Source organism: Tauraco erythrolophus, chromosome 11, assembly GCF_009769465.1.
Source record: "Tauraco erythrolophus isolate bTauEry1 chromosome 11, bTauEry1.pri, whole genome shotgun sequence".
Lineage (NCBI taxonomy): Eukaryota > Metazoa > Chordata > Aves > Musophagiformes > Musophagidae > Tauraco > Tauraco erythrolophus.
Window position 1 is genome coordinate 10,222,145 of NC_141475.1, and position 121,896 is coordinate 10,344,040.

General features: G+C 43.1%; 2 protein-coding genes across 3 annotated transcripts; both read right to left on the reverse strand.

Moving 5' to 3' along the window:
* Positions 1–38,805: 38,805 nt before the first annotated feature.
* On the reverse strand, positions 38,806–42,023 carry FAM124B (family with sequence similarity 124 member B). Its single transcript, XM_009979252.2, has 2 exons — positions 41,295–42,023; positions 38,806–39,438 (listed from the first exon to the last, which is right to left on the reverse strand). Exons 1-2 carry the CDS (start codon positions 42,021–42,023, stop codon positions 38,806–38,808), a joined length of 1,362 nt encoding a protein of 453 aa, XP_009977554.2.
* A 15,063-nt stretch (positions 42,024–57,086) lies between these two features.
* On the reverse strand, positions 57,087–119,430 carry CUL3 (cullin 3). 2 transcript variants are annotated; one of them, XM_086618365.1, is made up of 16 exons: positions 119,338–119,430; positions 98,846–99,043; positions 90,474–90,587; positions 83,298–83,458; positions 81,913–82,027; positions 80,341–80,569; positions 78,592–78,737; positions 75,484–75,660; positions 74,447–74,617; positions 72,902–73,009; positions 68,399–68,523; positions 65,315–65,411; positions 64,139–64,273; positions 60,082–60,268; positions 58,242–58,387; positions 57,087–57,549 (listed from the first exon to the last, which is right to left on the reverse strand). In XM_086618365.1, exons 1-16 carry the CDS (start codon positions 119,401–119,403, stop codon positions 57,418–57,420), a joined length of 2,307 nt encoding a protein of 768 aa, XP_086474491.1. In that variant the 5' UTR covers positions 119,404–119,430; the 3' UTR covers positions 57,087–57,417. The 2 variants fall into 2 exon arrangements, with proteins under 2 accessions (XP_086474491.1, XP_086474492.1); XM_086618366.1 differs by lacking the exon at positions 98,846–99,043.
* Between the last annotated feature and the right edge of the window lie 2,466 nt (positions 119,431–121,896).

A 121,896-nucleotide genomic window follows, 5' to 3' on the forward strand; every position in this document is an offset into this window, starting at 1 on the left:
TCTGTAAGTAGCACATATGAACTGTACTTAAATGCATGTAACACCTGTGTGCATTGCTTCAAAGCAATAATAAAAGCTAGCAGCCTTATTGCCAGGATAAACCGGGAGCATCCTAAATATGGACAGTGCAGAAGATAAAAACCTCCTCACATACAAAAGTGCCTCCCAGGAGCGCTGACGGTCGTGGTAGCCCAGAGGCGGGAGTGCCGAAAGATGCACCTTCACCTTCCTATGGTGCCTGCAATGGGAAGCTGGAACCGCCACTCTCCCACTCGCTGCCAGAGAGGGTCCAACTCAGCCCTTGCAGCGCTCAGCTTGGTCCTATTTATGGGCCCAAGCCCCTCTCAATGTGCTGCGCTGTTTTCCACGCACAGCAACAGAAAATTTTCACCCCAAGTTATTATCATGTATATCCTTCCCTTTCAAAAGCGTAGGCAAGGGAGGAAGAGGGGAAGAAATCACCAGGTTTATAGGTGTTATAAAGGCAGCTTACTTTAGAGCTAAAAAATCCTGGCAGATGGTACCCTACATCTGGGAGAATGCTAATGCCCAGATATAAAATTCGTTTTCTTTATTTCTCTTTATTGTGACCCTATTTGGGTACAGTATGTTATAATAAGATCTATTTCCTAGGCTTGTCTCTTGAATTTAAATCTCAAAGCAGCATTTATAAACATTACAACCTATCAGTTATTACTGTTGTGTGGGGCTGAATTCAGATCAGTGACAGCATGCATAAATATGTCACGTAGAAGTATATCTGCAAGACTTTGCTGAACAAACTTCCAAGAATTTTTTTGTAAAAGACATGGCTGAGAAGGAATAAAAAATAGATTATATTAGCATAACCCATGAAAACAAATGGTTTGACCTTGTAGCAATAGACACAGGAACAGCTCCATTAATCATGTAGAAACCTCCAAAATTATAAAGGTTCACCGTTTGGGAGAACAAGCCATGGCAAGGACTCCTGAGCCCCACGATAACTGCGTTACAGCCGTTCCTGTGACGCAGGCCCTGCCCATGGTCCCATGCACAGGAAGGCGGCTGGAGCGGTGTTCCCTGAGCCTCTCCCAGCTGGTCACCAGGAGCTGGCAGTGCTTCGTTAGGAGCAGTCCTGGGGGCGATGCTGGGCTTCTGCCTGGGCAGCCTGGCCCACCTGTGCCTCGCCCTTTCCTGGAATTACCTCCGTTTTTGAAGTAGGTGGGGAAATCTGGGTTTCCCTCTCTGACTGCCACCGTGGCTTCCCCCCACACCCCCCCAGGGATGCCATGCAGATTTTGCTTGTCGTCAACCACACAGGAAAACCACAGGTCCTCTCAGTTTAGGATAGCAGGTCAAGTCTGTTTCCAGCTGAAATACTGCAGGAGAAAATGACAATGAAAAGGAGAGCTTCATCCCAGCCCCAGCGCTGCACTGAGCCCTCCATGCCAGCTTGCCAGGGCTGAGGGAAGGGAGCAGCTCTATTCAGCTCGCTACACGAACAGCGAGGGTAGCAGGGGCTACCTACAACAGCTGTACACCTGAAAAGCCTGGAAAATATTCCCACTGGAGGCATTGCAGTAAGAGACCTGGAGACACATGTCTTTTTAAGCCTGGATCTCTCCTTGATATCTCTGTTTTCTTCTGCCATAAAGACAGGTGAGAGCAGGCAGGCAAGGGGAGGACGCTGGTAAACACAACCTGCTGCAGAGCCTGCAGACAGCCCAGCTGTTACCAGAAACGTAGATAGAATCGTAATATTTTCTTCAAAACAAGTAAAATCTAATCACAGCAACTTGTTTCCGCAGCCCAAGCCCCTTCACGGTGCACCAGCAGTTCTTGCTCCAGCCCCTCACCTCCCTTACCACTCCATCCAGTTCCCAAGGTCACTATGGAGGGATGGCATCGCCCCCACGCACAGGCTGCCCGAGATGGTGCTCGTTGTGGAGAGGCTTCAAGTTTCTTCCCTTCCAGCATGCACCACAGTGTGCCCTGCTGGCTCTTCCTACCCTTCCCCAGCCTGGCTGCTGGGGTGGCTCAGCCTCCTCCTCCTCCCTCATTCCACTTCTCCAGGTAGTCTCCAGCTACAGCTTCCAGGTTTGGATGGCAAGGGGTAGTCGCACACAGAAACGCTGCCGAATAACGAGGCTGGCATTCCTTCCAACACATTTGCAAATGAAGTTGCTGCTATGTGTGTCTGATTTTGGACACCTCAGTTTGAAAGGTATAATTTAGCAAGTTATTTTCTTATTTTACTGCTAATTTACCAATATTAAATAGAATATGAATGCTTAAACTAAAAAAATGGCCAAAATCCCCAAAAGCAAAGATAGTGATTCACCTGGTGTAAAATGCTAGCAGGTCAGCTGAGGTATGGACCCTACCAGTAGAGCCCTGGTCCTGTTATCAGCATCTTGGTGAAGGACAGGTACAGAACTACTCAAAGGTGGGCACTGACAGCAGTACAGCATTCAACAGTCTTCACCCACCTGTAAGACACCTTCTTGGTGTCTTACAAGAGCAGGTTTACAGAGACAACAACCTTCAATTAACCAGTGGCACCTTGGATCAGGGGCATCTTTTCATGAGCCCTTGTAAAAGAAGTTACAAATTCCTCAAGTTAAGGAAAAACAAACTCTGCAAAAGGGCATATCTTTTACAAGTGCTCTATGAAGTAATACTGGAAAAAAAAAGGATGGACTCATTCTCGGCCCCACCCTTACGTCAGTTTGTCACAAAAAAGCACGTTTCTGCCCTTGTATTACTGGCAGTGCTTGAGATTTCCTTCTTGTCACCTCACAACAGAGCGGTTCTCTCCCCACTGTGGCATCTGTCTTGCTTACCGTCAGCGCAGAAATTTTGCTGAGGATTCCCAGCCCCAGGTCCTGATGACCCCACCAGACAGGGCTGGTGGAGGAACCTGCAGCCACCAGCATGATACGTTGGTGCTCTGTCCGGGCTGTTGCTGTTCCAGAGGGTGACACAAGCTGCAATAAGCTAAACGAGATTTTTTTACGTTCCATCCCCAGCACGGGACAATTCTCTCCAGCGAGGTCAGGTGTTCTCCAGAAACCACCTGTAACCTTTGGCCAACTAAATAGTTGCATGTGAGAAGAGAGAAAAAAGCCCAAATTCACTTTTGCAAACATTAGCATGGTCTGCAAGAAACACGTAGGCTAACGAGCTAAAATGAGAGTGCTTTTAATAGCAAAAACATGTTTTCTTTGGCCTACATGCAACCTGAGCTTGCCAGGTGCTCAAGCTTAAAGTAGTCATATAGATCTAGAAAGGCATGTAATTATTTATCAGGCACAAAAAGAGGCCTGAGGAAATGATTCCCCCTTCCTCCTATTCAGTGCGCAGGTACTACTGACCCTGGCTCTTGGATCACAGTGGGATTTTTCATCTGCTCTGAAAGCCTGAGTTTTATTTTTCCCTTCATTTCCTTCCTGCCAAAGACCTCCGTGGTGCACAAAGCCTAGAAGTTGATCCGTGCTCTCTTAGCAGGAGCACAGCTTTGGGTGAGCCCGGTTTGAACTCAGCTGCTCGGGCCCCAGGGACGAACACTCACCCTCAGAGGTGCAGCTGGAGCCGACCAAAAACCAGTGCTGGCATCTTTGTGTTTCAGTTCTTCAGCTGGTTGTCAGAGGGGTGTGGGGTAGAAACCCTCATTTCACAACACCAGGTAAGGGCAGCCTAGGTGGCAGCAGGGCAGATGTAACGGGGACTGATGTACCCATGGCCTTGCCAAGCTGCAGCATCTGTCCCCAGATGGGGACACGATGTCCTTCCCTGCTATGCTGCCCATGCACCCACACCCTGGGGGCCACGGGCTGGTCATCCAGGTCACCCGTCTGCTGATTAGAAATACGAGCAATTTTTCTCCTGCTGAAATTCACAGGGAATGCTTCCTGTTGGAGTGAAAAAACTGCTTTGAGGGATTGTCCTGGGAAATTAGCAGCTATAACGACTTCCAGAAGTGGATGACAGCGCATGCTGTTCCCAGGGCAGATGACTCAGTGGAGTCATCTTGTCATGCTGGTTTGTTCTCAGCCTTGGGCACCAGAGCAGTAAGAAGTACCTTTAGCCACACAGCACCCTGCCTTCACCGGTAGTGCGGGGCGGGCGGATGCCGCCGGGAAGGGTGGGGAGCTAATTCTTCCTGCCTGGCAGAGCCAGAAGCCAAGAAGCAACTGCTGTCTCACCATGAGGAAACGTGATCGGCGGTTTTACCTGCCAGGTGATGGATTGAGTTAGTGACCCCCACCCCTCCAGCCTGGCACTTCTGCTTTCCCATGCCACGTATTTCGCTTTACTGTGTACGGCCCTTCCCCTGTTCCCATCTCCCTGCTGGGACCGCGAGCTCTCTGGAGCAAGAAGCTGCCCCGTATTCATGCAATACCTCCCATCACAGACCCTGTCCCAGCTGAGCTATAAATAGAAACAGTTAAGTTGGTGTTGGCGTCTGCCAGGCTTTTACCGTCACCACGATCAGCCTTGCAGTGGATGTTTCCCAGCTATCTCGTTGGATGCTGGTCACAATTTTTTCACAACAGTTTGTACAAGTTGGGACTACTTCAACTCACTTAACGTAAAAAAAATTCAAATGAAAAGTGATCCAGATGAGTCTTTTCTTATGCTCATTTTTTTAGGCTGTATTGAGCAATATTTTCTCTCCATGCTTAACTAGGGTGGAAACAATGTAGATTTGAGAAGAAGCCCTTACATTGAGCTAAGACATACTGCAAAATACAGGCTTTGAGAAAGAAAGGAGCTAAAGTAGGACAAAATAAAACCGGCAAAAGGGACACATGTTCCTCATCTATCGCATAATTTGATAAGATGCTCTCAGTGAAGTTAGTTTTAAGAGCTGGCTGCATCTGGTCTTCTTAAGGAATTCTCAGGAGAAATCAGCAGGCCTTCAGCTTTATGTTAATCCTCCACACAGAAACTTAGTTTATTTGCTGTACAGAAGGGTATTTCAACTCAGCACTTCATTTCTATTCAAACCTCCAAGTGGGGTGTGAGTGAGGTGATGCTCGGAGCCCTGTTTGCCCACAGGATCAAGTCTGGTTTATCTGTTATGACCCAGGTGTATGGTTCCTACTAAGGTAAAATAATCCAACTTTATGCTGTTGCACAGCTCCTCTGAGTCATAGGGAACATCTTCTAAAGTCATTTTAGAATACCTCAGGGCTACGAAGCCCCCAGTGAATCCTTGCAACGCCCACAGCCAACAGAAAAACAGCCAAGAAGAACTACAGGCAAACAATGAAGAGTCATTTCATACTTCTTGCATTGGGCAGGAAAGCTCAGTCTTTACCTACCGCCCAGCAGCAGCCTTGTGACACAGAGAACAAGGTGGGATGCTGGTACTAGATCCCACACCTTTCCAAGCAAGCCTGTGATGTTCTGGTTCCTACACTCTTCCAACCCAAAGTTTACCACCCATTTCTCACTTCCACCATGCTCCTTTTCCCTGACCACGCAGCACCACGATGCAGGGGAGATGCCTTCAGCCTCAACTGGAGGCTGCAGCCAGCTGGGAGTCCTGGGCAAGACTGTTTCCGCAGGGCATGCACACAGATGCTGATTCCATACAGCTTATTGTTGTTACGCTCTGCAAGGTGGAAACATGCTGCACAAGGTGAAGTCAGAGCTATTGCTGTTGTCCTTAGCCAATATATCAAACTTCTCTATCTTTCAAAGGCATTTACTCACTCTTCCTTGAAAATAACAGTGCTTTCTTTAAGGCATATCTGGTGACTGAACAATCTTCTCTGGCCGTTTCCATTGCAGTCCTTCCAAAACATTTTGTCTCAGCCTTCGTCTGTCTCTAGGGCCACCCTCTATCTGTATCATCAAGCCTGACTTACCAGACCTTAAGGTGGGCCATGGGTGACAGTTCAAGAGTCACTGTTTTCTCCTGTTCGAAACTCTGTTTGGCTTTGTCCTAAACTGGAACACAAAAGGTCACATTTTTGCAACCTCCCGTGAAGCGTGGGAGCTTGGAGCGTTCTTGGCTCAAATACTTCTTGTGGGGAATCAACCACAGGGACTTGCTCAGATGAGCAGCCACGAAACTGGGTTCAGAGGCCCCATGCCCCTTACTTACTTACTTATGTTGTGACAGACTCCTGGCAGAGCAGCAACCCCACAGGGAGATACGGTCACAGGACAGCACTAGGCTACCATGGTGTAGCCAGAAGGCTGGCACAGAGCCACGGTTGTAAAAGCAGGCAAATATCAACATTTTATCAATGTTTACCAGAGGAAACGTCTCCTCCCAATTTCCTTATTGGAGAATTGAATTCCCTTGCTCTCAAATCAAGTGTTGGATTTTTCTTTTTTGAAAAAAAGAAACACTACTGTTTACTGAAACCACATATTCCTTTCAGGAAATAGTGAGGGTAACCTCCCAACTGGCTCAACTTAAGCAATCTTCTGTACAGCATCTGCCACCCAGAGACACAGGCTTTCCATTCCAGAGGTGTCTTCCCAGCCTGGTACACTCCACCATGTTACCTTATTGTCAGTATAGTGTCAACTGAGAAAAAGCACGGGAAACTTGTTGTACAAGCACACAGATATTTTGCTATTGCCAAGGAAAGTTTGTGACCACGTTCAGAACATGGAAGGTACAGACATTTCTCAGAATGTGTGCTAAAACTTCTTACCAAAACAAAATACTGAGTTTTGCTGCTTATTCAGTTCAGTCACAAGAGAGCAGATGTTTTCAAGCAGCTAGATAGAGAGTTCAACAGCAAGTTCAGTTTAGTGTCAGCTATTAGTCTGAAATACAGCTGTAAGGACAGAAGTGCTATGTACAAGATCTCATTTTTCTAGATTAGTTGATGACTTGAACACAAACCCCTGCCACAGTTATAAGAATATCTTTTGGAAGGATGGAAGGCAAAGGGAAGGAGATGTGGTGTTTATTCAGGTAGTACAGATGGCCCTTTTAATAAATGAACAGACTTGTAAGAAAGTTCTAATAAAAGGCTGTTTATACAACATTAGTTTAGGAAACTTACAAGCTAGAAAAAACTTGAACATTTGACAGATACGATGTTGACTTCCAGAGATCAGTGATGGATGCTGAGTCATGGACATTCTGGCCAAAAAAGGGTTCTTACCAATAACACCTCTGTGAAGCCAGGGGCTATATACATCTATAAATCTATTTTGTTCTGCTACAGATCTTGTCCTGCCAAGTGCATGGACAGGTAATCTGGCATAATTACCCAGAACACAGCATGTATTTTCAAAGAAAGGTGATTTTATAAGAAGTAAAAATGGAGAACATAGTAATTATCTCCTCTGGAGCAGGCTGCAGCAATGCCATAAAGCCAGGAAGCTGAGCTTTGCACTAAGAGTGAGATCTTTGATACATAAAAGCATAACACAGCAGAAAGCAAAACTCTCCCAGATATGTACTCTTAGTAGTTATGTGTGGTGAAATCTGTGCTAGCTCAAGTGTGGCACCCGGAGCCAGCTCAGCCCAACTCTCTACGACATTCCCTCGACCTACCCCTGAAAACTGAATGTGCAGAACATTGGTTTTGCAATATATTAGTTGTACTTATTAAAAAACTTTCCATAACACATACCAATACCATCTTCTGTCATGGCCTAAAAACCACTTTCAATGCCAGTTTCCTCAAAAATCAAACAGAAATTTATTTCAAGTTGAAAGATGATGACGGACTTCAGTGGGATTAAGCAATTTCTCTCAGCATTTTTGTGGGTTTAACTAAACCCAGAGATTACAAGCAGAAAGGAAAGAACCACCTCCAGATTTTCCTTTAAAAAATAAGTGAAGAAATATTCTGAAAGAACTACAGAAGGTAAACAGGCTAGTTAGACATGACGTACCACAGCCTTGACCTCCCCATCAACAACTCTGTTACTCCCATTTGAAGCAATCACTGAGATGATTTTCTTCTCACCCAGCAGCTCCAGCTGTTTCTGAATGTTTCTACTTTCCAAGCTTGGAAAAGGAGAGCACGCACAGGGCGGAAAGTAAAGTGCAGTAAAAAACCTCGGCAAAACCTTTAGCTCCATGAGCACCAAGAGACTGCGCAGAACTGCAGCACCTCTTTGACAAGTTGCTTCCAACAGATCTCCAGCGCCAAGGCTGGCACGAGGCAATCCCGTGGGGATAGTGCAGCAGCCCACGCCTCCGCCTGCCCTTGGAGCTGGGCTTAGGTGAAGTTGGGCAGGTACTGGCCCATTGGTCACCCTGTGAGAGCATCACAGACAAGCAGGCTGCTTCTCCAGAGCAATTTGGGGAAGTTACAGTCAATGAGTCAACCCCAGTCAGAGAAGGAAAAAACTAACCCAACCACATATAGGTCTTAAGAAGTTAGATGGACTGATTGCACCAGCTTCATCATGGGAATCTCACCTGCTGCTTCAGGAGCACCATATGTCCCTTCCAACAACAGAGTTGGTTATTTTGAATGTACAACCCGTACAACTGCTTAGAGAATAAACCTGAATCATGCTGGATGCTTTTGTTAAAACGGTTAGGAAGAAAACATAGTCATCTGACACAGAAAACCACACTGTAAAATTAGAGATGAAGCCTGCCAGAATGGATTTAGCTATATTTATGAAGTGCCTGTCAGTGATGTGGGTATTGTCCAAAAAAACAAACAATGCACTTGATTACTTCAGGAAGGACCAAAGATAAGCTGAGGTTCACAGAGGAGCTGGTGCATTTTCATACAGAATACTAGGGTGAAGGCGTTAATGGTATATACGCCCTGTATGTATGTTGGAATTTATAACATATTTTTATAATAGACATTATTATACTTGCATTTGTGCATTAAAAATATGTATTAAAATTCATATTGCTATTTGGACCTTGAAATTCTCACAAGTGTTTTAGTTCTGACATAACCTCCATGCTCCAGGTCCCCCTACTACCATCACCCAGTGATGCATGTGGTGGGAACACTGCCCCAGGGCCAGGCAGCCCACTTCCCCCAGCTGCACCACAAACGTCCCAGCCATCTCCTAGCCTGTTCTCAGACGTTAGCAGTAGATACATTGGGGCCACTTTTCAGATTTTCTGTCACTCTTCCTTGGTGATACAAGTCTGTGGACCACTTCCATATTGCAAACAGGAGATGCTGCCACCTGAGGTAACTCTCACCACAGATGATGCTCGTATACAACAAGCGATTCAGCAAGTTAATGCAGCAAGTCTCACTGGTATGTCTGTGAAACAAAGTCTTGATAGATTAGCCCTTGCTAAGACCTGAAAATCAGTAGCTTTCTAATGACTCAGAGTAAATCAATAAACTGTACGATACTAAATCTGAAATAGAGTAAAAAGAGTGAAGCAAATAGCAATATCTCTTACGCAGATGAGAAGTCTACAGAGATTTTCTAAACAAGGCTTGGAAGTCAGATTTAACTTCTCTTTTAAGTAAAGCAATAAAAGGGAAAACAAATGTACTTTTAACCAAGTTATTGTAGTTATTAGTTGCTTGTTAGATGATCACCAAAGAGTTAAGTACCGATGGCGGGCAGTTTTTCCAGTGTTTTGCATTTTTCAACACTTAGACTGAGCGCCATTGAGCACATTACCGCATGCAAACATCTCCCACAAGCACCCGTTCCTCCTTGCTGTAAATGGCTGGCTTCTGCTCCAGCTGAAAGCACACCAGATGCCAGAGCTTGGGAGGCCTGGGGACTGCTGAGCACTGCTCCAGCTAGCTGGGTCCGCAGCCAAGCCACGCAGAAAAGGACAAGTCAGGTAACTCATTGCAGCAGTTATTTTTCCAGTTACACTTTTTCTGACTCCGAATTGAGTGTATAAACCAAAACGCAATGGTGAAGCGCATCCGAGCACACGCAAGGTCAGGCACAGAGATTAAGGTCAGTGGCGACGTGGGGTGGGATGGGGCAGGGAAAGGTTTGTAGCACTGTGGGCTGAGGACAACATGCAGGGAGGGGAGGGAGACCCCGAGCAGCTCCAGGGGAGGGGAGGGCCCCGAGCAACACGTGGTCCCACTCCATCAGTCACAAGTCTGGCCCCACAGCAGCAGGGACGCGTTTTGAGTTTCCCAGTATGTGCTGAACATCTGGTTTGTTATTTTCAATTAAAAATAAGCAAGGGGTACTAGCTCCCTCAAGGATGCTGCCGATCAGACTGCTTTTCTGCACGGCATACTGAACTGATTTAGGGGGCCAGAGAAACTGGCTTTGGCAACTCAAATGTTTTGGGGTTTTGGCAACATGACAGAGCTTCCTGATGAGATGGACGCATGTGATGGCCTTTCTCCTTTCCCTTGCTGTTCTCCTCAACTCAGGCATCTGCAAGCACTTCTCTTCGCATCATCTGGAAGTGACATTTGGAACAAGTTAGATTTTAAGTAGAGCACAACCTCTGCTGGTAACAGACACAAGTTGGTTGGTTACCTGGATCTGAAGGGCCAGTTCTCTCTTAGTCCCCTGTGGAGGAATAGTCAACAGATACATTTTATTAGGTAACAAAAACATGTGGGATTCACCAGCTTGGACAGTAATTTAACCATCATTAAGAATCATTACTTCATGCTCTGCTAAGACAGTTATAACAAGTAACTGAAGAGGATAAATTGCTCTGTTGAAATACCTTGTGCAAAAAAAAAGGGCTAAGAGAACACAAAGACAAATATTCCATATATTTTGCTTGTGGTAATGTATTTATCATCCTGATTTTTCTTGGCTCTCATTTCTGGTATGTACAATCTGAGTGACAAAATAGATAATAATAATAACAAGCAGCTTGCACACAGAGAAAAAGAAAGGGGCTCTCATGGGTTTCATGCCTGTCTCTGCTCTTTTGAAACAGCAAATGAGCTCTGAGTCGTGATTGTAAGAAAAATCAGACAAATGGGGACTGATCCTCATCCAAACAGGGATCAGCACTGCACCACCATGCCTTGATCCTTGTTTAGAGGGAAGCTAATAAATCTTTCTGAGGAAGCTATTCAGGCCAGCCTGTGCAGAGCGGAGCAGAGCCCGGCAGCGACGCAAAGGATAGGTCTGCCTGCCAGGGCTGCCGTCCTCGCTGGGCATCACCACGCTCCTGGTGCCCCCATGGCACTCTCTCTTACCTTCCTCAGCAAAACGACGAACAAACACATCAAATCAACAGAGGCTTGCGGCGGTCAGCTACTCTGCAGCTGCTGAGGCGATGGGGAGTCACAGTTTTAAAAGCTTAAAACAGAATTACAACAGAAAACCATTGTCCCACACTTGGCACAGTACTGGTACAGTAGAGTAGACCTAACACTACTGATTGCAACAGAATCTCTTACCTTTCCAGATAGCTATTCTGTTGTATTCAAGCAAAACTGCCTTTTCATTCACCGTTACCTTACCCTTGCACAGGACAATCCAATATGCAGGCAGGACCCACCACTCCAGGACAGGAGGGTATGGAAAGCATCAGTTCAGAGTCAATCATAGCAGTGATTTTGAAAGATGCATTGTGTGCAGAGGCACAGCCATCCGTCATATGTATATGGATCGAAGACTCTGTACGCTGCCAAAGAGCTCCAGACTCAAGAAGGATTCCCGTGGCAAAGCCTTTGCAATGTGAAGAACATTCCCATTCATTTACCTCTCTCTGTAAATTGGCAAAAGCCACCTCCTGCAGCTCAGGCCTCAGCAAAGCTCCTGGGCAGAAGTTTTATTTCTTCCTAGGAGCCTACACACTCGCAAAGCTCAGTGCTCTTTCCTTTAACAGGATTCAGAAACCCAATGCCAGCAAGTGGCTGCATACCAAGCCACTAGTGGCACACGTGTGATTTGGTATGCAGCCCTAGCCTTGTCCCCATCACTGTGTGCCTCTGTTCCAGTCCCAGGAGAAATTTGCTGACTTTGCTCAGAAACGGAGCCTCTGTCAGGCCTTGGCTTCTACTTGCTTTGTTGAGGATGCAGAAGGACTTCTGCATCATGACACAGTCTTACCTTTTCTTTCTTTGTGCAATAATGCAATAATACAATTGCAGTAAACTAGTGCTCCAAAATATGTGTTTTGGCACAAAACCAAGAACAAATATAGAAATATCTGCATACAATATCTGCATATGCAAATAAAAGATTTACAAATGAGAGAAAATGTACTTGAAATACAATGAAAATGCTAGGTATCTACAACTGTAATTCCTTCCTTGCATTTAAGACAGCATTTAACCTGGCGTAAAATTACTACAGCTTTCTTTTTAATGGTTTTGTGGAGAATTAAAGATATAGACTTGACACTCAATGCAACACAACTGTGCAGAATACCCCCTTTCCCTCACAAACACAGAGTGTTTTCCCTAAAAGCTGTGAAATAAACAAACACAAACCCAAAGTTCAAGCACAAGAAGGTATTTTGGAAGTTCAGACAGGGAAAATAGAAGCCACTGCCGAAAAACGCAGCTGGCATAGGAACACAGGTGACACATCAGGGTGTTGGTAAGCAGCTGAACTTTATTATGAGGCCTCGATGCCTCATGTGGGTCACAGTTAAAGTCTGAAAATAATTTGAATAACAGATTTCAGGAGCTCTACACAGACAGACTTACCCCAAGCACAGCCTGCTGCCTCCCTGTGAAAGCAGCTCTGTGCACACGACTTAATTCTGGGGATACCCTAGGGTAAATCTGGAAATCATTGGCCCTGGAGCATCAGGACGAGGAGGTTCAGGTTAGCATTACATCCCTGCTGGAAGCTGCTTTCCAGCCCTTCGCTGTTCACTGCTGCACAGCACTCGTGAAGACCAGAGGTCTCTCATGCACCTGAACCCCAGCAGCCGGCAACTTGTTCCTTGTGAGCATCGACGTTGCAGGATCAGCCCTGGGAGCCAGTGGAGCTGCTGCCGTGCTCATGGCTGGAAGGGACTGCAGTGCTGGACTGGGTGGCACAGGATGGAGTGAGGGGACAGTGTGGCACAGCAAGGCCACCTGAGCAACCCCTGCAGCAAGGAGAGGAACGCAGCTCTTGCTGGCTAACTCCAGGGACCCCAAGATGCGCTGATGACCTGTACTGTAATGCAGCAAAGGGCTGGCGCAGAGACGTCCCCTCCCTGCGGAGCTCTCACTGGTCCCCAGATGAAGCCACCAGCTGCAATTTTGACATAGGAAATGCTGCACTCACTGGTCATTTCCACTGCATGCCATCAACTGCCACGATGTGCAGGAGCACCTTTGCCGAGACCTGCTCCTCTCTCACAGGCCACAGCTCCTGACACCTACTCAGAGCGGTGACCGCCAGCAGAGCCAGAACAGCCTTCCCCGGCCGCCACGGCCACCCCTGCTGCCCTCCCAGCCCCGCTGCAGCCACCCGGCTTGCCACCTCCTGGAGGGCTCTTTGCTGCTCAGACCCACCTCCTGGCTGCTCCTGTTGCAGCCATGGCAAGTCAAAAATCATAGAGAATAGAGCTCATCTGCAGTAAGCAAGGATATCGTGCAACAGTCTGAGTATGGGTCTGAACAAAGAATATGTTGTCGTTTTTTTGTTTGTGGGCTATTAACATGGGAAAGCAGCTTAACGCCAACATAACTATCCCAAAAACATTTTGTTCAGTTCTACCATCAAACAATAAAATAACATTTGTATCAAAGTTAATTTATTACAAAGCCCATGGCACGACCATAAATCTCAAAGAACATAACCTGCCAAACTCTTTCCAGAGAAGTTTCTCTGTTTGCCTCAAGCTATGTCCTGAGCACAAGCCAGCAAGCAGCAAACAACAAGCTGCAAGGGTACGACGGCTGCCTGTGAACACCAACTGGTGCTGTGGTCGATCAACAGCATGTGGGACAGAGAGAACCCACGGAGTTTCAGGCACAGCTTGCACAATGGCAGAGGGTCCTATAATTCCCCAGCACAAAGTAGTGAAGTTCTGCTCCGGTAACTGGGGGCACGCAAGGCGTCCCTATAGTGCTGAGAGCATGGAAATGCCAGGGGTGTTTATCTCCAGGGTCTTCTCAGGCAGGGAGGAAGCTCTGAAGATGTCCTCAAACAGAGCTGGGACAAAACCAACTGATCTCTAAAGCCAGAGCGGCTGAAGAAGGCAAAGCAGTTGCTTCTTGTTGAAGTGGCTTGACAGGCTCCGCAGCATCGTGTCCCGGGCTGAGTACAGCATCTGTAAACCGCATGCCCAAAGGGGCAGAAGCTGCGCATGGTTCCTACAATGGCACAGAGAAAGCTGCAGAGTGGTTGGACTTTGCTGAGCAGAGAAACTCACCTCTCCCTGCCCAGCTGAGCACTGGCAGAGGGGTTTAAAAAAAAATCTTTAAAACCCTATTAAAAGTCTTTAAAAATTACAATATTCAGACTTACCTTTACCAAAAAGAGGTCTAAAGGGATTTTTGCAGCCCAGCACAAGGAAGGGCAGTGGATGCACTGTAATTTTATATGCCTGTATCAGCACTGTATTTCAACAAATGTTGTCCCAAGCTCTTCTCGAAACGATGGCAGGTTAACAATAACACTGCGACGCTGCTTATTGCAGGAGGGTTCCTCCCAGCTTATCCTCAGAGAGATGAGAGAGAAGTTGTCCTCATTGGAGGATCATTACTGTGAGTTCACTTAATCCCACTTTTAATCAAATTATCATTGAAGTGTAAACTCCACTTCATGCTTTTAGGAAGACATTGGTACAACGTACGCTGCTGTTAAAACCTAATGCTCAGAAAAGATTGTTACCACAGTTGCCATTTAACAAAGCAGAAAAAAGCAGTACAATTGAGAATTTAGGCAGACATTTCATCTAGATATTTTTCTTTAAAAAGATGAATTTGATATAATATTAAAATCTCACATAGTAGCTACAGAGTCCCAAAAGGGAAAGCACAGCAGAAAAAGCACAGAGATATTTAAGCCTGAATTTTTTCCTTCTGGAAGATAAACCTATATCCTGAATATTCTGCTAATAGCATTCCTTGAGTAATGTGTTTACAAGCAATCGCTTTGAAATCATCACTCCTGTGAAGTTTTTGGAACCTAATTGATTTGCTCGTCACTGGCAAAGATGTGAAAGCTGGAATATTGACGGGAACATCAAGAGAGTTGAAATGCATTAGCATAAAGTTCACATCAAATGCTAGGAGAAAAGAGAAATAAATCCACTCAGAAGTTTCAGTGCTCTCAGTAAAAGCCAAGACGTTCAAGCTGCCACTCACACCAGGATGCGCTATTAGCTGCAGAGATGATAGGCCACTTCATCAGCTAGTGTATCACAGCAGACGTGATGATCTGGCTCATTATTCTTGCTAAATTACGCATGCATGATGAGGGGGGTCAGAAGTCATTCCAGTTCACCATGTGCCAGATCACTGGAAAACCTTCAATAGATGCCACCGGCAGAGCATGGGCTGAACGGTCAGGCATTAGATCTACGGGGATATTTCCATTTCACTTGCAGCTGCCCTGCTGCTCAAGAGTAGGAAAGGATCAGAGCAATGCACCAGTGTCTCCTCTAGTGAGCTGGAGAACTACAAAGACCTCTGTACTTATTCCACATTATTGCAATGATCCAGAATTACCTGTTGAGACTAATCAGAAACGAGCAAACGCTTTGGGGCCTAGCAAAGCGCTATTCCTCCCCCGAGCAGCAGGGCTGCCGCCTGCACCCGCTCGGGCGCAAGTGAGGATTCTCCTGTCATTTGGCATCTTCCCGTCAATGTGTGGGAAATGGAGGCACAGGATCACGCTGGGCTGGGTGCTTCTCTGCATGGCCTCAGTGCAGTGCAGGGAGAGCTTCAAAGATGAGTGCTGGAGGGAAAAAACCCAACAACCAATCCATATATATGTAATATATATAATATATATATAAATAATATATGTATGGCTTTGGTCTGCCATATAGAAATGCACAAGCATCCAAATCCTTGAAATAGCCTGACAGCCAGACTGTCCCTTCCCAATCATCCCTCGCTTCGTGTTCTGAGGGACACAGGGATTTTCGTACTGAACTCGATATGCCAGTTCCTCTGAAGATAAGCCCAAAATAGATTTCAGGACATTTGCTTATTTTAATTCATACGCATGCCCATCCCACAATGGGATTTCCTCCTTTTGGAGATGGCTTATCTGGCAGCTGGCTGTTTAGTGTTACAAAGACAAAGCTGTGGACGAGCTGTTCCCGAAGGTCCAGGAGGTGGTGGCTCTCAGCCGAGGCACCCCCTGGGACCTCGGAGTGGGCTGGGTGCCAGGCCAGTGCCCAGCAACCGAGGAGCCATGCTGTCTCCTCCACCCTACCTGCCAAGCAGCTCAGCAGCCGGCGTAGCTTGTGGCTTCCCGGGAGAAGAGCTGTGCCACCACCCAGCCCGGCACTGTGCAGCCCTGGCCACCTGGCAACTGTGCTGAAGAGAACCAAGGCTGGCAGGAAAGGGAGATTATTAGGAATTTTTTTCCTCCACTTTCCAGTGCAGAGAAACAAGACCACGCAGGTAGGCTGTCCTAACACCACCAATGCTCAGACAAAGCACAAAACATGGTTGATAAACCCCAGCGAAGACCGACCGGCAGCTGGTGGAAAGCGCTTTTGTTACTCACCAGCATTTTTCCAGCCCGGCGCGATGGTGGCAGTGTTTGTTTGGAAGGCAGCTTGAGGGCAGGAGCGCCACAACTGAACAAACGTGCTGGCAGAGGTGGAGCTGTCAGTGCCGGTGAACCACCACGGCACACCGGGCTGCTGCTGTGGTGCGGGCTGGCCATAGTCTCGCGGGCAGTGCCGCCAGTCTCCGGCGATTCCGAGGGGAAGAGCACGGCCTTACTCAGCCCCCGGGAAACCCGCCAGCAGCCCCAGGAGCTCTGCTCATCTCTCGGAATCCAGGATAGCAGCTGAGTGCTCCTTATCAGCACTGGGAAGATACAACAGGACAAAAGCAGAATAACAAAAGTCCTGAGACGTGATTTATGGAGGGAAAAAAACCCCAACAACTTAGTATTAGTTTCCAACGGCATTTAAGTTTCAGAGGCCAGCCAAGGCTTCTTGAAAAAAAATCTGCTTCACCGAAATACTCTTTCCTACAGACACATTTCTGCGTTGTGCTTAGATGGTGTTATAACAATAAGCAGGTGTCTTTGCCTTAAGGGACTGCAGATACTGCCAGAGCAGGCAACGTTTTAAACCTACAATAACCTTTAACTAATTGCAGAAGCCAAGCCAGACAGCCCTGAGAGCCACAGGGCTGGACTTCGGGCAGGCTGGGAGCACGCTCCGAGGGAGAGTGACACAGCACGGGCTTTTACCCAGGCAGTGCTGCCAACTGGCTTACGGAGAAACTTGACATCACTGTAAAGCCCAGAAACTGCCTTCAAAAAACTAATGGGCTCCTTCAGCGTCCATACAGTTAACTGTCTGGGAAGTAAAGACAACATGTGATTTCCCAGTCTCACAGCAAGGACCACGAGAAACATGGAGAGCAGCTTCCGACATGGAGACAGGTGCTTCTGCTCTGAGCCATGAAAGATGCTCGGGAGAACCTGCTTGGGATGAGGGGAAGGCTGATGCAGCACTGCACACTTGCTAAAAAGCATTAAAAGCTCTGCCAGAAAGCAAGAAGGCAAACAACTTTTTCTAATCAATTCTCTCCCTCCTCGGCCAACCCAGGCTAGCAGAGAGGTGAAACATGTTTGAGAAGCTGCTGAGCTTTGCTCATTAGTTGATCATTGCTTTTCACTAACGAAGATCAATGATAGCTCATGGAGCATCAGCCCTGCTCTGGGGTTACTGGGCTAACAGCTTCAGTACAGCCACTGGAATATTTTAAGTGGGTCTGAAAGCTCATTCCTACTCCAGGGACCAAACACCCATCAGTGGGGTAATGCAAATAGGGGCCTTAATGCAGATGCCTGTGGCAGAGCTCAGGAGCTGGCAGTGGCCACTGGTCAGGGCCACATGGCTGGGAGGAGACCTGGGCTCCCTTCGGGGACCACAGAGCAGCACTCAGGTGACACCACGGCACCAAGCCCGACCTGCTCCGAGCCTTCCCAAAGGCTTTGGGGGCTGCGAACTGAAGTCCTTTCGCCTGGCCCACATCCTGGAGCAGCTCAGGCAGTTTATTTTAAACCAAGTCAATTTTTAGAGAGGCTGTTTATGAGCCAAGTGGATTTAATTTGGAATCCTACATTGTTTTTTTTTTAAAATAGTTAAATTAAGAGTACCCTCCACCCAGCCTGGTCCATAAAGCTCTCCCTGGTGATGCTCAATTGAAAAGATCTGGAACTCATCACGGTACCATCTGCCTCTCTCCGAGAGGTGATCAATCATCCTGGAAGTTTAAACACCCACAGTGCCTTAATATGTTATAGTGTTCAAATCAACCTATTTTAAACACTGAAAGGCAGGACATGCTGTCCCCTCGCGGTGCAGCGGTCAAGTCCCAGCTCCCATGCCTGCCAAGCTGTAAAACACCAATGTTTCCGAATTTTTAGGAGCAGCACTAAGACCGAGATCCTTCTTGTTAGGGAAGGCACGGACAGACATGGAGAGCTCTGTGTGACACCAGCTCACGCCTTGCCCTCTAACAGGGACAAGGCAGCAGCGTGGCACCCGACACGTGGCTCTGAGGAGGGAGGGTCTCTCCTCGAACTGGCTTCCCTTCTTGCCTGCACACAGAAAATTCGCCTGCAAGTGGAGAGGAGTAGGACTAATGCCTCATCCTACCATGGTTAACGTCAGGGGTGGGCAGAGGGCTCCTCCTCTGTAGGATATGGGTAAATTCACAAGTTGAAGTGCAGCTTCAACTTCATAAAACTTTTTACAAACTTTACAAACATCACAAAAGTAGCAACTTTTGTAAAAAGTCACCGAAACCAAACAAATACTGATGGCTCCATTCTCCTCTGCGAGGAGCTGGTGGGAGGCCAGGCTTACGAGACACCTTTATCCATCCCATGGGAACGCTGGTCAATCATCAGACCAAGCTGATGGAGGTTACCGTTCACTGGTGCTGTCTGCAAGCTTTGGTATCACACAACGCAGGTGTTTTGGTCAATGTCTGTATTGCTGCCTGAGGACACAAGTGGCCCCTGATGCTGCCGAGATTGGCTTTTGCCTGCCCCGTGGTGGCTTGTAGCACAAGTTGGTGCTGCCGAGGCCGGTGGCAGTGGCCACAGCTTGGTCTCCTCGGATCCCTGCTGCCCGCTACAGCCCTGTAAGACCAAGAGGCCTTTTGGGGACAGGGTGGTACAGAGAGACCAAGGGACCCAAAAGAGCTTGCCAGGAAAGCAACAACCCACCTTTTAAATCCTGCTAGTGTCACTGTCCACAACAGCACATCACTTCTACGGCTGGGATTTTGGACGCACTGGTGGAAGCCATCAGTGCTGATATTGTTGTATGAAATACTGGGGGAAAAAATGGTACAAAGCATTTACTATCATTTCTGTTGCTAGCAGATGAGTAGGCAGTCTATGAAGAGAGTTTAATTGAACGTAGGATTTCTCATTAACCTGAGATGAGACATGTTCTCATCATTGGCTTAGAACAAGTCCTGCCCCAAAAAAAGGTAAAAATTCACTGTTTGTACAGATTGGCAACAAATTGTTTGTTTTCTTAGACAAGAACACTGGGTAGTCCACAAGTTCGTGATTCATTCTCCACCCCAAGTTTCTCTAACAGATGGTTATTTATTGACCTGCTAAACATTTTCATAGCTTACCTGGTGACACCAGCCAGCTTCATTGCGCTGATCTTCATCTATAGGGAGAAACACATGGGGCAGCTGAGGGTTCTGCTCATCACTTCACAGTTTGAGCTCCTGGACATGGGTCTCCTGTGTTGGAAACAAGCTGTAGCCATGAAGGTTGCAGTTCTGGAAAACACTTGGTGTTTCAGAAAAGCACATACATCCCACTCCCAAATGGTCTCTATCGGAGCTTAATAGAAAAGGAAGTAATTTAAGGTGCTGGTTGTTGCGCATATGCAATATCTAAGAGTTTAAGGACTCCCTATATGGGGGAAGAGCAATTCAGGTACGCTTACAGACAGACTCAGACCTTGAAGAAGCTACAGACAAGCCTTCCACTGACTCTTCTGGGCATCATTACAATACAGGGCAAAAGACATGAATGTGGTGGGCAGGAGAGGAGGTAGAACAAAGTGGAAATATTTGAGCCTTTTATAGATGAGTGTGTGATTTAGGGGAGTTATAGGAGAAATTTATGCATTGGAGGTTGGCGATGAAATATCCTGGTTCTTCACTGTTCATATCCAGGAGGCACCTGCGCAATGGACAATTGTCAAAGGGACACCAAGCCACTTCAAAGATGCCACAGTAGGCACCACGGGATAAGAGAAAACAGACTAAATCTGACAGATGCCTTACATTTATAGACTAAAAGAGAAACATCCCTGAGAAGCTCTGACCCTGAGCCAATCTTGCTGTACTGCTGTGTGCTGACTAGGAGGCAACTGAGGCATGAAATGCAATGTCTGTCCCAGACCTTTTCGGTTTCAATCCAACTGAGGAGTTCTCAGTCCTGGCCATTAGGCAGATCAGACTGTAACAGGGATGAATCCCAGTCTGGGTACATTTCCTCCTTCAGAGTCACTTCCAACAGCCAGAGCATCGCTGGATGAAAGGGGCTTTTCGGAAACCCTTGCCCGTGTGATAACTCATTGTCACTGGGAGCCAAAGACAGCAATCGTCCCCATCCCCATCCCACCTGCTCCACTCTTCTCCATTAGAAATGAGGAGGAAAGACCATGAGACTTGCTGTCTATCTGAACTTCACCTGCAGGCCCACGGAGCTTGCCTTGGAGACAGCTTCCATGATGAAAAGGGCTTTCTTGAGATAACAAAGTCACAACAGGATCAGTCAAGACTGACAACTAAAAGCCATGGCAAATCAACTCTAAATCAAAAATATAACTACAGTGTGTCCTTTGAGAAAGAGCACAAAGGGCCAAAATTTAATTTTCCTTAAGTCAGCATATAATGTCTTTGGCTAATGTCTGAAATGCAGCTACCCCCATGATGCCCACTGAGATTTCTCTGGACAAAAGAAGGAGAGAAACGTATTCAAGACGTAACTCAAGTAGCATGAGCTAAGCTTTAATTCTCTCTTTCACTATCCCCAGGTTTCACTCCAGGGTCACTTACAACGCCAGGTTTTTACTGATGTCTGCGTCTGATGCATTTGCAAAGCCCAGAAGTGAAAAGTACTCAAAACACAGCGATTGCTGCTCAAGGACTGCTTTCCAATATTTATCCAAACAATCCTGGAGCTTTGAAAGCATCTCAAAGCCCCCGCGTCCCACGGAGGCCCTCCATCGCACCCGTCAGCTTTGGTTTTGGCCCGGAGCTCAGGAAAAGCCTGAACTTGTGAAAGAGAGGTTAGTCAGATTTGACTAAACATCTGGTCATCGTCAGTGTGGAGAGCAGCGCTCCGAGATGGGCCTTTGTAATATTGGCCCCGAGCGACTGCTATTTCTTATGAAACAAAGAGTTTAAAAGTTTGCTGTATACAAGGCTGCTTATTGGCTTTCGTTATCGTTTCCGTCGTTTTCCTTTTCCAACACCCAGCTTGCAGAAGCAGCACGGATCGCATCCGGCAGACACCTCCTTGGACATCATCCGCCACATACTTCACCCCATCAGCAGCAGTTGTGCTGTGGAGACAGCTCCATCACGGGCTGGGAACCATCCTGCCACGCTGCTCCTTGGTCCGATCAGGCTGTGCACAGCACGCTTGGATCAGATCTGTGAGATTAAAAATAAAAAAACGCCCGGTTCCAATCGCAATGGTAACACTAACAGAGTTTGCAATTATAAAGAAAAACGTAGGCCAGCAATTGCGAATTTGACTCTGCTTGGCAGCGGGGACTCCCCAGCACCTCCTGAAACACAGCTGCTCTCATCAGAGGTGCCTTCTTTTAGGCAGCCAAGTTGAAAAAACATTGGCCAGAAATGTGTGAATTAGTCAGCACGGCTGTGAGTAACAGGAAGGGAGGTATAACGACCCAGACACTGCCGCCTCGTCACACGGGCTGCGGAGCTCCACAGAAAATGTTAAGAGCATTATTCATCCTGCCACTCGCTGGGGAAATACACTTTCCCTGCAAGGCTCTGGGGACAGCATCCGTCCATCTGTGCTGCGTCCATACAGCGTTCATGCTGGGGACCCCTCGGATGCTGCCACGGGACCAATGCGGAGTGGAGCTGTACTGATGCTAAGACACCATGCATTCCCAAAGCACGGAGGGAGAGGCGATCTCCAGGTCTTCTCTGGAGAGATAGAGAGGATTATTTAACAACACTGCATGGGGTGAAATCCCCTGGAACCCAGCTGTTCTCAATAAGACAGCAATCCTGCCAGCGGCTAGTGCGCAGGAGCAGCGCAGTGCTCCGTCATGGTCCCCAGGCAAGCTCAGCCCATGCCAACGTTGCTCTAGAGCAGAGAACCCCATGTGACACTGGCCGGGCTGGAGTTCCTCAGCCATGGAGAGGCCTGTTGATACAACCAGAGCCCTCCATCGCACCTCATCTGAGTAACTACATGGTGCAGGTCCCACCACCTCATGCAGACCACAAGAGCCACCTACGCCCAAACCTTGCAGGAGGAGATGCGTACGCTTACCGGTGTCTCTGAAAAGCCTTGCTGTGCATGTCAGGGTCCTTCACACACACTTCGCACGGAGCCTGGAGGGATTTGGAGCAGAAAGTGTTGAGCATGCACTTTCCTGAACCAAGGTCGCAGTTCCAGATTGTTTCTTTGTGTTCAAACAATCAGGTTAATAAATCAAAACAAGCTCTCAGAAGATTCATTTTCAAAAAAGATTAAAAACATCAGGGTTTTTGCCAGAAATAGTAGACCCAGATACAAGGTTTGACCCTTCTTTTGCCAAACACACAAAAAACATCTGCGCAGTCAAGCAAAACTATGTAGCAAATTGGATCAAGATGATCCTGACCATATTTGTGGGTTCCTGAGATCATTTGTTCAGACATAAAATAAGCAAATTAATATTCAAATCTTATAAAGTTGGGATATGCATATGGGGGGCTTTTATGTCTCTGAATAAACACTTCACAGATTGCTTCATTCGAAAGAGCAGAAGACAAAGAACAGGAGCATTTCCTCAGTGCAGTGTGCAGTACACCATTGTCTGTAGGTTAGATTCAATGCACAAATACAATAAAAATGAAGTCATGCTGACAAGTTAGTATTTTATTCAACAACATCCTAAGAATAATTCAGTTGGGATGAAAAAATAGCAAGTTTATGCCTGTTTAGCACTACATAGTAACATTTCAATGTTCAACTGTCACATATCAATATCACCAGCAAGTCGGAGCCCTGTTACATGAAGAACTTTACAGTAAACATCTAGCAGAAGATCCAGCCCTTGACAAGAGAAGTCCCACTGGCAAAAGCATACTGGAGCCTGGCTGATTTAGGCAATAAAGTCATCTATAGCAAACCCCAGTTAAACTGGGCATCTCCACCAAAGGCTCTCTTGCCATTGCCTCTACCCACCTCGATCCCTGTTATTCCAGGTGGATATATCCAGCTCTTGGGTCAAACCAAGAGCTTTGGAGTAAGCTGCTGCACATCCTGTAACTCTGATTTGGAGGTAATGACCATCACACCCTCTGAACGTGGGTAAGAGAAGCGGTATTTGTTTATCTTGTACAAACATTTGACCTTCTACACAGTCCAGACGAGGGTTTAAAAGGCGCAACCGTATCTCATGTAACATTTCCATCACTTGCTCTCATCTGTTTGCCTTCACAGATGGCCCGTCCCAGCTTCACTGCCTGAGCACGGTCCCTGTGGGCAGCTCTCCCAGGGACCAACTCCACCGCCAAGGAGGAACCGCTGGCTGCTGCCGACAGCAGAGGCTTTTGAAAGATGATGGGCTAAACTTCAATTGTTGTTACTGAGGTTGTGCCACTAAGATCTTATCGCCCTGGGAAACACATACGAAAGAGATTTAAACAAACACAGACATGGCAAGTGGAACAGAACATTAGATCTGAAACTACACCCATTAGAAAAAGTCCGTCAGCGCCTTGTGTCTCAATAAATACTGAGCCCGCAGTGATGCCCTTTGCACATAAGTCCTACAGCACAAGGGCAGCCTGTCTGCCAGCTAGACTAGCAAAGAACATAGGCAAGACAGAAGATGCAGTTTTAGGCTATCACTGAAAACTAATTTGAGTGATTATTTATACAACCAAGGACCTCCTGGGAACAGCAGTACTCTGGACCCATCTTTCTTTTGGTACTGTGATGACACAGGCTAAGCCACTTTGAAATTGCATGAGGTACTCCCATGTTTTAACTGGAACATTCTCAGAACTTTTTATTTCTTGGCTTCTCTTACTCAGTCAGGAGCATTTCTTACAGTACTGGGCCACCTTCCAGTCATAATATCTACCCAAGGCACTGGCTATGCCCTAGTTTTTCTCAGAATGCAGCCCAGAGCAAAATGACTACAATACAGCAAGTGCAAAGAGAACCAGCAGTGAGGAGGTCAAATAGTAATTAAAACCAAGCCAAAAGAAGAGCAAACCAAACCACCTGACCTGTGACCCCAGGAGAACATATTGCAGACAACAAAGTCAGCTACAGTAATGGTTTGCAGAACCAGCAGCACAACAGGATGGCAGGGGCAGCCCCAATGTTCCCAACACCCAGTGCTGTTGGATCAGCATCCGTCTCCTGCCAGCAGCAGGCAGGAGCCCGGGAACGGGCACTGCCCGCCTGCGTGCCCAGGAGAGCACCCACGGGTGGGCATGGGGCTTCCTCAGCACCAGAGCGCTTGGAGGAGGCGAGCCTGCTGCGGCTGTGTGTCTGCTGAAAGGCAACACCAACAGTTCATTAGGTGACAGACCTAAACCCATGAGAGACGAGCACAGCAGAGGTACCGTAGGATGCGCTCCGCTAGCACTCGAATTGCTGTACAGCGCGCAACTGCAACTGGCACTTCTCCAGTAGGGGAAGGGCAAAAACTCCAAGCGTTGCTAGAACTTAATTTCCAAGTATAATCAACGCTCCTGCCAAAGTAGGACCATCCGCTCCCCAGGATCTTCCAGCAGCCTATAGTAATAAGCACCTCCAAAGGCAGCAGAAAGACAGAAATAGTTCCACTAACACATGTAAACACATAAGGAACATGGAGATAAAAACGTTCACGAGTTCTCTGATCCCACCATTCACTTCCCTCTGAGATATCCTGTTGTCTGGGAATGCCCAGATTCACCAAGAAGTGCCTTAACTGTAGTCTAGCTGGCCTCTCAACTCCTACTTTAGATGGAAGAAATATGCACTGAATAGCTCATCACTCCTCTAAACAAGGAGAAGGACTTCTTCACTGTCATCCAAAAGCTCCTTCTCCTCCTACAGATGTCAAAACTTCCCTCCCTTCCACCCACCGCTGACCAGCCTTCACAGAGCCATTCTCAGCCCCCAGCATCCCTCGTTAAAGGCGACATCGTTGTCTCACCATCCCTCTGCCAAAGAGGAATTATAAAGACAGGAACAGGGAGTGATGGTACAGCGTAAGAAAACAGAGACCAGCCTGAGTCCCTAACATCACTGCGGTTCGTGTTTTTGCCATACATCTGCATTTGTCTTCTTCCTAATTGTTCTCATCCTCCTTTCCAAACAATAATGGAGATTTTTTTGTTTTTTCAGACATAGGGTTCAGACCTCTGGATGCCTATTCAGGTGTTAAGTCTTGTAGTACTTTTGAATTTATGTTAAGCCAGCTCACTACCACTGAACAATAGCCAGTCAATTGGCTATTGTTCAAAGAAATCACTTATCAAGGCCATGCCCAATAAAAACAAACTGCTAGTGCAAAGTTCTGAAGTGTATGAAAGGAGGATTAAGGAAGAAGGATGTTGTTGCAGTTAACATGTAAGATTAAGAGATGAGAGATCTGCTTTTTATTAAAGGGACTCCCCCTGTGATGTTGGGCAAGCTGTATAAAACGCCTTTATTTTCATTTCCCTCTGAATAAAATAGGAATAATAGTATTTTCCTACCCGGTGGAGAGGTTTAGATCACTTTGGCCCTTCTGCTCACAACGACCACCACCGAAACGTCTATGGAAGACAAACCAACTCAGCCAACCACATCCAATTGACTGAATTTTTAAACTCCAATGACTTTGCTTTCATCCAGCTTCCAAAACCCAAACGGGCTACACACCATTAGGCTAAGAATAAGCATGAGAAATGACACCCTACAGGGTGATTTTCTGGAGAGGCTGGAAAGCCCAGGAGAGGGGCTGGGGACGACAGCACCTCCTCAACCGCAACCGCACGGCTGCACCTATGACAACCTCATCAGTTCTGTGCTGCAGCACAGCGTCCCTGGGGCGCGCTCTGCACCCCGCCAGCCCTCACGCTCCTTCTCTGCGCACCCGAGTGCTGGGCTTCAAGGCATTAAATTACATTTATGCAGCCGAGACATCCGTGGTCTCGCAGAGGTAACCACGCGTTAACCTGCCACCCCTTTGAAACAAGCTGGTGCATCACATCCTTTCCGGTGAGATGAGCGGCTTTTCAGCCTTGGTGCTGGATGAACTGGGGGTTTCTGAGGGAAGGCTGAGTCGAAGCCTGAGCTCTACAAGCTGCAGATGTGCAGGAGGTGGGCACAGCTGGGCTGGGAGGGGACGGGGCCGCTCTGCTGACACCTTGCTGGACCAAAGGGCAATTGCATCCAGGGCTCTGTTTTCCACATTTCTGGGGAAATTACCGTGCTGCCTCCTACACACTTCGCAAAAGGATATAGCACAGAGCTGCACTGCCTGCAGAGCCTGATCCTGTGCTCGGCTGTGACATGTCACAGCTGGAACCGCTACCCACCACTCTGAGAAACCGCTTTCAGTCATGAAAAAAGAAATAAAGAAAAAAAAAAACACAACAAAAAACCACTTCAGGCTTGGCAAAGCCTCATAGGAAATTTTTAAAGAGACCAGTTTCTCCCACGCATCCTCTGCATTAGCAAGATTATTATTATTACAGTTTAAGATTACAGACAAATAGCTTTTAGAACATACAAACGGGTGACTGCTTTGGCTTTTAAAAATTGGCCAAGATGTCGTCGATGTTAAAAGGGGCTGCTGCATGCCTGTAACATCTCCTTTCCCATTACCATAAGCAACGCTGTGCAATCTTCTGTAAAGTAAAAACACATGCTGGAGCATTAATGATAATAGATGGATGCGCTGAGGCTGCCAACGTGCATTTCTGTGTGTACGTCAAGCGAGACGGAACACAAAGGAGCATCACATAGAGCAAATGCCTCTTGGAGGTCAAAGATCTCTGCAGTGGGTGTGGAGGGAGGAGATCTCTACCTAACCTTGGCTTTGCACTGCTTCCTAAGGATTTTCATTGTCAATGTGGTTTCCTTCACAAACAACTCAAAACCAGGTTTTGATGGTGGTCTGAGGCCTGTCATTGCTCCTGCGTAAAAGCACAGCAGAATGTGGAAAACACAGGAGTTCCCCAAATCTCACAGTTACACTGGAATCAAGAAAAGCTCAGATTAAACCTGGAAGAATCCCATCCTGCTCTGTTTTTCTAAGCTGCGCACTATCCCACCACAGCAAACCCCACGGGTGCCTCCCCACCCAGCGCTACGCAGCTCCGGGGTGCAGGCAGCACCCCCGCTCCCAGCACCCCTTTCTCCCCTCCGCTGGGAGCCAGCCTGCGGAAGGGTGACCTGGCTCACCGCGGGTGGCGTGAGTCACCAGAGGGACGGGAAGTAATCCTGCACGCTTCCAAAAGCTCCAAGCCACGCTCTCATGAATCAAACAGCTGAAAATAAAACCCAGGAACCAGATAAGCAGTGCAAGGGCTGTGAATCTGCAGGATGTTGGAGGAAAGTGTTTTATGGGTCCCTCCTTCCTCTCCTCCCCTCTTTTTTTTTTTTTCTTGGCTAAACACACAAGGTTTTCTTTGGGACGTGGCTCTCCACATCACTCATGAGCATATGCGGTCCAGCCTGTGCCAGTGGCCGCGTGCCCTGCGGTGACAGGGCCATCCGGTACTGCGGGGGGCCGCCGGGCTGACGTCAGCCCGTGACTCGACAGCTCCCACCCTGAAACCGAATCCCAAGAGCTCTCTGCTCCCAGCTACCACGCAAGCTGCCCCGTGGGTTGCACCGGCTGGCTGCTGAGTTTGTTTGCACTGCGCTCCCCCAGCCAGATTTGGCAGGGACAGGCTGTGCCAGCAGCACACATGGACAATGAGGAGGAGAAGGAGCCACCCCCGGCACATGCCACGGCCAGGCTGCCCCGCTGCATGGAGAGGAGCCAATTTCAGCCCTGGCGCATCCTCCCACCACCATCTCCGCTCCTGATGACCCCTCCACACAAGCCCGCTGCCAGGGCTGCTGCACCCCAGGCACCCACGCGCCTCCTGCTCCCACCGGCACCCTGGCAGTGCTTCTCTTCTTCCACGCTTAGCCCAGGGACCAAACACAAAGCAGGGCACAGAAGCAGTGTGAAGGCCAGTAAGGACCCTCATGTCAAGTACCCACCTTACTGATACCAGCAAACTACAGACCCACTGTCATCTCTTGGAACGACGGGTGCCTCAAGGCATCAATCGTCTGGGAATATCTAGTAAACATCAGCATGAAGCATTTCTGCAATCAGCTATTCCCTCTACAAAACCCAGTTAAATCAAGATGAAGAACCACAGCGAAATTGTCAGGGAATGTCTGCTTCCATCCCACCCCTTCCCCTGGTCTCCCAGCTCACATGGGTAGCCTGGAAACCCTCCCAGCCCAGCTTAAGTCAGGGTTGTAGGTTTTGGGGGGCCAGGCTGCAGGGCTGGAGCCCAGTGCCCTCATTAGCGTGAAGCTACTGAACCTACAGGAGAAACAGGCTGGTGGCCAAACTGCCCCCCCTGAGGCCAGTGGGAACCCAGCAGGATCCTCAGTGGAGCTCATACATTGGCACCCGATCCACTGAGATACTTCTGGTGGTGCAAGAACCAATTTGGTTAGTCATCTTCCAACAACTCAACTCACTTCTGGAAAGTGCATCTATGTTTTTAAGCACTGGCTGGACTGGAAGAAGGCCACATAGGCCAACAAAATGACCACTGGACCCTACAGGTGAGGAAGCCCGTGGGAAGTGGGATATCAATGCTGTGAAATGCTGCATTTGTTCTACTGCACAAGGTTTCATAACACTCATTTACTTCCTCACAGTGACTTACACGCATCCCAGTGACCATTACTGTTTTCCCCACAGTTGCCACTGAAGGAAGCTCTTAGTGCTGTTCCTAGCACGTGGTCACCCTGCAAGGATGCTTCCATCTGACATGACCAACAAACATGGGAGGGAGAGGAACACAACCGATATCCGCTTGCTTAGATCCACTGCCAGGCTGAAAACAAAACTTCCAGCCCCTGGGATGGCCAAAACACATTCCCTTTGTACTCACGGCACACTCTGAATTACATCTCTCATATTGTCCTGGGAGTTTCCTTGAATATAGTTTCCTTTGTTTTCTTTAATTGAGAATCCCTGGGGTGTTTTAAGCCAATTCTGGTAAAGCAAAAAACACAAACCACGCTTCCACTCCAGCCCCACTCCAGGGAAGCTTCTAATTCAAGAAGCAACATGGCAACACCCCGGCTCGGCTCTCTCCCTCCACCACCAGTGAACGTGAGCTCGGGCGCTGGGCTGGCAGGCAGGCAGGAGCGGGAAGCTGCCCACGCAGGCAGGCAGGGCAGCACGCAGCCATGCTCCCTGGGCTCAGCGCAATCCGGCTCGGAGCGCTGCTGGAGAGAACGGCTTGGCACACGGCAGCCGCTGCCAGCGGCCTTTGCTCAGCCATAGTATCCCACTGAAGGGGGAAGTCCAAGGAGCCAGGCGGGCTTGTTGCCAAAACCTGGGGCAGGCAGTGACCGTCCCTGTGCTCCGGCTGCTTCAACCTCAACACATGCTCTCCCAGCTCCGGTTTTCGGCAACAGCAAGTGCAGAGGAGGAACACCTTACCTCCGTGGCAAGGTGAAAGACCAGTCCACAGGGAACAGGCAGGTGTTTAATGTCAGCAACCACACACCCAGGCCCGACACATGGTGCCAGCGGGGTCGGCGAGCCGGTGGCACAGGTGCTGCGCCCATGGGAGCCAGCGTGCTCGTCCCAGCTCACCGGCAGCCGCATCCCCTAGCTCCAGCAGCCCTACTCAGGGCACCGCGGGGCCGTCCTCTGCAGCCTCCCCGTTCCCAGCCCTCTACACCGTCCCTCTTTTCCCCAAAGCAGCTTTGACTCCCCCCGCAGCAGATGGACCCAGAGAACAGCTGGCACAGGGTGGCTCCAGCTGTGGCAGGGCAGCTCGAGCAGGGGACAGCAGGGTAGCCCTTGGGGAGGCCAGCGGCAGGATGGGGCTCCCAGCCAGCCCAGAGAAAGGATCACAGACGAACATTTATGGCCTCGGCATCCGATTCAGCCACTCCTGTGAAGGCCATGAGCATGGCAGACTCTGGCAGGGGGCTGATGACAGCCTTCCTGTAGCTGCAGCCTCTGACCAGCAGCATGACACCAGCAGATGGGAACAGATAAACCGTGAGATCCAAGGGGAGATTAGGCTGAAGTTTAATATTTTGTTTCATGTAAATATAGTATCACTCTAATCTGCAGCCACCCATCCCACCAGTTGGTAATTCTCAGGCCCTAGAAAAATTGTTCCATATAGATTGAAGGGGGCACTGCAGGGGCTGCTGCTCACCCCAAGGTTTTTCCTTACCAGTGCTTAAACAAACACTGGGATTTAAGGCTGAGATCCTCCTCAAATAGGTCACCTCGTTCCCTCCTCCTGGGAGCATGGCGGCAGCAGCAGCATAGTCGTGGAGCCACCCCCCACGCTCCCATCCCCACACCGCAGCTCCCGGTTGTGGACCCTTCTGCACAGCAGCTGCAAGAGCCGGGGAGCATCATCTGTGGGACAGCAGGGAGGGAACAGGGAGGGAGGAGTGGTGATGCTGGAACACAAAACCAGGGCCAAGGACAGATAATCTGACAGTGCTCGGGTCTTGGGCAGTAGCAAGGGCAGCCCAGCATCACAGGAGAGCCCTCTCCTTGGGCCAGACTGGGTGTTTCCCTGCCCTGCGGGGACCGAGGGTGACTCAGGGCTGCGTGGAGCTCTGCAGAGACCTTTGGTCCCTCCAGCCCAGCAGGAGTGCTCACTGCCACCGTGTGAAGGAAGAGACAAAGGTGGCCAAGGCACAGGGCAAGCCACCGTCAAGGAGTCATGGCTCCAACTACGCCCCTTCCCACCCCGGATGCCGGAGCGCAGCGGGATGATGCAGGACCTGCGCTTGTCCCCATCACCACACCCACCTGAGGCGATCCCAGCCACCAGCACGTCATGGCGAGTGACACGAGGGCACAAGTGACACAGTGGCAAAGGGCTGCGATGCCTCCTTCTCCTGCTGTGGCTCCTTGGGAGTGGCAGTGAGCCAAACCTAGGGCAAGAGGAGGAGGAGGAACTTTCTCCTCTTCCCCCACGCCAAGGTGCTGAATCCCAGCTATGCCAACAGGAGGGGGGTTACTTCAGAGCAGGGGACTTCTTCCACCTCCCATCCTATCTTTCAGTTTTGGAAAGCCATGATCAATCTTTTCCCAGCTGTGACAGCTCGAAGCCCAGCGGCTCCTGCCTCCCCAGGCCTGCGCCCGACAGGGCTCCTGCTGATGCTGAGGTGCAACTTGAGATGATCCCAATTAAGGAAGCGAGGCTGTCACAGTTTCAGCTGCGCAAGTGAGACGAGAAAAATAATGGTGTCACCGAGTGTCTGCGGGAACAAATTTACAAACCTAATCACCTCCCAGCATAGCCAGGCTGCCGGTGCCTGAAGGGTGGTGATAGGGGAGAAGAAAGCTTTTGGGACTCTTAAAGAATATTAATTCACACTAATGGGAATCGGATCAGTCCTTGCCTGTAATCAGCAGCAGAACTGAGATCTTGAACTGGAATATTAATACAAGTGCTCCATGGGAGATGGAAACCTCTCAAAACCTCTCTCAAATTATGAGAATTAAACATTAGAGAAGCAGCAGAGCAAACTGCAATGCTGTTTCGGTGTCGGGAGGAGCCTGCTGAAGAAGGAGGTTGAGAAAGTCAGTGGAAGTATCACTGCCTCCTGGTAGTGCCCAGGACCACAGGGCCCTACTGACCGTCACCCAACACATCCATTTTTCCCTCTACTCTCCCAAACCTAGGTGCAATCCCTGAATAACTGAATTTTTAATCCTGAGTTGATCAGCTGCATCCTCTGAGCTTAATGAAACCAACTACATAGGATTAGGAAAGAAATCTCTTACTGTGACAGTTGTTGTATTTTGTTACTCTATATATCTACTGTTACGTTTTGGGGCAAGGAAGTACCTCGGACACACCTTTTCAATGAGGTATGAAGGATTTGGGGTGTTCGGCTTAAGATATGGTGCTGAAAACAAGCAGCTTTTCCTGGAAATAAAGCTGATGGGGAATGCCTGATGCCAAGACAGGGACAGACCCAGGACACCACTTGCTGCTGAAGCCTTTGGCAGAAGAGGGGCCTGATTAGGAGTTATCACCCTGAGGAATATACTGCAGGTGTCGGGCAGGTCTTTTAAAAGGCGTTTTCATCTCTCTAGTTTCCCCCCCACTGTGTGTTTGGCCACAGGGGTTACAAAGCAGCAGAGCACCTCTGCAGCGCTGAGCCACTGCAGGGATGGACCAGCCTCATGCTGCCAGAGAATCCACAGCCAGATCAGTGCTCTGCTGAATGGAAACACATGATACTCCTTCCAGGTTTCTTACCAAGACCCAGATGGGGCACTCAGGTCATTCTTGTACATCCCACCCCTCTTCAGGAAGCTCCTGCTGCCAGGCCCCTCGTGCCTGCTAGCGAGCAGCACCCCAAGGCAGGGATGCACCTCTTGCACATGCTGTTCCAGGGCTCGCAAGAGTGAAGGAAAAATGAATTTTCACCTCCCTGAGGACAAACACGAGGTCCTGGCGAGCCTTGCACAAAAACGCTTACTGGAGAAGAGGACAAAACTAAAACCTTGTTAGGAACACACACAGGTCGGGCAGCTCTGCACAAGCTGAGCCCCCAGCCCAGACACGTGCACGCTCCTGCCCTGCTTCCACGTGTCCCATGCCACTGGCCTGCCAGCCAGCACTAATATTTTGAGGTTTATTCAGGTTCACTAGCAAAATCCATCAACGAGACCTTCCAACTCCACCACACAGGCCCAAGCAGCTGCTGCAAAGCCAGGGCCTGTCTGCAGAAAGTCCAGAAGAGATGGGCGGGGGGACACTGATGTGCCGGAGGGCAGTAGTCTTCCTTATCCTTCCTCCCTCCCAGCAGTGTCTGCAGCACCTGGGCAAAAGGGCCCGGAGAATCCTCCTGATCCCAAAACACCCTTCCATTGCTGCCTCTTTGCTGAGATGGATGAAGTGCTGATCTGCACAGCATGGCAGGGGGAGAGAAGGATGTGTGCCACATACAGAGGTGACATGGGGACCCTTCTGCCTCCCCCTCACAGCCCAGACCTCTCCTTGGCTTCAGTTTGGTTTCAGCAGAACTTTCCTGTTGCTCATTATTAGTGAAAAGCAAAGCCCAAGGGCCTTTGAGCTTTGTAATTCACTTCGCAGACGAGGCACCGAGCAGCTGCGGTTGCAACCCTGGAGCCCTCCGCATTTCCTCTCACTCTGCCCTGCAGAAGCCAAGATCCCACTTTCCACCCTGCTCCGTCACGCAATGGACCATCAGCCTCTGTAAAGGGGAATGGGATTCACTCATCACGACCCAAGAGCAATTCTTTGGTGCTTGACTATTGATGAAAAAGTCTATTTTTTTTAACCTTTGAAATGAAATTACCCCCAGTTAAAACCAGTGATTTACTCCTGCTATCACAACTGAAAAATTGATCTGTAGTAGTATATTACAGCAAAATGTGTTTGTAACCAGCATGTCAGTTCCGTACCTTAATTCTTCCGTACACTCAGCAGATACACAGTAAGAACTGCAGAGTGTCCATTTCAGAGCGCCACCAAAACAATAAAACACGTTAAGGACGGACTCTATTTTTCCCTGTCCCTTACATGACAGATCTCCTTAATTAGCGAGTTTGCTGGCAGAGAAAACGAACGAGCGAGAAAGAAATCAGCTTGCTTTGCTATTAGTGTCTCTATTGTTCTCTGATATATCTGGTGAACGTAATGCTCATGACAGTGAGGATTAAAAGCCTCAGATACCCAAAGGCAGGGGGGGTCGGGGGGAACTGAAGGGGCTGAGCGCTGGGCATGGACACCTACCCGGTGCCGCAGAAAGGCAGAGCCTGGCGCGGGGAGCCCCGGGCACGGCGGGTCCCGGGCAGGTGCCCCCCTCTCCGCTGACGCAGTGGTGCCCATACGAACGGCGTCGCTCGGTGCGGTCCAGGGAACCGCTCGCCGCAGCGGGGTGACGATCGGGGTGGTTCCTCCGGGCGCCTTCACGAAGGTCTGGGCAACCCGTGCGCACAGCCCCCCGCGCACGGCGGCTGCTGCCCGGGGGACACACTGCGGGGTGGGAATGGGGGGCGGGAAGCCGGGGCGGGCTCCCAAGGGCCCGGGACTCGCCGGAGGAAAGATGCCGTTTGCGGGCACCAGGCGGAGCTGGTGCCTCAGGGACGGGCGGCGCTGGGCATCCCCCACACCCCGGCCCGGCACCGCCACCGGACCCCGCGGCTCAGCCGTGACAGCCAGGCTACAGGAAAACAAAAAGGGAAAGGGGAAAAGGGAGAGGGGAAAAGAGAGAAGGAGAGGGGGAAAAGAGGAAAAAGAAAAAAGGCAATCCGGCAAACTGAAAAGCCCTAGAGGTGGGGAGACAGGGCACCCAGCCGTATTGGAGCGATATGGCAGAGAGGCAATAGAGGAATATTTACATTACCTCTGCAGCCGTGTACAGATTAACGGAGGGACCTACCATCCAGCGACTGCACCCTTCCCAGGCAATTTACGGCAATGGAGACCTGATGCCGGGGCTGTGGGTAGGTGCCAGGAGCACACCATGGCACAGTCCATCAAGGGGCTGTAGCTGCCGCACTCTTCTTTAGCTGGGGGGACCACACCTGTTTTGTGCCCCCAACTTCTGATACACGCAACATTTTCTCCTCTATGATGCTGCTGTGAAGCTTTGTCTCCCTGGGCTTCAGCACAGAGCCCAGCACCAATGCGGATGAAGACTATCCTGCCTGAGCTGAAAGAAGAAAACCTCCCATCCCAGCCCCACCAGCGTAAACCCGGGAAGCTCGGCTGTGCTTGCTGGACTACCTCAGCATTTACCAAGGCATTGACGAAAGCTCAATTTGGCCCAAAACTCGGGCAAAAGGAGGGCATTCAGCATTTGCTTCCACGAAAGAACTGAGCTTGCCAATTTCTCTTTAATGCGGACGCCAAGACCACAGCGTCACTGCTGGCTCCAGAGGCCACGCACCATGGCCGAGGTTGCCTGGGTGCCCGCCTGTGCCTTGGCAGGGTGTCAGGCCTGAGGAGTGGGGGAGCACTCCCAGCCTTCGTGCCCGTATCCAGGTGGCGGGGAGCACTCCCACTCCTCCCCACCAACCCATCCCTCAGAAACACTGCTTCGCTTGCTTCAGAGGAGACACCGTTTCTGTAGCCAGGGGCTAAAACAACGAAAGCAGCAGCAGCCACCTCTGCAGGGCTGGGTTATGGCCACTCCAGGGCGAGCTCTCCTGCTTCACCCGACTCAGGTTGCCAGCAGTTCCCGCTCTCAGCACACACCCTGCTTCTGCTCTGCTTTGTCACCGCAAGAGCGGATCTCCCCCCTCATCACACAAACTGCGACCAGCCCAGGAGAAAACCGTTTCCCTTTGGGCTAGGACTGTTCACCACCACCCCTCCTGTGCGCAGCCATGGCAGCATCTCTGCTCCCTCCTAGCAGCAGGGTCACCCACCGCATGGCTTATGGGAGTCCAGGGCTGTGCTCATGCTCCCGGTGTGACACCAGCTGATAAACACGAGGGTGCCTACCCCCCTCACAAATGCAAACATCTCAGAAAATTAAAATCTTGTTCCTCAGGTGGAGGTCCATCAGAGGACTCAGCAGCTCAGCATCCATCGCTCTGATGCTCACAGACTAGTCAGAACCATTTCCACTGGAATAAACCATGTCTATCAAGCGTGACACAAATAGATGGTAAAAACTCCTTCATTTTCCCTCCATTCACGATTGCAACACCGTCATACCACCGAGTGTAACTTTCCAAAACTCCCTCTTCAGTTTTCTACCGAGACTCTTTCCCCCACGTGCTTTGCTGGGACCTGCGTGCAGGGCAGGAGTTGGGCAAGGGAGAAGCCCCTGGCTCAGCCCACTGCCAGCCCCACATGACTCACACGTCCGCCCATTCCCAAGAGGCTACCAGGTCTAGTGCTTACCTGCGGGCTGCTCATGTGTTGCTTGAGGTACAGAGCTTCAGCAGACCCTGTCAACCCGTGGTCTCTTACTAGTCTGTTGGTTTTTTTTTTCTAAATAATGAAAGAAATGGCACAGTATGCAAGGAAGAAACATAAAATGAAATTTGCAGAGATATGAACAGTCTACAGAAAATGTAAAACTTCACTTGCCACTGCTGAATCCATCCAGAGAGAAACGGCACCCTCTGACCCTACAGCTGCCTGTGTAATACAGCATTTATGCTAGGTGTATCCTGCACTTAAAATATGTGGATTTTATGTACTCACTATTAGAAGTGTATTTTCAGAGCAGTTTTCCTTTTACTTGAATTCCTTCTCTTCTGTGATCTGTTGCAGGCAGGTGAACATCACGTATCATTTTCTTCTCTTTTTTTGTCTTAAATGATGTAGCATTTTCCCCATGCTGGCTACTGACCTACCTTCATTTTGTTAGGTAAAATGGGAGTACGCTGGAGTCACACTAACTTTTGCATGAGTAGAGAAAAGGGGATGAAATCTCTCTTTAAAGCCATTTGTCCCAGGAATTCCACTTCTGTCTCAGTCCTGGGTTCATGACTATTGGGTCCATGCCCACTGCCAGGGCTGTTACCCCACACCTCCTCATCCCTCCCAGCCCACCCTCGCACAGTCCGCAGGGAACCCGGAGAGCCAGCCCACCCGCAGGCTCCGCTCTGCTGCTTTCCTAATTGACCAAACATTTTCTCCAGCTCTGAAAAGCACCGGCTAAGTTTCTATCACGCTAGGTAAGATTAAATAATCACCCTCATGGATGTAAAATTTCACAGTGTGATTTATTAAAAAAGTCCAAAATTTTATGGAGCTTATGAAAACAGGGGGGAAGTTTGTAAGCACGCGGTGCAGTAAGTGTCCTGTTTAGCCTTCTGAGGGTTGGGGTCCCTGAATTGGAGGGTACGTGAGCATCGCTTCCAGGGCAACACCAGCTGCGAGCCAACAGACGGCCCCGTTCCCACCCACACCTCCTTGGACCATCTTGGCTGCATCTTCAAACCTTCCCGAACAGCTGGGTGCTCCTGAAGCCTGAGCTAGCACCCAGCAGCGGTTCCGGTCGCAGCAGCAAAGGGCTGCCCTCGACCCTTCCCATGCAACGCAGCTGCGGAGCGCAGTGCGAGCTGCCTTTGGCTGGCACACATACAAGCACCCAACACCTGTGAAGTTGTGCAGAACCTCCAGCCCCAGCCCCTGGGAGGGCTCTGCTGCTGCCCATCACCCTCTGCCTCTCCTGGGCCATAAGAAGCCATCACCTGTCAAACTTGAGTTACCAACTAAAAGGCAGCAATAAGAAGGCACTGTCCAAACAGTGTAAACAGCTTTTGTGTAAAGTGGAGTTCAGGCGTATTTAAGGAATAAATACCTCTGTTTCTGCTGCTTGGAAGGTAAATATGATCAGATTTGGCTTTTCTTTTCCTAATTTCATTCCTCTGTCATGCCCTTCCCATCTCTTTCCCTTTGAGATTTACTTAATGCTACTTGAGAAAAGAAAGCTGCTGAGCAAGATGAGAGTTATTTCAGCATCTCTTGCTGAAATGTTACTTCATTTCTCCTGCCCTTTTTACTCTTTAGCATTTCCCTCCAAGACTCTTAACTCCTCTTGTCTTCTGCTAATTAAAACCCAATTAGGATTGCCTGCTGATAACTGCACATTGGTCTAACAAATGTTAGACCAAATGTAACCAGCTGGGTTACATTTGCTGGGTTTATTTTGTTCAGTGTCATACAAATAAGCAAAACCAGGTCTTACTGGAGCAGAAACAGTTCAAACTATTCTCTGTAAGCATTTGCTTTTTGCATTTCCCGTGCTAATTTGGGGACAAGATCTCTTCGGATTTTTTTTCTTCAAAAATATTTTAAAAGAACATTTTTATGTTTCACATCTTGCATAAAATTGGCAACATCAATAGCTTTTAAATACCAACAATGGGAGAAGTAAGAAGGAACACACAGGGAAATTGGCATAGTCAACGTGACCATGCCACTACCTAGTGCCGATACATCCCGGTGAGGGACGGGTGAGCCCCCACAGCTGGGGGCATCCTGCTGCTCGGAAGATTAGGCAAGTTGCACTTTGTAACCTGATCTGAACTAGTCACTGACTATTGTTTTTAACATCTTAAAACAGCTCTAAGAGTCATATGGTTTATTGCTATTTATTGCACAATAATCCTCCAATCTACTCTGCATTTGAAAAAAAAAAGAACCTTCTGTAAATAGAGAGTTATTTTTTGTGCTTTGCCCTCAGCCTCCTTAGTATCGCTCCATGGAAAGTAAGCATCGGTGGCTGCAGCACAAGGAGGCACAATACACATGAAAGCGCTCTGCTGTCATTGGAAACGATGAGCCCATCCAACACATTTGTTTTCAGTCATATAAAGAACTCCTCCTCCTCCTCCTCCGCTTGGCTCGCAGGGCTGGCCTGGGGTGTTCGCGAGTGGAAGCCCGGAGCTCCTGGCTTTGCTCCTTTATTCCATTTGGCCGCAGCGAACGACAGCTGAGTCCTGTGGTGGGAGGACACAGTGGTGCCAGCCCCACCCGTGGGCGCTGGTGGCTGGAGGAGGCCGCTCTGCAGGTCCCTGCAGAGGCAGGTCAGCAGGCAGCGGCCACTCGCGGGATTGGCCACGGCGAGCCCAGTGTCGACATTGGTCTCTGCTGTCAGCCGACGGTCACGGCTCTCCTCGAGGGAAGCCTGCAGCTTGGTGGCAGTCTGTCTGCAGAGGGAGGTGGCATCCCACCACGACGGGGCTGCTGGGGCACTGTGAGAAGAGCAGAAGTGTCTGTGGAGGTCACCTCCAGCTTGTTCAGGAGTAAGGGCTTCACTTGGGTAGGGTTTTGTTTTACCCTTTGTGGTTCTGACCTCCTGGGTTCTCCACCCAGCATTACTCCGCTTCACAGGGAGAGAGGCTATGACAGAGTCCTGCAGGATTTGTTCATTGCCTGCATTATTGTGCTGATGGGAAAGTTCAACATTTGTTCCATGGGGCTTAGAGCTGTCTTGAACCTGTTGAAGAAAATTGGAGAGAACTCCATTAACACATCATGCTAGCTTGACCAAGTGATGACACTGTCAACCAGTCTCGCCGTGCTGAGATCACCTGCTGTGGGAATCCGTCTGAGCCTCACTAGAGAACAGCAGAGGAGTCTGATCAGCCTGAGCGATGGCAGATGAAACTTAGTGTAGATAACATGAAGCACAAATCCAGGCTGAGCAGAGAATGAATTGAGAGCAGCCCTGAGGAAAAGGACTTGGGAGTGCTGGTGGATAAGAAGCTCAACATGAGCCGGCAATGTGCGCTGGCAGCCCAGAAAGCCAATCGTGTCCTGGGCTGCATCCAAAGAAGCATGGCCAGCAGGTCGAGGGAGGTGATTCTGCCCCTCTACTCTGGGCATACTGGAATACTGCATTCAGCTCTGGGGTCCCCAACATAAGAACATGAAGCTGCTGGAGCGGATCCAGAGAAGGGCCACAAAGATGATCCAAGGGCTGCAGCACCTCTCCTATGAAGACAGGCTGAGAGAGTTGGGGTTGTTCAGCCTGGAGAAGAGAAGGCTCCAGGGAGACCTTCTAGCAGCTTTCCAGTACTTAAAGGGAGCCTACAAGAAAGAGGGACTTTTTACAAGGACATGTAGTGATAGGACAAGGGGCAATGGCTTTAAACTGAAAGGGGGTAGATTTAGATTAGATACAAGGAAGAAATTCTTCACTCTGAGGGTGGTGAGGCTGTAGAACAGGTTGCCCAGAGAAGCTGTGGATGCCCCATCCCTGAAGGTGTTCAAGGCCAGGTTGGATGGGGCTTTGGGCAACCTGATCTAGCGGAAGGTGTCCCTGCCTGTGGCAGGGGGTTTCGAACTAGATGATATTTAAGGTCCCTTCCAACCCAAACCATTCTATGATTCTATGCCCATGGAGAAAAATCAATCCCAGCCTCTCACACAAAATGCTGAGTTGTGAGTTGACTGTAATCCGGGATCTGATTTCTGTGACGGAGAGCACCATGTTAGCACCAGTTCAGTGCCTGACAGCAGTCTAGGAAGGAAATGAAATCTTAGGAATTGTTCCAAACAAAATGGAGAACATTGTTGTGCACAGTGCAGCTCTGATCCCAAAGCTTAATTAACTTTATTTGTAACGAATGAGCTCTGGAAGGAAAAAGAAAAAACACAGGATGTGCCAATTATTTAAATATCCAAATTACAAGAAAAAATAATAAGAAGTGGAAATGGAAAGAAAACACACGGAGCTCAACTGCCTTCCTGCTCACGCGTGTAACTCCCACTAAGTATCACCTCAGCACAGTCTTTTTTGTTATTTTTTGTGTGTTCATTTACATCCAACCTCTGGACCGCACACTTGAGCAGAAAAGGCAGATTTCCTGTGACACACTGCTTTAGCATTTTTGCCCAACTGCAACTCACTCAAGATCTCACAAAATCTACTGCAGGTGATGTTGTAGAAACCCTATTCTCACAATACATCTGGCTTGGGATGTAAAAATCTGCTTTCTAAAACATTTATAACGCAATGACTTGTCAGAAAAAGAACAGGCTGCTACGATCATTTGATTCAGGCAGGGAAGGGAAGATGTTAAACCAGCCCACTCAAAAAAGCATTAATATGCTCAATTTCAGACAAGCAGCAATGATGCTAATTTAACAATATAAAAACACTCCAAAGATCTGTTCTTATGTTTATCAACAGCATCACAGCACTGGCAGATACTTATTATTGCATCCACTAACGCAAAAGAAAACACAAACAAGTGAAATCTCACTTTCCATTTCGAACCAGTCCTGCTTTCCTTGGAAAAAAATGAATAATAATAAACCTCCTCCTCTCAGAGGACCACAGACACATACCTGAAGCAGAATTGTATTTCCATCGTAGTCGCACGTTTGCCACCTGGTGTTGCTGATAGGAACGCAGGGGTTGGGCAGGAGCGGCACCAGCCGCCCCATTCCTCGCACCTGGAACTGCAGGGCCGACGCCTCCTTCGGCTCAGCCCCCACCCCGACTGGCAGCTGCTTCAAGCAGAGCTGCACGGTCACCTGCTGCGTCTCGTACAGCACAAAGACACTCAAGTTGTTCTTCTGCATCACCGCTTCTTTCTGTAGGATCATCGCGTAGAGTCTCACCGCATCCTCGTAGTTATCGAAGCCGCAGTAGAGGGTGACGCGCAGGATTTCGGGGCCGCAGTGCACTCGTCTGACGCCCCACACAGGCATCTGGTCATCCAGGCTGTAGAAGTCCTGGTGAGCTGGGGCACAGGGGTGGCTGTGCCCATTAGCAATCTGGGCACAGTGGTAGCGCCAGGGCGGACGCTGGAATTGCTCGTAGACCTGGAACATCCGTTCTTCTCCCAAGTCCTCATGTAGAAAAAGGAGCACAGATATTCCAGGAAAGTTGCAGCTTCTCTTACGGTATCTCTCATAGTATTTCAGTGGAGTAACTCGCTCAGACACCAGGAAGAGGTGAATGTCTGGGCAGATCCACTCCAAAAGACGATCCAGAGTTTGCTGCAGAAGCGACGAGTGTCCCGAATTGGAGAGAAGATGCACAGTCATCAGAGGGTCTGCTCCATCACCCATCGCAAAGGCTCCTGACGAGAAACAGAAATAGCCAAATCGGTGCCTTCCCTTCCCTCTCCTTCTCCGGGAGCCTCAGTAACCCCAGGGGTGCACTCTAAGACTTGGACAGAACAAATTCAGTCTTCTACAGGCTGAGCACCGAAACACAAACCAGTGACCCTCTGAGACAAGGTGATACTGTAAGTACACCTGCCCGTCAGCAGCGCAGGTGGACACTCCGGATCTGGCCGAGCCCCAGCCCTGCGCATCCCGGTGCCATCGCTGCCTTTTGCAAAGGCAACACGGCGCTCACATTTGGAAACCTCAGCCTATTTCCTTGCAGTCAGCAGGCTGGCCGTAGTCTGTGGCAAAAAAAACTTGTGCTCTTTGCGAGTCACGCCCTTCTGGGGCAATACAGATAAGCTATTCTTTAAAAACAAGGAAGGAAAACAGACTAACAAAAGAAAAAAACGCCTGTGTGAACATAACAGATAACAATAAGGGCAGATATGAATCAGATACAGGAAAGAGGAGCTTTGGGAAAGAACCTCAATGCCTAGTTACGCATTTCACAACACAGGTAACTCGCTGCCTAGCTGGAAACCAGGCCTGGGTTATTATATATCACCCATAAAAGCTGGACACCAGGCTTCCCCCTTTCAGTGCCCTCTTTGCCTCTTTTTCCACCTCCTCTTTTTTATTTTTTTTTTAATGTTGAGATACCTCTGTAATCAGCACCCTTTAGCAAACTCTAAGTTTTTTCCCTTGCTCCTTGGGCTTACATGTTGGTACTTAATTTAGCTTATTGTGTAGACTACAATAGGAATGCTGAAAATACACCTCTTTCCAGGCCTCTCCTAGTGTCTAGATAATAAATCACACTGTCCCTTCATCTCCTGATTTTGCCAACCCAGGAGCAATTTGTACAAGCTGTGTCAACCCTCATTTTCTCTACAGAGATGCCCCCACCACAGCCAGTATTTAAATCAAAACTGGGGCCTCCAACAATGTATCCAGCTCCATCTAATAAAGAGCGACACATCTCTTTCTGCTGACATACCCATTCCCCTCTCAAACAGCCAGGCACACAAAGCACTGGGTCACTCTGCAGAAACCCCAGTGTTAATAAGAAGCTTTTATTCAAAACTCTGAACTATTTTTTTTCTTTTTTTTAATACAGCCCTAGCTTTATATTCAGCTGAGCAAAACCTCCAAGGTCTAAAGGTACAAGTAGCGGTGCCTTAGTTTCCTTTATGTAGATCACTCTCACTGACAGAAATACACATTCACGCATTGAAACTGCATGGACAAAGGGCAACAAAAAGGCTGGCTAGAAAATGAGGGAAAAAATTAATTTACACTGATAGAGACAAATCCACCCGCAGTACTTCTGAGGAGGTAACAACTGTTGGGAGGGAGTCAAAAAGCCCCAGCCTTCAGACAATAGCAGGAAGAGAGTGAAGAGAAGAGTGCGAGTGCTCAAAACATTACAACGCTCTAGACGAGCTCTGAACAGCACAATTTTACTAAAATATGGAAAAGGAAATGATTCATCAACTCTTTGCTACAGGGCAGGGGCAGTCATCTGTCTTCCTGCATGTGAGGAAAAGGGGAATTTTTGCCTGTATGAGAAAATACTGAATCTAAGAACCGGGGCTCGGTTTGTAGCTGGACACACAAGCTGGATTTCAGGGTCCCTGCTGCAGTAGGAGGCGATGCTGCTGGGCACGGCAGAGATGCCCAGTACGGCCATGGTGGCAGCACGCCAGAGCCAGGCACCAGCCCAACGGTACGGCCCCAGCATCAGCCAAACGAACTGGCATTGGTGATAGTCGAAGCGGGTAAATATGAACGAACACAAACAGGGTGGCAGGGGAAGTAGTTGTCACCCTGTGTGCGCAGTGGTGGAACTGTGGGCTGGTGACAGCCTGGCAATGCTGCCAGGGCTGGGCAGGCAGCTGGATGAAAGCTGCAGCTTTGCAGCCACACGAAGCAGAGGTGGTACTGGGGAAGGAAACAGAAAACATTGTACAACAACCATACACATCCACAGCGCATTGGCATCTTGAGTACAGCGTGCTGATCCAGCTGCCCTTTATTAAAACGAGTGCGGAGAGTTAAGGAAAAAGGAGGAAGACAAGAATAATAAAAGGAAAGAAGCTGCTTCCATGAGAGGAGCGAGGAGACAGGGACCTTCAGCCTGGAGAGGGAACTGTGGCAGGATATGCTATAGTGCTATGGGGTTAGGAATGGCACCAGGGAAGTAAAAGGGCAGTCACAGGGTAAAGTACTCTCCAAAAAAGCAGCAGGGCTATCAACTGCAATAGCAACACCCATTTCCAAACAAGGAAACACTTCTCCACATGCGTGTGTCGAAGTCGGCCACAAGGCAATGTGATACCAGGAGTTTTCTGGGATTCAGAAGGTGACTGAGCACACACACACGCACACAGGATTCACCTGACTGCTGGGGCTGGGTGACGAGCCCAGGGACACGCCACACCACCTCTGAGAACACACAGCAACGTGCGTTTGCTCAATGGCAAGGTGCTGGCTCCACCGTGCCCTCCCCTCCCACGGGTAGGCTCACCCCATTGCACCCCCTCCCCAGCTGATCACCCCTTCTGGTGGCTCCTGCGACCTCGTCCCGGTCCCTGCCCTCTGTTCCCTCTCTCCCGCAGAGCGGATGACCTTGTCGCCCCTCCATCAACACGCTGCCCGTTTTCACAAGCGCTGACTCGGACCCATCGATCGCCACAGGCACACCCAGCTCTCAGCCCCCGACACCACTCCCATCCCATCAGCCCGGCTGTTTCAAATCCCGTGGGAGCAGCAGCATTGTAGTGAAGATGATAAAGTACCGGTAGCGTGAACTCTCCCAAAGCAGCTGCACAGAATAAGGGCTGGTGAGGCAGGGGGAGCAGGGGTTAGGAAACGATGCAGACACCAAACCTCCCTCTAGCTCCCACTGTGGCTAGCGGGAAACAAACTGGTTTCCAGGTGGGCAAGTGACTCCCACAGAGCCTGCCAAAGGGGACCAGCGTCTCTCCTGAGCAGGGACAGCATCTGATGCAGCTGCCATCCATTTCAAGCATCAGCAGGTTTTACAACAGCCAAGAACCTGAGCCTACACATGAGAAGGGCCAAGCCCTGAACCCTGCCACCATGCTGTGTGCCCTCTGAGCAGCGTGCTTGCTGGGCTGGGACGTGGAAGCAGCATCACCCGTGAGCACTATCTGATCAAGCTGCCTGGAGAACAGCTTTTGGCCTGGTTCTCGAACCGTAAGCTCCCCAGCAGCTCCAGGCCTGGGGTACCCACGACTCCTGCCACAAGGAGCATGAGATGAGCTGCACGCCAGCCTTGTCCAACCCCTCCTTTGGAGGGAGCCCCACCGCCCTGGACAAGCACTGCCCAGTGGCAGAACACTCTCCTCCTCTTCTGCTGTGACACCTAGATGTCCACGGGTAAGGACGCTAACTCAGGCTCCCCAATCTCAGACAAGGCTACTCCCAAGCCCTTGCTTTGTCTCCGGTGCATTTCACCCTTAAACCTTGGGGTAGAGCCAGGATGCCGTGATCCTCACTGCTGCAGCCTGGCAAGATTAGACGTCCTCAGCCACTGCTTTCCTCAGAAGCACCGAGAAGGCCTCGGGTGGGAAAGGGATGACTGCTAGCAGAACAAAGCACTGGCTTCTGCTGGGTCTTGTAAGAAAAGGAAAGTGCTGGTTTCACTCCGATCCCCGAATACAAGGAGCCCTTGGCTTCCTCTCAGCCTCTCCTTCCCCCAGCTTTCCGGCTGGCTGCCAAATGGAAAAGCACATTATTCACAGTGACCTATTGAACACGCCAAGAAAGATTTTTTGTAAGAGATTAGAAAACTAGCAGTTCAATCTTATGTGAAAAGCCACTCTGCTGAAAGGAGGGGGAAAAAAATAATTCTGATAAGATACTCAAAAAAATACATTGGAGTCCTATTCCCACATGATAGTGACTGACCCACAGCAGAACATTCAGCAGAGTGCGGTGGTCGGCCAGCGCTGTGCCAGAGCAGGCCCAGTATGAGTATTCGTATCTACCATCAATATGTACACTGGTAAGCCCTGCAGAAAATAAAGTCCAAATGCAAACAACTAAAACCACTGTGTGAAGCCTCAGAGAACACTGTCTGCTCCATGTTCAAAATTTGACGGTGGAAAGGCACAGCAAAATAATTGAAAATTCCTCTTCATAATGAATTCTTAAGACATGCCTAGTCCTCTGCAGTGCTCAGAGCCCTTTGCTCCAGCTGACATCAACAAGACTGATGATGCAGCACGGGATTTAACAAGTTCATAGTAGCATCTGTAACGAAATTACTTTGTAAGGATTTAGGCTTTGTATACTAGCACACAACTAACTTCAGAGAGACTGGGTGTGAATTACCTAAGCATCTCAGGAGCAGGCCTCATTAAATCCATGCAATGTCTCAGGCTTACTAACTTTTAGAAGACTTTTTTTTGTTTGTTTTATGCCTATCTCAAGCTTTTCCTATAACAAGGACAAAAATTACTAAAATAACCTGCTAGATGACAACAATTATCTACAGCATATACAGTACTGAGACAAAGATCAGGATTAAGTTCTCACTTGAATACAATAAACTTTTCAAAGGTTTGTCTCTTGCTCCAAACCTTGTGACTCCAATTCATCATCACTTTGAGGAGAGGAAAACCCCAACAATCAAAAAGAGGAAAAAATCATCTAACTCGTTGCATTTATTTAAGTAGAATTCTCTCCCAAATGGTGGTTGTTTCTCCTTTTTAGCCAGCTAACAAAGACTAGGAATCCAGCAGAGATACAGAAAACAGAGCTCGACACACACAGCAAGTCAGGATCCAAGCACATACACACACTAAAAAAAGAGAAAGGGAGGAAAAAAAAAAATACAGTTAGAAAGAGAAGAGGGATGGGGAAGCTCTCCGCAGGCTGCAGCCCGCCTTACCTCGCAGAGCTGCTGGGAGGGCTGACCCTCAGCTGCCGCAGCTCCGACCTGGCACAGCACTGGCGCAGGGCTGCAACTCCTCCCATGGACTGGACCCAGTGACCTGAGACTCCTGCCGTAAGGAATCCCATGCTAGATGTGCAGACAAGACAGAGTTTCAAGACTCATGGGAGATAAAATGCAAACTTACACGAGAGGTTCCTCTGGACACAGCCACAGCAGCTGGGGGAACGGGCATCCTTGCGGCACCAAGGCACCTTGCGGCACCGTCAGAGGAACAACTAGGATCAGACTGAAAACCACGACCCACGAAACATAATGAGCTAATAGGCTACATCAGAAATTAGTATTAGAGAACTAAGTTGAGTCAACGCTACACAGAGCCAAAACCTAGCACGGACCCCAGATGGTATCTTTGGGAGTCCTCTGCCCACATCCCCGCATCAACCCCGCTCCCACCCAGGTCAGCATAGGACGAGGCAAGAGTCAGCTTGCCTACGTGTGAACTGAAGAGCCCAGCTTCAGGGACTCATTTCCGAAAGATTTAATCTAGCCATTTTTATATAAATTACACTTCAATTAAAAATCTTCCAGAAAAAGTAAACCGGCACATCTAAAACAAAACTTGCAGGGCACAGTGAAGTGTTTATTTAATCAGCTTATGTTTAGCATTGTTGAAGACAACTCAAGGCAAAATTCTTGGAAGGCCAGAGCAGATGCCAAGAGAAACTGCACCCTACCGAGTGCTAATAAGAGCGAGTCACCAGGAGATGGTGAGCTCACCCAGGAGTCCAAGCTCCAGCTTGAGGAGCAACTCAGACCTACACAGTGTGAAGGCTTCTAATCACTGCCTTTCCTGAGGACAACCCTCCTGAGATACAGCATAATACACCCCAAATTCTAATTTAAAAACAGTCTTGGTCTAATTTAAAAACAGTCTTGGTTTGGATCCCACATTACGTTGGAATTGCAGATTTGCATAATTAAGTTGATAACAAGCGCTGTGACAGACAAGCTGCAGGAGATTATTAGCCCCGATTTTAACAGAATTTCAAAAGAAGCAATATCCAAACATTGAACAATGGGTATTAGCAGAAGTGGCTCGCAAGGCGTGAGAAACTCGGGCGTTACTGGGATTTGGCACATGCCCTAGCGAATTTCACAGAGAAGCAGCAGCATATGAACTCAAATGCCACAGTGAGGCACTATCAGGCTCTAACGCAGCTTCACTTTGAGGACTTTAGGACTTCTCTTCCCATGTAAATACAATTACTAGCTCCTTATAACAACAACTAATGCTGTGTCTTTCCACATACAGGATAAATACAACGTGATCACAACTGAAGCTCCAGATACTGACTCAATAAGAATAAAATCAAGAATAAAAAAAAGAGGGCAAAAAGCCTCACCAGACTAAAAATGATCCTAACAGCTCAGCTAGAGAGAAGGCATAATTGTCCCTGGGTAATAAGACCACATCTGCACTGGGGTTTCAGAGCACAATTGTTACTGCAGCTAAAGTGCAGAAGATGCCAAAGAAGCTAAAGATGCTTGAAGTGCAGCAGCACAGTGATTTGAGAAACTGTAGCATATGTCCTACCCTTTGGAATACTACTGTTACTCTCTTCTGTCTATTATCACCAATTCCTAGCTAAAATGTCTTTATTTTTGTTGCTTTTCATTTTCTCATGCCATTGTTACCTAAGCAGACTGAGTGTAAAATATTATTCCATGTTGATACTATTCCATATCACAAGACACAGACCAAACTGCCAGGCAAGTGCAGAGCCGTGCAGTTTCAGACATTACTCCCTCACCTGGGTTCCAGCTCAGAAAAGACTAGCAGTAGGCTTCATTTGAATCAAGGCTTCCTAGAACTAGAGTTTGTACTCGCTTTTGTGAAATCTGCTCCCCTGGAGGAATGTAATTCCCAGCTTTACCCAAGAGCACAACGAGTAGCAATTCCTTCAAGGGAACAAGAATCTCTTCTCTTGGCTGAGCACCCAGCTCTAACTCCTGCAGCCTGGGACTTGGGATGAATTCCTATAGATTTCAAGAGGCATTTTTCTCAGTTAAGGCTGTGAGACACCAATCGAACCACAGCAATAGTGTTGGCCAAAATGCTGTTATTATAGCACTGTTCATATGAAACTTTAGTGTTGTACAATGTCTGCAGGAGAGAAGTGCCCATCATGAACATGCAGATAACAGGGTTCTTACAAAAGAATTGGCTGGATGGTCGCACTCAAAGAGTTGTGGTCAACAGTTCAAGGTCCAAGTGGAGGCCAGTGATGAGTGGTGTTCCTCAGGGGTCAGTACTGGGGCCAGTGCTATTTAACATCTTTGTTGGCAACATGGACAGTGGGATCGAGTGCACCCTCAGCAAGTTTGCAGATGACACCAAGCTGTGTGGTGGTGTGGACACGCTGGAGGGAAGGGATGCCATCTAGAGGGACCTTAACAGGCTGGAGAGGTGGGCCTGTGAGAACCTCATGAAGTTCAACAAGGCCAAGTGCAAGGTCCTGCATGTGGGTTGGGGCAACCCCAAGCACAAATACAGGCTGGGCAGAGAATTGATTGAGAGCAGCCCTGAGGAAAAGGACTTGGGAGTGCTGGTGGATGAGAAGCTCAACATGAGCCGACAATGCGAGCTTGCAGCACAGAAAGCCAACTGTATCCTGGACTGCATCCAAAGAAGTGTGGCCAGCAGGTTGAGGGAGGCGATTCTGCCCCTCTACTCTGCTCTTGTGAGACCCCACCTGGAATACTGCATTCAGTTCTGGAGTCCTCAGCACAAGAGGGACATGAAGCTGCTGGAGCGGGTCCAGAGGAGGGCCATGAAGATGATCCGAGGGCTGGAGCACCTCTCCTATGAAGACAGGCTGAGAGAGTTGGGGCTGTTCAGCCTGGAGAAGAGAAGGCTCCGGGGTGATCTTATAGCAGCCTTACAGTACTTAAAGGGGGCCTACAGGAAAGCTGGAGAGGAACTTTTTACAAGGGCATGTAGTGATAGGACAAGGAGCAATGGCTTTAAACTGAAAGCGGGTAGATTCAGATTAGATGTAAGGAAGAAATTCTTCACAGTGAGGGTGGTGAGGCACTGGAACGGGTTGCCCAGAGAAGCTGTGGATGTCCCTTTCCTGGAAGTGTTCAAGGCCAGGTTGGATGAGGTGTTGAGCAACCTGGTGGAGTGGAGGTGACCCTGCACATGGCAGGGGGTTTGGAACTAGATGATCTTTAAGGTCCCTTCCAACCCAAACCATTCTATGATTCTATTCTATGAAAAGCCCAGTGTTAAAGAAACCAGGACATATCTCTGTTTTCAGCACCTTCATTTAGTGCTTAGTGCTGCCCCTTCCTTTCACACATCACCCAGTGAATAACGCAAAGACAGTTCAAGAAAGCCACACCCTCTGTGTGATTCTTCCCAATGCAGTGCTTGACATTAAGAGCCTCTATAAACTTATAGTTCATTATTAATAAAACATCACTTAAAGAACATAAAACATGCACAAGAGATACTATGCGTTTCCAAGAGCTCGGGAAATATTCCTTTTGGGAGGGCTAAATCTCTCCCTGATTTTCAGAATACACACTTCCTTATGAAGGCTGTTACTAGCAAGCCCCAGTGCTGTCATATCACATAACTGCAGATCAACTGCTGGAACAGCAGAGCTCAAGACACCAGGATTTCCATCTAGACAGTTTGCTAGTGTTTTTCTATTCATTTCCTCAAAACCCACTCCATGATGCACAAGACCCACAGTACATGCTACATCTCCTAGGCCACCCCAGCCCCGTGACACTTATCCAAGGAAGTGGTTACACTAGATGGAAAGGAAAAATAACTAAGTAGATAATAAATAATAAGCATAATAAATATATTTATCACAACAAAATAATCCAAATACTTTCTGTGGCCTTTGAAAGCCTCTTGAAGTTTTTCAGCTTGCAAGAAACACATTCAGGAAATAAAATCTGTCATTGCAACTTAAGAAAACGTTGTCCCATGACCAGACTGAAAACTCACCATTTTCACATTCAATTTCCAGACCCAACGCTATTTTCTTTCATCACCCGACATTACATGTGTAACTCTCAAGTCCTCATTTGCCTCATCCTCAAACACGTCACACGGGCAGCAGGAGGGGTCCCCCCTATAGCCTGAGCAAGGAGGTTGGTCTCCAGCACCCACTTTGCCCCGTGCCGGGCCCAGTTGAGGCGTTTGGGCATTTCCCCTTGGAGTGAGCCCGTTTGTCTGCTTCAGATCGGCCACCCCCCGGGTGTCAGTGTCACGACTTCTGATGTTCAAGGCAGTTTTGTATGGCAGACTCTGCTTTTGGGGTTAAAAGGCATCCCTGGTCATACTTACTACCTGCTGGAAGCCATCCAGGATGCCACACAGCTACCAGCACAGCTTACCATCTTAATAGACAACAAACACAAGTTACTAAAACTCCATTTTGCACAAGGCTTAGCAACCACCTGCCCAAAAATACCCACCACAATCTCAGGACAGGTTTTGCTCCGTGCACCTCTGTTGCTCTCCCCAGAGATGCGCCTTCCTCCCCGTGTGACAGCTGACACACCGTGATGACAGAGGAACAGCCCCTCATTGCACACACACATCACCTCGCTGCCTAAACGTTTCTTTCCTGAGCGTGCACAACACGCTGCACCACCTTTGCTTCAGCTTCTGACAGATCAAACGTCAACACATTGCCAGCATTTGAAGGATAAGGCACTCAAGGTACATTGTTCAAAGAGAAGGAACAGAAGAGCAGTCATTAAGAGTAGAGGGTTCCTCAGTGTGTTACAACTGGAATTAAAGCTAAGTTTTGAACTGCAGGAGAAAATAATTAACAAAACATCACTGCTTTAAGTTCAAATGTTATTTCTTTTCCCACTTAGTGGGTGATGGAAAGGCTGTGGATGTTGTCTACCTAAACTTTAGTAAAGCCTTTGACACTGTTTTCCACAGCATTCTCCTGGAGAAACTGGCTGCTCGTGGCTTGGGTGGGCACTCACTTTGCTGGGTAAAAAAACTGGCTGGATCACAGGGCCCAAAGAGTTGTGGTGAATGGAGTTAAAAATTGAGTCGGCAGCCGGTCACAAGTGGTGTTCCCCAGGGCTCAGTACTGGGGCCAGTTCCGTTTAATATCTTTATCAATGATCTGTGCAAGGAGATCAAGTGCACCCTCAGTAAGTTTGCAGATGACACCAAGCTGTGTGGGAGCGTTGATCTGCTTGAGGTAAAGAAGGCTCTATAGAGGGATCTGGACAGGCTGGACTTTTTATGAGGTTCAACAAGGCTGACTGTCAGGTCCTGCACTTGGGTCACCACAACCCCATGAAATGCTACAGGCTTGGGAAGAGTGGCTGGAAAGCTGTTCAGTGGAAAAGGACCTGGTGGTATTAATCGACAGCTGGCTGAACATCAGCCAGCAGTGCGCCCAGGGAACCAAGAAGGCCAACAGTATCCTGGCTTGCATCAGAAATAGTGTGGCCAGCAGGACAAGGGAAGTGATCGTCCCCCTGTACCTGGCACTGGTGAGTTTTGGGCCCCTCACTACAAGAAAGACACTGAGGTGCTGGAGTATGTCCAAAGAAGGGCTGTCCAAAGAAGGGCTGCAAAGCTGGCAAAGGGTCTAGAGCACAAGTCTTAGGAGTGGCTGAGAGAACTGGAGTAGTTTAGCCCAGAGAAAAGGAGGTTGAGGTGAGACCTTATCTCTCTCTACAACCACCTGAAAGGAGGTTGTAGCGAGGTGGGTGTCAGTCTCTTCTCCCAAGTAACAAGTGATAGGACAAGAGAAAATGGCCTCAGGTTGCACCAGGGGAGGTTTAGTTTGAGTATTAGGAATATTTTCTTCACTGAGAGGGTTGTCAGGCATTGGACCAGGCTGCCCAGGGAAGTGGTGGAGCCACCATCCCTGGAGGTATTTAAAAGACGTGTAGATGTGGTGCTTAGGGACATGGTTAAGTGGTGGACTTGGCAGTGTTAGGTTTACAGTTGGACTTGATCTTCCAACCTAAACAATTTATGATTCTGCGATTCCTATCCATAGATTTCATATTCCTCTCAATGATACTAAACACCTTAGCTCTCATGTCCTCAGACCCTATCAAAGTTCCTGTTTTAGAGGAAAAACGAAGAGAAGACCAAGACCCTGACAGAAGCGAAGCTGTTTTAGAAACCTGGTGTGCACTAATGCCAACACAGCAGCAGCTCCAGTCATGTCAGTAAGGTTATACCAAGCGTACGAACCGCAGCACATCTGGGGGAGCTGCTGCTCTGACCCACAATGCCCACAAGACTAAGCCAGGCATGTGAGTATTGTTGCGCACTGCCTGTTTATCACAGCTGTTTGTTAGGCAAGGAAAGGTGTGCCACTATTTTAATTTAAAACAGCATCTATACACTTCCACATTAACATTCACTTCTGCCATGGCAAGATGCAGGGTTAAAATGCGGATAAAGCCAGCTGAAAGATCCAGAACATTCAATCCAGTTTACGGGCACACTCTGTGAACACTTACCTACACAATGAAGGATAGAAAGTCAGGTGAAATTATTCTCCCATTCTTTCATCCAGCTTCCACAGCTGGATACATAGGAAGTTCTGCATTTTACCAACTTCTCATGTGACACATTGGAGAAGACAAAGGAGCCATTAAACACATGCTTCAAGCCGAGCATATCGGTCATATTTACTGTCCAAAATACCAAAAAGAATATTAATAAAATTAAACACAAACAAGACTATGCCTCTTACCAGCTCTACACATTACTGCAAGCCTAGTTCTAGGCTGTCAAATCGTCGCTGCATTCCACAGGGGTGCCGAGGAACTGGGAGCTAATGATCAAAGGCCACCTTGCCTCTAACCACCGTGATGAATAAAGCAGAGTTAAGGAGTTTCAGACTGAGCTATAAAGGTTCTGGCCAGTTTGGGACATACAGAGTCCCAAGGAGTTCGACTTTTTGCTACCTTTGACAAAATGGGAACCCCATCTCTGTGCAAGCTTATCCCCCAACCCATGCGTCGTGACAGGCTCTGTTACCTATAGGTACATCTATCAGGTACTGTACAATTTGATCACAGTTTGACCATGAATAAAAATACTTCACTCATTCAGAATATTTAGTGCAATGCTTCTGTTTTTACAGGTCCAGAAAAGTAAGTCTTATGGCAGCTGCCATAATGCCACCTCAATGAGCACAGGTGACAAGGACAGACAGTATTACACCGAAAGCTTTAGAGTCAACAGAGCAAAGTTCGTCTTCAGGAAAAGGGGCGAGAGACATTTCATTCCAGAGTCACTTAGCATCCAAGCCTCAGTCTGCTTTGCAGACATGCTTAACATTAATTTCTTCTGTAGCAAATAGGACAACTGTACAGATTAATTCCAGGAGACAAAAAAGAGCAAATCAAAGCTCTAAAAGTAGCTAACATGGAAAAGAGCAAGAACTGAACCAGGGATACATAGAATAATCTCTCTTGTTATGATGGTAAATGAAGTGTACTCTCGACCATTTAAAATAAACTTGTCTACAAGGAAAGTATGTGCCTGTATCTTCAAATAAAACTCAAAACTTACTTTTAAAATTTAAACTTCTAAAGAATTAAACTCCATGTTTATTATGTCTTGTTACTGCATTTAACTGCATGTTAATGCAAAGAAACCAAACAGTAATAATTACACCCGTATGAGCCATCTTACTGTTGAAATTTTAACAAAATTATAAAGAAATTTTAAGTGGAAATTAAGAAAGGAAGAAAAAAGATAAGGTATAGCAGAACTCTACTATGGACTGTAAAAGAAATCTCACTAATGTACACAAAGGCATAAGCATCAAACTCACCTTAAGCAGTGTCACAGTAATGTCTTGTTCTCTCTGACCAGAGTTTTCACATTCTCCATCTTTAAATCCTCAGTATCATGAATTCATTGTTCAACGGTAAAGGGTACATTTCCAAAAGGTGACTTCAGCAAAGTCCCTTCCTGAATAATTAGTGTCTTCAAAATTCTGTTAACCTTAAAATGCAAACTATACCATTTGTTACTGAAGATAACCATCACCACCAGTTATTCTTTGAGCACACTCTTGACCACTATAGCTTGTAAAAACCCCACCCTTAAACACATAATTATACAGCCATTCATGTTACATTCAGGATCAGCACTTCCAAAAGCCACCAGAGGTAGAAAGCTTCGGCTGATGCACAGCAACAGTACAATCACAATGCTAAGGACAAAGATCTCCTGTCATGGATAGCAACATCAATATCTCCATAAGCTTCACAGGGAACAAGAACTTGAACTCATTTCTCCCTGAAAAGCACATGGCAAAGCATTAACATGTAATTACCACAACATTCATGCTATTAAAGAATAAGATATGCATAAAAAACCCTTCATACTGATACACGGAAGAGTGAATGACATTGAGGAAGATGTTTCTGATGACTTAAGACACAATCCAAACCACAGACTCTCATCCAACCTGTATTTAGTATTGTTCTATGGCTAAACAACAATTACATTTCTATTGAAGTTTTGCATATACTGTACAGAGACACACAGGTGTTTTAATAACCACCAGCAAAGACATTTTTAGAATGGCTGATGGCCTAGCTGTTTTCTTTTGGGGCTAAATTGTTGATGAACAATGGCAGGAAAGTCACTCAGCCACCTCCTCTCTGATGACTTAAGAGCATATGTGTGTGTGAGTACGTGTGTGTGTGTGTGTGTGTTGTGGGTATGCAGTAAACTCAAGTAAAGTTGCTTAAAAAAAAAGCTTCAGAGTAGTCAAGCTAAAAGTATCACCCCAATTTCAGTTCCTCTCTTTAGAAGAAATATCTTACTACTGAACAATAGCCAGGATTTGTATGTTAACAGGCTAGAAAAGGGCGAAATTTGGGACACATTATGAAAAAATACTAATTGCATTGCTACGTTACACCATCACCACATACATGTTTAATACAGATAATCAAGAAATGCCCTGGCAGTATCTTAATACTCTACAACCAAGTTTTTCTTTTTGTTTCAACTCCAGCTCTACATATGAGGAAGCCCATCCCAACTGTATTTTTCATTATCTATGGATGAAAGCAATGTGAAGCAAGAAAAAAATACTGTTCCGAATTAAAACAGCAGAGAAACCATGTAATATGTGCACTGGAATGTCAGAGATATGGTTTAATAAAAACTCTGCAGTACAATGCACACTTGAAACAATTTCTAACTATGAGCATAATGATGCCACTAAACTGCAATTTTTAATCTATTTTTGCAGCATACTGACAAGAAGAAAAGAGTTCCAGGGTAAGAACTAAAAATTTCATTACAGTAACAATTTTTTATTGCATGTTTAAAATGCATTTTTCAAAACAAATAGTGCACTCTGGCTTTGCTTTAATCGCCTGAAATATGCACTTATGATGAGAAGCCCTGGGGCTACAGATCGATCTATGATGTTTATTAACAAAATATAATCCCAGTATGTTTCCCCAGGGGACAGTATTTAGTTCCAAAAGATTGTCAACCCTGTACTCTAACACACTTGAATTAGTTGTTTGTGTACACTAAATCCATTTATTTTAAATTTATTTTGTCTACATTTAGTGAAATAAAAACATCGCCCTGTACAATCCACCAGCAGCAGTGAGTACAACAGCAAAAATTATTATACAGTTTATACACACTAAAATCTTTTCCTTTTTCCTATAAAGAAACCAGAACAAACCTAATCAATATAGAGTTTAATTTAGAAGAACTCAAATTACAGAACGGAAAGCCAAAATTATTACGGTCTTTTCTGAGCCCCGAGAAGTTCCTGATTCATGATGTTGGAACAGTGAGTGCAGCTGGAAGAGTGAAACATGCTCAAGTTGTCTTCTTGGGTCTTCAAAAAATTACCAAGTATTTAAATTAAACATGGCTAGTTAAAGAAACATTTGAAGCAGAGCAATATAACTGGGAATTTTGCCTTACCAGTTGTGGTTTCTTTTAAACCCAACTTATACAATGCGCGAAGTGCTAAGCAACACTACAGAAACACATTTACATCAACACTGAAGACCTGGGGAAATGAAATTCAACAATTTTATTTTTTTTTATATGAGCTGTATTTTCTAAATTTGTTTTTATTTTTCTGTTTTCATACAGTATTGAAAACAAACGCGGCACATTCACATTTTCCCGAAGAATTGTAAGGATGATCTCTACAGGGATAACGTTGAAAAGCCTGAAGCTCAATCAATTGATGTTGAAAACTCTCAAAAGGAGTAAAAGGCTTGATCTGAACGGTCTAGAACATGTATTGTAATTTAATAGAAGAGATGGTCGTCTTAATATTAATGATTTAAAAGAACTTCCCAGTTCATGCGAGGAGTATAGTCCAAGAATAAATCAAATTTTCTGAACGCATTTTATGCTACGTAAGTGTATACTTTGCGATCCTCAGGTGTTCGTGCCAAATATTCTCTCTCAATAAGTCCTTCAATACGTTTTTTAATAACAACTGGACTTGGTAAGAATCGGGCCTTCAGCTGCTGAGTTACCTGAAACGTAAGATCAAAACCAACAGTGTAAGATCACAGGGCAAGGAAGATCATTAAGTATCATAGCTGACCAAAATAATCAGAAAAATGTCTTGAGACAGGGCTGGCTACAACCATCAAGCACAAGAAGCAGTCTGCAAACTTCTCACAGTTTTTCTCCTCATCAGTTGCTCACTCGTTTTGGGTACGATTCAAAGAACCGACCCTCTACAGAGACATGGTCACAACCTGAGAACCCTCTCAATTTTACAGCCCTAAGAGAGTTCAAGAGTGGAAACTGCATACTATTCCTGAAACTGTCAGGAGTTAAGAGCAGCAGGACTCTTCCTCTCTCTGCTAAGAGCTCAAACCTCTCAAACCTGGACCCAACAGTCAGTAACAAGATCAAAGTAGAAAATAATTAATAAGTACAGAAGTTTTTGTTGCCAACTGTTATTTCAAGGAATTTGGTAACATTACAAAACACTGAAAGGAGGAAGGAAAATTAGATATACCCATGAGTACATCCTAAACTGAAGGGTAAGGATTTAGATGTCTTCAGATAGACAGGGAAGGAAAAAAGGATGGATTAAATACAGCATCCCTCAAAAGTCTTTCAGAACCATGTTAGTGAGAGCAGTGTAGCTTTCATGAATTAATAGGAAAAGCAAAAAGCATTCCCAAGCCCATCTCAAAACTGTGTACAAGTATACCTCTGCTACTAGCACGTTGTGTTGCATCTTCTTCCTAGATTTCATTATCCGAACTATAGCAGCTTCTATCTCATGTTTCCTGTCATCATCTACTTTCTGCCTTGTTTCTTTCCTTTCTGGATCAGATTCTCCTTGTTTGGCAGCAACTTAAAGAAAAGAAAGAGAAAGTGTTAGCTTCACTGTTTATTTCACCTAGACATCAAGTTATATTTTCCTGAGTTTTTACATTCTCAAACCTAATTTTTTTATGAAAAGCAACCACAAGAACATATTAACACTTTCTGGCATATTTTGATAGCAACTGACAAGGTAACAATCTGTTATTTAATTATTGCTATGTTAAAATTTGAACAGTACTCAAACCTGCTTACACACACCACCAACCCTCACACTTCCATTAAATATTTCTCTTTAATATAGCAAATAATCCAGTATTTAAAATAGAAAAAGGATCAAAAATTTACTTCAAAAACTAGCTAAATACTTTAAAAGTTCATCAGTCAGAAAAAAATAGTCCAACGTTATTCTCTCCAGCTCAATTATATTCTTTGTATTCTGTACTCCTCTTCCATTTTTATTTCTGCACTTAAGTCTAGCTTTTCTTGCCCTTTCACCCAAGCATCATTATAACCAAGCCCTCCTCCCACACTGCTATACCACCTTCCCCCTGCCCTTCCTCACTCAGAAGCCCCAAGCATTTATCGGTTCTAAAGAGATATGCATAAGAAGTCTTCTGTGTAAGACAGAAACATAAACCCACGAGTATCAGATTTGCTCTAAAACCATCTTGAACCCCAAATCATGTTCCCTATTCACACGCACTTGTGGAGTAGAAATGAAAAAACAGAATGCCACTAAAGCTCAAACAGTTGTCACAGAATTCACTCTAATTATGCCAGGGAAGTGCCGGGGACCCTGATCAGAGGGTTCCCAATGTCCTGATTTGGCTGCTGTGCTCCTGCTCACCTCCAGCCATGGCCAACGTTGTTGACACCACAGCACTCTCCATGCGCATGAAGACAGCCTAGCTATTGCTTATGCAGAAGCACACGTGCAATGGATACAGGCAGGTATCACTGGGTTTTGCATGCTCACATCCCTGGACACAGCGTGCCGCACAGAAGCCCAACAAGTTATATTACGTGCAACAAACAGTATGTGAATTACCAGTGTTGCACTTAAAAGACTGCCAGTGATGCTGTATATTTTACATACTGAGATCTGCAAAGTCAGAAAATATTTTCAGATGTACTAAAACTAAGATCTAATCTTCCAAAACACTCTATGAAGTGTATCCACAGCAATGGTACAGCTTGGAAATTATTTCCAGAGAGCTTTCTAGACAGAAGGTATCAACATGACTTATATGTAACACAAACCAGCACTTTGAGCTAACGAAGTGGTATCATACTGATCAGCTTCCTATTTGTTAAACCCAAATCACTGCCCAAAAACATTATAGTTACCTAGCGCTTGGAAATGGCTGTTGTATCATGGGCTAAAAACATCACTCAATTTCACAGCAGTACAGCAATTTATGAGACAATTTTCCTATTTCTGAATCAATCAGTAGTATATTTTTAATTTTACTATTTAATTTGAATTTTCTCTCTTTCAACATTTCCTTTTAAGGGATAATTACAAATTTTGTAAAGCAAAAGGCTTAACTATGACTTCCATGCTTTTCTCAGTATTTAAATGTTAATTTTGATGCAACCAATCATCAACAAAAAACTGTATTACTCTCTTACTTGTATGGACATCAATCCTGCAAAAGATAATTTGACATTTGAAAGGCAGCTCTGGGACTGCAAGACAGTAGAATATTAAGCTCACTTACCCGTCTGAATCTTGACTCTGTGTAGTTTAGACGTGAACTGATCATTCACTGTAAATATATGACCATTTTCTATTTCTTTTGATTTAGGCTCTTTTGTAAGAACACGTTGTGTTGGTTTGCCACATGCAAGGGACTGTAGGGCTCTAACCAGTTCTCTTTCGGGGATATCAGTTTCTTGTTGAATTTCCTAAAGAAAAATATCTTTATTAGTGTAAGGCTAGGGCAGAAGTAAGCATCACATTTTGCAAACAGTAGCACTGCTTAAAATGTCCACCTTCAAGCGTGCAAAATACTACAACAGTTGTGAGGCTTGAAAAGTTAGAATTTATTCAGTAGCAAAGCCTCAATCTGTACTGTGCAAAACGATCCACCTGGGTCAATGCACAGATAGTGAACTCTGTCAAGTAAACAGTCACCACGAGCTGAAAACAGAAGAACGAATAACCGGCTGTTTCACTTCACTGGAATTTTTGAAAAGGCTGAAAAGATTCGTTCACGGTCTCCAACATTTGCTGAACAAAGTGAAACCAAACCTTCTAACTCACTCAGTGATGGAAAACATTCATGATGTTCCTGAGCATTCCTGACAAAGAACTGCATAAATGCTTTTGCATTCAGCAGCACCATTGAAAATAAGACCTTTACAAATGGAAGCAAACAAGGTCTAGTTTCACTGTAACATAGAATTACTCTAGATTAGTATTCTTAGCATAATGCATGCAAAAATATTCATAGTATTTGAAATAAGTCACATATATTCACATATTTTGACTATTTGCTAGTATTAAAATGCCTCTTCCCAAGGAGCTCACAGAAAGTTACTGTATCTTCATTTGTCACTTTACTTAAAACACAATTGCCACCTTCTCACATTTTTTCCAGATCCAGCACAAAGCAGTCTTAAAACAACCCAAAACCTCTATAAGCCTTTACATGGTCACGAACAAAGTCTTATTGAAATGGATTGATCAGCATAAATTTAACAAACCAAAGGAAGGTAACACTTAGATTTTAAGACTTAGATAAAGGTAAAGTCTCAAGGCTATAAACCAAATCCAGCTTATTAGTGACATAATGCCTATGACGTGCAGGGTCCCAAACTTTGATTTCTCATCGACACCTGAAATGAATCCTTTCAAAACTAAATCACTTCTACAAGGAAACATATATCCTCTGCTTTTGACGAAAGCGAAATGAAGAGCTAAAATGGAATTTGAGGGTTTTCTGATGCTAAACATCCTTACACTAACCACTAGGTATTTCTGTGTTGATTTTCCTTCACTCCGTAGCATTCCAATTCAGCCACTAACATATGCGAACCATTTGGGTTTCAGAATTTATAAGCTAGCATTAAAATAAGAACCACAGAAAGAATTGCACTGCAATATGCCGCCTCAGAAGGCAAAAACTTCAAGTTGGATAAAAAAATCGTAGCTATGAATGTAAATGGGGATAGCAGATGTTCCTGTGCTCTTTTTCCTTCAGACGGTAGCATATCATTTTTCTAAATGTATTTTTGTGTAGACATTTGATGTAACAATGAAAAACATGTATGTTTTCTCTCCATATCCAAAAAACCTTTTTTTAAAGATCACACTACAGTTGTCCACAAGACTGGTACCAATTACACAATCTTAGTTCTAAAAATATTACCAGATGAGCTCTATCTGGAGGCTACGAAAGAAATTATTCTAGGCATGGAACTGCCTCTGTTCAGTTCTATGCAAGAAAAAAGTTTATTCAAAGGAAAACATACAGACGGAAGTTAAAAGGAAAAACATGTCATTTTGCTAAAATGACAAAACAAAAATTTTTATTTTTATTTACAGATTTCAACTTGTGTATCTTCCAAAGCAGAGATCAGTAAGAGAAGACAGAGGAGCCAGGTTTAAGTTCTAATATCTCATTTTTGTGGAATTATTCAACTTTACTTCTACTACAGTCGCATTTGTATTTCTTGTTTGTTAACCCTAAAGAAAGAAACAAATATTTTCCTCTTAGTTTTGATATCATCATTAAAAAAATAATGCATTTCACCTTTTAAAATACTGAGAGGTACTGTAAACTAACAGAAAAATATGTTGAGTATTACATGAGACTTGATTAGAAGAAATTGACTTCTTTGAAAAAGTTAGCATTCTTGGATGGCTTGCATGAAGATCCTTGCTCTTAGATTCAAGTAGCAACAACCTAGACCTGTATCGCCACCAGTTCTTTTGCGTATATGAATAAAACTTTGCTGTATAAGAATTCAATAAATTCATATATTTTTGTGAAGGAATTTTGCTATGCAATAATGCTTTAATTTCTGTAGGATCTTATGCATGATTTTTGCATCATCATTATCCCATTTTTCTCTCAATCACATGGCTTAACGGCTATTAGGATTAGTGTGAGGATCTTGTCAAGTTTGCAATTACTCACACTGAATGCAAAACAAAACAGCAGAGTCTGTTCAACTGTGAAGGTAACTTCGAATTAATCTGTTCAGCTGCGAATCTACAGAAACGCTTGTATATCAGAGTTTTATGAGCACACACAAGTCATCTCTCATGCTATGTTGCAGTAAAAGCACTAATTTGATGACAGGGAAATAACAGTTGCCCAGCACTTAGCAACTAATCATGGTGTTCAAAAATCAATGAACAGAGATAAAATTAATTCTGTTAAGTTTTCATAAGCTTTTCTGGCTTTGAGTTACAGACAACTCCCACACACTTCACCATAGAAACCAAACCAAACAAATATGTCTTTTTAATGTTTTAGTTACAATGGGACACAAAGCAAGAGTTTAAGAACTCCCAAACCAGAAATAAACAGAACATACACAACCTAAGAGCACATGGACATGTTTCTCTATCATCTGGTCTTAGTAAAATAAACTATAATTTAGAGCACATTAAAAATCCTATTTTTCACTGCACTACCAAGCATTATTTATTCATATATGGGTTAGGCTCTACTACTCATAAAGCCTGCAGTTTTGTGGAATAAGGTAGCCAACAGCCCGATTTTACCACCAACTTCAAGACAAAATGAACTGTTAAGTCCCTCTCTTCCCCCCGCTTCTCAAGTACTCTGCAGAGAAAGTACTCAAAGCTGTAATGCTCCTGCAATAGATTTCACAATATACAGGACTTTCTGTACTCTAAAATAATCTTTTTGTGAACTATGAGCAGTTTATTAAGAGCCTCTTATCAAACCCTGCCTTCCTTAATCCCAACTGAGACTATTTCAAAGAATCATTCTTTATTAACAGGCTACAAGTATGCCAAATAAGCTGAAAACAAAATCCAAATAAAAAGGCAAATGATTACTACGCATAGCACAGTCAAAAGTAGAAGAGAAAACCTGGAAATCCACTCTGTTTCAAGCTGTACCCATACTGCTTTTCAAGGCTGCCAAAGCGCTCTCAAACAGAAGATAACATCTAAACCGAAACTATTAATTGACATTAACAATACAACGCTCAAATCTCATAGCACAGCATCCTCCCTCCACTCCCAAAAGTTTCTTCATCATTGTCTATGAACTGACCCCTTCAACCTCTCCCAGCAATGCCCCTCTAGTGTCCTTGTTAAGAATCTACGTGGACTTTCTTCATTGTCTCTTCTGGTTTGCCAGCTCAGAGAGGGGATGAAAGTTCTTTGATTCATCCTACAGTTCACTCCAGCCTGCCAATTTAAGCACTTCAGTGTTTAAGAAGCCAGGATATAAATGCTTCTCCACCCTTCAGCCTCTAAAGCCAGTTTCTCAAAGATAAAATGAACAAATGGAGCCACCTGCTGCATTCCAACTTCAGCTTTTCTATAACTCTATGGCCTAGGAATAACCACACTCAAAACACTTCAACATTTCTGAAAACTGTTTCCAAATAATTTCATCCTTTAGGATTGCTTCCCAGGTGCATTGCTAATTATCTGCTTCCTGTATTTATCAGCCTGATCCACACTCAAATAGAATGACAAGCACCTGATCTTCAAAAGGTCTATTCAAGAGGATAAGAAAGTGCCTAAACCAGTTATTTAAAATCAGGTGAGAAAAGCACAACACTTACCTCAAACGTATACTTTTCTCTGTTGTTAAAGAGCATTAATATCGTCATCTGGAAAGTGGAAACTTGCAATATGTGCTTCCGTGTATTTGAGCCAGTTACTTGAGCACCTCCTACGCCAACCTCTGAGCCATCTTCCTATTTTAAAATTACAAAACTACTATTAGATTGTTCTTCACTGCAAAATATTTTACCTTGTTAAGATGAAAGTTATACGATGGAATAATTATCTAGGAGATCAATCTACACAAAGTGACAGAATAGCATACAACTGGACGCATAAATACAGTGTCTCTCCAATAGCTGTCTTGGAATCACAGGGTGACTGAGGTTGGAGGCACCGCTGTAGGTCCCACAGTCCAGCCACCACTGAAAGCCAGGTCATCTAGAGCAGGATGTTCAGGGCTGTGTCCAGGCAAGTATCAAGCATCTCCAAGGGTGGAGACTCCACAGCTTCTCTGGCCCCTGTTCCACTACTGTCCCATCCTCCAGTTTTCTTACTCTTATCTTTAGAATTATCAGTAATACAATTTCAACATTCTCACAAACACATATTACTAATATTTTTGTGTCATAAAAATTTTGGTTTGCATTGCCTTCTATGTTCCCAAGCACTATATCATTATTACCTCTAGCTTAGCATTCTACAACTGATCTAAATCACTAGCAAATTATTTTCTTGTATACATAAACATTAAGCAGTGCACTTCTATAAACGCTGAGATTCTCATGTTTGAAAAAATGTTGTGTACATTGCTAGCACTCTGCGTATGAAAAGCAGGCTGAACTTGGCTTAACAACACTTCTTCACATTAACAAAAATTACTCTAAAGAGAAATAAGTTTCATTTGACTTTTGACCGATTCACAGTCAAAAAAAACAACCCAAAACACTCAAACCATAGAGGTCCCTTCGAGATCAAAATTACTACTTTTTTACAAGGTATTAAAGAGATGATGCTGAATGATACATTCAAATTAGATTTAGAGAGGAAAAAAGTCAAAACAAAACTGCTACAAAAGAAGAATCAGACTGTAAAGTCAGTAGAAGGCATCTTTTTCTTATTCCTAAGTTATCAATGAGTAAACTTTTATTCTACAAAAATCTTAAATTATTAGAAATGAGCATTTGCTTGCTTTTAAAAAAAGATACAGTATTTTCATAATCTTGATACTTTACCTTTTTAACAGGCCCGTAGAAAGTGGCATTGAGATCTGCAGAACCCATATGATGCTGGAGTGTCAGCTGTCGCCCGCTATGTTTGGCTAAATAAAACCTGTAATATAATTGAATCAAAAACTTAATACATAGTTCACATTTTGTATCTAAGAGGAAACTTGCTTTACCGAATCACAGAATGGTTTGGGTTGGAAGGGACCTTAAAGATCATGTAGCTCAAACCCCATTGCCACGGGCAGGGGACACCTACCACTACACCAGGTTGCTCAAAGCCCCATCCAACCTGGCCAGGGATGGGGCATCCACACTTCCAGGGATGGGGCATCCACAGCTTCTCTGGGCAACCTCTTCCAGTGTTTCACCACCCTCAGAGTGAAGAATTTCTTCCTTAGATCTAATCAAAATCCACTCTGTTCCAGTTTAAAGCCATTGCCCTTTGTCTTATCACTACACGCCCTTGCAAAAATCCCTCTTTCTTGCAGGCCCCCTTTAGGCACTGAAAGGCTGCTAGAAGGTCTCCCAGGAGCCTTCTCCAGGCTGAACAATCTCAACTGTCTCAGCCTGTCTTCACAGGAGAGGGGCTCCAGCCCTCAGATCATTTTCATGGCCCTCCTCTGGACTCGTTCCAACAGCTCCATGTCCTTATGTTGGGGGCCCCAGAGCTGAACACAGTACTGCAGGGGAGGTCTCATGAGAGCTGAGTAGAGGGGCAGAATCACCTCCCTCAACCTGCTGGCCACACTTCTTTAGATGCAGCCCAGGATATGGTTGGCCGCCTGGGCTGCAAGCGCACATTGCTGGCTCATGTTGAGCTTCTCATCAACCAACACTCTAAGTCTTTCTCCTCAGGGCTGCTCTCAATCCATTCTCCACCCAGCCTGTGCTTATGCTTCAGACTGCCCTGACCCATGTGTAGGACCCTGCACTTGGCCTTGTTGAACTTCATGAGGTTCACACAGGCCAACCTCTCCAGCGTGTCAAGGTCCCTCTGGATGGCATCCTTTGTGTGTGACACACATCCAGTGTGTCAACTGCACCCACAGCTTGCTGTCATCAGCAAACTTGCTGAGGGTGCACCCAATCCCATTGTCCATGTTGCCAATAAAGATGTTAAACAGCCCTGGGCCCGATACCAGGGGAACCTGAGGAACTCCACTTGTCACTGGTCTCCACTTGGACATTGAGTCATTGACCACAATTCTTTGAGCACAACCAGCCAATTCCTTATCTAGCAAGTGGTACATCCATCAAATCCCTCTCTCTCCAATTTAGAGACAAGGATGTCGTGCAAGACAGTGTCAAATGCTTTGCACAAGTCCAGGTAGATGATGTCAGTTGCTCTTCCTTTATCCACCAACACTGTAACACCGCTGTAGAAGGTCATCAAATGCATCAGATATGATTTGCCCTTGGTGAACCCATGTTGGCTGTCACAAATCACCTCATTTATTTCCATGTGCCTTAACATAGTTTCCAGGAGCATCTGCTCCATGATCTTGCCAGGCAAGAGGTGACAGACACCTCTCAGAGGTGAGACCGCCTGGCCTGTAGTTCCCTAGGTCTTAATTTTTTCTCTTTTTAAAAATGGGGGTTATTTTTTTTCTCCATCTTTTCCAGTCGGTGGGAACTTCACCAGGCTGCCACAACTTCTCAAATATGATGGATAATGGTTTAGCAACTTCATCTGCTAGTTTCCTCAGGACCCACAGATGCATATCATCAGGTCTCAGACTTGTGCACTTTCAGGTTCCTCAGATGGTCTTGAACCTCATCTTCTACAGTAGGTGGTTCTTCATTCTCCCAGTCCCTGCCTTTGCCTTCTGTGACTTGGGCAGTGCTGCTAGAGCATTTGCCAGTGAGGACTAAGGCAAAAAAAGTCAGAGTACCTCAGCCTTCTCCATATCCTCGGTAACCAGCTCTTCTGCTTCCTTCTGGAGAGGGCCTACATTCTCCCTAGTCCTCCTTTTACCACTGACATACCTATAGAAGCTTTTCTTGTTGCCCTTGATGTCCCTGGCCAGATTTAACTCTATCAGGGCTTGAGCTTTCCTAACCTGATCCCCGGTTGCTCAGACAATTTCTCTGTATTCTTCCCAGGCTACCTGCCTTGCTTTCACCCTCTGTAGGCTTCCTTTTTGTGCCTGGGCTTGTCCAGGAGCTCCTTGTTCATCCATGCAGGCCTCCTGGTGTTTCTGCCTGATTTCTTCTTTACTGGGATGCACTGCTCCTGAGCTTGGAGGAGGCATCCTTGAATATTAACTAGCTTTCTTGGGCCCCTCTTCCCCCCAGGGTTTCATCCGATGGTACTATACCAAGCATATCCCTGAGGCCAAACTCTGCTCTCCTGAAGTCCAGGGTAGTGAGCTCGCTGTGCACCTCTAAGGATCTTGAACTCCACCATTTCATGGTCACTACAGCCAAGGCTGCCCTTAAACTTCACATTCCCCATCAGCCTCTCCTTGTTGGTGAGAACAAGGTCTAGCATAGCACCTTTCCTCGTTGGTTCCTCTATCATGAACGCATTCCAGAAACCTTCTGGATTGCTTATGCCCTGCTGTGTTGTCCCTCCAACAGGTGGTTGAAGTCTCCCATGAGGATCAGGGCTTGTGAACATGAGGCTGCTCCTGTCTGTCTATAGAGGGCCTCATCTGCTCGGTCTTCCTGGTCAGGTGGCCTGTAGCAGACTCCCACTATGCCACCTGTCCCTGTCCTCCCTTTAATCCTGACCCATAAGCTCTCAGTCAGCTCTTCATCCATCCCAGGCAGAGCTCCATGCACTCCAGCTGGTCATTAACACAGAGGGCAACACAAACAGTTACATAGACTTTTCATAGCCATTAAGGGCACCAAGAAGTTTTTAACTTTTGCTTTTTCAAAACATTAACTCTCATTAGAATTCTAATTAAAAGCTCCCAAAAACTCAAGCCTCATAATGTCACCATTGCATTCTCTAATTTTTTGTGTGAACTGAAAAAGGGCAGTATGCTAGCATGTCTTTATCTCTAACAGTAAAACGTATTTGTAAGTTAAGTTTAGAAAGTTTCTTCTTAAAACCTCTATCTAAAAATCTGTTTTAATACATACCTTCTAAATATTTCAAAAGCGTGTCTAGGGGCTGGAGGGATGTTGCACTTTGGTGTGGCTGACTGAGTAGGCCAGTAACCTGTTGTGAGGACCCGCACTGTAAGATCAACACCACCTAATGAGACCTAAGGACAATTGGAAGAAAAAATCCACGATTTTAAAACAGGATCAGGTTTCACCATTTTTCTGTATCAGTGTAGAATGCACAGAATTTTCACAGGCTAAGAAAAAAACAGACAAACATTATTTTTGCCAAGCCAGACAAATGAATCCATTACTATCAGAGTAGATGGTACGGCAAAAATCCTCCACATTATGCCCCTCAGGCATTTAAGAGTGTACAGAATTTAACAATTATTAATTAAGAATGAAATGTCTGTGACCATAACCAGAACTCATAATACATATTGATGTAACAATTCTTTCTAAACAGGTTTTTGACAACATATAATAAAGGCAGGTTGCTAAACATATCAGTTTCAAAATAACGCTTTATAAATTTACTCTCCGAAAGCAGAGAATAAATACTGAATATCTAATGTTAAACCATAGCGAGCTTTTTCCTGCAATTTATCTCTGGACTGCAATGTCAACTGTTACTCACTTTTACACACACAACCTAGCCACTTTTCCTTAAGATGGCCATTGCCATAAATACTCAGCGCTGGTAGGAAACATTCTACAACTGAAGTGCTGATCTATAAAGTAGTTCTGTTAGTAGGTGATAAACATCTGGCTACCAGTGAGGCATAATCCTCACTCGGTATCTCGACTAAGCTGAATATTATTAAACCTAAAACTGACTACTTTCAGCTCCAGGAGGTACAACTAATACCTTCAAAGAATACACATTATGGATAAGAAAAACCAAAGCATGATACACCCAACTTGTTATAAGCCTACTACATAGAAATTGAGCACATTATATTTTAGAAGGTCAAAAACTGTCACATGTACTCAGAAATTTCCACTATTAAATAGCAGAGTAGCATTTTCATGCACTATGGAAGAGTTTTTGTATTGTGCACGTTGAGCGCCTGTGTGCATCAACAAACTTGTGCCTAGGAAACTTCTGAAAAATCTAGACAGACTGGTGACAGGCTACTCATACAGAAATCCCTTTGATTTAATTTCATTAAGGTTTAAAAGGAACAATTTGCAAAAGTATGCAAACGCCCATATAAAGGTTGTTCTGTAGTCAACATTACTGCCATGCTTCTAATTTCTTATCATCAACATCATGAGGCTCATAAGAGAAATTCGAACAGGCATTTAGACACAGAAAACTAATTTATCTGTGAATCATCTTAAAAAAAAAAGCTTCAACAGTTTTCTCTCTCCAGCCAAAATGTAGGGAAAGGCCATTGATGCAGACAGAAAGATACAGAAAATATCTTCATCAGGAACTGAAACATCTTCGTTGAGACGGCAACAGTTTCCTAAACGTTTTTGTCTTAGCCAGACCAGAACGCAGCTCTAATTTAGAATGCCTTTCATCATACATTATACACAGCAATGAGCAGTCTGTGACTTGAAAAAGCTTCGGAAGCACTTTATTTTTACAAGACGTCTTTTCAGCATAAAAATGGTATGAACTAATGCAAAGTGCCTTGAAGTGATCTAGTCTTTACGAAACTCCAGGCTGAAGTTTCAGGACTGTAGTTGTAGAAATTACTCATAATTTATTATCTTGGACTTTCCCTAGTGCTGAGCTTTCCACTTACTAATAGCAAACCAATCATCATCTACCAAAAATCATACAATGGTTAGGGTTGGAAGGGACCTTAAAGATCATCTAGTTCCAACCCCCCTGCCATGGGCAGAGAAATCCTCCATTACACCAGGTTGCCCAAAGCCTCATCCAACCTGGCCTTGAACACCTCCAGGGATGGGGCAGCCACAACTTCTCTGGGCAACCTGTTCCACTGCCTCACCACCCTCAATGTAAAAAATTTCTTCCTTATACCTAATCGAAATCTGCCCTCTTGCAGTTTAAATCCATTGCCCCTTGTCCTATCACTACACGCCCTTGTAAAAAGTCCCTCTCCAGCTTTCCTCTGGACTCGTTCCAGTAGCTCCATGTCCTTCTTATGTTGGGGACTCCAGAGCTGAACACAGTATTCCAGGTGGGGTCTCACGAGAGCTGAGTAGAGGGGCAGAATCACTTCCCTCAACCTGCTGGCCACACTTCTTTTGATACAGCCCAGGATACAATTTGCTTTCTGGGCTGCCAGTGCACATTGCCAGCTCATGTTGAGCTTCTCATCCACCAGCACTCCCAAGTCCTTTTCCTCAGGGCTGCTCTCAATCTATTCTCCACGCAGACTGTACTTGTGCTTGGGATTGCCCCGACCCACGTGCAGGACCTTGCACTTGGCCTTGTTGAACTTCATGAGGTTCTCACAGGCCCACCTCTCCAGCCTGTCAAGGTCCCTCTGGATGACATCCCTTCCCTCCAGCGTGTCCACAACACCACACAACTTGGTGTCATCTGCAAACTTGCTGAGGGCACACTCGATCCCACTGTCCATGTCTCCAATAAAGATGTTAAATAGCACTGGCCCCAGTACTGACCCCTGAGGAACAACACCCGTCACAGGCCTCCACGTGGACATTGACCGTTGACCACAACTGTTTGAGTGCGACCATCCAGCCAATTCCTTATCCACCGAGTGGTCCATCCATCAAAACCATGTCTTTCCAGTTTAGAGACAAGGATGTCATGTGGGACAGTATCAAATGCTTTGGATAAGTCCAGGTAGATGATGTCAGTTGCTCCTTCCCTATCCATCAATGCTGTAACTTCATCACAGAAGGCCACCAAATTAGTCAGGCAGGATTTGCCCTTAGTGAAGCCATGTTGGCTGTCACCAATCACCTCCTTATTTTCTATGTGCCTTAGCATAGTTGTCAGCAGAATCTGCTCCATGATCTTGCTGGGCACAGAGGTGAGTGACTGGCCTGTAGTTCCCTGGGTCGTCCTTTTTGCCCTTTTTAAAGATGGGGGACTATGTTTCCCCTTTTCCAGTCATTGGGAACTTCACCAGATTGCCACGACTTCTGAAATATGATGGATAGTGGCTTAGCAACTTGGCACTACCTATATCTCAGGCTACAGGATCCAGTAAGAGACTTTGCAGGTAAGATTACTTAGAGAAAAGCAGATGCCTGCCTCCTCTAGGAAGCACCATACATATTTAAGGTTCGCAAATTGTTTAAAAAGGAGTAGAATGGACTATTTCATATAAACCACAATATCACCAGCAAGTTAACAGTAACATAAAACCCGAAAAATCTTCCTGTTTGCATTTCTTCTCAAATATTATTAACACTAATAGAAACATATAGACTTCCATCATAAATGAGTACTCTAGAAATTTCATTAAAAGGTCATCACTGGGCTTACCAAAAGGGAATCATCAGGCAAACTGATGGTCCCATGACAAGAAAAAGATTTCAAGACAAGAAAAAAGTTTCAAGCAAGGCCTAGCAGAGTATCTGTTAACATTTAAATTCATCTTATTAGCTGTCCTGACAGCAAAGATTTCAGATTACCTTGCACAACCAGGGACATCGGACAGAGTACATCCATGAACATATTCCTGGCATTCAGATTTCTGAAATTGATTCAAACATGCTTGATATACAGACTTACTTGCCCGCAGACAGGGAACTACTTGGCTGTTTATCATATATTAAGAGCTACTGAGTATCAGTATAGAAAAAAAGTGTTTAGAGCAAGTAAACCATTTTCTCAAAAAAGCGATCTCTCCATTATGCCATATTCCAGAGGTCTCCGTTTACAAGAAGTAACACTTCTTAGTTGAACAATTAAGTCCATATTTGGCAATTTCAATAAAATCACACTTCTGCTTTTAATAAAGGCATTAACAGCATCAGGAAAGTTAAGTATACGATGATATGTTTGTCAAATACCTGCAGCAGGCAACATTTTTCTTGCTGTTAGCAGAAAATACCGGTCGCAACAAAGATTATCTTTGAAGAATGAGAAAGGGAAGACTGTGCTGGTGACAAGGCGTTTCCGAAACGCACACGGGAGCGGGCAGCTGGCCCCGGCAGCACTGGCCCGGCTGAGCAAAGCCGGCCGGCGCGGCAGGGCCGAGACGGCGGCCGCCGCCCGCCCCCTGCCGGCCGCAAGCGGGAAGAGCCGCTGAGCTGCGCGGCGCTCGGCAGCGGGTCCGCAGCCGGGCACCTGCTGCGAGGCCCTTTCGGAAGAACAGGGAGAGACTAAAAGTTGAAACGGGTCTTTATGGGATGAAATTGGCACTACTCCAGCTACGGATCAAGCTTCGAATTGACTTTTGTACTTCGGGAAACATTCGAAGTTTGTAAGATAAGAAACACGGCAAAAGAAACACAATTTGAGCGCACTAACACAATCCTTTTCTCAACATGCACACACTAACGAATTAAAGGCCTTGATAAAGGTCTAGGGTTTGTACTGCCGTAAAAGGACAAGCACACAGACCCTCATGCTCTTACCCCAGTCGCCTGAAGATGTTGCCTGAACTCATCCATCGTCGTGTTTGAGATGCTCATGTCCCTGAACATTCCTTCCAGTTTAGACGTGAACTGACATCCACATTCAGTCTAAAAATACACAATATAATTGTTGTGCCAGCACTATCAAAGCAGAGCTTCTGATGTGAATTGCAAGACTAAGAGTTAGTTTATAAATCTTACAAAAATGGTATTTCTGTACATTTGGTTACTGGGCTTCCCATCTGCATTACCTTCAGAACTTCAAAAAGTTTTGTTATTTTCTATAAGGATCTGACCCTACGTATATCAAAACTTGCTTTCCTTCTCTTTTCTCCATTATTATATTTTAATTTCTTTTTCAGTTCCTATCTCGCCTTAAAAAAAAAAAAAATCTCTAAAAGCTTATTAGACCAAGGCATGCTTTTTAACATGACACTGTAAAGGGAAATAAACTTTATTTGTATCAGAAATAAACCTGTTGTCCTAAGACTGTGTAATTTTAAAGGCTTACTGCAGATTATCAAGTGAGATTACTAGACCATTTGAGAACCAGGGACACATGCATATATAGACACGTGCACAAACACATGTGTTTCAGTTGCACATACAGGACTTTGTGCCTGTTTCTAACACAGACATACATGGTAAAGGCAAAGATGTTGACTTCAGCATGCTAATCACTGTGCAAAGCTGTAAGAAAAAGAGGACAGTTCTGGTCCACTGATTCATCTTGCAAATGTATGCCCTGTGCCTTCTAAATCACCAGGCTAAAAGAGGCGGAAAGGTAACTGGGAAGGAATTACCGCTCATAGTTTAGAGAAATCTGATGCAAACAGGCTTTGCTCACTGACAGAATGTAAAGGTCAAAAATGAGGATCAGTAAAATCTGGTTTCAGCATCAAATCACTCTGGTTCCCTGGCCATTTATCACGCAATTGAGGAAGAAGTTGCATTACAACTTGCTTCCTTTAGGCTTTACCTCCTTCTCCATCTCTTGGCCTATTTAATCAGTAAATTGAACCAGCTAAGCTTCCAGACACTGGTATTAAGAGTTGTTGTGTTGGTTTTGGTTTTTTTTTCCCCCCCAATCTATCTCCAACTACTCAATCAAAAAAGAATTGAGCATTACCACCAGTCTGCAGATGGAGGCAACTAAATACAATGCATGCAATAAAAAAAAAATTTCTACTGTGAATAACAGAAAATCTAGGTTAAAACATAGTCTTGTCTTCCAATTCAGTCACTAGATAAGACTTTCCAAATAAGAGGACAAGTCGCGTTAACAAATTTTGAAAAAAATTCGTTTTCTAAATTGCTCTCTCATCACAGATTTTCCAGTATTTCCTTCCTTTTATTTCCACAAAATTGTTCAGAAAAGCCTTTCATATTTTCTCTTGGGGTTTTTAAAAAAAACCAAACAAAACCAATCAAGTCTGTATTTAACAGCAATCAAGATGTGGGTTATCTATGTATCCCTTACGCAAAAACAGAAGAAACCATATTTACGAAAATAATGAAGTAAAAAGAATGCAGATACTGTCTTACCTTTAATTTAGATATCATATTTTTCTCAGAGTCATCTGAAACACTTTTGTTTGTGAGAAGTCTTCTTGCCAAGTGCTGCTTGTAATAGCGTTCAAAAACATCTTTTTCTTGCATAAACCTAAATAAAACCATTGCCTTATCCAATATGGTTTCTACTTCTTGCTCTGTTAGCTGTAAAAAGTAATTTGCTGGTTTTAACCTTCCAGCACAAGTATCTTATACAACCTAAATACTGAAAGTAACTCACAGCAAGCATATGGTCTAACAGTAGCCTATAAAGAAGCCAACAGAACTGGTCCAACATGCAAATGATAAGAGTCAAAAGAATGGCGGACACACTCAACACAGCAGAAAAAGAAATAGACCTAAAATGGAAGGAAAAGCAATTGTGAGGGAGAAGGGAAATGACAGATGGGTAGAATGCCTGGATAAATACAGTAAGAGTTCCTCGATAAGTTGGGTTTTTTTTTTAAGTACTTTAAAAAAAGCACAGATGGAAACCAGTATTAGGAGTATGAAAAGTTAGCTTGGGTTAGCTTGGAATGCAAGCTTTTAAGTGTTAAGACTCATTTTGCAAAGCCTGTCTAGTGCCACAACAAATAAAATTCTTACTTATTTTATAAATAAATACAATTTACTATTTGATTCCCAAAGCATAAGATGCATGCAATAATATTCAGTTTTATTCAGATTCTGAGAATAACTATAAATATGTAAGGAAATTATACTTAAATGTTTTGAAGGAAGGGAGCTGCAGAATGTACTACAATCTAATTTTTTTTTGAGGAAGTATCTGCCATAATTAATCCAGGCATACTGCTTGAGAGATGGAGGACAAGCCACACACCATCTTGAAATCTCCTTTTGCCTTATATTTCCATAAATTTAGATACGAAGTGTTATGAGCTCAGATGTGTTACATACAGGGTTTTTTTTTAGTCTTACCACAAGAAAAATACTTAGAAAAGTAGCATAGTTTAGTTTCATCCAAGTTTATGCAGCAAAAAGCATGATCTTTTAATTTAATTTATACTTACTCCTTTCACTCCCTTTTTCAGCTTATCATCAATAAATAACGAGAGGTACTCTGGAGACCTTGAGTTGAGGTTGAGGAAGTACTCAAAGTCACCTGCAATAGTCTGTTTGAAGAGTCGATCATTATTGAAAGATTCTTGAAGAAAGCGATCAAACCTACTCTTCAAATCCAGTAAACCCTTTAAAAAAAAAAAGCAAAAACATTTTCACTGATTTGAAGTTGTAACCTGTAAAACAGTAATAACTGATGAAGTTGCAGAGAAGACCACATCTACAGTCAGAGATTCTGCAAAGCTATCTTCAGCATTGTTAGAAAGTATCTGAAATTTCATTTCCATTTTAAAATATCTATAGGTACCATAAATCTCTTACAGCAGCAATTTTCAGATAAACTGGCTAAAACATCAGTGTCAAATACTGGTGCGGTTTGCTGTAATAGGCTACTCAAAGATTAAGAAAATTTTTTTAATCACTCTTGTGAAACAGGCTCATTTACTGTATTTTTAAATCTACAACTTAACAAGTACAACAAATACCTCCTTTAAGTCTTTTATTTTTCAAATAACATTGACAAAGTCTTGATCATAAATACAGGATACAGGAAAGATGAGGCTAAGCACCTATTAACTGCATCCCTAGAGCTACTAAACAAGTTTGAGGAGAAAACATACTGCAACAACAGACCTAATCTTTTAAGTTTTTTTTTCCTCCTCTAATTTCAAGCCAGGGACAGAGGCATTTAGTTGCATGTTTCATATTTATCTTTGAGAGTCTCTGTGAACATATGAAAGTTAGATACAAGCAATAGCTCTCCAGTTATCTCAGTGGGAATTTCACAGGCCTGAACTGAACCACTTCCTCTGAGCTAAATCATCAGGTTCTTAATATCATTTTCAGGGTTTGTACCATCTTCACCCAGAGTTAAAACAACTGAGTTCAGAAGTGGGAAGCATCTTAAAAATCACCTGGGCACCTTGCTAGGTATATATGACATGCGCAGGATTTAGACTAAGACAGCATTTGGGGGAGAGGAAGAAAATTTCACTCGAGAGTCAAATTTATCATGGATAACAACTGTCCACAAAAAACGTTCAGGTTAAATGACCTTAAAGTTCTTGGTTTCTTAACAAATTATTTATATGTGGTTACTTAAAGAAGCCATTCAAGAATTACTCGAAGATATAGTAATGTTTCTTAGGAACTCACCATCTTACTTAAAGGAATGATCTTTAGACAGGCTAATTAACACATATTGCAAATTTTAAATTCAAAGTAAATCCCACTATCTCTCTGTTTACCAAGGTTAGCTTATGTCTCCTCTCCAGGAGTACACCATCTGAATAACCTGGTGTTAAATAGGAGAAACTGTTAGTACCTTAAATTAGAAGAGCATTTCAACATCCCTTCAAATTATGATGAGAAGTTTTAAACCTAATGCCCTGGCAATGCTTTTGCAATCATCTTGCCAATTATGCTCAGGGTTTGATGATATCATGTTACAGAAGCAGTGCTAGACTATGGTGGAAGTTTTTCTTGAAGGTATAAGGTAGTTTCCTTGCCTGTCTTCTTACTGCTATTTTAAGTCCTTGAAAGAGTCAGATGAACAAGGCTGAGATGAGAAGAGTGAGGTGGTTTCTCAATTCACAGGTAATTTTCTCTTCTTCCATCGTGTCAATGAAAGTGGAGGATAAACCTGTTTGAGAGTTTAGTGGTAATCAAATATCAATCTCTTCCCTAGGGCACCTTCATAAAATGGTTGAGATACATACTACTGGGCTTAGAGTACGAGCTCTGCCAATGCGCATGCAGTATGGCTGTAAGTCTTCTTCAGATTCACTATGCTATTCGTCTTTGCAGCAGAAAACATCAGTAACATCTTTACAATCAATTTTTTAACACTCTCAGTTACTTTATGATATCACTTTAGGCCCGTCAGGATTAAAAGGAGTAAAAATTACTTCAAAGTAATTCAGACACTTATTTTCCACCCCTTCATCCTTTTTTTTTTTTTTAAAAAAAGTGTACCACCACAGAAAAATATAACAGCCCTTAATCATCAAACCTAATAAATTTTGAAGAGCGTTCTCTCTTCTTTTTAACAATCCTTGGAGAGGTGATTCTTGTCCAAGCTTGGTAAGAAGTTTGCTTCAGCATTGCCAGAAAATAATCCAAACAAAAATGTTTTTGTACTCAAATGGCTTCTTCTAATAGTAACCAGTTCTAGCAAAGTTATTGATATCAAACAAAATAGCAAATAGACATACAGTATTAAATGTTTCTCATAAAGACCAGACACAAGACTTCAACTACACATAAGAAAAACAACAACCAACCACCCTTAACATTTAATGAACACACATTTTCATATTAAGTATAAAGCATCTTCCAGCTATAAAAACATTTCCTTAAAGTTCAATGAACTCTGACGATATTACATGAAAATTTAAAACCATCTTCTCAAAAACAACAGGAGTGAAGAGATGACAAACAATCCTGGAGCGTAGTTTGTGATCTTGATAAATTAATGGTATGCATCACTTCTTAGTGAGAGATAGAGAACAAGAAACAACACCTACCATCTTTTAACATGCAGAAGTGTTCTGTTTCTCAGGGAGACTGAGAATGAACCAAGTGATTTGTTATGATTTATAATACATTCACCTCTCAGTCATAGTTAATCTTGCTATGAAATACTGTCACGTGATTTTTGTCTCAAACATTGATAGCCAACATTATATGAAATTAAACAAAATAGACACTATAAAGCTATTTGCCAGCAGACATACAACTCACTCCGGAGCCAAATACCATTTAGGATAACGCAAAAAGTTCCCAGCAGTTCGATAATTAGCCTGAATATATTGTTTTACAAAAGCAGCTACCAAAAGCACAAAACCTAAATATTTACTTTCCAAGCAAATTAGTAAGAGTTGCAAACATGTCTGAAAATGCAGAAACTGTACATTGTAAACAAAATTATAAATGTAGTTTATTAATAATAATTCCTTTTGAATCAATATTAAGGTTTACCTTATTAATCATGTAGTTAACTGCTACTCTGGAGAACATGTGAAATATGGAAGAAAAGAAAGTTAAAATATTTCAACTACCTGAATATAGTCAACTGGATTCTTTCCTTCTCCCTCTTCAGAAACTAGTGCTTTGCCTTGCTCTCTCAGGTATGAGCTCATGCATTCGCACATTGTCTTCAGACCATTTGGCACGCGGCTAAATAACTTGTACATGCAAGCGAGGTCTGCAAACAAGAATGAGATATTATGCAGGACACCCTCTGTCTGTAATACTACTCTAACTCATTCATCTCATAGTAAAAGATGACAGTAAAAGTTCAGCCACTTGAGCCACACAAAGCGTCCCATAACAGCTCAGCCACTAGAATCTTTTGATGTCCCCTTTCCTTTGCCCCTGACAACATGCTGACTGCAGCAGCCACAAAATTAAAAACAAAGATTGTATCCAACTATTCTAGGTTGTCTCTGACATGGAATCTACTATTGCTGATCCCCAGGCCAGCCAAAGTTGATGCTTGCACTGAAGAACAGTGCACTTATAGCTTTAGTAAGATTAGGTTTTTCAGTGGTATTTAAGAACATAGCTTCCAAGATTATAATCCCAAAAATCAAATACTTATTAAAAGTTATAAGAAAAAACAAAGGTAAAGCAAACAGGACAACACTAATGAGATGCTTGTTTCTGTATTAAAAGCAAAAACTGGCAAAAACCTGAGTTTAATTGATATTTGTCTTAGAGTTGGCCATATAATTTTACATTACTTTGTTCCATCCATTTAAATCATGAGAAGTGGCATTGGTTAAACACGGCTTTCCAAAAGAGCAATCCATCCTTGTTTGTGATATCTTATCTTCACAATGCAGCACATATTTCCTCTCTAGTATTTAACTAAATCAAACCAAGGCCTATAAAAGTTAAACTAATTCCTATATCTAATGAATACCCTTCAATATCCTTGTGTCCTCAGCCTGAAGGCTATCTTAAATGGATCTTAAAGAAAAAAAGCTTAGTAACATCACTTTCCTTTTCAATATAGTAATTCTCTTTTCTTACAGTTAAGGAATTTGCTCACTTTGTCACTCTGACTGTCACCTACTAATTGTGAAGCTGCTTTAATGAACAAAGGTCATTCATCTAAGCAGCAAGTCTATTCCCCGTTCTCACTGCTCTAGTGTGAGTACTGATTTCTAAATCTAGGTACTACAATCACTTTCTTGGTTATGCTGCTTTAGAAACTTACGTTCTATTTCTTTCCATAATAACTTTCATTCTATCCCACATTAACCTCTATTAGGGAAATCCAAATCAAGCCCAGCTCTTCTTTTTCAACCACTTCAATAAGATACTACCTGTCCTTTAAAAACAGTGAACTTTCTGCAACAAAGCCCTCTCTCCAAGAACTGGTCCTACAGTTCTTCTATTTAATAAAGTCACTTACACTAGCACTTTTTAAATAACTGCCTGTGGGTTAAAAAACTTCCGATGCATTTTGACAGCTGCATACTAGAGGAATGAAAGTAATAAAATGGCTCACGGAAAACAGATAACAAAGACCACTACAATACTTTGCACCTTCCTTTACAGATGCTTGGTGTACCAAAAGAGTACCTGTATCTGGTTCTAAACAGAAACACGTTATACATATGGGCTCTATTTTAAGAGCCCTCTAAAAGCCTCGGAAGTAATACTCTCAGATGTTTGCAAAACAGAGCAAAAATGTTTTTACAACTACACAGGAACACAAACATTAAGCTTGACTTATCCTATGTTTGAAAACAATAAGCAGTATGGTAAGCATTTCTGCCTCACATATGATGCAGTCTTACCTTCTGTCTTGCCATTTTTCAGCATATGAACTAGCCCAGAGTTTTCCATTTCCACTATAGTTTTCATATGCTTGGAAATAAGCTCCCTCTCAACAACTTTCACAATTGGTTCTTCTGTTGATTTATCCAGACAATGCATCACCCGTTCTATTTCTTCATTAATTCTAGCTTCTACTTTCTTTATATATACAGAAGCACTGTTTTCAGCTAAAAATTTCTGACTTTCCATCTGTGATTAACAAAAATTAATACTTTAGACTTTTTTTGAAGGGGAAAAAGGAAATACGCTAGTTATTTCAGATCAGCATTTATAAGCAAGTTCAGATAAAATCCAACATGTCCAACAAATGAGATCATTATGCCCCCAAGATTTACATACACGCTTAAAAAAAAATAAAGGTTCTATTACACTAACTGTGTTATGTACATATGGGGGCACACACAATATGAACACGATATTTTTATACTAAAACCACCTAAGGCAAGCTAGTTTCCAGTTACCAAGTAGAGTTTTAGCCACAGGTTCAAAGAAAATAGAAGGATGGGGAGAGGAAAGAGGTAAAAATTCCTTTCAAATACCAGTTCAAGGCATATTTGTGAGTTCTGACAATCAACAGTTCTCTTTATTCTCACTAGTGATAATGCTGAGCACATGATTTCACAGCAAACTGTTTTTATCCACTCTGGTCAGCATAGACTTTTGGAGGAAAGATACTAAATTTTTTTTTAAGGTGAAGTTAAGAAATAAAACTTCTATGGAAGTAATGATTTTTTTCTTAATTTTTATGTAGCACAAATTAATAATAGAATACAGTGGCTTTTAAATGGCTGTGCAACATACGCTTCTGATTTTCAAAGAAGTTTGGAGATCAGAGGATATGACAGACAGTCGATCCTGCATAGGAATTGAGAGGCTGACAAATTACCTATGTATCTTTTAATATGCTTTTACAGTTTCTACCAGTTTCCAACAATAGATGAGCATCACTGCACTCAGCAACTATTCAACTAGCATTTTTTCTGAAGCTATCGCACAAAAATCCTCAGGAAGTATTTAAAACGTGTTATTCAGTGGCTGGTCAACAACTGGATAGCCACCTGGACACACTTAATTCCTTGACTCAGTTCATTTTATCACAAAAAGTAACTCTCAAGTGTCAAAACTATGAAGGAAACGAACCTTCCTCAAAGGCAGTTTGACATGCAGTCTCCCCTCTCCATCCCCAGTCTGAAACAGTTTGAACCTTTCATGCTACTGGTATTTCAAAAAGACCATGGCTGCAATGCAGGGATAGACTAAGTTGCATGAAATAGCCCAAAGCAGGCACCAGATTAGCATGATGATTACTTTACGTATTATTGGCACCCATAGCTCAAAACTACGTTCAAATTATGGTAGTTCTGTAAAATTTGTTACCTTTTCTGCAAAGTTAGTAATTATTTTTCTTATTTCATTTAACGGAGATGGACATACTCATCGAATAAGCAGCCATTAATTAAAGTACCACCAGTTCTCACAATTGCAGGCAGTTATAACAACATTCTAAATATGATACTACAACACTGCTGTACCTGAAAAAATTCTGCAGACATCTCCAAAAACGGAGCCTCAAAGTCTTCTTCATAGACTGACCTTCCTTCAAGACCTAGAATCATTAACATCTGGCAAGCATTTCTTATTGCGCCTCTGCCAAAAAGTAAGTTGTTAACAACGTGAGAAATCTACATGTTTGTAAGACAGATACACAGCAGAACAACAACATAAAACATAAATATCAACTTAAATAAAATATACTAACAGAAAGTCTATCCTAAATCTGTTTGGTGTATGACAGGTTTTCAAGATGACAGCAGCAAGATTGTTTGGTTTTGTTCTAAACTAAGAAGCTGACAATGTTTATTAAATATTTGAAATACAATGGATAGGGAAGCAGGTCTCAAGTTCTACTAATTTGGAAAACTATTAAGAACATGTTTCAACATACAAGAAAAAAACAAAAATGCTACTTCAAAGAAAGCTGAAAACTGCACATGCAGGTTGGAATTAAACAATTCAAAACAATTGCACAGATGGAAGTTGCTGTTCAAAGTCTAGGTTTTTTGGTTGGTTGTTTTTTTTAAAAAAAAACAAACAAAATGACAACGTATCAGCAAATCAAGCATTTGGTTAGGCATAGAAACACATCAATAAAATGTGAAAACAAAAGAACTGCATCCAGGAAAAAATTCCACTTTCTGGCAGTAGGGGACAATACACAGCTGTTGCCAGGGAGTATTTTTCTCTTCAGAAATTGCGCGTTGGGCAATCTCAGTCAGAGCTGCAGGCAAAGGAGCATGGAGTTCACACATCTCCACACCCAACAGCTGCTCTGAAACTGCAAAAGCACAAGAACACTTGCAAGTTTGAAGTTACTTCAGCTGCACTGTCTGCAGCACATGGCACAAAACTCCACATCTACTAAACTGGCTGGAGAACACGAGGAACAGATTTTAAAGCTCAGAGATGCAACTGAACAACCAAGGAACAGGCAGATCAAAACATGAGGAAAGGAAAGAGAATTTAAAAGGAAAACTTCAAAAATAAACAAACAGGTGCAAGAAAATTCAACAATATCTCAGTACAGAGGAAATACAGGGTAGCAAGAGGCAGAGAATTGTCAAAACTCTGCTTTAAAACCAAATGCTCTGGCACAAGGTGGTAATGGAAAGATTTAACAAAGTTTCTAATTAAAATCACAAGATAAATATTAAAAAAAAATATTAACTAGCTTCCCCATTTACCATTATGCTAAAACTTGACGCACAAAGAAATAGGTTATTCCAGATTATGGAGACATTTCACTTGTGATCAGAAACGTGGTCTTAAACAATGATTTATTTGTGTATGTTCTTAATTCACTCTTAAAAATTGACAGGTATTATTTACAATAAAAGACAGCCACTTACAAACATCTTACCTGTCTACAACTTCTCCTTTCCTTTCTCTTGCAATCATATCCAGCAGAGTTTGCCGCAGGTGATCCCTAATACAGCCGTAGCGTACAACTTGATCTCGAAAAATTATCAAGCCCAAATTGTAGACATTCTCCACGTTATTTTGTTGCACATACACACGGTCCTATAACAAAGGCACACACAGCAATAAAATTGTAAATTCAGTACAACTGTGCTGTTCAAAATTGCAAGAGATTGATCATGTTTCCACTGTACAGAAATAATCAAATGAATCTTCTCTCTTCATAAAAAGAAATTATGAATACCCTCAAAATTCAAAATCAGTTTCATTTTCTAAAACTTCATTTATATAAAAAGTCTACTTTGCTTAAAAGTGTAAGCACAGCGTTTATGACTAAATCACGCCAGAACGAATCTACAGCCTTCTCATTTTTTAGTTTGGGGGCAGAAGAATCTCTAAATACTGACAAAATTCATGGCCCAATTTGACAGAGCTTTTACTTATCTCCTCAAACCTCGTCCATCCACCCTTTTAGTTCTTTGAGAATAATTTCCGCCCCCCCCATCTCTCATGCTTATTCCTACCACTCCTTTCAGGCAGACAGCTCCCCTTCAATTTTCAGTGAAATTTCCTGAAACATCATCATTAGATGAACAGAAGAAAAAGTAAAGCCAAAATGAGAATAGTTACAAACAAAATGTTTATGGATTGGTACTGCAAAACCGTACATAACCGACTTCTGTTGAACCCACACCTACAAAAATTCATTTCCATTCAACTTGAAACCTTGCTATGTTTCATTAAAATGGCACACATACCTCCCACCCCCTCCCCCCCCCCCGCAAAAGAAAAAGTAAGGAGAGAAGAAAGAATTTAAACCCATATTGGTAGAATAATTTTTATACATCTCCCTACATAATCTCAGTCTATAGGAAGGATGAAGCTCCTCAACTATCCACTAGGCCTCTACTATCTACATTTACAAATCAAGGCTGATCCTCAGAACAGTATTCCAAGTCTGCATAGCCCAAATGTCATCATACAGAGCTGAGACACTGCTGAGCAGACACCCTGAGTTTCTTACTACTACCAGCAGAAATGCTGCAAAAATTTGTCTGCCCTTCTCTATTACTCTCTCCGAACTTATCAACTGTCTAGAAAAAGACGACTATTAATAAGCAGATGGAAAACAAGTGTATTCACTTAATATCTAGTAGTGCTGTACCAGGTTAAGACCATTTAAAACAACATTAAGAACAGAAACATTGTGAGTTTTCACAAACTATTTCTGAGATGAGCAATGATAATTTTTTTCATTTCTATCAGGGCATAATCCATTCCTCTAATATAATAGTTTGAGTAATTACTAAAAATATTGGTTTACTACCATTTAAGCCTCAATATGATGATATTAGAAAATGTCAAGAGTTTTGTACCTACTCACAAATCTGACTGTGGTAAGGTTTTCTAAGAATTTACATAACTATCACAAAATAAAAAATAAATCAAATTCTATAAAGGATGAAGGTCAGTGTTTGAAATTGCGTATAAAGACTAGCTCATCCACTGTTTGTGATGTCAAATGTTTGAGATTCAGTTTTAAATTCTTAAGTGCTTTACCACACTCAGAATTGAAGCATAAAGTTAAACACCTAGAAAACCGAACTGTTACAAAAACATGCTTCAGACTATGGAAGAAAGATTACAAAATTACAAGTTTATATAAATTCCACAATTAGAAAGAAATCGGAAGGAACAGACACCCTTTCGTATTTTAGCAGCTGAATTTACACAGCAAAATTATTCATATACTAATTATATGCCAGATTGACACTTGATAACCAGAGGAAAGTGAAACATCAGGTTCCACAATTCACAAATGATTTCCCACTCACTCCCTTTAGACAGGCAGCACTTAAATGAAAAAACAAGATGGGAACAGGTCAGATATGCCTCCTCTGTGGCTCATGAAGCAAGCTAAGTTCTGCCTCAAAGCAAAAACTTTACTAATTGGTCCCATGAAGTCAGTTTAGCAACACATGGTTGTTTGGGTCTTTGGAATATGTGCCTATTTTTTCCTGTTATTTACAAACAGGGTTATTTATTTCACTCATTTACACCCTTACATCAAGAAGAGAAGTAAATGAGATTCTAAAGACAGACAAGCTTAAAATAAAACTTTCAAAGAGATAAAAATGTAAAAGCAGTGTCTAATATAATATAGAAGTTGAGGAGAAAAGACTATATATATTATTTCCAAAAAATATTCAGGCCTCTGAAGTGCAGGCAGCAGGGTATCAAAATGGATTAAAGCCATGGTCATGACTCATCTGTGTAGCTTCTGCTGTGGCAATGCTAAACACTGCCATTATGAAATGAAATAGTAACTGCACCAGAAACTCTTCTCAATGTAACAGCAATACCTCTTTAGTAGAGTGGTCTGGCTTACAATACCCAAATTAGAGTAGCAGCATTAATGTTTCTGATACTGCTGATTTGCTTACCCTTGGTAACAGATCGCTTTTACTGTTTACTGGAAGCTCTCCCAACTGAAAAAAAAATAATCTTAGAGACAGGAAGCCCCGTTTAGGAACAGGTTTGACTGACAAGACTACATGCTACTGAACTGCAATCACTTCCCACGGGGAGAAGCAGCAGGTGCTTAAAGGTAAGAGTAACTCTCAGGAGACAAGGGTGGAGTTTCAGACAGCAATTATTCATAAATTACCATGCTGCTTACACTGCAGAACAATTCTGATCTCAACTAAAGCAAGTTACCTGCTGTAAAACATCACCAGCCACATTTTGCCCATCTCTGTATGGACGCACTACCTAGATGATGTAGTCTTCAGACATCATTGTCTTCAGACCTTGTTGTATATATATAGCAAGCACCTTTGATCCTAGTTCTGAAAATAAAAATAACACTTCTCCCTACTACCTTGTGCGTAACCCATGAACAATGACAGTCCTATGTCCCGAGGTCAGAACTCCCATAGCCAATCTGTCAGCACTGGTCTAAATCAAGATTCCAGCTTTGTGCACCACGCATATGAGAAGGGAATGCTCTGCCCTCTGCAGAATACACAGCTGTATTTGCAAGAGTAACTGTCCACTTCTGACAGCATTTAACTGGCACTGGCCATATGCCTATAATGCAACCAGGGGTGTGACTGCTGCGCTTGCATACCTGAAATTGCTTTAAATTTAGCAAGTACAAGCAGTAAAGAGAGGACACCAGAGTCCGAATTAGTCCCATTTCCCTAAGACATTCCAAGAATACTCACGCTCAGGTAGCTTGAAGTGAAGCAAACTGCACCTGCATTGCTACTGTTACATACAGTAGCTAAACAAAAACTATTGTAGGTACGCTTACCTAGGCTGCAGCCTAAGTGAGGCTGAACCTCAGATATGCCCAAACGCAGCACATTACTTCACTACTTTAACACTTCTTACTACATGACCTGACTTAGTGAAGACACTACTACTTAGGACATGACTTCACTGCTTTGGTACCTCACTGCTTGCTGCGGGCAGTGCCATGAATTCAGAGAGTATTTTATCTATCCTGGCACTGATTACTGCAGCCTAAACCTGTAAAACAGAAGGAAAGCTAGTACACACATACTACAGATATAGTGGAACTATGTAAACTTGAAATTCAATTGTGGAAACTGGAATATCTCAAGAAATTTAGATTTGCCTTTATTGTGCAATTCCAGGTTGCAAAACCTCACACTAGAACTGCATTATACAACAAACCTGAAACCAAGACGACTTTTACCAGACAGCAACCACTCAACACGAGATAAGGTAATAATACACTTTGTTAAAATACAACTATAAGGCAAGCTTTACAAGTGTCTTGTGACAGAGGTTCTGCACGTAAACTGAAATTCTGTCATAAACCTCAAACAGCAAGTATTCTAGTCATTACGTATCATAACAATGTGCATTCCATTGTACAAAATATATACCTTTCTAAAAAAACCCTCTTTTAATTAATTTTTATTTTAGAAGTGGTAAAATTAAGTAGAGAAAAGATGAAGGTGCATTGAAGAGGTGTTTCTTTTGACTTAGATCATATGGTAGCTCAGGGGTGAAAATAAGCTGGAAAACAGACATGGCATTAAAACAGATATAGTTTACTTTAAGAGGTACAATTGCTAGAATTGCTAGATCAGAATTCAAGAGGACGTTAAAACGTTTTACTTTCGCTGATGTCAGACTGTGGCTTGTTGGGTACCAATAAGTACAATTCCTGAAACTGATGGCTAAGTAATTGGGACAGCCTACAAAATAAGAGAAGGAGTGGGTTATTCATAAACATACTGTAATTGCATATACTTCTGGGGGAACACAAGCCTATCAATTAACAACGCCTGGTGATAGAGTTTATACAGCGTTTGGTTGGTTTGTTTGGTTTTGATGGTTTGTTGTTTGGTTGTTTTTTTTTTTAAGATAAAATTTTTATATAAATTTTATTATCTGTGCTTGAATAAAAAGGTGTAACAGCTTCTGACATACGCATATCATTATAAAACTACATTTCATTCAGATTCAACATCAAAACAACAACAAATCATTACTTATTTTATAAAGTTCTTGAAAATTGCTTCTTTGAAGAGCAGTCAGGTCTCATCTTTGACAGACGTTCCTTCACTGTATAATTTTACAGCACTAGCAGCTTTTTCAAGCTTTTTGGGTTACATGCTTTTTGAATGAACACATACTCAAGAACAGAAGTTTCCTGCTCTTAGTTTCTTTCCAGTGAACAGAATTATGTTTGACTCAACAGGATCAGCCAGTGACAAAGGCGAAACCGCAAATCTTTGAGACTAGTCCCATTTTAAACCATAGCTTATATTTTAATTAGTAATCAAAGCATGTATTTTCTAATGACAATTTGTCTTATGCCCCTCCAAGGTAAAGAAAAGGAGAGAGCCTGCTCATTGTATCAGCTCCTTGCATTAGATAGTTCTATCTAATAAAGATTAAATTAATAATCATAAAAACTATATTGCATTATAGATGTTTAACAAACAGAGATCAGTGCTCCTAAAAGTTTGACGAGTTTTTATAAGCATTTTGAAAGAAAAAAAATACTGTATTTTTACTATTATACTAGAAATATATTTCATTTCTTTGGGTCTTATTCTGGTACAAGTAAAAAAGCCTATGGGAGGCCTCAACTGAACACCTACTTGAAATAATTAGGAACTGTCAAACAGCACATGGAAGACTATATATTCCAAAAGGTATTCAAGTTTATTATTCTGTTTGAATCTAAAATACAACCCAATGAAGTCCAATTTGCACTTGCAGGAATGCTGTAGGTCTCCATCTTCTAGAGTTCTACTGGAAAAGAGAAGGCTGTCTGGCTGTCCTAACAGCACTCGCAAGCTTCAAACAGTGAAAGCATTGCTCTCCTGAGCACAAAAAAATACTTGGGAAATAGCTCTCATCTTCCCAAAAAAGTGCTGAGGCGTGTTATCCTTTCCCAAAGAAGGGACTTCTTGGTCCTCTATATGCTGATCAATACACTAAAACAGGAACAGCTGATAAGCCAGCTTTCTCTGACACTGTTTGAGGGATCGAAGATTTATTGAATTTAAGAGCAGCAGATAACATTGCGTTATCTGCTCTGACCACCTATGTACCTTGGAGCATCCAACACCTTCTGTACTGAAATAACACATAGTATTTGGCTAAAACACAATAGCTACTCCCCTAGACAGGTCTGGATTCCATATTCTAACACTTCTGAAAATTCACTACTAGCTTTGGTAGATAATTCTAATTGTTAGGTATTCTTGAATTTGCCCAGATGCAGTTAGCAATTGATTTGTATTTGTCCTTTGCAAACAACATTAGAGATTCCAGGATTTCTCATAGCAAAGAAAGTACATCTTCAAAATAATCTCTCAATCTTTCCTTTCGGCAAGATAAGATACATAGATCATTAAGTGTCACTGAATGCATTTTATCTGGTCCTCTATACTTAGATGCACGGTCTTTTCACAACTGAAACAGAAGTAGAACACCACACAAAACCCACAACACAAAAGTCAGTAAATCCATTAAAAAAAAAAAAAATTAAGCTATGTGGCTACAATAACTACTCCAAATTCTTTTAGTAGCTTATTAACCAAGTAGGATTTCTTCATATCTAATACAAACAGGTTCAATTTCATAGCATGAGATCTTTAATAGCTACAAGATGATCTTAACTCCAGTTGTTCAGCAAATAGAGTAAAATCTCAGTTAATCATCTTTTTTGATAAAAAAAGCACTACCATTGTTTGTCCTTCACTGTCTAATACTGCATAAAGTACTATCTTCAGTATGATATTTTGGAAAAAAATATTTTTTTCTTAAAACTGCAGTGTCTCAACACATACTACTTTTCCTTCTAAAGTTAAAGCCTTTGGCTAGAAGCTATGCAAAACTACACTCTGCTGCATCCTTAGAGCATGCCCACCATTCTGGGAATTCAAACATATACCAACTACCTAAAGCACAGCACAATCCAGACACAAAAACCTAAGGCCCTCCCTCTTCAAAAAAGGCCTTTTCCGTCAGCTATCAGGTGAGGAATACTTTTTTTTTTTTTCTTTTAGAACTACAACCATGCAACCAAAGATCACATTCTCATCTCTGTACACTGCTTAATCTTGCACCCAAGCTCTGCATGAACAACAAAGGATTCAATTAGAATTTAACATTCAAGGACACAGACTGTACCTAAGCAAAGTTACCTCTTCAAACTCTTAAGCTTAAAGGACAACTACACTAGGAAGTTTGAGGAGGCTTTACACCATCATGCTTTTCCCACTAAGAAAGCACCACTATGTGAACTGAAACATGCAAGTAACACCTATAACCTGCCAGAACGGGTCACAGTAGCTTATTCTTTAAGAATTACAAAACTTGATCATTTTTCTGATGCATTTTTCAAGTGATTATGAGATAACCTGAAAAAATAATCCAATTATAATTTGTCACATACCCATAAGTCTTGCATGCACACAGGGAATTCAAAACAAGGGACACAGTAGTCTTAGGAAGAAGACTGGTAAGCATGCCTTGCTTTTTACTCCTCCAGCTCATTTGTTTACATTCGTCACAAGACAATTTACTGCATCAAGTTAAATGTGTGAAAAAACAGAATACTCACCATATACATCAGAATGTCTCTAATCATCACCATTGCTGTTTGATGATCATTCCATGCTTGGTTTAGTGTTTGTAGAAAGTTGTTATTCAAGGAGTTTAACACATCTTCTCTCACCTGAAGAAAAAAAAAAAAAAAAATATATATATATATATAGTCATAAACCCACATCAGTTTCTCCTGCATCATTTAAATCTTAACAAGCTTTGCTTCGAAAAAATTTCTTGCTCCTCTATGAACTTGAATATTACAAACAAGTTCTTTCTTTTCCTGGGTGCTGACCATCTCTACTTTGTATTTCACTTCTGTGGAAAAATTAGACTTCACACAAGTAAGAAAAAAAAAAATCAGGCTAAAACCAAGAGCAACAAAATAAACATCAATATTAAATTTCAACAGAATACTTGAAATCTCAAAAGTTAAAAATATTTTTTCACAACTCCTCAAAGGTTTAATTTCCTATGCTATAGTGTTTCAATTAATGTTAACTTTACAAGTAATTTCAGAATACTTGGCAGTACTAGTAAATGTTACAAACAGGAACAAGTACAGGTGGAAAATTGGCCAGGATGACATTTAGAAAGACATGCTGAGATAGCATAAAGTTACAGCAAACAACAGTTCTGAAAGGAAACATTCACTTGGTAAAGACCAGACTCTTATACTAATAGTCCATAATCACCAACCAGAAGACTCCGGGAAACAAACAAAAAAAGTCATCATGTTTTTATGAACATATTTGTTAGTTTGTACCAGCAACTTCAGGCTTTATTTCTTTTTGACACTACTACTCCCTGCTAATAAAAAAAAAGAACATTCAGTTCATATTTTGATTTTCATGCAGGAGGTATATGCTACAGTGCTCAAGCTTTAAACTCATGTAAAAGAGAAACCTGAGGGAGTGTAAAATATAAAGTTATTCAACAGTTATGAAATGTGAGAATTGACTTTTGACATAACATGCATAATACATTCCACCCTCTGCTGTAACCAAACAAAATGTATTTTTACATTTCTAGATTTGCGTTTATACTTGCATGATAGTGTAAATTTCAGTATAAAGAATTCAAACACACATGACAAGCAGCCACAAGCTGCATCAACATCAGATGCAACCATCTGACAGACTTCATTCTGCCATTTAAGTTTTACAAAGTTATTAGGCAAAACCAGCATAACAAAAAATTCAGTCTGCCACGCTACAATACATACTCCATAAACTTAGGATGAACATACCAGAAGCATAGCATGGCATATCATACAAACACAGCCGTCTCTTCTCGAGAAGGTGTGGAAACTTATCCCCGTAATGTTCACCTTGTTACTGAATCTAGGTCATATAGGTATGTTTGCAGGTTGTTCAAAGCTTTGTGAAATCTTCAAACACCTACTCCCCAGACCTGCGCAAGGCCTCTTCTCCTTGCTTTTGGAAAACAATATGCAGTTATAAATCACAACCAGCACTGCTTACCTGCCTCATTCTTTCTGATACTGATCATCATTTACCCTTTACTCTTGCAAAATGTGCCTTGTTATAATCCAATCTATGTAGTTTTTAGCCAAAACTTAAATATGCATTACAAACTTCACCCGCCATACATGTAAAGAGTATGCAAAATCTCCCAGAACAAGAGAAACAAACATGACATTGTTGCTTTCATTCTTTTAGTCAATATGAAAAACATTGGAAACATTATTTGGCACATTGCCCACACTACTAAAATTTACCAAAGTAAAACTAAAAGCATGATTAGTTTACAAGCACAGATAACCAGGGTAGGGATTGATCAATTTTGCCCAAGCACACAAGACCATCACAGAACTCTTTGAGGATTTTTTTTTTTAAAAAAAAAAAAAAACAACACAGAGGCAGTGTGCCTTTATTATTACACACATCCATCACAATAATCCTACTAGACCAGCCAGTGCCAAATCACACACCAACTGGTAACAAAAGGGGGTGCTTGCCACCAGGTAGCAAACTGACTGCTTCCAGGCAGTCACAGAATGCTCAGATCTGTCACCTCTGCTCCACACAGTATGCCATGTGGCTTTCTGGAAATGTGTTTTAAATCTAGGAATGGGTGCTGTACAATAAAACTACTCTAAAAGTCTCTCTGTGAAGCTTCTCAATGACATTCTCCCGGGTTTATTTTAAGCTGCAGACAGGTTTGGGAAGTCGTTCTTTTAATTGCTACAAAAGCCAACCAAATTATTGCTTACAACAGCTGTCTAGTTCATAAGCATTGAATGTTTTCCTTGTAGGGGCTTCGAATACAACAATATTAGAAGAAAACTACTATAAAGCACAAAACATCTTAGCTATGTAAAGGTGCAGAGTCAAACCACTTTAGTGGAATAAAAGGCTTGTGGTAAAACACCCTGGATAACCACACACTCTATAGAGAAGGAAGCCCTTCAGAGACACAGCTGCTGCTCTTCCGAAGCCTTAAGAAAATTTCAATCTCAGATTTTTATAAGCAGAATGTTACTTTCAATCAGCTGAGCTTGTAGTGATTTTTAGGACAACCTTTGCAGTTATGCAGTAAACTGGCAGGCATATCCAGCTTAAATAGAACTGTCCATACACACTCTCAAAGATAAATTAGCAGCTTCCTAATCTACATAAGGTCTTCTATCTGCAAGGATGAAGTCTTGTATATCACTTCAGGCTCACTGTATTTTACACTGGATATAGCTCTTAAGGCAATAGAGCACCCTCCTCTGCCAATCTCTTAAGAATAGTTTGTTGGCATAAGCTTTCAATACCTTTAAATAACTCTCTATTAAGTGTACACAAAGCAGACTTATGGCTTAGTATTTTTGCTCTTAAAGTGCCTGGCCTGATGCAGCAGCACAAATAGTTTAATTATGTAACTTCCACTAGTGTAAGGACAGCCAGAACCTTCTGTGCGGAGCAGCATTATAGAACAGCATTTTCTGAACTAAGGCCTCAAGGTCTCAGAACTTTTATTACAGAGTTTCTTCATCTTCTACACAAGTCCAAGTAGTCTAAAAGCTAGTATTCTAGAATCTTAAAAGTTCCAACTGAGTTAACAGATCAACTATGACTTTACCAGAAACACCTGTTCACCCCTGCAGCTGCTATCCTCTTCTCTTGCTGAAAGAAAAAAACAACACTGAAGAACTGGTGATTCTGAATTGCATTTACTTTCTGGCAATTCCCTCACATCCTTTTGCCCTCCATAAAATTGCGGACTCACACAATATCTTTTCAAAACATCATTAAGGAAAGAAAGGTAGTTAACACTTCATACATTGTCAGTCAGGCTTATAGTACACTCTAAAGATCGCTAATTAATTTGTCTCCCACACAATTCCTCATGTCGGTAATGGTTTTAAATTAGAGGGAGGTAGATTCAGGTTGGATATTAGGAAAAAATTTTTTACCATGAGAGTTGTAGAACACTGGAACAGGTTGCCCAGAGAGGTGGTGGATGCTCCATCCCTGGAGACGTTCAAGGCCCGGTTGGATGAGGCCCTGAGCAACCTGATCTAGTTGGAGATATCCCTGTTCCTTGCAGGGGGGTTGGACTAGATGACCTTTGAAGGTCCCTTCCAGCCCTAACGATTCTATGATTCTATGACTCTATGTCATTCCTCCCTATTTAACAGATGTTATGGAAATAATTTCAAACTCCCTGTAGGAGATTCCCATCTTCTCCCTCCCCTTCTCTCTGTGACACCACAACAGCAGAAGCTCACCAAGAATCCTAGACGTGCCTTTATAAGCCCCAGAGTAGACATGCTTCCTTCACCCCGTACCTTCTGCACCAGCAACCCATACAATTCCTTCTGCACTTAACAACACTGCCACAATGACTGGCTCTGTGTCCCCCTTACCAAAGGCTTTCTTGCATGCCTGCCTTTATCATGCTTCTGAAATAGCATGTACTGTCGCTTCTGAACTCCACCAATCGTATCAGCAAGGCCACAACATTGTTAAGGCATTCTGGCATGCCAGCCACAGATAGTAATAGAAACATTTAGTAAGACCAACAAATCTATTAGGACATGAGAATATCCCAAGCATCTCTGCCTTTTCAGTAACACTCTATTATCTCTCCAAACCAGTATGTTTCAGCCCATTTAAGTTTAGGACAGTCCTTTACATCTCTCAATCTCTGATGTACACTGCACAGAAAAACAAACCAAACTATACTGGGCTTGGCCAACAGATCAATTCTTTTGTCACATGCACACAATTTACAGAATGTGTACGATATGTTGCAGGTCATGGGTTTAGACTTCAATAGACTATGAAGTGTTCATAAAAACAAAGGGAACTTTAAAAATATTATCCTGCAAAGTTTTTAATGTCAAGATTTTTTATTCTAACAGAAGTGATGTTGCCTATCATCAAATGGTTTAGAGAGCTGTAAACTAAGCTTTGTGTTTGGTTTTTAAAAACACTGTTACAACATTTATATGAAGAATTAATAGGCTTGAGAAGTGTGAAGGAAGATTGTCCACATCAAGCTACAAGATTGCCCAACGACAAGAAAGGAAGAAATCAATGAAGCACCAGATGCACAAGAATTAAATGCTTGAATTAAGATGAAAGGTTTCAGTACTTCCTACTCAACAGTACCGTCATGGGTTAGGCCGCTCTGGCAACCAAACCCTACACAGTCGCTCACTCACCCTCCCCCAGCCCCAGGGATGAGGGAGAGAATTAAAGGATAAATGGGAAACTCATGGGTTGAGATAAGAACGATTTAATACAGATGATTTAATACACAGTATAGATGCTCACCACCCCCTCTTATGTGAAGCCCGTCTCATCCCAAAGCTGCAATCCCAGACGAACGCGAGGCCCCGAAATAGAGAGGGGCAGAGAGAGATAGTACTCCAAGAGTAGGAGTACTGGGAGAGAGAGAAAAAAAGGCAATAGAGCAAAAGCGCAGAAGCGCAAGAGAGCAGAAGCGGCGAGAGAGCCAAAGCGCAAAAGCCCTTCTTTCCGGCTGTCCCTCACCTTTATACTGGGTGTGATGCTGCATGCTATGGAATACTAATTGGCCAGTTTGGCCCTCAATCTTAAATTCCACCACAAATCACAAGGAGAATCGTGGCCCCCTTGCCCCGGCTGTGCTCCCCCCTTACCTCGCCGTGCTTCTGCACTCCGGCCAGAACACGGCACACTGAAAAGTCCTTGGAGTTTCACTTCCAACTACAAACATCAGCTTGCTATCAACATTCTTCTCAGAGCGAGCCTCCAAGTAAAACCAAAACACGGAGCTCTTCTAGCTGCTAAAAAGAAGAGCTAACTCTGTCCCAGCTAAAACCAGGACAAGTACTTTTAAATTCAATTCTACATGTACTATACTTTAATAATGATGTCAATACACAGACAAAGACAAGTTTTAGCATATCCTTACCCTGTAGTAAAATCAAGGCAGTTCAAGACAGCTGACTCCTGTCAATGATGCAGAGTAAGCTACCTGGCTTACTAGTGCCTTCACCAAGCAGCCGGAACCTGATGACTGCAACTACCAGCCATTACGGTCTGCAAGTTCAAAACCAAGAACACTTTATAGTAACTTGTTTGCATGCTTGTATCTTGTATTGATCATGTTTGCACCTACCATTTTATTTACAATTGAGTAGGCTGTAAAGACAGTACATGGTATTTTTCTTTTTTTTGTGGAGAAGTTAATTTTCTTCTTTAAAGTGTTTGGTTTCTTTCAAACAAAAATGCTGAGTAAGTACAACTTTCATCTAGCAATTAAATAATGATAAAGTATAAATACAGCTCTTAACTGTGTCACAGCAAAAATAATACTTTCCAAGCTTGAAAACTATTTGTAAAAACATCTGAAAAAATACACTGCCTCTACCTAGTCTCTTCACCTATTCTTCATTAACCAGCATGATTGGAATACTACAGGAATGTAACTTTTTTTATAAAAAAAAAGATAACCAGCAGATATGGACAGTAAAAAGCAATTCTGTTTCAAGGAATTCAAAGCATGGGTTTGGCTCCGCAGAAGCACTAGCTGAACTGAGTGTAGTCCTTTAGTAAAGTAACCTATTCATTTCGCAACATTTTCATTTTGATAAAAGTTAACAGATTTAACGAACAACATTTCAGTTGGCAAAATCGCCCCCTTCTAAACTCTAGCATCCACCACTGTACCTTGAATAGTTTATGAAGACTCATGATGAGAGCATGTTAAATGTTACTTAACATTTAACAAACAACTACTCTTGGAGAGAGACACTGAAAATATAAGATTCCTCTAAAATTTCTGTTACACGAAGTGTGAGGTTAAACAATCATCTTTTCATCGACTTACAAGTACTAATGGCACAATCATAAGATGCCATTACCAAACTAATCCTATTCTCAATAAGCAATGCACTATTTTTTCCATACTTCCATCTAACTGCCTCAACATAACATCCTTAAGCAAACCACCAAAAAGGACAAGGAGTAGCTTCGAGCACACAGAAGTTTTCTTTATTGTTCAGAACTTTTTGATAGAAGACATATTTTCTTTTTTTTTAATCTTTTCTTGGGATTATTTAATTTGTAGGCCAGCATCATCAAACATCTGATTAATTTAGCCTTTTTAACTTTACAGTATTTCACTACTAAGACTCAGTAGTTAGCCCTTTTATTTGAAAAACTTTTGGTCATATACCTTTATGCTACCCATACACGTAGACATAATTTGATTAATCATGTTAAAGATCAGAACACTAGATTATTGGAGAAGATTTTCTTTAAGCATCAAATACAATAACATTAAGCGTCAGAAAAGCATTTCTCTACCCTGGTATCTGTGCAATCCTCTGAGCCACTGCAGTGATAGTACAAACCCACAGGATCATCTACTGTTTTGTCAGTTTGCCACAATTAGTACTTCAGAATAATTAATTTTGCATATGGATAATTTTTAACATGCAGAATAGCTAGGGACAATGATAAGCAGCTTCCCTCAAATTAAACCAGGTTAAACTCAAGCCTAGGAAGAATAAAAGTTTAGTGGTACGATTATTATTAAGTAGAGACTGTAAATACAGGTATATACAAGCACAAGACAAAAAGCCTCAGCTGCAATTTATATGAATAGTACAGATTACGAGTACATAGATTATGAAAACAGAAGTGTTTGCGAGTCACAGACGTGCTCCAATTACGGAATAGAGTCATAAATTATTTAGCCACTTCATACAGGATGTTTCCTCTCGTGCAAACAGCAAATAAGCCCCATATTCAAAGCAGTTTTAGACTATGTTTGTCTGGACCACACCTTTGAAAAGTAAGATTTTTAAAACCAAGAAATAACACATTTCTCTGCCACAGCAGCAATGTCAGTCAGAATACACAAAAACCACCCCAAACATTATGCGTTATTTAGACATAAACCTCCCATCCACTCTCTGTAATTCAGCCAGAAGTAATCACCCAAGACACGCCATGGTGTATGACACTCCTTTTCAAATGCTGTAACAACAGGACAAAGATCTGATCCTCCATCTGGACCCACAGCCTGTATATGGGATCAAAGCCGACGTGCACCTCTTCCCAAAGACAGGCAGCTATGGATGTTACCACAAGGAGTAAGGAAGGCATCTTCCCTACTCTTACGATTCTATTACCATTAAATATTATCTAGACTTATAAAAAATGAGTTTTAACTTTAGTTCTATGACATACTTATTAACCAATCCTAAACTTTCGTCGCAAAGACTGAAGAGGCAGTTCCATGGTTTAACATGAGATGTTAAGAGCTCTTTTCTCAGATGATGCATCTTCAGAAACGAGAAGTTTCTGCATGTCATTTTGACTGAACTACATGGTTTTGAAAAGGCTGGAATGATAGAATGCAGACTACTCAGGACTTTTGTTGCTGCTGAGCTGATGTTTCCGCGCATTGCCTAACGTCTCTTTAAATAGCATAATCCTAGCACAACTCTCTCATTAACTTGTGAATTAGTTCATTAGCCCATAACAAACATATTCTTACATGGGTATTTATTTTGTTCCACAGATGAAAAAAACGACCAGAAAACAAACCAAAATTCATTCTGACAAAGTCACAAAATGCCAAAAACCTTTTTAAAAAAAATCCCAGCCCTCAACAGCTATGCTTCAGCTAAAGTTGTTTCCTGTTACACATTTTCAAATATGTCCTATGGTCCACCCTCCATCAGTAACTTACAACAAACAGTATCTGGAATACAAAGTCATTTAAGCTTGATGTTAGCTCTAAGCTACCATTTTTGAGGTTAGCGATACAATTTCAACACAACGCAACATAATAAAGTTAGATTTTGGTCATTTAAGTAACTATTCAGAATTCTTTCGTATAAGACACTTCAATTTTAAAATTCATAAAATGACATACCTTGTTTATTAGATGCTCAGTGACTACTTCTCTTAGTCCAGTGTAGAGTTTTTCACCATGTTTATGCAACACCATTGTATACGCATTCCTATACAGCTCCTCAAAACTGAGACCACTATTGTTCTTACGCTGGATCTCTTGGATTGCATTTTTCAGGAGATCCCAAATGCTATTCACATATTTCTCATCCATAGTCATCTGTAAAAATAAAACAATACATTGTTTAGAATCGAGAAAGATCGCTACAGAAAGTTATCTTCAGAAGTTGTAACTCCAGGGGCAGTAATTGCTTCTGACATATTTTGTTGATTTCATTATCACAAGGTTTCTTCAACTTTATGAAAAGAAAAGCAGTATTTATGAAACTAGTAGGGTTTTCGAGAAATAGTAATGAAAATTATAGTTCGTAAAAGTGCAATGCTTCTCTCCTTCGGAGATGCAAATCCACAGAACCCAAGTCCAGAGCCTGTGCAAGTGGGAAGGCAGTTAATCATGGATATGAATCTCTTCCCTACTCTTCCTCCACAGTGTAAACAATGATAGTCAGTTAACTTTCCTGCCCATACTAACATGCTACTTGGCATCTCATAAATCACACTGCAACACTGATCTTCTTACCCAGATCCCAAATTAACTTGTACAATAAAAGATACGTGTCTGACACAGAGTTAGCAAACAGTCATCTGGCTTGAGCGAAGTATTCTTCATGTACAGCAATATACTAATGGCCACACAAGTACCTGCCTACAATACTTACAGGTGTTGCTGAAAAAAACCCACAAATGTCCAAAATAAACATCTGTATTGAACATATTTCCATTGCACAACTATGGATAAACAGCTTGCTCCAGCATATACATCAAGCACTAAGCAGAATAATAAAGATCTGCTTGATCTGTTATTCAGACACCACATACCTCAGTAAATACATCGAATAAAAACTACAACAGTAATGAAAAATTCAGAGAAAGAGGAACAACTCTTATAAGAAATAACCTCAATATAAGAGGAAATCAACCCTATTCCTCTACTATCTAGCACTTAGTGTGAACTAGTTTAGAATTGTGCTTTACCAATGCAAAGGTGTTTGAAAATAAGATGCTTTATAGATAAAGTAGTATCTGGGATGGCAATTAAGTGCAGCAATAAAATATCAGATATCAGTATTGCTTAAAAGTTTGTGATTTAGTCAAGTTTCAGCACCCAACGGAAAAAACCCACTTTTTAATTGAACCAAATTTAAAATGCAACATTTAAAGTTAGGTTTGGTTTAGTTTAGTTTACACAAAAAGAAACTGATCTATCGCTTTACATCTACAGAAAAAGGATGAAGGGAAGAAAAAATCCACTATTCCCAGAATTACTGTGGAGAAAGAAAACGTCCCTCAGTCTACCAATACTGTCAAAGCAGCCTTGAAAATAGGAGCTGAAAGTAGTAAAAAAGTAAAGAATAATGGTATGACATTATAGAGGAAAATCATGACCCTGGTCTACCTCTCTTCTCCCTTTCCTCCGAAAGACAGAGAAGACTAGATTTGTCTGCATTTATAATCAAACACAATGACTAGCAGAACTTCTTTCATTAAAAGTACTTTTTTTTTTTTACATGCAATTTCAAATTATCAATTTTTCTAGGCATTATAAATAAAAGTATAGCTCACAATAAGGATAAGTCATTCACTGTCTTGGGAGGGAATGGGCTGCTGAACAAAATCAAAACAAGACACATACTATCCCCTCCATCCTCCTCGTCTTTTGGAGTTCTGTTACACACAAAGATTTTCATTAGAAAAATAATCATAGCGCTATTTTTTCCAGTCTCCTGATACCAGATCCACTAGCCTACTCATTTGTATGTACCCAAATCTTAAGAGATATGGCACTGTATATGAAAAACAACAACAAAAAACACAAACACATTCAAAAATTCTTAGCTCCCTTTCTCCCAAACCAAAAACCTTAAGAGTAACAGAGAAAAGGTGGAATGTCATCCCACGCTGCTTTTTGCTTATTCTGCTATGTATAATATTGAAAGGTCAGTTATTTTCTTTTTAATTTGCATTTGCTACATTGGTGCCTCTTCAGGGAAATTATTTTCTAAAGCCTTCCTGAACAAGCAATTTTACAAGTACTGATAATGAAGGCAACCATTTAGAACTGCAGACAGCAATCCAAGTAAAAGCTTTTCAGTTTTCCTTTCAAAAAAATGAGGTTTTGTTTTCAAACAATGCACAGGCTCAAACCAACACTTCCCAATGCCATTTTCTCCTCTTGCTAATCAAAAATCTCCCAGCCCACATGACAACCTTTTTATCTCAACTGCAATTTAATTGCTCACCGTATTTAAAAAAGTATTATCTGTATAAAACAGGCAAATCACTAGCTGCTAGTTTGAAGAGGTGTTACAGCATTGCTCGTTCTGGGTTGGTCAGCCAGCAAACATTTCTGTATGTTAGAGATAAGCAGTACATCTACCATTTCGGATCTGTTAAAAGTCAACTGTTTAATTCTTCTGCTTTTTATCCAAAAGCTATTAAAAAAATGAAGGAATATTGTAACATTATTTGCTTCAGACTCACTGAATATAAACATGAACACAGAGCTTTCTGTCCCTTAACAACTGACACACTATGAGCTGCTCTGGAAGCACAAGATCCATAAAAGGTAATTTTAAGGAGTACACATCTCCACAGGATAAATATACAGAAATATTTGAAATAGTATTGTAAACTTGTCTTACTACCTTTAAGATTAAGCATGAAGGACTCCGACTCTCAGTGCAGCTTCCTATTCTGCTACTGACTTACTCTAGGTTAGTTATCTGTGAGGCTTTGTGGGAACAAGTTTGCTAAAGTTCTAGGATATCAAGTTAGAAGAGCACCGTCCTCCAAAAAACATCTAGTGTAGCTAGCTTGTTTGCAGGAGTGTTTTCTAACAAAGCAAAGACTCCTGTATCATACAGTAAGTCACTGCAGTAAAGCTTTAGCAAAAAATTATTACTTCCTCTCCATGACTGAAAAGTTGTTTAGCTTTTGAACAGAAGAGGTCCTCCTGTATCATTATCCTCAAAGTTATGTAAGAATTGCAACGACTAAATCTACTCTTGGATTATGTAATTCACAGGTTCATCTCTCTTCATCTTCCTTCCTTAAGCCACACTTGTGCACAGATTTAAAAGAAAAAAAAAACACCACAAACCAACTAAGCAATAAAGTTTGTGATGCTACTAGAATATTTTTGCATATTTCAGAATTCTGCACAAAAGCATCTCTAAAGACACTATTAGAGAACCGTGACCCCAATCCCCCAGTCTGACCCAACAGTGCAGATTTATGCAACTCTCTAGATCCCTGTCAACAAAGCCTGTAAGTGATCCACTCCACAAATACAAATACAGGATCAGAGCCCAAACATTTTTCCATGCTCACTCCCAGATTTCTTCTAATGGCTATATTTTAAAAGTGAACTCCACAGTTGCAATACAGTTGCCTTCCTCGTGCCTTCTATTCTTGTAGATTTAAGCACAAACTAGATTACTGCTTCTGCTGGTGCTTTGAAAAAAAACCAACCTCACACACTCAGGTTCAGAAAAGCTGTCACAAGCAAAATCCCAGTAATTTCAGTAGTGTTTACACATAGATTCACCAAGATAGTAAGAAGCCAGAGTCCAAAGAGAGGAAATGTGTTAATGTACTCCAGTTTATCTGAACATTACCTTTCTTGGGGAATGGGAGAGAGATCAAGTCTGCTATTGGCAGGAGAGACAGTTGTTTATAAGAAGCCGCTAGTTGGAAAACTTCCACAAACCGCTGCCCAAATGCTAATGACTCAAAGACGCAACTTGAACACAAACATCTGAACTCAAAGTCTAGCAGAAGTACATCTCGAGGAAATTAGACTAAAATATCAGTGTACATGAAAGTACAATCGTTTTCACCAAAAAGTCTGCATAGGACTCAAAAGGTCCTTTATTCCACAGTTCTGCCACAGTGCAGGATTAGATATATGTAAGCCCTTTCTTTTAACTATGTGCATCTATCCTATTAAAGTCTCCAAGACCAAATAAACAATCACTGTCAGTAATCTATTGCCATTATCACCTGAAGAGCATGACACCAGTAGGTAAAGCTAGCAACAGGCTCGAACACAGTTCTCAGTGTCCCCCTCCTAGAAGCCAACACTACAGACACCACCTCTTTTCAATAACTTTATCAGCATTTCTTAAATGGAAAGGGGCAGACAGCTAACTCCAGTAGTTTTGGTATTAACATATAACTTCACACAACAAATTGTCATCTCCCTTCTAGTCATGTAGTTCAAAGTCAAGAGCAAAATCCTGTCCCTGGGGAGGAACAACCCCATGCATTAACACATGCTGGGGCCAACTGACTGGATAGTAGCTTGGCAGAAAAGAACCTGGGGCTCTTGTTGGACATCAAGTTGACAGCGAGCCAATTGGCCCTTGAGGCAAAGAAGGTTAGTGGTATCCTGGGCTGCATTTGGAGGAGTGTTGCCAGCAGATCAAGGGCTCTACATGTGTCTCACCTGGCTGAGGAGCACTGTGTCCAGCTCTGGGCTGCCCAGTACAAGAGAGACATGGACATAATGGAAAGTCCAGTGAAGGGCCACTAAAATAACTGTTTGAAGCACCTCTCATATGAGGAAAGGCTGACACATTCAGGTCTGTTTAGCTTAGAGAAGCCTCAGGGGGATCAAACCAATGCATAGAAATACCTAAAGGGAGGGTATACAGAAAAGGGAGCCAGGCTCTTTTCAGTGGTGCCCAGTGACAGGACCAGTGCCAATGGGTACAAACTGAAACACAGAAAATTCCCTCTGAACATCAGGAAAACTTTTTTTACTGTGAGGGTGACCAAGCACTGGCACAGGTTGCCCAGAGAGGTTGTGGAGTCTCCATCCTTGGAGATACTCAACATCCATCTGCATACAATCCTGAGCAACTGGCTCTAGGTGACCCTGCCTGAGCAGAGGCATTGGCCCAAATGACCTCCAGAGGCATCTTCCAACCTCAACCATTCTGTGATTTGATGATACGCACTACAGCTGCACACTGAGGAAGCCAGAAAACCAGGGCTCCCTAAGTGTGACCTACTACTACTGCCAGTATCAGTCTTTCAGCTGACACGCACTGCAGGATAACAAAGGTGAGCAACAAACTGCTTGTGGTCAACAGTGGAAGCAGGCATTTGTTCCCTAGCTTATACAAACTACAAAGAACAACATGTAAACTCCCACATTCATGCAGAACAAACCGATCTACTGCTGGAAATCCAGATTACTTTGTATAAAAATAAATGCTTTGGGGCGTAATTTTCATTCTACGCAATTAAGCTTTTACAACGCTGTTTTCTCTGAACAGAACTTCATTTCATACTCTTGACAGTTGGTCATTTTGCCCTTAACACTACAGAATTTGCTCCTCGTACTTAGAAAACCATGCTTGAAGTGCTGCAAATTGTAAGGAAAGGCAGTTACAGGAGTAAACTGTTAAGAACCTGCTCAATTCTTCATAGAATCATAGAATCGTTAGGGCTGGAAGGGACCTTCAAAGGTCATCTAGTCCAACCCCCCTGCAAGGAACAGGGATATCTCCAACTAGATCAGGTTGCTCAGGGCCTCATCCAACCGGGCCTTGAACGTCTCCAGGGATGGAGCATCCACCACCTCTCTGGGCAACCTGTTCCAGTGTTCTACAACTCTCATGGTAAAAAATTTTTTCTTAATATCCAACCTGAATCTACCTCCCTCTATTTTAAAACCATTACCCCTTGTCCTATCACAACTGGCCCTCCTGAACAGCCTCTCCCCATCTTTCTTGTAGGCCCCCTTGAGGTACTGGAAGACCGCTATAAGGTCACCCCGGAGCCTCCTCTTCTCCAGGCTGAACAGCCCCAACTCTTTCAGCCTGTCCTCATAGGAAAGGTGCTCCAGCCCTCTTATCATCTTTGTGGCCCTCCTCTGGACCCTCTCCAACTGGTCCATGTCCTTCTTATGTTGGGGACTCCAGAACTGGACGCAATACTCCAAGTGAGGTCTCACGAGGGCAGAGTAGAGGGGGAGAATCACCTCCCTTGACCTGCTGGCCACGCTCCTCTTGATGCAGCCCAGGACACGGTTTACACCAGCTTACTCTTACTGGAAGTAGTTACTTAGTCTTCTTAAAAAAGAGGTGGTTAAGAAAGAAGTAAAACATCCTACAGAATCTCGGTAGGAGTATCCACAGAGGTTTACCAACCAGCAGAACCAGGAGGCACATGAACTAGTACTCACAATACTAGTGACTAGACACAGCTTCTCATCCTTCCTCCAGAAGTTGTTTCTAGCAAAGTTCTACAAAATTTTCACAAAGATCTCAGACCAAACAGGCCATTGTTAGTTCTCAGAAGTTTTAACAGACTGTAAACACACTTGCAGGATATTTTTACTTTAAAAAAAATTGAACATTACTACTCAATTTTTCTACAGACCAGCTTCAGAGTGTTTACCATGATTCTACACACTACCAGGTGAAACAGATCAATTTGCAAATCATTACTGCAAAGCAATATTTCTCAAAATTTTCAAAAAACACCAACCGTCACCTGCTTCATTCCTTTCCATGACACCCTTTAGGTCTAATACCCCAGAGCACCACAGCAAGAACCGATTGAAATTACAGAATACAAGTGTTTATGCTCTCTAGCTTGAAGGAAGTGAGTGGATACTAACAATTAAAGTTAGTTAGCAGCTCTGGGAGTAAACATTCACACCTAGTAATTGCAGCCTGTTCTCACTCCCCCATTTCCTATCCCTCAGCAGACAAGATGAGCAGGGGCTGACTGCTGCCATCTAAAATTGCCACCACAGGGGTCCTGACCCACAGCCCAAGAGGCAAGGGAGGCTATCAAAACTAACAGTCTTCACTCCCATTTCAAGACAGGGCATTAATTATAATGGTATTAAATAGTCTGTTACACAATAACTCAGCATCCTTAGGCTCGATCCTTCATTCTGGGTGAAGCTTGGCTGTGGTCATCCAGAAAATGGCAAGAGCAGCACGTTCCCTGCCTCAGAACCTAATCACTACTTGATTTTTTTATAAACCCTTCCAATATTGTTAATTTAAAAGACAAGAATTTACAATGACAGAGATATATGGCCTAGTGTTTACTCCAAGAATATCTCTGAAAAATGGCCTATTAAGATACGGAACTTCGTATTCTTCAGCTACAGAGCAGATAAAACATACTCCTATTAATGACAAATGGAGAGCTCAATATTCACCCTTCTCTGAATTTTCAAGTTTTCATCATTGTCTGGCAATGAGCATATCTGGAAGAGGATACATTGGCTACACCTCATTGCCTAAGAAATATCAGTATGTCAAAAAGCAAACAACTCCATAACACACACTCAAATAAAAACAACTGATCTCTGAACAACCAAAACCAGCAGATACAAAATTCCTCAATTGTGTTATCTGAATAGGTTGACTGTTACACACCAGAAAACATGACTGGAAGCTAAGCGAGGGAGCACGAAGAAAGTAAGGGGCACCCTGACCTACTGCTCTTCTCCTTCATCTGGGCTGCTACTCCACTTTGGCCATCTGCTGAAAGAGTCAAAGGCAGGTCATAGCAATGTGCTACCAAAGCTGGTCTTAATAACTAGGCTTTTGCTACTAGGTGACCTATAACAACAACTAGAAATGACAATCCAGTATTATCCACATGCCTTAGGAGTGTCAGGAAATGCCTACTACGCCATTATACTCCCTCAGAGGGTGTGTGTGGTGGTGGTGAATCTATGCCTATAGTTTGCTTACGGCATCTGCCAGTTATCATTTACAACATTAAATACTGACACCATTTTTAGTATCTGTATTTTGCTCTTCACTCATTCCTTGACATTCAAGCCTTATCCTTGTTTGGGTGGGCAACCTCCACACTGAAGTTCTCCAGATTCCTCTCACAAGAAATATGCATGGTCTGCACTATGCTCCATTCCAGGCTCAGAAGATGAGCTGAGTAACCAGTGCTGAGAGTAATCACATAAAGGCCAAGAGAAGAATCAACTCTAGTCTGATCCCAAAAAAGGCTTGAGCCTCTCTAGAACAGGCAGGGCCCCATACAATACTCGGTCAGTAGCAGAAGTGCAGGAATTGCAACATCCACCGCTCCTTCCCAGCTCTGTAAGGCTTTACTCAGCAGAAGCAAGCAGAATGCACAAGTCAAAAAAAGGGAATCCTCTTTGTCAGCTGAAACACTCAAGAGCTGCAGGATTTTAGACAAAATCCTTTCCTCTCTACTTTGCTTAAACAGATTATGCAGCAATGAAAAGCTATTCTTCCAGCACGGAGCAGAATAGGTAAGTAGATTAAGAAGCGGCTGTTCCTTAAAAGATGGAGTCATACCTCCTGTGTAGTGATTGACAAATCTGGTCTGCCTCCAAGGCACTGGCTCAGAGCACTACTGGTCTCCTCACAAGTCCTGCTTTGGGGTGGGGCTTGAAGAGGAAGGGGTTTGGTTCATTGGTTTTGGTAAGCTTTACAGAAAACTGTAATATTCTCCAAGAACTTCCTTTTCTAGTAAACTTAAAGTCCAGGAAGAAAAGATTTGCTCCTCCTCTCAAAAGGTAACTTACATTTGTCTGCATTATAGGTAGACCTGACAGAAGCTTCACCACACAGCAATTTAACACTCTATATGAAAAGTTTAAAACAAGTCTTTAATAGAAGATGTCATAACGCAGCAAGAGTTTTGACATGTCTAGGAGACTGAACACATTTAAATAAAGATCAGAGACTCATTTCTCTTTCATATTTTAGGAACTGATTCAGAAGAATGAGACTAATCCTGAACAGCCAACATACCTCAGTTATTCTAGACTTCAACTTTTATTTAATACAATTTCTTCCCCTTTCTCAAAATTGCCCTCCTCAATTTCAGTCTTGCAAATCTGTGGTACATAATATCCTGGAGGAAAGGGCAAAAAATGAGGAAAACCAACCCTGCCCGAACACCTGTTTCGTCTGAACTGTGACTATGAACTACATAAATTCGAGCAGCCATCAGTCACCGAATAAAAACAAGGCAAAAGATAATCTAAAACTTTGTTTTGTTTCTTTACAAAACGCAAAAATAATGGAGGCAATCTGGAGAGGCAGACAACTAAATATAAACTGAAACACAAAATTACACAGTGCTGATTCTGTGAACGTAGACATCTTTCCATTTACAGACCTTCGCACACTTTCCCTACAATAACTCATACTAAGTGTTTGTAACTACTAATGGACAACGATAAGAATGCATCTTATACACAACGACTAAGGCCAACAGTCCTTCATAAAATGGTTTCACAGCACATCCCAACTGTGAAAGACAACATATTTAGTCAGCAGTAGACAGCAGAAGCATAGTATTTTAACAGCACCTATTTCATTCAAAACAAGCTCCATGTGTATTCACTACTCTCAAATACCATTGAGACTCTCCGATTTGCCGATTCTTTCAATTTTTCTATTAGAGATGCAGACTCTTGCACGATACGTTTAAGTACACAGACAAGACCTACCTATATTTTTCCTTTCCTGCAGGTCCATTAAAGGTAGTCCACAAACTATGTTTATTGTCTAAAAATCAACTTAAGGGTTCGATTTGCAATTTATGATGCTCAACTTACAAAATGCACCTTCAGGCACTTTAATACAGATAAAACCAGAACTCTTATTGATACAGACAAAAACATAATATTACTTGTCTGAGTGGGTTAATGAAAACCAAATGATAGCTCATCAGCCTCATTTTTCATTCACTTACTGGTATACATCGATTCACATAGACCAGTCTTTAAAGTCCTGTATGAAAACTATGTAAGTAAGTTAAGTAACAACATAGGATAATCAGAGGCAGTAAATACTATATCCAAGATCACTCTTACAAAGTTTAACACCGCCTCGTATACATTCATCTGTCTTACTATGTATTTTCCACAAGACCCAAACCCCTTGAAATACACAAATGCTTTAGTCTGCAAGGACTGAAGGATGTTGTCCTCCAGCAGGGTTGGATACTGCGGAAAACCAAAGAAAGCAGATCAAAATTAACTTATTTTCAACATAAACTGCCAAAGATGCTACTAATTACACTACAGACTTTATCCTAGAATAACATGCTTTGCACAAAGAGGATAGCAGAATGGTATTTAATTTAAAATATAGAAATCCAAGTTTTTAAGTTATTTCCCCCCCCCCCCCTCAGCATCTGCAGTCAAATATAAATGCCTTTTCAAATACCAAAAGGCATTATCTGTAAGTGAGTAAATCTCCCCCTGCCATGGCACAAGCTTCTGCCCACCTACCATCTGGTTATGAAACTTGTTTTTTAAAAAAGTTGTATTTAAAAGATAACAATTCAGTGGTCTTGTTCAAGCTTCTAGGAGAACTGAATTGGTAAGAGGGTAAATATAGGAAGTTCTCATTCAAAAGATAGTTGTCACTACTATAGAAGAAGTGCTTATACAGTCAAAATAGCGACACTGCCTGTATAATTACCCAAGGTTCTTTTCAAAACACTCAATGACATTTCTACAGCACAAATTACTACAGTGCCTGGAAATGGAGGAGGATTATAAAACACCTATAATGAAACTACTTATTTCCTAAGAACACTTCAACCTAACAATAGTAAGGAAGAATTGTCTGTACTTCTGAAACTTAATTTAAATCTTACTAATTTGGAAACTGTTAGAGCTGAAGTCTAGGTCTGAGTTTACACTTCAAAAGGTTTGATCTTCCATGTTTAACTATGCAAGGTCAGAAGCTTTTCAGACATGAAATAAATTTTTAGCTTATTTCAGTAGCTGTATTGATTATTTAAGGTGCAAGTAACACTGGGTGGTGGTGGGGGAGTATAGCAGCTCAGGATTGTGTAACTAAAAAAAAATATTCCATTCTGAATGAAACAGAGGAATAAATATAAAGCTTTGGCACGAAAAAATCTGCCTACTTCCTCTCTCCTGCCCAAAAGAATAAAATTTAATACCAATATTTTGAAGACTAATAAGAAGCTCAGAGCCCTTTTAACTCACTTCAGATGCAGCAATCCTAAAACAAGTTTCCTCAAATTAAAGTTATTGAAAAAAAAAATCTGAAAGGCTTGTGTAACAGCAGGAAACATGTTCCTGAAAGAAATACAATACCTTCAAGGTTTCTATCTTAAACAAGTTGGTGTTAAAAGAAAATATTTGAACCTAATTAGACAGCAGAAATGGAATGAAGAAGAGTTGAATTTCTGGGAGCGAATCATCCTTCTCATGTGCCTGCAGGATCCTGGAGGTCTAGAAGGTGTGAGGAGAAGTGCAGAACTACCTGTCTCGACAGCTCAGCTGTGTGTCTGTAGCTGCCAAACAGGCTCTTGTCAAAGATGAAACAGACAGTGGAAACAGTGGCACAAAACCTAGGTATCTAACCTATCTATAGGTTAGACATCAGGAAGAATTTCTTTACAGAGAGGGTTGTGAAATATTGGAACAGGCTGCCTAGGGAGGTGGTGGAGTCCCCATCCCTGGAGGTGTTTAAAAACCGTGTAGATTTGGTGTTCAGCAACATAGTTTAGGGACCCTGACAGTGCAGGGTGAATGGCTGGACTCGATCTTGAAGGTCTCTTCCAACCAGACGATTCTATGAAAATTTTATAAACTACTGGGCATGCCTTCCACCATTTACAAACAAGAGCCAGATCCTAAACACTTCATTCAAGTCATTTAGTATACCACTCTGCAATAAAATCTTAGAACAGCCAAGGACGTGCTTTTCAAAATCCAAAGACTATGCGACTACAAGCAAACTACCACAAAGTAAGTTCAACCGCAAACTTCCTCAAAGGAGCTCACTTGGGATAACTGGCCATTCTTCCACTGGAATTACTTCCAATTTACTAAAGACTTAAGAGCAGAACGGAAAGTTGTTCACTCACCTATAACCTAAGTAAACTAAGGTTTACTATCAAAGATAAGAAATTGTTGGAACTCTCAAATTTCAATGGGATTCAGGTCCCTGACTCTCTTCGTCTCCTTTCAAAACCCAGATGCAGGACTGCAACATTCCAGGTCACGTGCAGTAGGTTAAAATTGCCACAATGGATGACGGGTCACTGTGCACAGCCGCAGCACTATTACACCCCGATCTGCTACTCACATCACTCCTAACTCTAAACCAACAGAAATATTTCTTTTTTTTTAACCTAAGTCAAAACAGTTTAAAAACTTGATTCAGTACGTCATCATGCTTCTATTAGGTTTAAGACCATCATCCCAACACTAAAAAGTACAAATAAATACCATTAATTTAATAAGAGAGAAACTCACGAGTTTTTTTAGCAAATCTTTTGTATTAATGACTTGTGTAATATTAACATTACAATGACTTTAAAGTGTAACAGAGATGCTGCGTACCTCACTCCCAGTTAAGAACTGCCAGGGGAAAGAGCAATATTGTTCTGCACATCCGTACCTTCTGCAGAAGGCACCGAGTCTCCTCAGAGGTATCATCTCTCCAAGTGAAAAAATCCATTAGTTCATTAACTTCTCAGCCTCGATGACCTGGATTCAGAAAGCTTCCCTGAGCCACAAATGGCCCATTCCCTGCCCACTCAACTTTAACGCAAATCCCACAAGAATTATTTCTGTGTTTTTTTTTCTTTTCAATTAACCTACAAGTAGTTGAATATTTTACAATTGTTCAAAAATCAACACTATTTAAAGAGGAAATCTGTGAAATACACACCAATTTATACAAATTGTAGACACGTTTCCTGAAGCCATTTCAAAACAAGGAACACAATGAAAGATTCGAAGGAGATGAAGGAAGAAAGGGGGTGAGGGGAGCAGAGGGGTCTTTAGAGGCTTGATGACAGCTCCTCCTCCATAATGGTAACAGCATAACAATTTGAGAACTTTTATAGTAAATAAAAGAACATTTTATGGTAGACAGGGGCCAAGAGAGGATCATTTTTTTTCCTCAGCTTACTTTGGGGAGGGGAAGGAAGATACACTTAATAAATCACTTATACGTTTACAGATAATACCACTACAAGCTGACAATAGCCTTTCTCTGGACGATTTCTGCACCATATAGTGCACACACCATAATCAGATGCACAAATCAGCAGTGCCTGGAAGAACAAGACTAACACTGAAATGAGTGCAACAGAAAAACAAATCCAGAGCTACAAATGGAAATTACATCCACATATATAATATGAAAAATAAACAGGTCCCCTCAGATGCTACCAACATTTTAAAAACAAAAGTAGTGTGAAAGTAGAAAGAAAGTATTTATTTCAATAAAGATCCTTCACATATAAAATGTAACAGACACGCACAGCCTGTGCTGAGACTACATAGTGTAAGAAATGAATGTTATAAATTTTTTATTACATAAGCTAGTCCAATTTTGTATCATTCACATGTATAATTTAAATTGTCTTTATTTATGTTTATTCTCATTAGTATTAAGCTAAAAATTGTCATTTCCACAAATTCACCTCATCCATAACCATAAACAAATAAAGCAAGTTATCTGTGTACATTTTGCACACTATTAGACTTTATTTAAACTACAAGCAAGACCTTTCAGCCCTCAAACACTAATTTTACGCACAACCAACTAAAGAGTCTAGGCAACTCCACAGTAAGCACCATCCAAATGTAAATATTTATTACGGTTTTGCCTTCCTTGTTGAACTCAGGTATTAAACATACTTTTTTTCCTTCCCTAAAATGCCTATGTTAAAAATGCTGATATAGAAGTTCTTTTGTTAAGTCATCTAACAGCATCTACTTCTGTTGATATACCAGTACTTGCACCTTCATAAAAGAACCATTAGTGATTTACAAATTCTACTGGCTTTAACTGAACTTCAGAAAAATAAAATAATCATATGATAAAAAGTATGCTGGGCTGTGCTATAGTTTTCTACTACAGTATTTCCTACTCCGTGCTTCCACGAAAACTGGCTCAGAAAGACAAATGAGCTCACTACTTCAAGAGTTATTTTTCCACATGTACAGCTACTAGAAAACAAAGATAACATCCAGTGATCATACGCACAAGGTCAAGAACCTATTTTGGACTGTAACAGAATCTCTGTGCATTTTATGAATGGAATCAATCAATCCATCTTAAGAAAATCTGTCCCAGTCTACCACAAAATGTTTTCACCACATGCAGAGAGATTATCAGACACTGCAGATCACAGTGATGAAAATTTAAAAGCACCTGCACTAAGACTACCTGTCCTACAAATCAAAGACTTCAGAATACATATTTGAAATTCTGAGAAATGTTGCCACTTATACCATGTACACCTGCACAGAAGAGATTAAAAAAAGACACATTTTGAAAAATTGTAACAATTTGTCTTGAAAAAGCCTCTATTTTTGTTACGCACTGTTACTATAACTCTTTATGTAGAATATCTGAAACTCTTGATCAGTTTTATAGCAACTCTCATAACGCTCTTTCACCTAACACTACAAGGGAAAAACAGTAATTCCTGTTTAATAATGCACTACTATACAACACAAGAATGAGGGGGTGGAGAAACCTACCAAGCCAGCTGAAAAAAAAAAATCAGATTGAATTAGCCAGTATAAAAATCTTAACTGAATGCTAGAGGTGTTACTTTATACTCTTGCATGAAAATCAAGCAAATTTCAAATACGGGCAAGATCCGTAAACACCAGTATTTTTTCCAATGCCATGCAGAGACACGTACTCAAAACTCAGACCAATTGAAATGATGACTGCTCACGACTTAAGACTCAACTAACAAGGAAAAACAAGAAAATTCGCAGCTGAACCCCAAACACCTACAGAACTCGGGAGCTCTAATGAGATTAGGTCAGACCACAACAAAGATAATATGTATAGTGTGTTTAAAAAACCCAAACAAAAGACTACCTACAACTACTCAAAGACTACCCTGAAATTAGTGTTATCATCTCTTAAAAGTTCTAAATGTAGTATGAGGGCATTCAGACTGTTCACAGCATTCCATTAAAAAAAAATTAAGATCTGTGAAAACTGGAAAGTCTTTTTAAGATTAACTGTCCAGCAAACAGCAAGTATTATTGTATTTTTCTGTAGTTTACACCAAAATAATACCTTTTCCTTTTGAATAAGATTAACAGTGTTTTAGTTTTTGGTCTGTTTTATTTCTAGGTTTTAAACCTAAAATTTTAGTTGTGAACATTAATTTATTACTACTGTATACGCTATATGGGTTAATAACTAAGATGCACTTGTAAGTATGTTTGAGAATATAAAGCAATCAAGATTCACAAAGCCAACCATGGAAGCCATTAAGTTAACTAAGTGGTCTTACAGCACTCAATGGGTTTATGTTATTTTAATCAGAGCTGGAAAAGTCTGCAGTAAACCATCCTCCAATTTCATCCTCATCCCATTCTCCATGCCTCTCCATTCACTCACCAATAGAGCACACAGGCTCTAAAGGGTTATAAGCCAAAGCAGAAATATACGTATTGCTTATATAATCTGAACATTTAAAAATTTAACTGCAGTTCAACGGGTCTTCTGCAGTCTCTCTCTGCTATAAGATGCTTGAGTAAGACATAAAATTTACATCAACTTCTTGAATTGACATATCTACACATTACAGGTTGAAGCATAAATTTAACCCACCTTATCTCAACTCGCATCATCAATTCCTCAAGATTCAAAACAAACCACAGAAGCAGTCAGCATTCCCTGGGAAAAAAACAGCATGCCTTTCGCCTAGACAAAGCCTAAAACAAGTGGCTGTTAGATCTGAAGAGAAAGGAGCAGTGGCAAAGAAAATATAAGCCTTAATAACTTTCTTGTGGAAGAGTCGAAGCCATTTACTTCTATGTTCACAGAACTGTCTCTGAGGAAGAAGGAACATCAATTGATAAACGGTGCTGGAAGAAACAAAAGGCTGTCTTGCCTTTTTGCACAAGACCGGATGAAATCAGAATTTTCTTGGGCACGAGTATGTCAAATAAAATGAATCAGTGAAGCTTTTGTATAGAGAGATATATACATACACAAATATACTTGAAAGAGTCAGTCTATCGCAAGCGCATGTGTAGGATCTCTCTAAATGCCTTCTGGAATTCATAACGTGACCACATAATAGTGATCCAGCAGAACAGTTCTGAGAACTGGCAGAACACTATTTTGTAGCCTTGCTCTAGAGAGGAAAGATAGCTCTGCAGGAAATGAAAATGATTAAAAGCACTAAAAAACCCACTCTGACTACAAAGATCAAACCCAATAACCTACATCAGGCCATGCTGGTTTTCAGAAAGATCTGTCCGACCAATTTTATGGTGACAACTGACATACTGCATTGAGAGAAGAATGAGTTCTTGCAAAAAAGTTCATCCAACACAGCTTAACGTCACTTGTATAAATTTCAAAAATGAATTCCCGAAATTCTGAATTCTCACATAGTGTTTATTTCTGTAAGAAACGTGCATTTTTTACTTGGTAAAACTTTTCCATCAAAACACATTTCGGGCTACTATTTTCCACTAGCTAAACAATCACAGTAAAACAGCTCTAATACACTTGCAGGAAACATAACTTCTACATACTAGATCTCCATTATAGACATGACATCTCTCCAAAAGTTTTAAGTGCAAATCTAGCATTCTTTGGCACCCCTTTTCACAGATCAACTAAATCACCTTAAAATTAGATTTGCTGCAAGCCTGTTTGAGAGCTTTTAAAGTATTCCCTTAGCCAGCAATAACGGCCTCACTGAGTTAAGCAACGAGAGCCAATTTGAGACTCTGAGTACTTTAAACTAAACCAGGGAAGGGAAGAAAACAACCCCCAGCACTTCTCCGAAACAGGTGCAATTAATTCATGTTTTGTAGGAGTATCAAACCTGCATTTTTGCATAATGCACATACTGTGTACGCAGCAAAAAATACTACTGCACTCCTCCAAATAATGAAAAAAAGGTCAACTTACAAACTATACCCTACTTCTATCACTGACAATTACTCGACATTTCAGAAATTATTTTGTTATTTCTACTCTCCAGCCACACCATATTCCTATTTGTTGCAATGCGTATGAATTTGAAACAAGGAAGTTTAAAAGAAACTACACTCACTCAAAAGCCCCCTTACACTATTCCATCTCTCGCTTTAATGCTACTCTGAATGCTATCTGGATAGACCTTAGACAAACACAGAACAGCCACAGAGTATGAAGATTTTGAAAGTACCGTAAGCAGTTACTGAAAGTAACACAATGCAAGTCTTCTGCAGTGGTACATAAGGTTACTTAACTGCACAAGCTTAACCTCGTCAGTTTGCTGTACTGAATATACAGCAAACTTTCCTAAGAATTTATTTCTATTTTTCTTTCTAGACTTAAAAAAAGCCCAAGTCTGAAGTCTCAAAAAAGAATGTATCCTTATCTGGACTACCTCTGATGCAAAGATTATAATCATCTTTAAGTCAAGCTCAACAAGAGAACACAATAAACTTTTTATTAGTTAGTTTTTAAATGAGGAAAAGAACTGCTTTTTTTCCTATTGTGAACAGAAAAATTGGTTAAATGTACAGAAAACTATTTTCCTCAACTATTTTTGATTATTCTATAACCCACCTCGGCAAAACAGTACTCTAAGTCATTGCCCTTGAGCTAAGAAAAAGCACATCAGAGCAATACCAGGAGCTAGCAAATATTAATGGACGCTTGGGATGACAGTTAATCTGCCACCAATTACAAGAAGTAATAAAGAAGGAATCTAGAATTAAACTAATTCCAAAACATTAAGATCTCTAGGTATAACATTGGTGGTTTGCATATGTTTTTGGTCAATTCCTACTTCATTTCTAATACGTTATTAACAGAAAAGTCTATTATAGAGTATTAATATTTTGCAAACTACTATTTCTCCTTTCCTTCAGCTACTGTAAAGTACAGCAATAACAGAAATATCAAAAATGTTACGAAAAATAGAAAATATTAAAGAGACAGAACCTACATGGAGGGTGTTGCCATAACATTGCCATGTTCCAAAAACCTTACCTCTCCAACTTGTCTACTTCTCATTTAATACAACAGTAAATAGCTACCTCCACGCAAGAAGTGAACTAACCTACAACAGGTAGACCTGCCGAGGGAAGATGATCAACAAGACGAATTGAAGTAGCCTATAATGTCATCTCTGGAAGCACTCTTAATTCAGAACTGAAGAGCAGAACCACCAAATTTGAGATAAAAGAGTGAAGATCCATAGCTGAAGTACAAATAGTACACTTTCTAAATATAGACTCTATCCTCCACACAAATGCAACCTCACTGACATGAATAATCCCACTGCAGTTACTGGCACTCTTTGAAGGACCACAGCTATACAACCACTTATACCTCCACAAAATTTGCATTATGATTTTTATGAACTTGAAGTTTACATGAACTATGGCTCTTGCCTTCTGCAATTATGGAAGAGAAACTCCTTCAAATCTCTCAGCCAAGTACATGCTTCTTTTCTATATATGCTTTATCAACAGAATTGTCAACAAATTGTCTTAGAAAAGAAAAATATACTGAAGGGAACACCTGAAAAATTGCTGTCAATAGATGTCACCAAACATTTAAGATCTGTAGACCCTGGTGTCGATTTACTTATTGAATTATTTCAGGGAGAAGATAATTTAAAAAAAAATAATAATTTAACCTAGACATTCTTTAAGCAACAGAAAAGACAGACAATGCTAGTAAAAAGTTTCTGAAGAAAAAACCTGATGACAAGGTTTAACTTTGCTTGTACAGAGCCTCTATATCTTCACCTCCAAAACTAATTTCATACGCTCATTTACAAAAGTGGTGACAAAAGTAAAACACCAACTAAGAAGTTTATCCTATTGTTAAGTCTGCCTCTGTTGTCTGACCCATATCTACATATTCACAATTGGAATACATGAATCTGTTCATCAAATTAAAGGACTGCTGTATTTTTGGTGTAGTTTGTTATAAAACATACATATTGTTTTTGTCATGGTTTATTTTTGTACAGGTTTTCCTACTATTTGTTAGTAAAGCCCTGGCCATGTTGTGTAAGTCTTTTTCTTTATTCTTATAATCCAACACGTGCTAACAAAACACAGAAAAGGCTGTTTAAAGAACTAAATGCAATCTGGAGATCAAAAATCTTTCATCAGCTACAATTCATAATTTCATAGCTCATTTTTTTCTTTTGATTTTTACCACTAAATGCAACTGTCAATTAAAAATAGAGGAAAGAGTAAGTCGAAACCAGTGTAAATCAGACTGCTACGATTAAGCCAGCCACTGAAAATATAAAGAATTCTCTAATTTCATCAGCAAGAGTTTTGACGAAGGAAATATATTGATATTTTCCTTGCCAGTGAAATAACACAAACAGGTATGTCCAGTTTCTCTATAAAGGCAAGGTGTGCTAGTTCTACGCTACTGCCTACCGGGATCAGACGTAGCATCAAAAAGTTAACGCTAAACCTTAAAAGCGAGTTACTCAACTAAGTATCTTCTTTTTAACATTTACACCGATAAACACGTACACACTTCCTGGCCACCCTCTGCCAGACTGCAGCTTTCTGTTTCTCTCGTTCCTCAAAGCCATTAATAGTACTGTAGTTGTTATTCTGTTGTAAGCTGTAATTGAACCAACTGTCAAAACACAGCAAGCTTTATGGCAGTATAAATTAATAATCTGGCTCGTTCCCCTCTGTAACTCAAAGGGATGGCATGCTCATGGCTCTGTGGCACATGCATGAAAGTTACCTATGCCTAGATGTTTACAGTAACATCTTCTGAACAGCTGACATTGTGCCACCTAAATCTTATAATCATATGACTTACAGTCTCTTTTACGGGGCGGAGAGTGAAATAAATTCACCAAGAGGAAACTCTCCAGAAGACATAAATAAACACCCCCCACCCCCCCCCTTCCGGGGTTAACTAATTTTGCTGATGTAGGCGTATAACCCTCGACTCCTTCTTTGAGGCCTTTTTCTTGAAAACAAAGAAACCAGCCCCCCCCCCCCCCATGCCGTACGTGTATTTTCATAATTGATTTGGTCGACTGATGAGGAAGACGATACTCGCGGGGACTAGTCCTGCGCCTGCCACTCGCCGTGCGGCAGGCAACTCCACTCCCCCGAGATGCGGCTCCCGCACGTTCCCCCCACCCGCCCGCCACTCGCACGGGGGGTGCTCGAGGCCGCCGGCCGGCTGACAGCTCACCCCGCGCCGCTCGCACCCGCGGCCCCCTCCGAGGCCGGAGGTCGCCTCTGCCCGGGCCCGGGCCCGGCCCGGCTCGCCGTCCCGCGGCCTCGGGCACACGGCGCGGCTGACAAGGCGGCGAGGCCGCGGGGCCTGCGGGCAGGCGGAGGCCGGGGCCTGGCGCAGCCGCTCGTCCCGGCCTAGGCCCGGTACTCACAGGGAACGCTCGGATCCGCATCTTGGTGTCCTTCCGGCTGCCCGTCCCCTTGCTCAGGTTCGACATCTTCGGGCCCGGCGGCGGCGGCGCCTCCCGTCCGGAGGGGCGCCGGGAGACGCGCGGCGGGGCGGCGGACCCCGGGAGCGGGGCCGGGGGCCGGGCGGGAGAGGCCGCTGTCGACCTTCACTCTGGGCTGCGGCCCCCGGGGTGCGCAGCGGGCGGGAGGGCCGGGCTGAGCCGGGCCGGACCGAGGAGGGGGGAGCGGCGGGGGAGGCGGCGGCGCAGGCCCCTCGCTCCAGCGGCGGCGCTTCCTTCACCCTCCTCCTCCGCCGCGATGGCGGACAAACATCACTCAGTGCGCAGGGCCAAGCGCCCCCCCCCTTCCTCTCTCGTCCCTTCCCACCACCCAGCCAGCGAGAGACAGATACGGCCGCCGCGGCGGCGGGCGGGGGCGGCGGCGGCAGCGGGAGGGCCGCGGGGCGGAGCGCCGCGCCGCCTGCGGGGCCGAGGGGGTGTGCCCCGCCGCTCTCGCGAGACTGCCGCCGCTCTCGCGAGACGGCCGGGCGGCTCCGCTCCGGCGGGCGGGGCCCGGCGGCTCCCAGCTGTCACCGTCGCGGCGGGCGGAGAGGGGAGGGCGGGGAAGGCGCGCGGGAGGAGAGGACGCTGCTGATTGGCGGAGAGCGGGAGGCGGGGCGGGCCGAGGGCGGGCGGCGCGTCCAGCCAGGGGCGCGGGTGGGCGGCGCTGCGGGCATGGCCGCGGGGCGCGGTGTGGCGGCATGGTCGGCTGCGTTTGGCGGTTTTTTGGCGGAGTTTCCCGCACCGTCGGTGTCCCGCTGCTCGGGCTTGTGGCAGATGTTTCTTTAGGGTGAAAGTGCCGGTTTTGGCACCCGTGCAGGGGAGCGCGATTGGGCCTTGGAGCATTACGTGTGGCTCGAGCGCTGCTGCAGCCCCGCCGGCCTGCGGGACATGGGGCCTGAGCCCTGTCCCCAGACGGTTGGCACCTACCCCGTGTTTTGGCTGCCTGGTGTTAACCTTGCTATGCACAGCTAAAACAGGGAAGGCAGCGTGTTCCTTTTCCTATTCCTTACCCTTTGAAGTCTCCCGGATGTCAGTTCTGCCCCTGTGAATCATGTCACCGGTAGGCGTATGCGTCCTTGGAGGGTCACTGAATGGCATGATGCAAGGCGTTTTTATTTATTTGTTTTGTGTTTTTGTCGCAATGCGTGCTTGAGAAATGAGGGTGCCACCTAAGGCAACGCTTACAGGTGCCCAGAGTTAAATATAGGTCATTCAGGAAAGGACACTTGCTGTAAAAGGGAAGAATGTTTTGAGAATGTCAGATTCTGTGTTAGTAGCCGTGTAGTACCTCTGAAAGTTAAGCTGGTCAGCCAGAAAAAATCTAGGTCCCAGTCGCCAGAGGACTAACTGAAAAGTTAGTGGATGAAGTTGAAATCTGGGTCAAAACATGCCTTGCTCAAGATCCCCCAGAGGAAGTACATGGCATAGCCAGGAAGAGAGTTTCTTTTAGGTGACTCTTAAACTGGACTCTGAATGCCAAGGCATCTTGTGATGTATATTTCGTGTCCAGGTCCACTTACCTCTATCGTTACTGTTTTCCTACAGATGCCTCCAGGCAGCACTTGCCCTCGGGGCACAGAAGCAACATACCTTCTCTGAGCTAGTTTAACTTCTGTAAGAGTAATTTCAGTGGTTTTATCTCTTTAAGTTTGTTACAACCACTTCCCATGGGGACTATGCATGTTCATATATGGTGTATTTTTTTAATCTCCTGATAAGAATTAAGTGTATACGCCTGGAGAAGATGTTATATAACAGCAACACAATAAACAATGATTGCAACATGACTGTGCAATATGAACCAGTCCTTTTCAAAATTACAGTGTAGTCAAAATGCAGATGAAACAAAGATCAGATGAGAAGGGAAAGACTGCAATTTGTTAATATGAAGAATATGGCTTCCACATTGTTTCAATATAATTTCCATCTTATTTCTCCTCCTAAGTACTTCCTTTGCCAAATGAGAACATCTTTACAATTTTTTTTCTTTTCCATGACAGTTAAGTCATCTGAAAAGGTTTAGTTTTGACTCTTGTAAAAACAGTTTGCAAAACTAAACTAAAAAGTAAATTTGTACTGAAACATAGAGTTTTCATTTTGAAAATGTTACAAGAGTACTTTTCAACAAATTTAGTGCTGTTTTCAAAAACCGAAACTTTCCCCACAAACTGTTTTTGAGGAACTGGCATTTCTTCTTTCAAGAAAAAAGAAAAAACACAACTTTTACTGTATACCTTACTGCAGATTGCTCTAGATTAACTTCTCTAATTACCGCTTTTGTGCTTCCTCTGATACTGGCCTTGTGCTTGTGGCAGCCCTGGACCACCAGCCTCTTGCCTTCTCTTCATCTAAGTTGCTACTAACGCACATTTTTACCAAAAAGTCGGAAAAGTGCTGACTCACCCTTAGACACTGTTCAGTCTGGCACAGTACACTCAGCAAAAAATAAAATTACTCTCCTACCAAGTGATCTCAATTCTC

Bases quoted from the DNA above. Each gene is read 5' to 3' on its own strand.
- CUL3 (XM_086618365.1), bottom strand. From the start codon at position 119,403: ATGTCGAACCTGAGCAAGGGGACGGGCAGCCGGAAGGACACCAAGATG. The intron at 75,661-78,591 runs GTAGTTGAAATA...TTTTTTTTAAAG, and splicing joins ATCCAGTTGACTATATTCAG to GGTTTACTGGATTTGAAGAG. The intron at 58,388-60,081 runs GTAAGTGAGCTT...CTTTTCTTTAAG, and splicing joins CAGAGTCAAGATTCAGACGG to TTGCTGCCAAACAAGGAGAA.
- FAM124B (XM_009979252.2), bottom strand. From the start codon at position 42,023: ATGGGTGATGGAGCAGACCCTCTGATGACTGTGCATCTTCTCTCCAAT. The intron at 39,439-41,294 runs GTATGTGTCTGT...TTTCTTCAACAG, and splicing joins GAAATACAATTCTGCTTCAG to GTTCAAGACAGCTCTAAGCC.